General features: G+C 40.2%; 1 protein-coding gene across 1 annotated transcript; it reads left to right on the top strand.

Annotated features, from left to right (window-relative positions):
- Positions 1-56927: 56927 nt before the first annotated feature.
- EIF3B (eukaryotic translation initiation factor 3 subunit B) lies at positions 56928-117291 on the top strand. Its single transcript, XM_053694972.1, has 19 exons — positions 56928-57184; positions 67177-67369; positions 83642-83761; positions 83850-83907; positions 92148-92276; positions 92682-92839; positions 93542-93673; positions 94113-94179; positions 102617-102663; positions 102772-102982; positions 103272-103344; positions 105218-105340; positions 105446-105524; positions 105613-105751; positions 112377-112502; positions 112580-112657; positions 114167-114275; positions 115569-115681; positions 116824-117291. The coding sequence occupies exons 1-18, from the start codon at positions 57064-57066 to the stop codon at positions 115664-115666; spliced, it is 2061 nt and encodes a 686-aa protein (XP_053550947.1). The 5' UTR covers positions 56928-57063; the 3' UTR covers positions 115667-115681; positions 116824-117291.
- Positions 117292-144179: the final 26888 nt, after the last annotated feature.

Raw genomic sequence — 144179 nt, 5'->3', positions numbered from 1 at the left:
TGCAACTATTGGATACACTTACTTAAGGGACAGTGTACACCAATTTTTATTTAACTGACTGTAATAGACACTACTATAAAGAAGAATATGAATAGATACTGATATAAAAATCCAGTATAAAACCTTTTAAAAACGTACTTAGAAGCCCCCAGATTAGCACTGTTGATAGGACACCCATTGAAAGGGGCTGGGGAAAAAAGAAGAGCAGTCACCCATCCCCTTCCCTGTATACGAAAAGACAGATAACATAAACAGGAGCCAGCAGGAGTCTGTAAACGCGCGTATACATCTGGCACTGTGAGGCTTGGTTAGGAGTCTGAAAATCAGCACAATGTTCTTTAAAAAAAAAATAAGCTAAATTATACACTGGTACAAAAACACTCCCATATGGGCTATATAAATGGATCATCTACAAAACATGTATGCAAAGAAAAATCTAGAGTACAATGTCCCTTTAAGAATCTTTGGAAGTTTCCTACTTATATCAAAGGCATTTAAAGGTTTCTTTATTTACACAAGGACTTTATGTGCACAGTTTATTTTCACTTTTTTTTTTTTCTTATTTTAATTTTTTTTTACATTATTTTTGTGAATATGCTCTGATTGTGTTTGACTTATAGCTTTTATATCACAGTATTCATATAACAATTAGTCATACATATAGAGAATATATATAAAGCAAACTATCCTACATGCTGAAAAAATATTAAGTAATGCTTATACATATATATTAGCAGTAGCACCACCCATAGATAGTATTACACGATCAGTAATCTTGCGTGGAAAAGGTAGATATTCTGTAATCTGCACCCCTTGATCATGGCAGAGCAGGTCAACACTCCAGGTAGCTTTTAACTAGTTAATCATTCAAAGGGGCTGATTTATGAAAGTGCGTACGGACATGATCCGCTATAACGAATCATGTCCGCCGCACATCAATAAATGCTGACAGCATACATTCAGGCCCATTTATCAAAGGTCTTGCGGACCTGATCCGACACTGCGGATCAGGTCCGCAAGACCTCGCTAAATGCGGAGAGCAATACGCTCTCCGCATTTAACATTGCACCAGCAGCTCACAAGAGCTGCTGGTGCAACGCCGCCCCCTGCTGACTCGCGGCCAATCGGCCGCCAGCAGGGAGCTGTCAATCAACCCGATCGTATTCGATCGGGTTGATGTCTGGCGATTCCTGTCCGCCTGTTCAGAGCAGGCGGACAGGGTTATGGAGCAGCGGTCTTTTGACCGCTGCTTCATAAGTTGTGTTTCTGGCGAGTCTGAAGACTCGCCAGAAACACGGCCCTTCAAGCTCCATACGGAGCTTGATAAATGGGCCTGATTGTCTGCATTTATCATTGCACAAGCAGTTCTGGTGCAATGCTGCCCCCTGCAGATTTGCGGCCAATCGGCCGCTATCAGGGGGTGTCAATCAACTCTATTGGATACGATCGGGCGGATTGCTATCCTCTGCCTCAGAGTTGGGGGACGAGTTGATGAATTGGCCCCAAAGAGTACAGAGGAATCCATCAATGTATCACTCCTACCAGTGTCTGTTTGTAATGTTCAGATTGTAGGTAAATCAGAATAAGCACTAAAGCTGTATAATCCTCATTTTTTTAATCAATTAAGCACAGTGTTGCCAAATTAGGGCCAGATTTCAAGTGGTATTTAAAGCTCCTGCTCGAGCGCTAACTTTGTTAGAGGTAAGCTTTTGTGCGTCGGGTAGCGCTCTTATTACAAGTTGAATGTAAACTGCTTTCGCTCGCACGCTAACCCGATACGGATACGTGTAAAAAAACAGATTTAGAATATAGCGTATTCCCCCCATAGAAACCAATGGAGCAAAAAAAAGTGGTAAAAAAACCTAACAACCTACATGTACGCAAACACGATCACATATGCTTAAGTGTGCTAACCCAACATAAAAATATGAATATTTCACATTTCAATGTTCTTCTCATAGCAGAATATGTTCTATTTATTCATAAATACATATGTCTATATATGATAGTATTTTGGTACAATATAAATCTATACAAATATATATATATATGCATGATAATATATAGGTATAGATATATACAGATATATAGGAATATCTATTTATAAATACTTAGACCATGTTCCCCTATGTGCAGAACATTGGAATATGAAATATTTATAGTAAATACACAGTATAACACTTTATGAAAAATGAATATTGCAGCAATATGCTTTTACATATTTTCATCTACTTATCTGCAAAGGGCTCCAATGCACTTATATATATGTATTTTTTCTGAAGAAGGGTTTGCCACTGACCCCGAAACGTCAATACATTTTGACCCTTTTGCATTGAAAATCCTGAGAGTGCATGTTTTTGTTTCCTGTGGTATTCCAATATTGCACCCAGGTGTATATATATATATATATATATATATATATATATATATATATATATATATATTGTAACAGGAACACTTTAAAACACAGTCTTCTAGGTAACAAATGCAGCACAGGACACTCAATTGTAGTTTAAAAGGCTTTTATTTTTCACAGCAACAACAAACAGGCAGTTCAGTTTAAAAAACAGGGTAAACCTTCCTCTGCAGCAATGTTAAGTACTTTTTGTAAATAACAGTACTTTCAACATGTCCCAGCACTTCACAGAATGCGCTTTGTCAACATAATATCCTTTTACAGCTCCCAGCACCACTGAAGTAAGTTATCTCTATCTTCTCCCTATGTATTTTTGCTGTATTTTGCTGTATTGTGTTTGCTCTGTTTTTTTTAACACCTACCCCCTATCCAGCTAACCAGCCCGCCTACCTTTCCTGCTGTATTTAATGGTGCAAGCCCATCAGCGCCCGACTGCACCCAACGCCATGAACCTTGGCTCCAGAAACTGCCGCCATTAAGACGCCAGCACCCTCCACACGCTCAACACCGGCAGATCGTCCACCTGCCACCATGCATCCCCCAACACTTTCGGACCTTTCACCTGCCGCAACTGCTCCTTCCCCTCCCTCCGGACCACAACTCAACCAACTAACCCACCCACCCAAAAACAGACGCAATTACCCCAACTGCATCCTCTTCAACACCCGCTCCATCCACAATCACGCCCTCGAAATCTGGAACCTGCTAGACTCCACCTCCCCAGACGTCGCCTTCCTCACCGAGACCTGGCTGAACCCCGTATCAGCGCCAGACATCACCACTGCAATACCCGACGGCTACAAGATCTGCCATAAAGACTGCAGCAACCGACCTGGAGGAGTCATCGCCATCATCCACAAACACACCATCCAAGTCACAACTAGCTCCGACGACCACTTACCAGGCCTAGAACACCTACACTTCAAGATCCTGGTCAACCCCAACACCACCTTCTGCGGCACCCTCATCTACAGACCTCCCAGACCTTGTCCCACCTTCTGTGACTCCGTTACCAACCACAACGCACCCCATGCCCTTGCCTCAACAGACTACATCCTTTTCGGTGACCTCAACTTCCATCTTGACAACCCCAATGATCACAACACCTCCACCCTCCTGGAAAACCTCAGAACCATCGGACTGAAGCAACTTGTAAACTACCCAACCCACGCAGCCGGCCACACACTCGACCTGATCTTCTCCTCAGGCAACCACATCTCAGTCAATTACATAACCAAACTCCTCTGGATTGACCACCACTGCATACACTTCTCCTTCAACAAACCCACCACCCACCTCCGACAGTACCACCCACCCCGCAGAAACTGGAACATCACCCAAGACCAACTACACCGCACCCTAAACAAATCCTCCCCACCTACCTCCACAGACGCCAACTCCTCCACCCGCAACCTCCACCGCTGGATTACAGACTGCTGCAACAACCACGCCCCCCTCAAAAACCTGTCCAGCCGCCAAGCCATCAACAAGGCCAGCTGGTTCACCCCGGCCCTCCAGGACTCCAAACGCCACTGCAGATGATTGGAAAGAACCTGGAGATCCAGCAAGACCCTTCTGGAAAAAGCTGCCTTTAAGAAAGCAATCACCACAAACCACCACCTCATAAAAACTGCCAAAAAAACAGCCATCCAAGACAGAATCAACTCTAACGCACACAACCGCAAGGAGTTGTTCTCAGTCATCAAGGTATTCTCTAAACCCAACAGCAACACCACCAACATCCCACCCTCCCAGGACCTCTGCAATACCCTCGCTGCACACTTCCACTGCAAGATCCTCGACATCTATGAGAGTTTCACGCCTCATAACTCAACCTCCACCACCCACTCCCCTAACCCAACGACACCCCTCCCAAATTCGCCCCCCACACCACACACAGACTATCTGGAGCCCCCTCACCACAGAGGACACCCTCAGAATCATGAAATCCATCCACTCCGGCGCACCCTCATACCCATGCTCCCATCACATATTCAACAAAGCAAGTGACACTATCGCTCCTGAACTCCGCCGCACCATCAACTGCTCCATCAAAACCGTCACCTTCCCGGATGTCTGGAAGCACGTGGAACTAAAACCCCTGCTGAAGAAACCCTCGGCAGACCCCACAGACCTGAATAACTACCTCCCCATCTCTCTACTCCCCTTCCCGGCCAAAGTCATAGAGAAGTCCATCAACTTGCAACTTATTGACTACATTGAGGCCAACCACACCCTGGACCACTCCAAATCTGGTTTCAGAAGCAACCACAGCACTGAGACCGCCCTCCTCGCCACCACAGACGACATCCACGCCATGCTTGACTGAGGAGAAACTTCCGCCCTCATCCTCCTAGACCTCTTAGCAGCTTTAGCAGCTTTCGACACTATCGACCACAACAACCTCTACACCTGCCTACACGACACCGGCATCTGCAGCAAAGCCCTGGAATGGATCACCTCCTTCTTCACGGGCAGGACACAGAAAGTCAGACTCCTGCCCTTCTCCTCCAAACCCACACCAGTCAACTGCGGTGTACCACTAGGTTCTTTGCTGAGCCCCACCCTCTTCAACATCTACATGTCCCATCTCGCCGCCATCGTCCGATGCCACAACTTCAACATCATCTCCTACACTGACAACACCCAGTTAAGCATCTCACTCACCCGAGATCCCACCACCGCCAAAAATAATGTCCACAAAGGCCTGACAGCAGTCGCCGCCTGGATGAATGACAACCAGCTGAAACTAAACCCAGACAAAACCAAGGTCCTCCTCCTTGGACCCAATAAATCCGCATGGGATGACTCCTGGTGGCCCACAGCACTCGGTCACCCTCCAACCCCAACCCACCACGCACAAAATCTGGGCTTCATCCTGGACTCCTCACTTTCCATGGACCGACAAAGCAATGCCATCACCTCAACATCCTTCCACATTCTCCACCTGCTACGAAAAATCTTCAAGTGGATCCCTACCGAAACCAAGAAAACAGTCACCCACGCCCTCGTCAGCAGCCAGTTGGACTACGGCAAAGCACTCTACGCCGGCTCCACCACCAAACTCCAAAAGAGACTCCAATGTATCCAGAACGCCTCAGCCAGACTCATCCTCAACATCCCTCTCCAATGCCACATCACTGAACACCTAAGGAACATTTACTGGCTCCCCATCAACAAGAGAATCACTTTCAAGCTCCTAACCCATGCGTTCAAGGCCCTTCACAACACCCTCGCCAGACAATTCCGATTGGCCGACCAAGCACTCGCAGTCATCCACCGCATCAGCAAATCCACAGCGGGCAGAAGATCCTTCTCCCACATGGCAGCAAAGACATGGAACACCCTCCCGCCGCTTTCCCATAGTGCCTTGAGACCCTCACGGGCGATTAGTTCACGCTCTATAAGTACCCAATAGATAGATAGACGAACAAAAGTATTTTAACACACACACCAGCTTCTCTAGCTGGGTAACTCTCTCTCATAGGTATCAGTCAGATTCCTATTTAAACTCTCACAGCTTCTAATTGACCACATCTCTGATTAGCTGCTTAATCAAAAGCCTGGACTGGACAGCTTCACAGCTGTCTGGGATAATGGCCCACCCTTCTCGCAAATATCCCAACCCTAGGGACCCAGAACACAGTTTACCAACTGCATAAATAAAATACACCCTCTCTCTCCCTGGGGTTTTAACTGAAAGGAGAAATACCATGTACAATGCTTGGCCTTACATATCTTATATTGTTATTATGCGTGTAAATGCACTTTGTAATGTATTTTTGATGTGTTTTGTGACACTTCTTTGTTTTGCAAAACAGTTAACAAGAGTTAAGAGGACGTGGTAATCAGTCTAGCGTAAATCACAACTGCACTCAAGTGATCTTGTTTGCTTTCAACTTGTAATACAATCGGTAAACCTGATGTGTGCAAACACCTGCGATAAACCCCTTTTCGCTCACATGTAACCGTTAACGTGCCACTCGTAATCTGGACCTTAAATGTTAGTACAATTTACTACAGGGTTTTGCAACTCAAGGGCAGTGCATGGGTAACACCCCTTTAAAACTTTGTGGAATTCATTGCTTTTGGTCTATTTTGCTGGGGACATTTAGGGACAGATGTACATAAGTTTGTGCTTTAATCAGACCAATCACTGTGTAGAATATTACAGTCTCAGGTACATTTCACCATATTTAAATATGGTAGAGGGGGCACTGCAGTCTCTGTGGAAGGAGCAGAACAAACATGCGTTTCAGATGTATTTTACAGAAAAAGCAATCAAATTAAATCATGAAAGGACCACTCAATGCAATAGAAATACATAATTAACAAGTGCATAATAAAAATACAATGATTTAACACCTACTCTAAATTAAAAAAAAAGCAGTAGATTTTTTTCTGGCAAATTTATTCACCCCCCCCTACAATCAGCCAATCACAGACTAGTATATGTATACCCTGTGAGCTTGTGCACATGCTCAGTAGAATCTTGTTCCCCAGAAAGTGTGACTATAAAACGATAATGGAAGTTAATTGAAAAGTGTCCTAAAAACTGCTGCTCTTTCTGAATCATAATATTTTGACTTGAGTGTCCATTTAATGCAATATTATTTTTTTTACCTTACTTAAATATTTTACAGGGAGAATAAAGGATACGTTTAATGTTCCTTTAATATTTAAAATAAATAATACAATTATTACGCTAAACTTTTTCACTGCAATACTATTTTAACTCCAGTGCACTTTTTTTTACTAAATGACATCCGTTTTGCAATGATTAGATTGTGCTTTTCTCTCTCCTTATCTTTCAAACACAACTGCTTTGATAAAAAACAAAAAAAAGGCAACTGACATGTCTTACGCCAGCCCAGCACGTTTATGGATGCATTTACATGGTGCTATACAAGCCAAAAAAAACTCTCCCATCTTGGTATACAGAACCCAACATAATCTTCAATTGCACAGAAATGCTCAATATTGCAAGTCAATTAAAGGGACAGTAACGTCAAAATTAAATGATTTAATGATTTTGCCAGAACATGTAATTTTAAACAACTTGCCAATGTACTTGTATTAGATAATTTTCTAAGTTCTCTTGGTATCTTTTGTTAAAAAGCACACCTAGGTAGGCTCAGGAGCAGCAGTGCACTACTGGCAGCTAGCTGCTGATTGGTGGCTGCAGATATTATGCCTGTTGTCATTAGCTCACCTGATGTGTTTATCTAGCTCAAAGTAGCCCTTTGGAGCTCCTACAACAAAGGATACCAAGAGAATTAAACCAGTTTGATAACAGAAGTAAATTGGAAAGTTGTTTAAAAGTATATGCTCTTTCTGAATGAAGAAACACACATTTCGGGTTTCATGTTCCTTTAAAGGGACAGTCTACACCTTAGTCATCTTAAAGTCTTACTTTAGATTAAGCTGCATATAGCCTTCTGCACCCTTTCTATATCATGCAGCAATAACAGCTAAAAAGGTTATCTTAAAATGACTTGTTTCTGGTCACATTGAAATGGCTGCCAAGCTCCACCCACTGATGACATCACGATCTGGGCTGCATCTAGTCACTCTGCTGAATAACATTGACAGACTGTTGATTACAATTAGTGAGTCTTTTGTTACTAGTGAAGCCTGTTATGCAGCCCAGATTGTGATGTCATCAGTGGGTGGAGCTCGACAGCCATTTCAAAGTGACCATAAACAATAGTCATTTTAAAAGAACTTTTTTTACTGTTACTGCTGCATGATATAGAAACTAACTCTATCTTACATGCAAATATAAAATTGTTTACAATATTCACAATTCAGTTACATGCTACTTGCAAGCACATTTGAGAAAGAGTATTTTCAAATGGCAGTAGACTGCCATAATAATACAAAAAAATATGAAAAAAGTCAACCTTAAAAATAGTAATGCACAAGGCATTGTTACCTTTTTTTCCCACTTGGAGAACAGATAGCATTCTTATAGACAGTAATAATATCAGGTGTGGAAGTACCATAGGTGCAACTATCTAATCTAATCTAATCTAATCTTATCTATCATCTATCTAAACTAATCTATCTATCTATCTATCTATCTATCTATCTATCCAAGCTATAACAATCGAGGGCTGTAGTGAACAGCCATTGCAGAGATTGAGCTCTGATTTGAAATGCAGGGGCCCATTCAGTGGAGTATATTTGAGGAGGCAACGGAAAGCAGAAGTGGAACTACTGAGACACAGCAATCTGTTCTTGAAGTAGACTTTGTTTTAAATAGTCGGGCTCCAGTATCTACTGAAATTAGAGAAGATTCTTACACTCGAGAGTACTTTCACCCCACTATTAAGTAAAAAAGTGTAAATAGAACAGCACAATAGATAGTAAGGTGCTCGTGAAGACAGGTGAGCTGCCAATTCACCCAAAGTCTGTCCACACAGTGTATAGATGTCCACAGCACTCAAAGTTGCAAAATTCTTTATTTAGGACATAAAATAGCAGCAACGTTTCGGGGTTGATACCCCTTAATCATGCATGGGTTAACAATCTGTATTGCAAACTTTTATATTGTATACTTTGGCGCCAAAGGGCAAATTCCCTGAATTTCATGCATCTCTATCTCCACCTAGTGGTGAATCCATATATTACACTATTACAGTCTCTATTACTAAATTCTATCTCTAATTTAAATCTAATTTTAAAAATGGTATGTACACACAATTTTTTCGGTTACCTAAAGATTGTTACACTTAATTTGATGGTAAAAATAATTTTATTTATCTCATCTTTCAAATTATTCATTAATATACCTGAAATTGTAAGGAAAATGGATTACAAATATACTGACATATCCAAATCTCTATTAAGGCCTTTTGGGACCATAGTATCCATTTTATGGGGCCCATTTATCAAAGGGCTTGCGGACCTGATCCGACACTGCGGATCAGGTCCGCAAGACCTCGCTAAATGCGGAGAGCAATACGCTCTCCACATTTAACATTGCACCAGCAGCTCACAAGAGCTGCTGGTGCAACGCCGCCCCCTGCTGACTCGCGGCCAATCGGCCGCCAGCAGGGAGCTGTCAATCAACCCGATCGTATTCGATCGGGTTGATTTCCGGTGATTCCTGTCCGCCTGCTCAGAGCAGGCGGACAGGGTTATGGAGCAGCGGTCTTTAGACCGCTGCTTCATAACTTGTGTTTCTGGCGAGTCTGAAGACTCGCCAGAAACACGGCCCTTCAAGCTCCGTACGGAGCTTGATAAATGGGCCTGTCAGTATCCACCAAGTTTCTTTTTGTCTAAGCAACTTTCAATAAAGTGACTAGAGACTGGAGCTTCGGTATTACCACACCGTATATTAGAACGGTGTTGACTCATCCTGTCTCTTGCTTTGCGGGTGGTCTCACCTAAATATACAAGAGAACATGGGCATTTAATGAGATATACAAAATGTGTAATTTCACATGTATAAAATCCATTGATTCTATACTGTTTGCCATTGTGTGGATGACAAAAAAAATTTGCCCTTGATTATAGAACTACAACTCATACAATTTAAACAAGGGTATGTACCCAAGTTCTTATCACTAATGTTAGATTGTATACTACCCCTACTGGGGCCTACATCTGATTTAACTAAATAATCTCTTCAATTTTTCACTCTTCTATGAGCCATTAGTGGAGGATTTTTGAATATGGGTATTTCTCTTGTAAGGTGTATCCAGTCCACGGATTCATCCTTTACTTGTGGGATATTCTCCTTCCCTACAGGAGGTGGCAAAGAGAGCACACAGCAGAGCTGTCCATATAGCTCCCCCTCTAGCTCCACCCCCCAGTCATTCTCTTTGCCGGCTCTAAGCACTAGGGTCTCTCTACGGGAGGGTAAAGTGAATGTGGTGTTAGAATTGTAGTTTTTCTTATCTTCAATCAAAAGTTTGTTATTTTAAATGGTACCGGCTTGTACTATTTACTCTCTAGCAGAAAAGTGATGAAGATTTCTGCTGAGAGGAAAATGATTTTAGCATGTTGTAACTAAAATCCACTGCTCTTCCCACACAGGACTGAGGAGTACCAGAAAACTTCAGTTGGGGGGAACAGTTTGCAGGGGAACTGCAATAAGGTATGTGTAGTCATTTATTTCTAGACGAGACTGAGATAATGCTAGAAGAGACTGACAATATCCCCATGAGGGGAGGGTAAGCTATGTTCAGAGACTTAGTAAGGAATTGAATGCTTACATTACAGGGCTAATTATGCTGGTTGACACTAATTCAGGGCAATCGATTGCTTTATTAGGAAAATGACACTTTGAAAGTCCATTTGGGTTCTTTCTGGGGTTATTACCCACATGGCTATTTTTTATTCACTTTGGAGTGATTTCTTAGGCCTCATAGCTCCGGAGTAGAGTGGGAGGGGCCTAATTTTGCGCCTCAGATGCGCAGTTAGAATTACACAGAAGTTCATGCTGCTTCATATGGAGGGTCCTGATGCTGTATTGAGGGCCTAAAGGAAGCTTTATTCCCCCAAATCTGGTCCCTAAGGGCAGGTAGGGCCACAGCAGTGCTGTGGCAAGGTGCTGTAGTAATTTTAACCAGGTGTTGGCTTTAGGCTGCTCCGGTTTGGGCATTAAGGGGTTAATCGTTTTGATACTAGTGGTGCAATATTGCTAAGGCTCTAGGTACATACTGTGAAAGTTTCAAAAGGATTACTGCATTTTTCACTGTTTTGCAAAATTGTGTGCCTTTTTTATCTCTTAAAGGCACAGTAAAAATTCAAATTGTGTTTTTTATTTGATTAAAGTGATTTCCAAGCCTGTCTGTGTATGCTACTAGTTTGTTAAACATGTCTGACACTAAGGAAAATCCTTGTTCAATGTGTTTAGAAGCCATGGTGGAACCCCCTCTCAGAATGTGTCCCACTTGTACTGATATGTCTATACACTTTAAAGATCATATTGTTGCACTTAAGAATGTGGCCCAAGATGATTCCCAGACTGAAGGTAACGAGGGTAGCCCGCCTGCCTCTCCCCAAGTGTCACAACCAGTTACGCCCGATCAAGCGACGCCTAGTACCTCTAGTGCGTCTAACCCTTTTACATTACAAGACTTAGCGGCAGTCATAGATAATTCTCTTGCAGCTTTCTTATCTAAACTGCCCGTGTTACCTGCAAAGCGTGATAGCTCTGTTTTAAGAACAGATTATGAGCACTCTGACGCTTTGGTAGCTGTATCTGATATACCCTCACAACGCTCTGAAGTGGGAGCGAGGGATTTGATGTCTGAAGGAGAAGTCTCTGATTCAGGAAGGGTTCCTCCTCAGACAGATTCAGATACATTGGCTTTTAAATTTAAACTAGAACACCTCCGTGTTCTGCTCAGGGAGGTATTAGCTACTCTGGATGACTGCGACCCTTTGGTGGTCCCAGAGAAATTGTGTAAAATGGACAAGTACTTAGAGGTCCCTGTTTACACTGATGCGTTTCCGGTCCCTAAGAGGATTGCGGATATCGTTACTAGGGAGTGGGATAGACCAGGTGTCCCTTTTGTTCCCCCTCCTGTTTTTAAGAAAATCTTCCCCATATCTGACCCCATGCGGGACTCGTGGCAGACGGTCCCTAAGGTGGAGGGGGCTGTTTCTACACTTGCTAAACGCACAACCATACCAATTGAAGACAGTTGTGCTTTTAAAGACCCTATGGATAAAAAATTAGAGGGGTTACTTAAGAAAATTTTTGTTCAACAAGGTTTTCTTTTCCAACCTATTGCCTGCAATATTCCTGTAACTACTGCAGCTGCTTTCTGGTTTGAGGCGCTGGAAGACTCGCTCCAGACGGAGACCTCATATGAGGAAATTATGGATAGAATTAAGGCTCTAAAGCTAGCTCATTCTTTTATCACTGACGCCGCTTTCCAATTAGCTAAGTTAGCGGCAAAAAATTCAGGTTTCGCCATTGTGGCGCGCAGGGCGCTATGGCTAAAGTCCTGGTCGGCTGATGTGTCGTCTAAATCCAAGCTTTTGAACATTCCTTTTAAAGGAAAGACCCTCTTCGGGCCTGAATTGAAAGAGATTATTTCAGAAATCACCGGGGGAAAAGGCCATGCTCTCCCTCAGGACAAGCCCTTTAAGACAAAGAACAAAGCTAATTTTCGTTCCTTTCGTAATTTCAGGAACGGCCCGCTTCATCCTCTCCGGCTGCAAAGCAAGAAGGGAACATTTCACAGCCCAAGGCAACCTGGAAACCTTACCAGGGCTGGAATAAGGGTAAACAGGCCAAAAAGCCTGCAGCTGCCACCAAGACAGCATGAAGGGGTAGCCCCCGATCCGGGACCGGATCTAGTGGGGGGCAGACTCTCTCTCTTCGCTCAGGCCTGGGCAAGAGATGTACACGATCCTTGGGCATTAGAGATTGTATCCCAAGGATATCTTCTGGAATTCAAGGACTCTCCTCCAAGGGGAAGGTTCCACATTTTTTGTCTGTCTACAGATCAGACAAAGAAAGAGGCGTTTTTACGCTGTGTAGAAGAACTACATACAATGGGAGTGATTCACCCAGTTCCACTCGTGGAACAAGGGTTGGGTTTTTACTCAAACCTGTTTGTGGTTCCCAAAAAAGAGGGAACTTTCAGACCCATCCTGGATCTAAAAATTCTAAACAGATTCCTCAGAGTCCCATCATTCAAGATGGAGACCATTCGGACAATCTTACCAATGATCCAGGAAGGTCAATATATGACTACCGTGGATCTAAAGGATGCATACCTACACATTTCTATCCACAAAGATCATCACCAGTTTCTCAGGTTCGCTTTTCTGGACAAGCATTACCAGTTTGTGGCTCTTCCCTTCGGCTTAGCCACTGCTCCCAGAATTTTCACAAAGGTGCTAGAGTGCCTCCTGGCGGTCCTAAGGCCGCGGGGCATAGCAGTGGCGCCTTACCTAGACGACATCTTAATTCAGGCGCCGTCTTTCCAAACAGCCAAGTCTCACACAGAGATTGTATTGGCCTTTCTGAGGTCTCATGGGTGGAAGGTGAACATCAAAAAGAGTTCTCTTTCCCCTCTCACAAGGATTCCCTTCCTACGGACTCTAATAGACTCGGTAGCAATGAAAATATTTCTGACGGAGGTCAGAAAGTTAAAACTCTTAACTACTTGCTGAGCTCTTCATTCCATTCCCCGGCCATCTGTAGCTCAGTGCATGGAGACAATCGGATTCGGTAGCAGCAATGGACATAGTCTCTTTTACTCAGATACACCTCAGACCACTGCAACTATGCATGCTCAAACAGTGTAATGTGGATTATGCAGATTTGTCTCCTCAAATTCAGTTGGACCAGGAGACCAGAGATTCTCTTCTCTGGTGGTTGTCTCAGGATCACCTGTCTCAGGGAATATGTTTCCGCAGGCCAGAGTGGATCATTGTAACGACCGACGCCAGTCTATTAGGCTGGGGTGCGGTCTGGGACTCCCTGAAAGCTCAGGGCTTATGGTCTCGAGAAGAAACTCTTCTCCCGATAAACATTCTGGAACTGAGGGCAATATTCAACGCTCTTCAGGCATGGCCTCAACTAGCTGCGGCCAAATTAATCAGATTTCAGTCGGACAACATCACGACTGTAGCTTACATCAATCATCAGGGGGGAACAAAGAGTTCCCTAGTGATGACGGAAGTAACCAAAATAATCAGGTAGGCGGAGGATCACTCCTGCCATCTCTCAGCAATTCACATCCCAGGAGTAGACAACTGGGAGGCGGATTTTCTAAGTCGTCAGACTTTTCACCCGGGGGAGTGGGAACTCCACCAGGAGGTATTTGCCCAGCTGACTCAGCTATGGGGCACCCCAGAGTTGGATCTGATGGCGTCCCGTCAGAACACCAAACTTCCTCTCTACGGGTCCAGGTCCCGGGATCCCAAGGCGGTATTGATAGACGCTCTAGCAGCGCCTTGGTCCTTCAATCTGGCTTATGTTTTTCCACCTTTTCTCTTCTCCCTCGTCTGGTCGCCAGAATCAAGCAGGAGAAGGCTTCAGTGTTTCTGATAGCGCCTGTGTGGCCACGCAGGACTTGGTATGCAGACCTAGTGGACATGTCATCTGTCCCACCATGGACATTGCCATTGAGGCAGGATCTTCTAATACAGGGTCCGTTCAAGCATCCAAACCTAATTTCTCTGCTTCTGACTGCTTGGAAATTGAACGCTTAATTCTATCAAAGCGTGGGTTCTCAGAGTCAGTTATAGATACTCTGATTCAGGCTAGAAAGCCTGTCACCAGGAAAATCTACCATAAGATATGGCGGAAATATCTTTGTTGGTGTGAATCCAAGGGTTACTCATGGAGTAAGATTAGGATTCCCAGGATATTGTCTTTCCTCCAAGACGGATTGGAGAAAGGATTGTCAGCTAGTTCCTTAAGAGGACAGATATCTGCTCTGTCTATCCTTTTACACAAGCGTCTGGCAGAGGTACCAGACGTTCAAGCGTTTGGTCAGGCTTTAGTCAGAATCAAGCCTGTTTATAAACCCGTGGCTCCGCCATGGAGTCTAAATCTAGTTCTTTCAGTTCTTCAAGGGGTTCCGTTTGAACCCTTACATTCCATAGATATTAAGCTGTTATCTTGGAAAGTTTTGTTTCTGGTAGCTATTTCTTCTGCTTGAAGAGTCTCAGAATTATCTGCCTTGCAGTGTGATTCACCTTACCTGGTGTTCCACGCAGATAAGGTAGTTTTGCGTACCAAACCTGGTTTTCTTCCTAAAGTTGTTTCTAACAAGAATATTAACCAGGAAATAGTTGTTCCTTCTCTGTGTCCTAATCCTTCTTCGAAGAAGGAACGTTTGTTACACAATCTTGATGTAGTTCGTGCTTTAAAGTTCTATTTACAAGCAACTAAGGATTTCAGACAAACATCTTCCTTGTTTGTTAAATAAATAAATGACCTAGGTCACCAGAGGGCGCTCACTATGCACAACATATGGAATAGAGTAAAAAATTTGCAACATAAATTTATAACAATAGTGTCTGTTTATACGCTACTATAAGACCAAACAATTGTACAATAACAATTATAAATAATGAAAAGGGGAACCTCATTAAATGGCGTTAGATTCAATGTCCATATGTGATTGGCATAATTTTGAATGTAGATTCCTTGAAATCCTAAGCATCCAAATCAGTCCCAAGGCTAGGAACACTTCCCACGGCTGCACTCTCCACAACGATCCCAGGATGGAAAACGTGTTTGCTGAAAAGATGATGAGAGAAGAAGAGAGGCGCACAAATGTGTGTATCAATCGGTAAAAATCGGCAAACACTCCAAATATTGTGTACACAGGGTACTCACACTTTGGCACAGCACACCAGTGTGCTTGTGGAAGCGGGCTGGCACTCAGAGCTGACCAGCTGGCTCTCTCCGGCTCTTTACTGGCGGCTTTCCAGTATGATAGACTGTCTGGTAGTGGCATGCTTGTATTCAAACTCCAGGCTCAAGTTATATTAAAACAAATTTAAAACTTTTATTGCACAGGGTTGACAAGCACATAATAAAATTGGTACATATAAAATATTGCTACGCGTTTCTCGGCCCTCCTGGCCGTTTCATCAGGCATATAAAATGAATTAAAAAAACGGCTTTTTATTACCGCCACTACCAAACAGTTTCAAACAAACCCTCCCCTTTCTTACTGGGTGTGTCCTCTGCTGTGTGCTCTCTTTGCTACTTCCTGTAGGGAAGGAGAATATCCCACAAGTAAAGGATGAATCCGTGGACTGGATACACCACAAGAGAAAGTAATTTATCAGGTAAGCATAAATTCTGTTTTTGTCATTACAGTCCCTCAATATATGCCTTTTTTTTTTTTATTATTATTGAGGAAAATACAAACAAAAACAATATTAAGAGAGCACAATATATCAGACAATCACATCTTGTCTGTGCTATTTTATACATTAGGAGTAGTATTCCTCGTTTTTTTTCAGTCCCCTAGTTCGTTATAGTCGATCTCTTTTGAACCTTGTTCATTGGTAAAGTCTGAGTCCAGGGGTTAATGTTGAACAGAGAATGAGATAAACATATAATAAAACAAAAGAAAATTGCATCCATAAGAAAAAATAACATTTCAAAAGCATAATTAATTGAGGTATATAGATGCATAAGCCAGAGACAGGCATATTCTAATTCGTATATGCTAACAACTTAATTGAGTATGTAAAGTAAAAAAGTGATTAGAGAAAGTGAGTGAACTGCCACTTTAATTGCTGTGAGCAATGTGGGTACATGTGTGATCTTTTTGGGGTTTAACCAACATTATGGGTATATGGTGTTTATAAGATATAAATAAGAGTATAGATCATTTTTCGTTTATCTGACATTAGGTTAGGTATTTATACTTTTTCTGCCTTGTTATGGGGACTATTTAGTAGACTATACATTTTGTCAGATAAAAAGAAAAGTGCCTTAGCTAGTCAAGAGTTGATATCCTGTAAACTGTTTGTCTCTTCTGCAGCTTCGGCCGCTAGCCGCAAAGATTGGACTTTGTTGAAATAAAAAAAAAATATTAGTGGACACCAACCCTATTGTGTGGAAAATAATTATATCATATAGTTGCTACTAAGTCCAATTCAATAATTTGAGTGCTTTATCTGCTGGGCTTGATGGTTTTTGATTGTGAAGTTTAGTGCAGCATGGGTTTATTATTGGGATATATTTAACTAGGCAAGTCTAGGTGTTTTTAGAGCACACATTCCAATTATTGAGTAAAGAGTTGTTAAATTGTTTATTATTCTAGTAATATGTTGTGTTCTTATATGTATATGAGTATAGGAGCACAACCAAACATAACAAACATCAAACCAAATGAGGTAACATTAAAAACATTGGCAGTATTGATCATATTTTCATACTAATAGTGGAACATTTTAATAAACATTGCAAGAACAGTATCAACATCAGTTCTTTTATAATAAACGAAATTATGATATAAAGGGTATACTACTTGCACCTCAACCGCCCACAGAAATCATCTGCAAACATAAATGTCCTCCATTTCTTCTACTTGTAAGTAGTGTAGGAAACCGGAGACTGTAAGTAGAGAGGATCTTTCATGAATGTGGGTAAGCCGATTCTGTAGGCCTCTTTGCATTTTGGCAGCGCCATTTGTCGGTGTTTCGGGTGGGTTTTCACTTCTTTGTTGATCCGGCGATGTGCTGGGTATTACGACCTGCTGATAGTGGTCTGAGTTGCCAGCCGACATTTTACTATGTACTGAAAGATCTAATGTCTTTATGTCCGCGGCTCTCCGGGAGTCCCCCTCAAGCTCCCAAAGCAGTGATGTCGGCCCAGAGTGCTGTTCCATCCACGATGACCATCGCGGTTGGCTAATATTCTTTGGGGTCGGTGGTGTGGATAGGAGAACATCTCTCTTGCCAGCTTTGACGGTCGTCATGACATCTATGGAGTTAGTGGTCAAGTATTTTTTCGGCTCTGCTATGGGCGCCATTTTGAGGTGTTCGGCTGCGCCTTTCTCCGTTATTTTTAATGGTGTATGTAGGGAATAAATTACTTTATTTATATGCCGGTTGATCTCTTTTTTTTAATGATAGGCTTGTATTCTTCTGTCTGTGGTTTTGCTCCTAACTCACCTGCTGTCTGTTGCTGCAGTGATATTTCGTTATGTCTTACCGGTTCAATTTTTTCTGCCAAAATTTGGAGATCTTGTTCCGTGGGTGCTCTGTCTATCAAGGCTTGTATCAAGTAGAGGGTTCCGGATCCGGTGGGAGGAGCCAAGCACCGCTCATGGTAACTGAGCGTGCATGCTGAGGGCTCGTATCTAACTTCTCCCTGCCATATGCCCGTTGCTGGAGTGGGACTGCTTCCTAGGGCAACTGCACCTAGTCAGAGGTGCTAGTGGCGGAATCACGGAACAAGCAAAGAGGCTCAGTTGCAAGAGCCTGAACCCGGAAACACGAGCGAGGTGTTAGACTCGACTTCTCAAGACTGCCCAATTTGTCCTGTCATACAGAGAGGGGCGACGGGCCCGGAGCCCGAGAGGTACAGAGGAGGGCGTAGGAGATCGGAAGTGCACAGAGTGGGGCGGCGACCCCAGAGGCCGAGAGTTGCGGAGGAGGTCGTGTGCGGCCAGGGTAACTCCAAAAGGTCAAGAGACCGGCCGAGACGAAATTGAAGCCCCGAGCCGGAGGCTCTATCCTGTTGTAGGAGCCGCAATCAGCAAACCGCACGGAGGTTCGGCGGCAGTTACAGCATAGCAGGTTGGCTAACAGGTGGCGGCCTTAGTTTGACACAGGAGTCGCAAACAGTAAACCACAAAGGTTGGGGCGGTAGTTACCGCATTGCAGGTTGCCTAGCGGGTGGTTGATTGCCACACTTCAGGTGGAGGACGAGTGCTAGCACAGCAGAGCACAGCAGAGAGTTAAAGGTATTTTGTAGAACACCACACAAGAAGTCTTGGTACATAAGGAAATCAAGATCGTATCTGGGAAAACCCAAAGGAACTGAGCAAGTATCTTAGAACTGATTAAGATATTTTAACCCAATTGTTGCCCGTGTTTCCATTTTTCTTTTCCACTTCTGCGCTAACTAAAGTGTTGGTAATCATATAGTGGAATTATACTCTGCCATATATAAAACAACGACTCTCTATACCTTAAAAAAAAAATATAAAAGGGAAAAAAGGGAAAAAGAGCATAAGCAGAAAAAACTGAGGAACTTTCTTCAAGAACTTTCTCTAATGTACTAAAGCAAGCATATTAACTTGTGCGTTGCTGATTTAAAATCTCAGAGGACATAATAAGGGCGTTGATAACGCACATGATTTGAGACAGGGCTTTGGTTGTCTGCACAGAATAAGCAAGGAAAACTATCTTGCCCTATAGTACTAATCGCATGAATGTTTTTTTTATTTTCTGGAATGTTATGTCATAAAAAGTTATTTACACTGATTGTTATACTAGAAGAGGCCTGAAGAGGTCTGAAGGGCCTGCACACTATAATATATAAATCTGAGTTAAAGAAATATATATATACCCTAGAAGGGTTTGCTATGAAATTTCCATCGTTTAGCAGGTAAATTATTACGCCTTCTGGGAGCTGTAAATAATTTCCTAGCAAGAGTTATACCACTGAAAAAAACAGTATCTCTTAAACTTGCCTATCTACAATCAGTGGTTCAGCAAGGTAACTTTGGCTAATGCTTTTAGCTTAAACTATATCCAGCCACACTTTATCTTTTTAGGCCAAAAGATATAAGGTTATATAGCTCTATTTAAGGACAGAATATTGTTTTCGATAAATGTAAGGTTTCACAAGTTTATTAAGAAAATATACGGTTTATGATAGTTAAATATTTTTTTTCACACACACACACACAGATCACCTCTGGTAGTTTTGTTCAATTCAATTTTCTATATGCATGGGTGTGTACCCTTACACAATACTAAATAGTTAATAACACTATCTTATTTTCACCTACACTTAATAGGGGGAACATAAAAGAACCTTAGGTATATAAGTTTCACGGTTCATAGTACATGGATAAATATATCACTCACAATAAATATCACTCCCCGGCCATGCCCCCCAAACAAAAAGATAAAAGAGTAAGAACATCTGAAACACATCTAGATAGTGCTTTAGAATTTACAACACACAAAAATGACATCCAGCCCTTGGTAGCTCAAATGTCCGAAATCTTTTTGCCACAATTCGAAATGCTAAAAAACCAAATGGCAAGTATAATGGTAGAATTAAAACAATTCTCTAGCCGCCTTACCGAAGTGGAGGATAGAGTGTCCAGTAATGAAGACATATTATATAAACAAGAAAAAAGCATAGCAGATAATAGCAAAATATTGACTACATTACAAGACAAAATACATGAATTAGAAGATCGTTCAAGACGAAATAATTTAAAAATCATCGGCCTCCCAGAGAGTGATGATTATTTGGACCTAATAACCTTTGCTAGCTCCACACTACCACTGGCTTTGGGTATTGCCATTGATAAAGCCCCCATTGTAGTTGAAAGGGCACACGGATTAGGTATAAATAGAAATAACACGAGAGAAAATCGCAACAGACCTGTTTTGATAAAGTATCTAAATTATCAAGATAAGAGTAATATCCTAAGAGCTTATAGGAAACTAGGGAATCTTTATTTGGGTCAAGTAAAAATTTTGATGTTCCAAGATTATTCTAGTGAAACCTCAATGAAAATAAAAGAGCTTGCCCCATACTGTTCTAGATTAATCAATGCAGGGCTCAAAGCCAGATTAATGTACCCCGCTAGAATAATCCTGGAGGAACCAGGAGGAAATATTACTATAAATAATATAACAGAAGCTAGAGAAATCTGTAAAAATCGACAAATATCTTGAATAAATGGTAGTTGGGTATCCTATCCTAGACCTGTTAGGCAAATGTTTCCGAGTTCGAAATGTTTTTAATAATTATGGAGACTTTTTTCTCTTCTTTTTTTTTTTTTTTTCTCTTCCTCTTCTTCCTTCTTCTCCTTCCCACGTCTTATTACCCCCCTCCTCCCCCAAACATATATAAATTTTAATTTGTGCACTGGAGAGGTTTGAAGATAATTCACTCAGACAAATAAGATGAGGACGATTAAGTTCGTTTCATGGAATATAGGCGGGATTACGTCACCTAAAAAGAGGAAGTTAGTGATTAAGCATCTTGCCAAACTGAATCCTGATATAGCATTGGTACAGGAAACACATCTTAAAAATATTGAAGCTCGAGGGCGGGGCTTGGCCGTGCTGGAACATGGCCGCTTAGTGTATGAGCTCCGGGACCGCTCTTCCTTAGCAGCTGCCCGATAACACTTTCCCTCAACGCAGGCGAACCCGGTCGGACATATGGGGTGAACTGATCACCCGGAGCATCCGGAACATTGGAACACGGAGCTGGTGCGCTCCAACAACTAGCCACAACTGCTCCGCGATGCTGCCGCACAACCTTCCAGACTCGGAACACCTACCGGACAGTCATTAAATAAGGGGACATATCAGCGGTAAGAAACTTTCACTAATACCGCTTAACACAGAGTTATGAATCAGCGGGAGACGCTGGGGTGAAGAGCAGGAGATACCTGGGGAAAAATTCTGATCGCCATTTTAGCTTCTTAAGCCCACGTGGCATGCCGACATAAGGAACGCAATGGCCCTCATAAATAAAAGTGAATGAGAAGCAGGTCAGTTCAGCACACCCCTGAAACAATTGCCATACTTTCTGCTACCCACACATTATATATAAAAATAAGGGACAGATGCAAAGATTAACTTACAAACAGACAGCACTGCCAAAAAACAATATCTAAAACTACCAGAGATGCAGCATTCCGGTATCATAGTTCATTAATTATTTTTGTATAGAACAGAGACACTGAAACCAAGAGAGGAAGAATAACACTATATATACTTTTTTTAAGAAGCACTAATATAAGAGAAGGGAGAGGTGGTGAGAACTGTATATATATTGGAACTACACAAAGTGGGTTGATATATCCCAATCCTCCAGCCCTTTTTTTTTTTTTTTCTTTCAATCGTCATAACAGATTGTGAGGATGTCGACCAGGAGACCACCTAAGTCTGACAAAGCTGGCAAACCTATCATACAGACAACTTCAGTATCTGCCTTTTTCTCTCCATCAGACCAAGGTAAAATGAACACCCCCCCTTCACCAAAAGGACATTCTGATGATGCCCTTAACCAAGTACCTATACACAACACAGAGCAATCTATAACTCAACAACAACTTTCTACCTTACAAGCTACCATAGATAGATTGCCCTCAAAATCTGACATTGCCGACCTTAAATCCTTTATACAGTCAGAGATCTCTAAGGTCAAAAAAGAAATCAACACACTAGGAGACAGAATTGAGGACTTAGAGGATACCCAAGAAGTGGTTAATTCCATGCTAAGCAATACAGAATCCGGCCTAACTCAACAGGCTTCCGTGATTAACGATTTACAGAACAAGGTGGAGGACTTGGAGAACAGGAGTAGGAGAAACAACCTAAGGATTCGTGGCATACCAGAAGAGATATCACCTGAGGACCTCCACTCCTATATCTTAAATCTCTTCAACTTCATAACCAAGTCCTCCACTTTCACAGACACCACCATAGAAAGGGACCATAGGGCTCTAAGACCTCGCCCTAACCCTTCTGCACCACCAAGGGACGTGATAGTGAGGATATTACATTACAAAGATAGAGAAGCTATTTGGCTAGCTGCAAGAAATATACGTCCTCTCTTATTCAGAGATAAGGAATTACAAATCTATCAAGACCTATGCCCAACAACGATTGAAAAGAGGAAATCCTTAAAGTTTATAACATCGTTACTACAAGAACATAACCTTCGCTATCGTTGGGGTTTCCCCTTCAGCCTTCTAATACCCCATGAAGGCAAACTACTGATATATAGAGAGTCTTCGGACTTGGACACTCTCTCCAAAGCACTAGGTCTTACATTCCACACCCCTCCCACAATAACAGATGAAGATGGCAGTTCCAAAGTTTCCAAGAAGCACAATGTACCTCCAAGCCTACGAACGGAATGGTCCACAGTCCGTTCCAAGAACAAACAACGTGACCAAGCTACTCATCGGGGTCCTCCTCCTTGACTTTCTTCTTACCTTGAATAGAGTGGTTTCTGCACACAATTCCACAGATAAGTATAATTCTCTCTTCTTATTCATTGTTAGCTGCTGACCCCCAGGAAGCTGCCTGTACCTGATCTGCCGAAAGACAGCAAAACATTCTTCTACCTTCCAAATGACCTGGATACTCAAATGAACTCTGATCTATATATGTGTTTATTTGTTCATATGTTAACTACTAGTTAAGTGAAACTTATACTGTTTAGAATTAACGTTCCCTACATAAGTTTCTCACCAACCAATATTTACTCTCACCCTATTGAGAGCCATATGCCCCCCCCCTTCTTTTCCTTTTTTTCTTCCTTGCCCCAACCCGAATTCCCTGTTCACTAATACCAAGGGAAGTTGATTAACAAACAAAGTAAAATACAGGCCACCCCCTGACCATATAAGACCCTTTATAGCACTAGTCAGAGGTATGGGGAGGGGGGATTGGTCGTTGCAGCTAGGAGCTGCTGAGGAAGAGGGATTATTCCTCCTAGTAACTTGTCGATTGATCGACAGAATATGGTTTGGTTATGTTTTTATGTATGTTATTATGATTGTTATGTTATGTTTTTTGTTATTCTGTTTTTAAGTTTATTTAATGTTCAGGACTGGACGGCAGCACACCAAGTTACATGTTTATCTCTATCTGCTCTACTATTGTATACCTGGGGGAGATCTCAATTACACTATGTTACACCTAAGATAGTATTATATGGCACTTCATAGTAAGAAAAATGAAAGTAGAAATATTAATGTTATAACTATTAACACTAAGGGTTTAAATTCACCCAGGAAAAGAACAACTGCTCTAACTGATTTTAAACAGAAAAAAGGGGATATTATACTCCTTCAGGAGACTCACTTCCTAAAGGGTAGAGAGCCCAAATCATTTCACTATAAATTTGGTAAAAGCTATTACGCATCCCATACACAAAAAAAAATACAAGGAGTTGGCATCTTGATCAGAAAGGGGATCCCTTTTCAGGAGCTCTCCGTCAACCGAGACAGAGAAGGCAGATTTCTTATAATAACGGGCCTACTATATGGCCTTCCCATCACACTTGCCTCAATATATGCACCACACACAAAACAACACTCCTTTATTAAAAAAGTATTAAATGAGGTCCTCGATATCCAAAAAGGTACACTAATTATTGGAGGCGATCTTAACCTCCCTTTAAACCCTAATATGGACAGCTCCACTCACAATGTTTCTATCTCTAAAAATAACGTCAAGAAAGTGAATAATACCCTGCAACAAAGGGGCTGCTTAGACATATGGAGAGTGATGCACCCGGACACCATCGACTACACATTTTATTCCTTTCCTCACAAAATGTATAGCAGGATCGATTACATATTCACAGATATAACAAGTATGAGCTTAGTAAGGTCCATAGACATCACACCGATGACATGGTCGGACCATGCAGGGGTATGTTGTGCCCTAATGTGGCCTTCTAAACCTATCACAAACTACATATGGAAGCTAGATGATAGCCTACTATTAGATCCTGCTATTAAATTAAAAATACAAAACAGGATTGAAGATTTTTTCCTGCATAATAAACACACAGACACATCCCCACAAACCAATTGGGAAGCCCATAAGTGTACTATTAGGGGTGAGTTGATGGCTTGCAAAGCATACCTTTCCAAACTACGGAGAGAAGCGACCAATAACCTTCTCTTAGAAATATCCCAACTAGAGAAAACCCATAAAACAAATCCAAAAGACGAATCCATTCTGCAAACATTACAGACTGCGAGATTTAGACTAGCTTCTATCCTGGGGAAGGAACAAAATAGAAAAGCCTTCCTATTCAAACAACACTCATACATTGATTTAAATAAACAAGGTCGCTCTCTGGCCAGATATATAAGGAAAAAAACAAAGTCTAACTATATTCTCCACATAAAAGATAGTGAAGGTAGATCCCACCGAACTACACAGGCAATTGCAGAAACATTTAGAAAGTACTACTACAAACTATATAATCTTCCTTCGCATTCGCAAACAGAAACCCCAGTTAGTCACTCTCGAAAACAACTAATATCAGAATACCTCTCTAAACTAAAACTCCCCCATATAACCCAATTACAAAAAGAAGCGTTAGACGAGCCGTTCTCACTAGAAGAGCTTCAACTTGTACTTAAAAACTTACCCAACGGCAAAGCTCCAGGCCCTGACGGCTACACTTACAAATACTTCTTAACCTTTGCAGAGCAACTATCCACACACCTATTGCAATATTTCAACTACATAGACTCTACCCACCCTTTTTCAGGACCAGCCCTAGAAGCCCATATATCCGTACTACTGAAACCTCAAAAATCCCCTATCGAACCCACTAGCTACCGCCCAATATCCCTGCTAAATACCGATATCAAAATATACTCAAAATTACTAGCAAATAGAATTAACAATCTGTTACCCGACCTCATACACCCTGACCAAGTGGGATTCGTTCTGGGGAGGGAGGCGAAAGACAACACGGTCAGAGCCTTGAACACAATCTTTTATGCCCAAAACCATAAAATACCACTAATAGCACTCTCTATTGATGCAGAGAAGGCTTTTGACCGTGTTGCCTGGGACTACCTACAAATGACACTCCAAGCCATGGGATTTGGGGAGAAAGTGATACAAAACATAATGTCTCTATACACTAGCCCTAGCGCTAGGGTACTAATAAATGGAACCTTATCAGGCCCGTTTACAATATCTAACGGGACACGGCAGGGATGCCCACTATCGCCCTTGCTCTTCGCTTGCGTAATTGAAACATTAGCAGTTAGGATTAGATCCCTCCCAGATATAGCAGGACTCACAATAAATGATCAACAATACACCATATCTCTATTCGCTGACGACTTGTTATTCACCTTGACCAACCCACTGACCTCGTTACCCCTGTTGGTTAGAGAATTCCAGGTTTTCCATAATGTGTCCAACTTCCTAGTCAACATTACAAAATCCGAAATACTAAATATTACCATCGGACCGGAAGAATCAGAACAATTAGTAACTCTATCCCCATTTAAATGGAACAAGTGCCATCTTAAATACCTAGGCATATACCTAGCCACTTCTACAGAGGCACTGATTCAACTCAATTATGAAAAAATTAAATCCGAAATAATTAGAGATCTCTCGACTTGGAGATCCAAAAAACTATCATGGCTGGGTCGCATTAACCTAATAAAAATGAATGTATTCCCCAGAATCTTATATATTCTTCAAACCCTGCCTATCCCATTACCAGAGAGATACTTACCTTCCCTACAATGTGCTCTCAGTGATTTTGTATGGCATAAAAAGCACCCAAGAATTAATAAAACTATTATGTCCCTCCCCAAGTTACAAGGAGGTTTAGGCCTTCCTAACCTAATGTATTATAGGTACGCGATATTCCTACAAAGAATTGTAGACTGGAGTATTCATAAACAACACAAAAGGTGGGTTGTCATGGAACATAGCATAGCGCAATCCCAAAACCTTAGCAGCCCATGTTGGGCTTTTAAACACCCCCAAGACGAACACCCCCAATCGACCATTACTATTACAGAAACCTATCGGTCATGGCATAAGCTACTAACCTTATTCCCACACCTTTCCTCTAGGCCCTCTCCATTGACATCCCTAATTAAAAACGGAGAGCTTGATCTAGGTCCCAACATAAACAAACATTCCTATCCCTCACATCTCCAAGATTTTCCGGTTTTCTGGATGGTCCACAATGAACAGATCAAATCACAAACAGACTTAATACAACAGGGTTTCTCCTGCTTGACTAATTGGTTCACATACCAACGAATATACCACCTCCTCATGACTCATGACCAATCTCCCAATATGACCAGACCATTAACCTCATTTGAGCAGTTATGCATCAGAGAACCACCAATCCGACATACCTTATCACTAATCTATAAAATATTGATCACACCATTTCCGGGTTACCCCATTCCCTATATGGAAAGTTGGGAGAAGGATTTAGGGATAATAATCCCACTACACATCAGATCAAGAATAATAGGTGCAACACTTAAGACCTCTATCTCCACAGCCACTATGGAAATTAACCTAAAATTACTACATAGATGGTACTACACACCCAACAAACTTCACCGACTATTTCACAAATCGCAAAACAAATGCTGGCGCTGTGGACATGCCAACAGTGGCATGGCCCACATGTGGTGGTGGTGCACAGTTATACATAATCTTTGGAAGTCAGTCATTCTAGAGATAGAAGACATACTCGAACTACAATTTCCTATGGACCCCCTAATCTGGTTACTAAATAAACCTCCCAAAATTAAACATAAACCCTCCCTTAAATTATTCTTTATTATGTCAAATAGTGTAAAATTTCTAATAGCTAAGAACTGGAGGTCGCGAGATCCCCCAACTATAGAGATGTGGGTTAATAGAGTTTCTGAATTGGTTCATCTCGAGGAACTATATTACTTAAAAACAGACAGAATGGAAGTTTATGCTCAAGTTTTATCACTATGGGAAATATACCTTAAAGATAGATAGGTGGATTCCATATCATACATTAGTTATATAGAAACACAATGGAGTTTATTGTTGAGAACCCCCCCCCCCTTCTGCAATATCATAATGAAAAAGAAGTGTTTGAAATTCAGACAGAATTCCCTTGTTCTATGTTGCATTTCTTTATTCACTTGTAAAGAGTTAAATCTTCTGATAAGTGCTTGCTGGTCCAGTCCAATGTTGTATTGTTGTTATAATAGTAAAATTGAATCGGCCCAATATCTAGCATGTACTGTTACATCAAATATGTATGAAACTGGAGCTGCGTCTCCATAACCTGTAATCCTATTTTTATTATCTCAATAAAGCTGATTCAAAAAAAAAAAAAAAAAAAATATTGAAGCTCAAAAGCTTAAATGTAAATGGGTTGGGCAAGTTATAGCATCAGATTGTGCCGGGAGGAAAAGAGGGGTTGCTTTTTTAATTAGTAAGGAGTTGGAATATAGAATCCACGATATACAATTAGACGTTAATAACAGGTGGATTATTCTTAATATAGAAATGTTTAATGTAAAATATGTACTATGCAATGTTTATGGCCCTAACACCCCAGATCAATTGTTCTGGAATGATATAATTGCAAGATTAATTCTGCATGAAACATCTAATGTAATCCTTGCGGGTGATTTCAATCTAACCCCAATGCCTTTATTGGATAGATTCCCCCACAGGCAGAGGGGTAGACCAGCACAGAATTCTAGATTGTTTTCCCAAATTTGTAAGGAACTAAAATTACATGACATATGGCGCATCCACCATCCCGATGGTAAAAGCTTCACTTGTGAGTCGCATGTATATAGATCCTTCTCCCGCATTGATTTTTTTCTAATTTCCAACGCCCTTTTAAGAGATGATGTGAGTGCAGAAATAGGTGAAATCAATTTATCGGATCATGCTATATTAACTTTATCAGTAGGAACTAGAGGACGTCAGGGAATTAATGGAAATAATTTCTATTTTCCGAAGTATATGATAAATGATAGAGCATTCCAAACGTGGATAAAGAGCAAGTGGCGTGAATATTGCATAAATAATCAAGAATATGCGAATAAATATGAGGTGTTTTGGGAGGCAGCAAAGGCCTTCCTAAGGGGGGAGATCAAATTATATATGGTTAACAAAAAAAAAAAGATCAGAGCCCGGGAAAACCAATTGATAAAAACGGTTTCGAAGGCATATCAAAACTTTATAAACAACCCATTAAAAAAATACTGGGACAAGTACCACAGCGCACGCCAAGAAAGAGACCTATTTGTGTCTTCCAAAATGATACAACAGGAAGCTAGAATGAACGCCATATATGGCGGACGATATGGGAGATCTGTTAAATATTTGGCTAGGTTAGACAAAACTAGGAATCAGAAGAATGTAATAGGGAATATTAGCTGGGAAGGCCAGAATTACACTCAAGTGAATGATATCAGTAAGGTCTTCCTAGACTATTACAAGAACATATATGCTGCTAAAGCTATAGATATAGAGGCGAGTAAGATGTTCTGGGATAAGATTAAGTGTCCATGGATTACCTCAGAGCAAGCCAAGTCAATAAATGTTCCCATATCGTTAGCCAAAGTTATAAAAGCAATTGAAGACTCTAAACTTGGGAAAGCGCCCGGGCCTGACCAAATCCCAGCGGAGTTTTACAGAATGTTGAAGACAGATATAGCTCCCATATTGACTTGTTTATTTAACGAATATTTCATAGATGGGAAAACAATGTCTCGATTTTTCTCCGCGTCGACCATAACCCTTATTCCAAAAAAAGACAAGATTTTATCAGATCCCGGGTCATACAGACCTATTTCTCTGTTGAATACAGATTATAAATTATTAACTGCAATAATTGCAAAGCGTCTGAAGGAAATATTACATAAAATTATACATCAAGACCAGGCTGGCTTTATGTGTGACAGATCACCAACAAAAAACATTCGTAAAACATATATGTTAATAGAATATTTTTGGAACAAATTACATAAGGAAAAATCTATGCATCATGACGATCTTGCTATGGTTGTGGTCGACGCGGAGAAGGCATTCGATTCTATAATATGGGAACATTTGTATACTTCCCTTAAAAAGTTCGGCTTCTCAGGTAATCTGATCGAATTTATTAAAACTATATATAACTACCCCATTTCCTTGATATTGGTCAACAATACTCAATCTTCGTTTTTTAAATTAGAGAAGGGAACGCGTCAGGGGTGCCCCTTATCACCCCTTCTATTCAATGTGGCTATTGAACCACTAGCAATCTATCTTAGACAAGAATTAGAGGGAATAAAGATTGGATCTCAGAAGTTTGTGCTGGCCTTATATGCCGACGATTTACTCCTCTACTTTCAACAAACACATAGAAATATCCCAATTGCGTTTAAGGCACTAGAGCTATTTACTAGTATTTCTGGTTATAAAGTCAATACGCTTAAATCAGAGATTTTATGGATATACAAAAATATAGATAGCATGACACAATATAATTTAAGAGAGGTTACGAGTATTAGATACTTAGGAATTATATTACATAAAGATCCCAATTGTTGGTATAGACTTAATTTTACGCCCTTCTTTTCTCGGCTTAAAACTAAGTTACAAAGATGGGCATTACTTCCCATTTCTCTGTCAGCTAAAATTGCAATGATTAAATCTATCTTATTACCTCAGATAATTTATATTATGAATAACTTACCGCTATTCATCAAGGCAAAAGATATTAAAATATTTAACCAATTATGTGCTAAATTTCTTTGGAGCAAGTCGCGGCACATGATAGCTATTAAAAAACTGGCACAACTAAGGGACCATGGGGGGCTAGCTTTCCCAGATATTAAGTTATATAACATGGCCATTTTGGCACGGAATGGGGTGGACTGGCTTCTGTCTGCCGAGGTACTGACTAACCTAACCTTGGAAGAGAGTTTAATATATCCATTTGCATGCAAAGCAATTTTACATTGCACTTTTATAGAACTCCAAGACAACATCAAAAGGTTTATTAGTATGTACAACGTGGTTAAAGCATGGCAAATGTCATGTAAATATCTGAAAATTAATTTTTATATTTCTCATTATCTCCCGATTAGAGGGAATCCCGAGTTTATAGCAGGATGTGAGTATATGATATTTAAAGAGTGGGCGGATAAAGGACTTGATAAGTTAATACAAATCTTTGACCAAAGGTTTAACCCAAGAACCTTTGAGAGTATTGCCAGAGAATTTGATCTCCCCAAGAAGAGTTTTTTCGCATACCTTCAAGTACGCCACTTTGCTAACAAGAAAGCCAAGTTAGGGAACTGGCCAGTAGGTTTCGAACAAATTGGAGATTATATCAACGTATATAACCAAGGAAAGCACTCAATATCATTGTTATACAAAATTTTATTGGCAAAGCAAGGACAATTAAATAGTGAACAATACATAGGTTATTGGGCAAAACATTTCCCAGAACTTAACTGGGATCACATTAAGAAGGGTATCAAATGGCTGATTGAAGCCCCCCTCCGTTCCTCCTGGCATGAATCGTTTTTAAAACTACTTAATAATGCCTATATTTCACCAAAAAGACTGGCAGTATGGTCTTCGGAAAATACGGGAATATGTTATAAATGTTCAATGCCCAGGGCAGATTTGATGCACTGTTTCTGGTTGTGCCCAAAAATAAGACAATTTTGGCAGAAGGTCAACTTTTGGCTAAATAAATTTTGCTCTGAATATCTAGTCCTGGAACCTATAAATATCTTTTTTCTAAATATAACAGTTAAGAACTATGATTTGATCAATACTATTATACTTATAGGTCGTAATCTAATCCTAAGGAATTGGAAACAGACGAGATCACTACCTTTCAAGGTATTCCTAGAGGCAGTGAGACAGCAGATTATATTTGAACAATATAATACCTTAAGCTTACATAACAAATCAACCCAACGCTTCTTTAATAAATGGGAAAAAGTTATACAGACATATCCGCTTCCCGTACAATATATACTTACTAAGGCATTCCATAAAACAAACTACTTTGAAGGTCTGATATTAAGAGAATTATTCCCAGTATCCTGGCTCTGAAAAAGGTCGGACCATAAAATACCCTCTTTCAGGGTGGTGGGGGAGGAGGAGGTCGAATTAAATCTCCCCTTTTTTTTTTTTTTTTCTCCCCCATTTTTCTTTCTCTCTTCCTTCTTTTCTTCTTTTCTTTTTTGTTTTGATCAGGCCAATGAGAATAATATGCAGTAAGTGTATGCTATGTGCAACACAGTATTTTTTTTTTTTTTTTCTTTTGGCTCCTTCGGGGCCGCCTACAATTTTTATTTATTATGTGATGTCCATAAGGTAATGGGCATGGATCTAGAGTTATTGTGTAGGCATAAATGTTATATATCTACTTTTTCTTGTGTATACATGATTGGAAAAATGTTCTACCCTGCGTGGCGCACAATGTGAGCAAATGAGCTCTGTTATAGTTCTCTTGGCACTGATGGAAAAATAAATAAACATGTTAAAAAAAAAAAGGCTTGTATCATGGCCTCCAGTTTTATAAAGTGTGATTCCATGGTATCGGGAATGTTATCGAACCACATGGCTGTAATTAGTTATGTTGTCACTTTTGTACAATGTAGCTTTCTGTGGTGTATTTATATTTTTTCTATTTCCGATGTCTGTATGAGCTCAAATAATGTTTTATAGCTGATATAACTGCTGATTGTGCCCATTCCTGGCCAGATACCCCAGTTTTCTCGGGGGGGGGGGGGGTGCGCCGTATGTTAGGATGCCGCAGCAACAGGCCTCAATAGTCCAATTCTGACTCCTGGTTCATAAATATAGCAAGATGAATGCTGAGAAGTAGTTTTATATATTGTTAATTACGAAGCCCGTCGCAATTTATTATCGATGCTGTAGAATAACAGTGATAACCGGCGGATTATCACTATATCTCCTGGAGCACTAGAGAAATGCAACCGCTCAGAGCCGCTGCATGGACACGCCCCCTCCTTTTTAATTTTTTATGTGCTTGTCCTAGAATCCTTTATTTAAGGCAATAACATATATACATGTATATGTGTGATATACCTTTAAGGTATCTCCCTGCATGCACTTCACTCCTTTAAAAGGGAGCCTCCTACTTCCAGACCTTGCCTGATTATTGAGAATACAAGCAGCCTTTCGTTTGTAACCTTTTGCCACAACTTCAGGTCCATTACCAATTCCTAGAACCCTCAGGGGATCTCTATCAACTATCCACAGTTTGACCTTGTGGATCTACTTTTGTTCCAGAGTGATTATCTTTATGCCCTATTTACCTGTGCATAACCGCTACTGGAAAATCCATTTGCAGCTCTCCCTTTGCAGCGCCTGTCAGTTTCCATCACTGACCGCGATATCACAGCTACTCTCCAACTTCTGTTTCTGCTAACCGGAAGTGAGTCACACATTCACCACAAGCCTTCAATACAGCACCGCTGCTCCTCCGTGAAGCCTCTCAGGTAAAACGTTCCTGTAACTTTCTATCTGCTTACAGCTTACTAGGATTTGTCCTTTTACTCAGCTACCATTACTCCAAAGTTAATCCGGACTACCTGCTACTCCTCAGCTCTGTGTAAGCTACATTCCTGTTTCCAGACTCAGCTGTTCATAAGTTTATTTATCAACCTGAGACAGACTGTGTGTGAAGGATTCTACTTTACTATCTGGAATACAACTGTGACATTTGATTACTATAGTGAATTCATTCAATAACCTTGTTCATTATACTTCTGTTTAGAGGTAATTTGTGTTACCTTGTATCCACTCCTACTGGCAATTAATTGCTCACTGTTTCCTTTTCTGACCAAACTGAGTCTGTGTTTGCAGAAATTGTTAGACAAAAGAGCTACATTTAAACCTTTTCTGGTAACTGAGCACTGGATTCATTACATAATAATCAGGCCAAGAACAGGTCCTGTTTTGATTATTAAACATGGATCCCACAGTAAAAAATGAATTCAGTAATGTGTACCAGAAATTGGAATACTTAGCCCATGCCATACAGGAGATTCAGACAGAGAATAAAGCTATAAAAGCTATGATAAAAGACTGTTTAACACCTAAACAAGTGGATATACCAGAACCACAAGTACATACACCAACACCTTTCTCTGGGAATAGATCTGAGTTCCGTGATTTCAAAAATGCTTGCAACCTGTTGTTCTCACTGAAACCACGCACCTACCATTCAGATAGGATTAAAGTCTGCACCACAATTTCTTACTTATTAGGAGAACCACGCACTTGGGCTAACAGATTTTTTGAGCAAAACAACCCCATTTTAGATTCCTTAAATGATTTCTTTGCAGCAATGACAAATCTTTATGAAGACTCAAACAGCCAACTACAAGCTGAGACTAAACTTCGGTCACTCAAACAAGGGAAACGGACTGTAGAGGAATACACTACCGATTTCCAGATGTGGGCCTCTGACTCATTATGGAATGAGGTAAGCCTCCGTAACCAGTTCCGCCTAGGGTTCTCCGAATCCTTAAAAGATTAACTCTCTCGACTGGAACTTCCTGAAACACTTACTGGTTTAATTAAGTTAAGCACTACGTTGGATAGACGTCTGAGGGAGAGAAAAGCTGAAAAAGGCATGTATGACCCCTCTGTTAAGCGCATCTATCCCTCATCGTACACCCAGGACAGAAATTTGGCTTCCAGCACCCCAATGGAGATTGGGGCAATCAAAGGACCTCTGACTCAAGAGGAGAAAACAAGAAGAAGATTAGGAAATTTATGCCTGTACTGCGCTCACAAGGAGCACACAGTCTCAACTTGCCCCCTCCTAGCAAAACAAAAGGAGGGTAAGGCCATGAATGTAACATCATTATGTAATTTAACTATTGGTACCCAGCTCACTGTTTCTCTCTCCCTACAGTGGGACCGACTCCACATCCAGAGTGAAGCATTAATAGATTCCGGGGCTTCAGGAATATACATTGATGTTGCTTTTGTTAAGAAAAATAAAATTCCCATAGTGTGTAAACAGCAACCGGTTTTTGTGAAGTTAATAGATGGTACTCTGATACAGAAGGGCCCAATTACACACCATACTATTCCCTTACTCACAACAACTAAAGATGGTCACACAGAATATCTTACATATGATATTATTCCTATTGATAGGCACACTGTTATCTTGGGATACAAGTGGTTAAAGACACATAATCCAAGCATTAATTGGTTAAAGGATGAGATAAGTTTAAGATCTGAATACTGCACAAATACATGTTACCCACACTGTTCCATATCTTCTATTGAGAATGGTGTACCAACGGCATATTCTGATTTGGTAGACGTATTTGATATGAAAGAGGCTGAATCTTTGCCACCACACCGTGAATTTGATTGCCCCATAGAAATAATACCAGGATCTCAAATACCCTATGGCAAAATATATCCTCTGTCCCACGATGAGCTCACTCATTTGCGTTCATACTTAGACGATAACCTTAAAAAGGGTTTTATTTCACACTCCACATCACCAGCTGCAGCTGGTATATTTTTTGTTAAAAATAAAGATTTAAATTTAAGACCCATAATAGATTACAGAGCCTTAAACGCGATTACAGTTAAAAACCGTTACCCTTTGCCTCTAATACCAGAATTACTGGAAAGACTCACCAATGCCACCATTTATACTAAATTAGACTTAAAGGGGGCGTACAATTTAATCCGGATCAAGAAAGGAGATGAATGGAAAACAGCTTTTCGTACCCGTTATGGGTTATTTCAGTACAACGTTATGCCTTTTGGCTTAAGTAACGCACCAGCAACTTTCCAACACTTCATTAATGAGATATTCCGAGATTTAATGGATATATGTGTTGTGATTTATCTGGATGATATCCTTATCTATTCCACCAACTTACAAGACCACGAGAAACACGTGCGCTGGGTTCTGACCCGCTTAAGACAACATAGATTATTCGCTAAACTGGAAAAATGTAATTTCCATGTCAAGCAAATTAAATTCCTTGGTTATATCCTATCACCTCATATGGTCCAAATGGATCCTGAAAAAATAAAAGCTATCCAGGATTGGACCATACCACGATCTGTTCGAGCACTGCAGAGGTTTCTGGGTTTCTCGAACTTCTACAGAAAGTTCATCAAAGACTTTTCTACTATTGTACGACCATTAACACAACTTACAAGAAAAACCCATAAATACCATTGGAATGAAGAAGCTGAAAAAGCTTTCAACAAACTTAAACACTGTTTCTCCACAGCACCGGTACTGACTTTACCGGATTACCAATCCCAATTCATTGTAGAAGTTGATGCCTCCAACACTGGCATAGGAGCAGTGCTATCACAAAAAGGAAAAAGAAATCAAGAAACACACCCTGTGGCCTTTTACTCCAGAACTCTACTTCCAGCCGAATCCAACTATAGCATTGGTGATAAGGAACTTTTAGCAATTAAAAGTTCCTTAGAACATTGGAGGCATTTATTAGAAGGTGCAAAAGAACCTTTTCTCATTTTTACTGACCACATAAACCTCGAATATTTGAAGAAAAGTAAGACTCTCTCAGCACGCCAAGTCAGGTGGTCTCTCTTTTTGGATCGTTTTAATTTTATGATTACGTACCGACCAGGACACACTAATATTAAAGCGGATGCTCTTTCTAGAATGTCCGATTCAGTGAACCATTCTGAAAACCTCAATCCTATCATTCCAGAAGAGAAATTTATAAGTTCACTTTCTAACCTTGAAAAAGACATACTCCTCGAAACACAGAAAGAGACTGATCACCCAGCAGCTTGTGAGAATGATTCCACAACAGGTTTACTATACCATAATAATAGGATATATGTCCCCAAAGCTCTTAGGAAGGTGATATTGAATCATTTTCATGACAGTGTCTTGTCTGGACATAAAGGAGTACAAAAAACTACTGATTTAATAAAACGATACTTTTGGTGGCCTCAGTTGAAACTAGACGTCATACACCATCTAAAAACATGTGATACCTGTGCAAGAAATAAAGTGGCACACAAAAAACCTATTGGTTTATTAGTTAATCTACCCGTACCAGATATGCCATGGTCCACCATATCAATGGATTTCATTGTAGACCTTCCAGTTTCACGAAACCACACTACCATTCTAGTGGTTATAGATCATTTAACAAAACTTGTTCATTTCATTCCACTTAAGAGTTTAGCTACAGCCATCATCACTGCAAAGGTATTTCTCGACAATATAGTCAGATTGCATGGCTTACCTACTACTATCATCACTGATCGGGGTACTCAGTTCACCTCAGCATTCTGGAGGTCTCTGTGTAAACTCCTACAAATAGATACACGATACACCACTGCTTTTCATCCTCAGTCAAATGGTCTGACTGAACGGTTGAACCAGACATTGGAACAATTCCTACGGTGTTATCTGAGTCATCTTCAGGACGATTGGGTTGATTACCTTCCGATGGCGGAGTTCTCTTATAATAATTCTATCTCATCTTCAACCAAAGTCACGCCATTCTTTGCTACATATGGGTTCCACCCAACCACTATCACATTATCTCCTACTACAGTGAATTGTCCAGGGGCTCAAGAGTTCAGTAACACTTTACAGGATAGACGCCAATTGCTTAAGACGCATCTCTTGGAAGCTCGGGAACATCAAAAGAAGTATTACGACTTACATCATTCCCCAAGTCCCACCTACAAGATAGGTGACATGGTTTTATTGTCTACCAAGTATTTGAAACTTAGTGTACCTTGCAAAAAGTTAGCCAATCAATTTATTGGTCCGTTTCCCATTGAGGCCGTCGTCAACCCGAACGCAGTTCGGTTGACTTTGCCAAAATATCTAACTGTTCATCCTACGTTTCATGTGTCCTTGATCAAGCCTTATGATGCTGACCTCTCTCTTCGCCAGGTTCCTCCACCTCCACCTATCTACCACAAAGATCAGTTGGAGTACGAGGTCGAGTCCATCCTTGCGAATCCGTCGCGGAATTGTCCAGTACCTTATCCAATGGAAGGGCTATGGCCCTGAAAGCAACTCCTGGGAGTCTCATAAGGATGTTCATGCGCCTGCTCTACTCTCCGCTTTCCATCAACGGTATCCTGGGAAGCCCAGTCACCGTTCTGTTGTCACCTGCCCTTGAGGTGGGGGATATGTGATATACCTTTAAGGTATCTCCCTGCATGCACTTCACTCCTTTAAAAGGGAGCCTCCTACTTCCAGACCTTGCCTGATTATTGAGAATACAAGCAGCCTTTCGTTTGTAACCTTTTGCCACAACTTCAGGTCCATTACCAATTCCTAGAACCCTCAGGGGATCTCTATCAACTATCCACAGTTTGACCTTGTGGATCTACTTTTGTTCCAGAGTGATTATCTTTATGCCCTATTTACCTGTGCATAACCGCTACTGGAAAATCCATTTGCAGCTCTCCCTTTGCAGCGCCTGTCAGTTTCCATCACTGACCGCGATATCACAGCTACTCTCCAACTTCTGTTTCTGCTAACCGGAAGTGAGTCACACATTCACCGCAAGCCTTCAATACAGCACCGCTGCTCCTCCGTGAAGCCTCTCAGGTAAAACGTTCCTGTAACTTTCTATCTGCTTACAGCTTACTAGGATTTGTCCTCTTACTCAGCTACCATTACTCCAAAGTTAATCCGGACTACCTGCTACTCCTCAGCTCTGTGTAAGTTACATTCCTGTTTCCAGACTCAGCTGTACATAAGTTTATTTATCAACCTGAGACAGACTGTGTGTTTGAGACTGTAAATATTTTATGGGGTGAATGTGTGTGAAGGATTCTACTTTACTATCTGGAATACAACTGTGACATTTGATTACTATAGTGAATTCATTCAATAACCTTGTTCATTATACTTCTGTTTAGAGGTAATTTATGTTACCTTGTATCCACTCCTACTGGCAATTAATTGCTCACTGTTTCCTTTTCTGACCAAACTGAGTCTGTGTTTGCAGAAATTGTTAGACAAAAGAGCTACATTTAAACCTTTTCTGGTAACTGAGCACTGGATTCATTACAATATGCTTATTAATTGTCCATAAGTAATTTTCTTTTTATTTCTTTGTTTTTAACTCTTTTCATATATATTTGTTTGGGCTTGCTTTGCTTTGTGCTTCCTATCCCAAATGAGTAAGCACATAATATAATTCTTCTTCTGATCTTTTCAATGATAGATTACCCATATCTATGATGACCTAATGTTTGATCATGTTTTGGATTCTCTGTTACCATCATTGCATGAGTGAGATGTGCCACTGTTTTACCCTGCTTTGGGTAGCAGATATTATAAAAATGTTTATGATGTATCGTAGAGATTTTATCTTAGGTACCCTTTAATAAAGAGGAGCCGGAGGAAACAGCCCTTGGTTTTGGCTGAGAAACGCGTCGCTGTTGTTTTTAATAAATATATATATTTCTTCTGTTAAGTGTGATCAGTCCACGGGTCATCATTACTTCTGGGATATTACTCCTCCCCAACAGGAAGTGCAAGAGGATTCACCCAGCAGAGCTGCATATAGCTCCTCCCCTCTACGTCACTCCCAGTCATTCTCTTGCACCCAACGACTAGATAGGATGTGTGAGAGGACTATGGTGATTATACTTAGTTTTATATCTTCAATCAAAAGTTTGTTATTTTAAAATAGCACCGGAGTGTGTTATTACCTCTCTGGCAGAGTTTGAAGAAGAATCTACCAGAGTTTTGCTATGATTTTAGCCGGAGTAGTTAAGATCATATTGCTGTTCTCGGCCATCTGAGGAGTGAGGTAAACTTCAGATCAGGGGACAGCGGGCAGATGAATCTGCATAGAGGTATGTAGCAGTTTTTATTTTCTGACAATGGAATTGATGAGAAAATCCTGCCATACCGATATAATGTCATGTATGTATACTTTACACTTCAGTATTCTGGGGAATGGTACTTCACTAGAATTACACTGTAAGAAATACATAAAGCTGTTTAATAACTAGAGATTATGTTTAACGTTTTTGCTGGAATGTAAAATCGTTTTCATTTGCTGAGGTACTGTGTGAATAAATGTTTGGGCACTATTTTTCCACTTGGCAGTTGCTTAATCTGTTTTTCTGACAGTTTCTGTTCTCCCTCACTGCTGTGTGTGAGGGGGAGGGGCCGTTTTTTGGCGCTTTTACTATGCATCAAATATTTCAGTCAGCAACTCATTGTATTCCCTGCATGATCCGGTTCATCTCTACAGAGCTCAGGGGTCTTCAAAACTTATTTTGAGGGAGGTAATTTCTCTCAGCAGAGCTGTGAGAATTATAGTTTGACTGAGATAAAAAACTTTTATTCTGTAATTTGTTTCCTGCTTTCAGAATTTGTTATCTTTGCTAATGGGATTAAACCTTTGCTAAAGTTGTGTTGTTACAAGGATTGAGGCTATAACTGTTTCAATTTATTAATTTTCAACTGTCATAGATCTTCTGTGCTTCTTAAAGGCACAGTACGTTTTAATATTATTCTAATTGAATTGTATTTCCAAGTTGCAAGTTTATTTGCTAGTGTGCTAAACATGTCTGATTCAGAGGATGATACCTGTGTCATTTGTTGCAATGCCAAAGTGGAGCCCAATAGAAATTTATGTACTAACTGTATTGATGCTACTTTAAATAAAAGTCAATCTGTACAAATTGAACAAATTTCACCAAACAACGAGGGGAGAGTTATGCCGACTAACTCGCCTCACGTGTCAGTACCTACATCTCCCGCTCAGAGGGAGGTGCGTGATATTGTAGCGCCGAGTACATCTGGGCGGCCATTACAAATCACATTACAGGATATGGCTACTGTTATGACTGAGGTTTTGGCTAAATTACCAGAACTAAGAGGTAAGCGTGATCACTCTGGGGTGAGAACAGAGTGCGCTGATAATATTAGGGCCATGTCAGACACTGCGTCACAGGTGGCAGAACATGAGGACGGAGAACTTCATTCTGTGGGTGACGGTTCTGATCCAAACAGACTGGATTCAGATATTTCAAATTTTAAATTTAAACTGGAAAACCTCCGTGTATTACTAGGGGAGGTGTTAGCGGCTCTGAATGATTGTAACACAGTTGCAATACCAGAGAAAATGTGTAGGTTGGATAAATATTTTGCGGTACCGACGAGTACTGAGGTTTTTCCTATACCTAAGAGACTTACTGAAATTATTACTAAGGAGTGGGATAGACCCGGTGTGCCGTTCTCACCCCCTCCGATATTTAGAAAAATGTTTCCAATAGACGCCACCACAAGGGACTTATGGCAAACGGTCCCTAAGGTGGAGGGAGCAGTTTCTACCTTAGCTAAGCGTACCACTATCCCGGTGGAGGATAGCTGTGCTTTTTCAGATCCAATGGATAAAAAGTTAGAGGGTTACCTTAAGAAAATGTTTGTTCAACAAGGTTTTATATTGCAACCCCTTGCATGCATTGCGCCGATCACGGCTGCAGCGGCATTCTGGATTGAGTCTCTGGAAGAGAACATTGGTTCAGCTACTCTGGACGACATTACGGACAGGCTTAGAGTCCTTAAACTAGCTAATTCATTCATTTCGGAGGCCGTAGTACATCTTACTAAACTTACGGCGAAGAATTCAGGATTCGCCATTCAGGCACGCAGGGCGCTGTGGCTAAAATCCTGGTCAGCTGATGTTACTTCTAAGTCTAAATTGCTTAATATACCTTTCAAAGGGCAGACCTTATTCGGGCCCGGGTTGAAAGAGATTATCGCTGACATTACAGGAGGTAAAGGCCATGCCCTGCCTCAGGACAAAGCCAAAGCCAAGACTAGACAGTCTAATTTTCGTTCCTTTCGTAATTTCAAAGCAGGAGCAGCATCAACTTCCTCTGCACCAAAACAGGAAGGAGCTGTTGCTCGCTACAGACAAGGCTGGAAACCTAACCAGTCCTGGAACAAGGGCAAGCAGACTAGGAAACCTGCTGCTGCCCCTAAAACAGCATGAATTGAGGGCCCCCGATCCGGGATCGGATCTAGTGGGGGGCAGACTTTCTCTCTTCGCCCAGGCTTGGGCAAGAGATGTTCAGGATCCCTGGGCGCTAGAGGTAATATCTCAGGGATACCTTCTGGACTTCAAATACTCTTCTCCAAGAGAGAGATTTCATCTGTCAAGATTGTCAACAATCCAGACAAAGAAAGAGGCGTTTCTACGCTGCGTACAAGAGCTCTTGTTAATGGGAGTAATCCATCCAGTTCCACGATCGGAACAGGGACAGGGGTTTTACTCAAATCTGTTTGTGGTTCCCAAAAAAGAGGGAACTTTCAGACCAATCCTGGACTTAAAGATCCTAAACAAATTCCTAAGAGTTCCATCATTCAAGATGGAGACTATTCGGACAATTTTACCTATGATCCAAGAGGGTCAATACATGACCACTGTAGATTTAAAAGATGCTTACCTTCACATACCGATTCACAAAGATCATTATCGGTACCTAAGGTTTGCCTTCCTAGACAGGCATTACCAGTTTGTGGCTCTTCCATTCGGATTGGCTACAGCTCCAAGAATCTTCGCAAAGGTTCTGGGTGCTCTTCTGGCGGTACTAAGACCGCGGGGAATCTCGGTAGCTCCATACCTAGACGACATTCTGATACAAGCTTCAAGCTTTCAAACTGCCAAGTCTCATACAGAGTTAGTGCTGGCATTTCTAAGGTCACATGGATGGAAGGTGAACGAAAAGAAAAGTTCACTCGTTCCACTCACAAGAGTTCCCTTCCTGGGGACTCTTATAGATTCTGTAGAAATGAAGATTTACCTGACAGAGGACAGGCTAACAAGACTTCAAAGTGCTTGCCGCACCCTTCATTCCATTCAACACCCGTCAGTGGCTCAATGCATGGAGGTAATCGGCTTAATGGTAGCGGCAATGGACATAGTACCCTTTGCACGCTTACACCTCAGACCACTGCAACTGTGCATGCTAAGTCAGTGGAATGGGGATTACTCAGACTTATCCCCTTCTCTTCTATGGTGGCTTTCTCGGCCACATCTGTCCAGGGGGATGCCATTCAGCAGACCAGACTGGACAATTGTAACAACAGACGCCAGCCTTCTAGGTTGGGGTGCCGTCTGGAATTCTCTGAAGGCTCAGGGACAATGGAGTCAGGAGGAGAGTCTCCTGCCAATAAACATTCTGGAATTGAGAGCAGTTCTCAATGCCCTCCTGGCTTGGCCCCAGTTGACAACTCGGGGGTTCATCAGGTTTCAGTCGGACAACATCACGACTGTAGCTTACATCAACCATCAGGGAGGGACAAGAAGCTCCCTAGCTATGATGGAAGTATCAAAGATAATTTGCTGGGCAGAGTCTCACTCTTGCCACCTGTCAGCAATCCACATCCCGGGAGTGGAGAACTGGGAGGCGGATTTCTTAAGTCGTCAGACTTTTCATCCGGGGGAGTGGGAACTTCATCCGGAGGTCTTTGCCCAAATACTTCGACGTTGGGGCAAACCAGAGATAGATCTCATGGCGTCTCGACAGAACGCCAAGCTTCCTCGTTACGGGTCCAGATCCAGGGATCCAGGAGCAGTCCTGATAGATGCTCTGACAGCACCTTGGGACTTCAGGATGGCTTACGTGTTTCCACCCTTCCCGTTGCTTCCTCGATTGATTGCCAGAATCAAACACGAGAGAGCATCAGTGATTCTAATAGCACCTGCGTGGCCACGCAGGACTTGGTATGCAGACCTGGTGGACATGTCATCCTGTCCACCTTGGTCTCTACCTCTGAAACAGGACCTTCTGATACAGGGTCCCTTCAAACATCAAAATCTAACTTCTCTGAAGCTGACTGCTTGGAAATTGAACGCTTGATTTTATCAAGACGTGGATTTTCTGAGTCAGTTATTGATACCTTAATACAGGCTAGGAAACCTGTTACCAGAAAGATTTACCATAAGATATGGCGTAAATACCTATATTGGTGTGAATCCAAAGGTTACTCTTGGAGTAAGGTTAGGATTCCTAGGATATTGTCTTTTCTACAAGAAGGTTTAGAAAAGGGTTTATCTGCTAGTTCATTAAAGGGACAGATCTCAGCTCTGTCCATTCTGTTACACAAACGTCTGTCAGAAGTTCCTGACGTCCAGGCTTTTTGTCAGGCTTTGGCCAGAATTAAGCCTGTGTTTAAAACTGTTGCTCCACTATGGAGTTTAAACCTTGTTCTTAATGTTTTACAGGGCGTTCCGTTTGAACCCCTTCATTCCATTGATATAAAGTTGTTATCTTGGAAAGTTCTATTTTTAATGGCTATTTCCTCGGCTCGAAGAGTCTCTGAATTATTAGCCTTACATTGTGATTCTCCTTATTTGATTTTTCATTCGGATAAGGTAGTCCTGCGTACTAAACCTGGGTTCTTACCTAAGGTAGTTACTAACAGGAATATCAATCAAGAGATTGTTGTTCCTTCTTTATGCCCAAATCCTTCTTCAAAGAAGGAACGTCTACTGCACAACCTGGATGTAGTCCGTGCTCTAAAATTTTACTTACAGGCAACTAAGGAATTTCGACAAACGTCTTTTCTGTTTGTCATTTACTCTGGGCAGAGGAGAGGTCAAAAAGCTTCCGCTACCTCTCTTTCTTTTTGGCTTCGTAGCATAATTCGTTTAGCTTATGAGACTGCTGGACAGCAGCCTCCTGAAAGAATTACAGCTCATTCTACTAGAGCTGTGGCTTCCACTTGGGCCTTCAAGAATGAGGCCTCTGTTGAACAGATTTGCAAGGCTGCAACTTGGTCTTCGCTTCATACTTTTTCCAAATTTTACAAATTTGACACTTTTGCTTCATCGGAGGCTATTTTTGGGAGAAAGGTTCTTCAGGCAGTGGTTCCTTCTGTATAAAGAGCCTGCCTATCCCTCCCGTCATCCGTGTACTTTTGCTTTGGTATTGGTATCCCAGAAGTAATGATGACCCGTGGACTGATCACACTTAACAGAAGAAAACATAATTTATGCTTACCTGATAAATTCCTTTCTTCTGTAGTGTGATCAGTCCACGGCCCGCCCTGTTTTTAAGGCAGGTAAATATTTTTTAATTTATACTCCAGTCACCACTTCACCCTTGGCTTTTCCTTTCTCGTTGGTCCTTGGTCGAATGACTGGGAGTGACGTAGAGGGGAGGAGCTATATGCAGCTCTGCTGGGTGAATCCTCTTGCACTTCCTGTTGGGGAGGAGTAATATCCCAGAAGTAATGATGACCCGTGGACTGATCACACTACAGAAGAAAGGAATTTATCAGGTAAGCATAAATTATGTTTTTATAATACACTTGCTTTTGCTTGTTGCAATTTGGGACCACTGGAGCGGTTTCCTGTGGTTTGCCTGGGGTTACAGTCAGCTGGGCGACTGTGAAGCTTGCTTATACTGCACCTGGAGGTGCAATATGTTTGAAGTGTTACCTTCCCTATATAACAACAGTTGCGTTTGCTGTGCTGGGCTATGTGGTTTTCTGTTTCCCTATTATAGGAAGGCCCATCACATTTGCTGTTTGGACACTCTTGATTTACTGGATACAGTTAGCTGGACAATGCTGTTGCGTATTGGAACGTGCTGGACAACTAAGTCCTTGACAAGAACATATATGAATGGAGCCATATATAATTAGTTATAATTAGTGAAGGCTACTCTATACCTTTGTATGAGTATCTCTCACCAGCCCTGAATCCTTCCCTGATATAATTGAAGCTGCAAGGATCTTGCTTAAGTAGTAGAACCATATTTAAACTTGCTTTACTCCCACATCCAGTGGAGATATCTGGTTTCTATGGAAGATCATGGGTAGATGTGCTAGTAAGCTATCCTCTATCTAGTAATAAAGCTTCTACTATATAAAAATGCAATAGGGATAGAGCATAGTCAGGTGCAAATATATACTGTTTTCAGAGATTTATATAGCTCTGTAATTGAAGCATAACCTCAATTCCTGATATATATATATAAACAGTAGAATAAGTCTATATGTGACAGAGAAGCCCTACTGTGCATATGGGAATAAGGAGGATATCAATAATATTATCAGTGAGCCATGTGTTAAAATATACTAAACTCAGAAACAATGTCATTATGCCAAAAGTACAATACTACTATTAAACTTTTTTTTTTTAAAACAGCCAGGGTAATTTAATTTTAATAATTACATTACATAAGTTATAATGCTGCACATGCTGGGGGGGTAGTACTTGTTCTATTCATTGTTTGACAGTGCACTGAACTTAGTCTTCACTGAGACTTACTGACTCTGCTGAAAGTGAATCTCACTTGACTTCTCTAAGTTCTCTGTGCTGGCTGCCTCTGCATGTCCTGTGAGGCTGTGACCGACGGTCATCGACTCTGGTCTTCTTTAGTTAGACTGTGACTGACTGTCTCTACACATGGGTGGCCTCCGCCCTCAACTAGGCTCGTCGCTCATGCTCCTCAGGCTGGGTAGTGTCCCATGCTCCTTCCACTCCACTATATAGTATGTCACGTGGGTGCGCGTGATGTCACGTAAGTGGCACCCGGGCCGGCCCGGCCCACCTCCGCATTCCTTTCTAGCCGCCCTCAACCACTGACAGACTGAGCTGTGTGATTGACAGACGAGACAGACACAGACTCAGTCTGATTGGCTTGCGCTGTGGGCCGGGCGGCCCCGGCCAAAGGGGGTTAAGCTGAGCTGAGAAATTCACTGTCATCTGTCAGTAGCGTGCCAGTAGCGTGCCTGGTGCCTCTTAGGATATTATACTAATTAACAACTCATACTTTACTGGCTAAGAACTTTAAGTTACTGCGCAAATCGCAAATATAAATATCAGACAGTCACTGTCATAACAGCTGAGTGCTGAGCCCAGCCCAGCTGAGCTGCTGGCCGGCGGCCCACCGGGAGGTATCCCGGCTGCCCAATCCGGCCCTGTTTTGGAGTGGTAAACAGAGGTTTCACCAGCTCCTCTGTTAAGTCCTAGTTAAAAAGTAGCCATCTTGGTCGCTGGTCAGACACCCCCCTTTATTTGTTGGTTATGGAGCAGCAGTCTTTAGACCGCTGCTTCATAACTTGTGTCTCTGGCGAGTCTGAAGGCTCACCAGAAACACGGGTCTTTAAGCTCCATACAGAGCTTGATAAATAGGCCCCTAAGAGTATCTTCCACTTGATGCAGGGGGATTATTTTCATGTGGATTTTATGATTCTAAGCAAATTTAATTTTATGTATTTTATCAGTCATCTCATGTTTTCTTCTAGTCTATAAGAAAATGAGTTTGTAATTGCAATGACTATGAGACATATACTGTATTATTAGCATATATTGTTTGTTTGTTTATTTATTTATTTATTTGTTTGTTTGTTTGTTTATTTATTTGCTTCTTTGTTTGTTTATTTATTTGTTTGTTTGTTTGTTTGTTTGACTGACAATTCTTATACAGTATAATGTTATTTTTTTTTCAACCTCAATAAAACATACTTTAATGTCCCTTTAATCTTGTTTTTTTTTATGACACACATCTGTAATATTGTTTAACTGTACTCTTTACTTTACATTATTGATAACACAAAGTGGCCGAATTATCAAGCTCCGAATGTCCGCAAATCTGCAGGGCGCAGCATTGCATCAGCAGTTCACAAGAACTACTTGTGCAATGATAAATGCCTACAGCGTATCCTGTCGGCATTTATCGATGTGCAGCGGACATGATACGCTACATCGTATTATGTCCGCTCGCACTATGATAAATCTACCCCTAAGAGAGAATGATAAACATTTGCGGATGCATGTATTCTTCTACACTGTGAATTAATATAGCAAGTAAACACAAAGCCAATAACTGCAACAAAGGGAGCTTTTCCCATGTTTAAAAACGTAAATGTTATTTTTTAATCTTTTTCACCGCCTCCTGTAAGAGAATGTGGACTAGAGTGCTAAGAGTATATTCTGTTCTTTTTATACGGTTATAAATAAGTCTTTAGAGAGCGCAGCCAATTACTGTGTGGAATATAGCAGTGTTAAGTACTGAGTCTGCACTTCCACTTTTAAAGGGACATTCAACACCAACAATGTTATTGTTTAAAAAGATAGATAATCCCTTTAATTACCATTCCCCAGTTTTGCATAACCAACAGGCGGCCTCCTTATCTCAGATATTTTAACAGACCTGCATTTTAGGCAATTAGTGCTGCCTTTTAAATAACTCAGCAGGAGTGTGCAAAATAATATCCATGTGGCACACATGAACAAACAGTAGATGTTATTAGCTATTCACAGCCAGACAATGAGCTAAGAGGTGGTCTGCAGAGTCTTAGAGGCCTATCTATCAAGCTCTGAATGGAGCTTGAAGGGCCGTGTTCTCGCCAGAAACAGCAGTTATGAAGCAGCGGTCTAAAGTCTAAAGACCGCTGCTCCATAACCCTGTCTGCCTGCTCAGAGCAGGCGGACAGGAATCGCCACAATTCAACCTGATCGGGTTGATTGACACCTCCCTGGTGCAATGCTGAATACGGAGAGCGTATTGCTCTCCGCATTCAGCGAGGTCTTGCGGACCTGATCCGCACTGTCGGATCAGGTCCGCAAGACCTTTAATAAATTGGCCTCTTAGAAATCAAAAAATGCCGGATGCTGCTATTATAAAACGTTCATATTTATTGGATATAATTAAAACTTGATGCAAACATGCAGTAACAAGTGCTTAAAACAGCTGTTCATGTCACAAACAGGCCAGTCTGACGCATTTCGGGTGATTTGCCTTATTCATAGACTAAGGCCAGTCTGACGCGTTTCGGCTGATTTGCCTTATTCATTAGAAATCAGCCTATGAGTCTACTTAAGTTTAGCCGTTAACAAAAAAAAATACAAAGAGAAAAAAGCAAAGTTGATGATAAAAGTAACTTGGAAAGTTGTTTAAAATTACATGCCCTATCTGGATGATAATGAAAGTTTAATTTGGACTTTACTGTCCCTGTAGCAGGAATTAGAAAGCCCACAATTTTTAAAATTAAATTACAAGAAAAGGAGGGCAAAAATAATAATTGAAAGATACTGCAAATATATATATATTTTTACTGCTAAGATAATTTATATTACAATCTCAAACTGTCTTTGTGAAGAGGCAGACAATTGTGAAGATCATAAAGGGAAATTAAAATGAGTGACAATACAATATAATATACTATAATAAATATAATTAGTAATGTTTTCTATTCTTCTCCAGTAAACAGTGAGCCACATCTGTACTAGTGGCAACAGCAAATTTGCTATGACCATAGCTCTACCTAAGTCTGATTACTCAGCAGGGAGGGGAGATGAAAACAAGATTGCAGGATAAGTGTAGTCACATGACACAGAAGGGTTGCACTAACGAGTATTTTACAAGTTGTTGAAGATATTTTTAAGGTGGTTCTGGAAAGTCATAAGAATTACATATACAAATGTGAACCATGTTATAGTGAAATGTATTTTAAGTGTGTTGGAATTTAATTTGAAATATTGTTTTAAATATGTCCTTGCTATCTTAGTTTTTAAAGGGGAACTGTTTTTATGTTTGTGTGAAGTGAAGCGCTGATCTTTACCTAAAATAAGCCTCTCTCTATAAACTATCTCCTTCCTAGATAGTTCAAATTGAACAAACTTGCAATTAAAATTGAGAAGGCGCTTATAGCATTTAGGTTAAATTAGTCAATTATGTCAATACTATAAGTAAATATGTTCAAAATTGATTTCCAAGGGGGTTATATAAACATGTTCCAACATCCACTTAAAATCGCAAACAAATTATTTAATTGAACACATCCATAAAATTCATAAAATTCAACAACATTGAATATCAAAAGTTCATAAATTCATAACAATTTAAACCTAAAATGCAGAGGAGGAAAAATAGCTTAAAAAATTACTCAAAAAATAATTTACCAGAGTCCTAATAAGAAAAAAATCAAATTAAAAGTTTGTTTGCAAACCTTTCCCTTCTTATATATGTTAAGCTCCCTTTGGAATACGAGTAACCAGGGCTGAATATCACAGTTATGTACTCCTTATAGTTGCTGTTGTTTTGCTGTAAAGCATAGGTGTATATTCTGGTCTGAATAACGTATGTTTTAAGCGTGAGCCATCCTTACTTGTCACTTCTACCATTGGTAGGCTTTACTCGAGTCTCACCTTTTTGTTCTTGGTACAATCGTTGGGTTCAGGATTTCTCCCTGAGGTGTTCTTACCACTCACTCGTCGCTGTGGGTTTCTGATTCTGGATCAGAGAGCACTTACAGTGGGGAAAAAAAGTATTTAGTCAGCCACCAATTGTGCAAGTTCTCCCACTTAATAAGATGAGAGAGGTCTGTAATTTTCATCATAGGTATACCTCAACTATGAGAGACAAAATGTGGAAACAAATCCAGACAATCACATTGTCTGATTTGGAAAGAATTTATTTGTAAATTATGGTGGAAAATAAGTATTTGGTCAATATCAAAAGTTAATCTCAATAGTTTGTTATATATCCTCTGTTGGCAATGACAGAGGTCAAACATTTTCTGTAAGTCTTCACAAGGTTGTCACACACTGTTGCTGGTATGTTGGCCCATTCCTGCATGCAGATCTCCTCTAGAGCAGTGATGTTTTGGGGCTGTCGCTGGGCAACACGGACTTTCAACTCCCTCCAAAGGTTTTCTATGCGGTTGATATATGGAGACTGGCTAGGCCACTCCAGGACCTTGAAATGCTTCTTACGAAGCCACTTCTTCATTGCCCGGGTGGTGTGTTTGGGATCATTGTCATGCTGAAAGACCCAGCCACATTTCATCTGCAATGCCCTTGCTGATGGAAGGAGGTTTGCACTCAAAATCTCACAATACATGGCCCCATTCATTCTTTCATGTACACAGATCAGTCGCCCTGTTCCCTTTGCAGAGAAACAGCCCCACAGCATGATGTTGCCACCCCCATGCTTCACAGTAGGTATGGTGTTCCTCTCCTCCAAACACGACAAGTTGTGTTTCTACCAAACAGTTCTACTTTGGTTTCATCTGACCATATGACATTCCCCCAATCTGCTTCTGGATCATCCAAATGCTCTCTAACATACTTCAGACGGGCCCAGACATGTACTGGCTTAAGCAGGGGGACACGTCTGGCACTGCAGGATCTGAGTCTCTGGCAGCGTAGTGTGTTACTGATGGTAGCCTTTGTTACGTTGGTCCAGCTCTCTGCAAGTCATTCACTAGGTCCCCCCGTGTGGTTCTGGGATGTTTGCTCACCGCTCTTGTGATTATTTTGACTCCAGGGGTGAGATCTTGCGTGGAGCTCCAGATCGAGGGAGATTATCAGTGGTCTTGTATGTCTTCCATTTTCAAATTATTGCTCCCACAGTTGATTTCTTCACACCAAGCTGCTTGCCTATTACAGATTCAGTCTTCCCAGCCTGGTGCAGGTCTACAATTTTGTTTCTGGTGTCCTTCAACAGCTCTTTGGTCTTCACCATAGTGGAGTTTGGAGTGTGACTGTTTGAGGTTGTGGACAGGTGTCTTTTATACTGATAACAAGTTCAAACAGGTGCCATTAATACAGGTAATGAGTGGAGGACAGAGGAGCCTCTTAAAGAAGAAGATACAGGTATGTGAGAGCCAAAAATCTTGCTTGTTTGTAGGTGACCAAATACTTATTTTCACCATAATTTGCAAATAAATTCTTTCCAAATCAGACAATGTGATTGTCTGGATTTGTTTCCACATTTTGTCTCTCATAGTTGAGGTATACCTATGATGAAAATTACAGGCCTCTCTCATCTTCTTAAGTGGGAGAACTTGCACAATTAGTGGCTGACTAAATACTTCCCCCCCCCACTGTATGCAATATAGAATAGGGGAATCTGGATATGCATCTACATCTACATTTCAAAGAGAAACACAATAATATAAGGGACCTTAAATATTGGGGTCTTTGTAAAGTATAACATGATTGGAGAGGAGGAAATTTCGAGAATAAGCTCCTTAAAAAAGAGGCAGAGTTTATTTACAATTTAAATACATTATACCTCAATGGTCTGAACTTAGAGATGGATATCACACCATTCCTAGTTTAAAACTAGAAAGCAAAGCTTAATTAAAACAATTTTTAAGAAGTTTATAGATAAAATGTAATTTGAGTAAATTTAAAACAACGATGTATGTTTTTATAGTGTTTTATAAAGTCTTTACATTCTACTCTGATGGTTTTAAAAGGCAAAGAGTAATATAGTACTATATTTGTATTCAAATGTTTTTAAATAATTTTAAATATGTTTGGGATTGTTATAAATGTTCTAACATCATGAAACAAAGTAGCAAGGGAATTATCTTGAATGACTCGAGTAAACTGAGAAGTGCATAGGCAAAATTAGGCTAAGGTGTATATTTTAAAAGAAATTATTAATAAATAAAGAATGACTGAATGAATAAAGTGTTGGATCCATTTAAATATTGGGAAAGGAACGTATCAAGGTGAATATCCAATCAGATTGAAGACCGGGGTATTTAAAAAATGGAGCCAAGCTGACACACAGTATCTTGAAAAAGTCCTGAAGGGGGTGAAACGCGTAGATCTGTGACAGTGGTGATACTGAATTTTTTGCAGATTTTTGGGAGCTTTTGGAGTAATCCGTAAATCCTAAGTACAGCAAAGTGAAAAAGAATGGTCTAGGCTCTGCGTACCAATAGAAGTGACAAGTAAGGATGGCTCACGCTTAAAACATACGTTATTCAGACCAGAATATACACCTTTGCCTTACTGCAAAACAACAGCAACTATAAGCAGTACATAACTGTGATATTCAGCCCTGGTTACTCGTATTCCAAAGGGAGCTTAACATATATAAGAAAGAAAATGTTTGCAAACAAACTTTTAATTAGATTTTTTCTAATTAGGACTCTGGCAAATTATTTTTTGAGTAATTTTTTATGCCATTTTTGCTCCTCTGCATTTTACGTTTAAGTTGTTGTGAATTAATGAACTTTTGATATTCGATGTTGGTAAATTTTATGAATTGTATGGATGTGTTTAATTAAAAAAAATTTTTTGCGATTTTAAGTGGATGTTGAGAGATGTTTATATAACTCCCTTGGAAATCGATTTTGAACATATTTACTTATAGTATTGACATAATTGACTAATTTAACCTAAATGCTGTAAGCGCCTTCTCAATTTTAATTGTTAGTTTTTAAAGGGACAATTAAGTCAAAATGAAACTTTCACAATTCAGGAAGCATATACAATTTTGAACATTGCACTTCTCTGAGCTAGCTGGTGATTGGTGGCTGCATATATAAGCCTCTTGTCTTTGTCTCACCTGATGTGATCAACTAGCTCGCAGTAGCGCATTGCTGTCAACTCTACAACAAAGGATACTAAGAAAATGAGGCAAATATGATAATAGAAGTCATTTGGAAAGTTGTTTAAAATTGCCTGCTCCATCTGCGTTATGAACGTGTAAATTTGACTTTACTGTCCCTTTAAAATTAAAACGGCTAGGACATGTTTAAAACAATATTTGAAATTAGATTCCAGTTATCGTCAAGCCAATAATATTTTTTTGGGGTCTGAGAAACCCACGAAAATCCACAAATGTGATTGACTCAAATCAAAAAGTGGCTTTTATAGGCTGGAAAGTTGTCCAAAAATAAATAAATCTGTCAATAGACTGAGATTGTGACCTATGTGTTTAACACAAAGCGGCTTAACATATAAGTAATGTCCGGCTCTGGGCCTCAGGTGCGTATTTTGGCCTAGGCAAACAAGGCACTTGCCTAGGGCGGCAGATTTGGAGAGTGCAGCACTTTTTTGTGGCTATATTTATAAGAAACGTACCATTATTTTGGATGTATTATACAGGTATATAATGGGAGATTTTGCACAAAGAGCTTAAATTCTAGGGGGGAGTATAATAAGAGTCTGCCCATGGAGCATACAGTTTAGAGGTAACTCTGAACCTTTCTTTTATTCAACTAGATATTGCCTTTTGTTCTGTTGGCTTTTAGCACTTAGTATTGTGTTTGGGGAAGTATTATTTCAATAAATCTATATTTGTTTTTAATGTATATTGCAGTAATTGATAGATGTGTATGTCTGTGTGTGCGCGTGTATTTGTATAACTGTGTGTGTGAGTGAGTGTGTGTCTGTGTGTGCGTGTATTTGTATAACTGTGTGTGTCTGTGTGTGTGCGTGTGTATTTGTATAACTGTGTGTGTGAGTGAGTGTGTGTCTGTGTGTGTGCGCATGTATTTGTATAACTGTGTGTGTCTGTGTGTGTGCGCGTGTATTTGTATAACTGTGTGTGTGAGTGAGTGTGTGTCTGTGTGTGTGCGTGTATTTGTATAACTGTGTGTGTCTGTGTATGTGCGTGTGTATTTGTATAACTGTGTGTGTGAGTGAGTGTGTGTCTGTGTGTGTGTGCGCATGTATTTGTATAACTGTGTGTCTGTGTGTGTGCGCATGTATTTGTATAACTGTGTGTGTGAGTGTGTGTCTGTGTGTGTGCGCATGTATTTGTATAACTGTGTGTGTCTGTGTGTGTGCGTGTATTTGTATAACTGTGTGTGTGCGTGTGTATTTGTATAACTGTGTGTGTGAGTGTGTCTGTGTGTTTGCGCATCTATTTGTATAACTGTGTGTCTGTGTGTGTGCGTGTATTTGTATAACTGTGTGTGTGCGTGTGTATTTGTATAACTGTGTGTGTGAGTGAGTGTGTCTGTGTGTGTGCGCATGTATTTGTATAACTGTGTGTGTCTGTGTGTGTGCGCGTGTATTTGTATAACTGTGTGTGTGAGTGTGTGTCTGTGTGTGTGCGCGTGTATTTGTATAACTGTGTGTGTCTGTGTGTGTGCGCGTGTATTTGTATAACTGTGTGTGTCTGTGTGTGTGCGCGTGTATTTTTATAACTGTGTGTGTGAACAATTATTTTGAAGATGCCATAAAAAATTCACATTACTCCCTGACCTTAAAATATTACGGCTAAAAAAGGCCCAAAACCTTAGTGAGGTGGAATGGGGGCAGCAGAATTTTTAATTGTTTAGGGCAGCACAAAACCTAAATAAGCCACTGCTGGAGCTGCAAGCATTGCAATTCCCAACCAGGAAACCGCTAATAAATGGTAGTCATAACTGATCTTTTAACTCCATAATGACAACGAAGACATACAAAAGCAAACAGGAGCGCAGTAGTCCTCTAAGCGTAGATTAAAACACACTGAACTTTAATAAACATAAAAAATGACACATAAAAAACTTAGCTCCTAATAGACTACGTAGCTTTACTTTTCAACAAAGGATACCAAGAGAATGAAGCAAATTGGATAATCAAACAAAAGTGTAAAACTGGTTAAAATTACATGCTCTGTCTGAATAATGAAAGTTTAATTTTGACTTAACTGTCACTTTACCTTCTGGGTGATGTTAATAAATAAAACTATTTAAATAGTCAGTACTTTTTTCAACAGGAGTGGGAACTATTTACACGCTAACAATTATTGTGATAATGGTCACTATATTGGGTTGCCACATTTCTTGCTAAGAAATAACAGCCCTACGAATTAGCATATATTTGCATAAATAATTAAGTCACAATTACATCGTTCAGAAAATAAAACTCATTGGACTGGTTTCAGAGAATAACATGATAAGAAAGCATATTTGATACTAGAAGTAAATTGGAAACTTTTTAAAAATTGTATTCTCTATCTGAAAAATGAGAGAAGAATTTTTGGTTTTATGTACCTTTAAGTCCATTGCAGATAATAATAATAATAATAATAATAATAATAATAAATACAGAAATAAATGCTTCACTCAAATGCTTCTATTTATTATTATTATTATTATTATTATCTGTAATGGACTTAAAGCTACATAAAACCAAAAATTCTTCTTTCATTATTCAGATAGAGAATACAATTTTTTTTCCAATTTACTTCTAGTATCAAATATGCTTTCTTATCATGTTATTCTTGGTAGAAGAGATATCTAGATAGAGTGCGCATGTCTGGAGCACTACATGACAAGCAATATTGCTGCCATCTAGTTCTCTTACTAATGTATTACATTGTTGCAAAACTGCTGCCATATAGGGGTAAATTTATCAACCCCTTCGGCAGGCTTTGCCTGCCTACGACTGCAGGTTCTCACAAGAGAACCTGCAGTCCATATTTAACAAGCAGCGGTCATCAGACCACTGCTTCCCTCAAACTTCGCCAGCTCTTAAGTGGTGAATTTCAATCTCCCTGGTTTCGTCCGACCAGGGAGATTGACAGCTCCTGCCCGTGCGTGATTGGCTGTGCGCGGGCAGGGGGGCGGGATTGCACGGTTGTGCAAAACAGCGCTCGTGTGCAATGCTGAATTCTGGCTGCGGAATTCAGCCTGCCAGAGGCGAGCTGCGGTGGACAGGGGCGTGTATGTGCGCCCGTCTGCCGCAGATTGATAAATTGACCCCATAGTGCTGCAGACAAGTGCACACTCCAAAGCTTACATTCCTGCTTTACAACAAAGGATAACAAGAAAACCAAGAACATTTGACAATAGAAGTAAACTGGAAAGTTGTTTAAAATTGTATGTTCTATACAAATCTTGAAAAAATGTTTGATTTTATGTCCATTTAATTTTAGAAATAATATCAGCAGGGTGGTAACCCAACACAGTGGTGGTAAAATAACAACAGGGTAGCAACTATAAGATTGTCCTAGCTCTGTAAACTATAAAATCATTATTGACTCAAAGTATGTGATGTTTTATGCTCAACTTGATTTATAAAAACCCTAGGAATAAAGAACAAATGAAAATTAAACAATGGTAAAACAAGTACTTCCATATTGTCTATGATCCCTTTAAGTGGACCAACCTACACTTTGTACTACAATAAAAAGATGAAATAACTATTTTTTTCAACACAAATACAAATAAATTATCAGTTGCTTAGTTTATAAACATTTGTGAATGAATCTTCCATTACATGGGATTGTGGCCTACTTATGTGTACTGGCCCTTTAAATGATATCCAGCATCATAAGCTACACTCAGCATTATAGTACGGGGAGAGCAGCCATATTGGATCCTACCATTGTGATGTAAGGGGAGAAAATATTACCCACAATGTTCATTTTTATGAAAAAGTAAGCATATAACAACCATTATAATAAGTTAATGTTGTATTAAAATATCCGTGTAATAAATATGGTTGTCTCTGCAGTTTTTTTTTAATGGCTTTAAGGTTGTATTAGGTAAGGAAAGAAGACTACCCCTCTGTGTTTAATGGGAGGTTCCTTTTCCGCCAGGCGCCGGGTCCAGCGCACATGGCCTGCTAGTACCGCCGATCGTAGTTTTTGGGGAGAAGAGAGGAAATTCCTTAGGATTCCATCACGGAGAACACACGTAACTACCGGTGACCGCAGAGAGCATGCAGGAGACCGATAACGGGATGGAAGGACCCGATCCTGACATGGAGGACGAGGAGGCCACGGAGGAGGAAATCTCCTTCAGCGACCCGGAGGAATTTGTGGATGATATCAGTGATGAAGGTACATAGGGAGCTGCGAGAAGCCCTCTTTAAAAGTGACACAATACAGGCATTGTAATGACTACTGGGCCTAGCGAGGTATCGGTTTATTTTATATTTATACAACGTGTAGCAAACAAGACCTCTCCAGCTAAGATAGACTATTGGTTGGTAGCACTATGTACTCTTTATATAACATTTATTAGAATAACAATAACATATGAAGGGGTTAAAAAGATTGCAGCTGACTTTGGCACCCAAGGTGTTAAAGTCACAACTTGTTTTCGTCTTCCCAGTTTGAGTGGAGGTGGCAGTGTCCCTTTAAGTAAACTTAGTGACAATATGTTGTAGCTAAGACAGGTGCATCTTTTTATACCTTGTTCCTAGTGCTGTAGGTTAAGGGGACATTAAAGTCAAAATTAAACTATGATTCAGATAGAACATGTCATTTTAAACAACTTTCCAAGTCGCTTCCTTTGTTGAAGAATAACCTAGGTAGGCTGATAGGAGGGTGCTCATGTCTTTTACAGTGTATGACAGCAGTGTTTGCAAGTATGTATAACATTGCTATAAACATTGTTGCAAACACTGCTGACAGATGGTTAAAGACAAAAGTGCTCCTGAGCTCACCTTGGAGTTCTCTTTAACAAAGGATGCCAAGAGAACTAAGAAAAAAGTAATAGAAGTAAATTGGAAAGCGGTTTAAAACTTCATACTCTATCCATTCAATTTGTTTGATTGTGACTTTACTGTTCCTTTAAAGGTATATTGTAGTTAAAGGGACAGTCAAAACTAAACTTTCATGATTCAGATAGGGCATGCAATTTTAAACAACTTTCCACTTTACTTTTATAATCAAATTTGCCTTGTTCTTTTGGTATTCTTGTTTAAAAGTTAAACATAGGAAGGCTTTAAACTGATTTCTAAGCCCTTGAAGGTTGCCTCTTATCTCAGTGTTTTTTTGAGGTTTTTAGTTAGACACTGCTAGTTCATGTGTGCCGCATATATAACATGGTGCTCACTTCTGTGGAGTTATTTACAAGTCAGCACTGGCTAAAATGCAAGTCTGTCAAAAGTATTAAGATAAGGGTGCAGTCTGCAGAGGCTTAGATACAAGGTAATCACAGAGGTAAAAAGTATAATATAACTGTTGGTTATGCAAAATTTGGGAATAGGTAATAAAGGGATTATCAAACTTTTTTTTTTTTTTTTTTTTTTTTAACACAAAAATCCTTGTTTTTTTTTCCATCCAAAAGATGACATTTTAAAAATGAATTTTAGTTTTGGTAAAATAAAAATAAATACCCCTAATTTCTGACCCGAATAAACCGGTTTCCTTAAACTTTTTTTTTTGTGCAGTGTCACTTTTAATTTGGATGTTTGGTAAAAAGTTGTGCAACTATACTACTATTACAGTATTGTAATTTGTTATAATTTTTATTGTAACAAAATAACACATAAATTCACTTGTTACATTTATTGGAATGTGACTTCTTGCAGCATTTGGAGCTATCATCAGTGGCAGAGACATCTCACAACAAAGCGCTCGATTTATCAAGCTGGGGCAGACGGGGGCTTACACATGCGCCTCTGTCCGCCCCAGCTCTCCTCTGACGGGCAGCACTGAACATTTTTCTCACTTAAACTGACACTTAAGTAAAAATTAACTTTTATGATTCAGAAAGAGCATGAAGTGTGCACATACTTTCCAATTTACTTCAATTATAAAATTTTGCACAGTCTTTTTATATGTATCCTGAGAATTTATAGTACTTTCTTAATTGAGTGATGATTCAGGCTGTAGCCAATCGTGTTGTGCATCCTTGCAATACAATTAGCTACAGCCTGAATCGTCACTAGATTAAAGGGACATTATACACATTTTTTTCTTTGCATAAATGTTTTGTAGATCTATTTTATATAGCCCATAAAGTGTGTTTTTTTTTTTTTTTTTTTTTTTTTTTTATGTATAGTTTTGCTTATTTTTAAGTAACATTGCTCTGATTTTCAGACTCCTAACCAAGCCCCAAAGTTTTATGTGAATACCGTCAGCTACCTTCTCCAGCTTGCTCCTGTTTGTGTAAAGGGTCTTTTCATATGCAAAAGAAGGGGGAGGGGGGAGTGTCTTATTTTCCATTTGCAGTGGGCTTTCCAGTTACCTTTTCAACAGAGCTAAACTGAGAGGTTCTAAGTAAGTTTTTAAACAGTTTTATACTGGATTTTTGTATCCGTATCTGTGCATCTTATTCTTTATAGTAGTGTCTATTACATGCAGTTATATGAAAATGAGTGTATACTGTCCCTTTAAGAAATAGAGTATCTATTACAGGCAGAGGAATGGTAGATTATATGAACACATGAAAGTGGAATTATTAAAGTGTTTATGAAGACTTTTATGACTTAAAGTCCCCATCTTTTACTTTAAAGTTAATGTAAACTTTAATGAATTAAAGGTCAGTGTCATATAATAATAAAAACAGGGGCACTTTAACCCCTTCACGAACTTATGACGTTCTATGCTGTCCTAACCGTTCTGGGCTTTAAAGCCCTTAGGACGACATAGAACGTCATAGCCATTTGGCTTTACTAAAGGCAAATGTGTAGCTATATTAAGAGGAAATCATGTCTGCTCGACCTCGTTAAATGCTGACTGCATACGCCAAATGGCAAAATGTCAGGTGTAGTAGCTATGCTACTCAAGTAGGTACTGAACCAGAGCTTGTATAAAACAAGTTTGTTTATTAAAAACAATTTAAAATATGTAACAAGCAATGGTTACAATGAATATGTTTTTAATAAACAACTTGTTTTATACAAGCTCTGGTTCAGTACCTACTTGAGTAGCATAGCTACTACACCTGACATTTTGCAATTTGGAATTTACCACTCATAGAGTGAGTCAAGACACACCTGCTTTGTTTCCAGATCACCTGGAGAGGGTTTTGCTGGTACACCTCAAGTTACTAGCCTGCTCCAACCAGTACATAAGTGTACTTGGGCTAAATTGGGAGAACGGACCTTCTTGAGTCTGTTTGATTTGGGCGCTGCTCACCTACGCCTACGGTGCTTTGATCTCCTGAGAGTGGGCTGTGCCGACGACGGCTGTATCCCACAACGTATTCTGACGATGTTGGTTCCTAGACGTTCCACCTAAGTCTATAGGGCGACTTTTTGGTCCCGTGCTGCTTGGATAGGCACCTTGTTAGTGCCGCTTCACTTGTGAGTAGTTTTCCTAGAGGGGGGCTCTGCTTCACAGGCGATCTCTGTTCCTGACCTTATTACCCTATGTTGCGCCTCTTTTATTTTTAACTAATTACAACATGGCAGCTCCCATTTTTTTTTATAGATACTAAAACCTAACATTTTGTCAATATTTAAGCAGCTAATGAAACTTTAAAACATGCATCCACATGTTATTCTCAGACTATTCTTTTCTTTGAATGCATCATTTTATCTTGCATTTATTTAGTGTTTAATGTTCCTTTAAGTCTCTCTCTGTGTCTCATTGTTTTAAAAAATAAACATAGACGTGCTTGCATATAACTCGTTAAAGTGATGGTAAATCCTAGCGTTTGTGAAACGCTAGGATTTACCATTGGGACAAATAAAGGGGACTTTCAGTCATAAAGTATAAAATACTTCAAGCTGAAAGCTTCTTTATTTGTTTGCAGCGTTCGCCGCACTGAGCTGCTAAGGCTACCCATGACAGAACGCTATTTGGCTGAGAGGGGATGTTTCCGGCTCCGGCTATTGGCTAAGAGGTTGAAAGGTTACCTCTCAGGCAAATAGCGTCCTGCAGTGGGCTGGCTGAGCAGCTTATTGTGGCAAACACTGCCAACAAAGGAGCTATCAGCAGCAAGTATTTTATACTTCATGACTGAAAGTCTCCTTTATTTGTTCCAATGGTAAATCCTAGCGCTTCACAAACTCTAGGATTTAACTTAACTTTAAAGCAACAATAACATATTTTTTTTATGTGTATCTCGTGCAGAGGTTAAAGGACCATTTAAATAGACTGTTTGTATAATCGGTAAATGCAATGAAAATTGACAAGGGCCCAGGTCCTGACGGATTCACTGGCTTATTATAAACTTTTTAAGCCAACCTCTACTCCCACACTCATTAGAGACCTTTCACCAGATAGACAATAAAGGTTTCTTTCCAGATACAATGCTTCAAGCTATTGTCACAGTCCTCCCTAAACCTGGGAAAAAAACATGATCAGCCTGTTAATTACCGACCTATATCCCTCTTAAATATAGATTTAAAAATATATGCCAAAATACTAGCAACAAAACTCAATAAGATTCTGCCAAGGTTAATTTCCCCAGATCAAGTGGGCTTTGTGCCGAGGAGAGAGGCCAGGGACAGCACCGTAAAGCTTTTAAACCTCATAGAATATACCACCACCAATAACACTCCAAATATACTATTATCCACAGAAGCCGAAAAGGATTTTGATAGATTGTACCTTTTTAGAAAGAACTCTAATCAAATTTCAATTCCCCCTCCTTTCATCAACAATTTTAGCCCTTTATTCCTTCCCTACAGCACAAATTAAAGTTAATGGAATGCTATCAGAACAATTTTAGATTAGAAATGGTTCAAGGCAGGGATGCTCATTATCGCCTCTTTTATTCATTCTTTCACTAGAAATTCTAGCTGCCAGAATAAAAGACAAGGATATAAAGGTCATTACAATTAATAACAATGTATACAAGTTATAAATGTTTGCTGATGATATTCTTATGACCCTCCCATCCCCATTGGACTCATACGACAGTAATGGCCAAACTTAAACTATACAGCAAGGTCTCAAACTTCCTTGTCAACCTGAACAAATCCTATCTACTCTCTCTCTCTAAATATGTCAACCGTGGACATCACCAAACTCAGAAATAGCTGTGCCTCTAAAATACAATCACAATCCATTAAAGGAATAGTCTAGTCAAAATATTTTTTTTATAATTTAGACAGAGCAGACAATTTTAAGCAATGTTTTTAAATTTACTCCTATTATCAATTTTTCTTCATTCTCTTGGTATCTGTATTTGAAAAAGCAAGAATGTAAGTATAGTAGCCGGCCCATTTTTGGTTCAGAACCTGGGTAGAACTTTCTGATTGGTGTCAAAATGTATCCACCAATCAACAAGTGCTACCCAGGTGCTGAACCAAAAATGGGCTGGCTACTAAGCTTAAATTCAAATAGATACCAAGAGAACGAAGAAAAATTAATAATGGGAGTAAATTAGAAAGTTGCTTAAAATTCCATGCTCTATCTGAATCATGAAAGTTTAATTTTGACTAGACTATTCCTTTTAAATACCTTGGTGTACAGCTATCTCCTTCAATTGACAGTATTCGTTCCTTAAATTACACAAAACTCCTTAATGAATTATCCAAATTGACCTCTCAAACACATCATGGACAGGCAGAATAAATTCGGTAAAGATGGTAGTGCTCCCTAAAATATTATATATCTTACAAACACTCCCTCTCCCTCAAACTGACATACACATCAACAATTTACAAAAAACAATAAACAACTTCATATAAAAAAAAATCAACCTGCCCCAATCGATAAACTAACAATGTATACTTCCAAAGAAATGGGAGGTCTAGGAGTTCCTAACATACAGTTGTATAAGAAAGCTATTTCGCTACAGAGCATTGTAGAGTGGAGTAGACATAATTCCTTAAGCACTGGATTCAGATTGAACATGACCTAACAGGACTCCCTCATCTGGGAGGAGCATGTTGGTTACCTAAACTAATGCCGAACATTTGGAACACCAAGATATCCACAGTTCTTGAAACTTTTTTAGACTGGATCCATATATGCAACAACACCAAAGGAATGTCGAGTTGATATTCCCTGTTGACTCCTATTTTACGAAATCCAGAATACTCTGGCGGTATAAAACACACACTAGACACAGGATTAAATATACAGACTCATCCCAATCTCTAACTTACTAAAACTAAAAACAGAAATGGAGAACATGGGACGAGAGTTCTTAAAACCATGGTTACGCTATCACCAGGTTAATCACTATATCAACTCGCATAGGGACAGGTTTAATTTTATAAGACCACTAACTAACTTTGGAAAAAATGTGTAGTACTGAAACTCCACAAAAAGGAATTATTTCTTCCTTATATAAATCACTCATTATTGCATTTGATCCTAATCCACACAGATTTGTAAAAATATGGGAACGGGAACTTGGGGGAGTCATTTCCTTCAAAAATGTGGCAAAATATATCTCGAAACTTGGGACATACAGCCCATTCCACCCAAGCACTTGAAACTAACTACAAAGTAATTTACTGTTGGTACTTAACACCAAAGAGAATCAAGTACATGTTTCCCAGGGCTTCTGATAAATGTTGGCGCTGTCAGTCAGATAATGGGACCACGGCCCATATATGGTGGACGTGTCCCAAAAAAGTTAGAGACTTTTGGATTTTAATCTTAAAATAAATCCATTTAATACTATCAAGCACTCTACCACTTAAACTGCAAATACAAGTAGCCCTCAGTTTATGCCGGGGTTAGGTTCTAGAAGGATTGGTTGTAAACCGAAACCGTTGTAAATTGAAACCCAGTTTATAATGTAAGTCAATGGGAAGTGAGAGAGTTAGGTTCCAGGCCCCTCTCAAAATTGTCATAAGTAACACCTAATACATTATTTTTAAAGCTTTGAAATGAAGACTTTAAATGCTAAACGGCATTATAAACCTAATAGTTTAATTATATATTCTGTTTTGTGTGATTATTTTATTAGGTTTATAATGCTGTTTAGCAAATGTTTTTGTTCATTTAACTTAGTTTAATTATATATTCTGTGTTGTGTGATTATTTTAAGTTAAATGAACAAAAACATTTGCTAAACAGCATTATAAACCTAATAAAATAATCACACAACACACACTTTACTTGCATTTTTCTGCAAACAGTTCTTTCTATGCATTCCAATCTGGACTGATTTATAGACAGGAAGATCTTGTTCCTATGAAAGCTTCTCAATAGCTCAGGTCTAGTTATACTGATTCATTTTAGCTTGCTTGGCTTGCATATCTTTGCTGCAACACAACAGCACCACCTACTGGCTATTTTAATCAATGCACTGCTTCTCAATGCTTTTCAATAGCAGTCACATGACTGAAAAAAAGGTTATTCTGAAATGGTGCAAATTAAACCGTTGTAAACCGAGGGCCGCCTGTATGTTTATTTAATATGTTGCTAGACATAAAATGCGTCCTAAAAAGAAATCTTGGATAAATATTACTCAATACTGCAAAACAACTCATAGCTTCTAAATGGAAATCAGATGACATACCTACTCCTGGAGGGAAAAAGTACAAAAAAACCTTACTACTTGAGAGGTAACATTATTTTAAGACAAATCGTTTAAACACTTAACGATGTGATCTTATGTTTTACTGGGACTCATACAAAGGGCAACACATATAGATTAACGATTGACCTCTTCCAAATTATCACCTTACAATAATGTCAATGTTGAATGCAATGCATCACTTTTATTATTTTTCATATTCAATAATTATTATTTTCATTTTCTATGTTTTAAGTTTGTATGTTTAAATGGAATGTAGGGAGCACCATATAGACACTCTTGTTCACATTTTCGGAGCCCTACATGAGACTATGGATTTATATGCTCCTATATCTAAACATCTCTGTATTACATCTCTGCCCCAAGGCAGAACATGCTGTGATCTGAGATGTCATCGCAGAAAATGCAGCATGTCTGCAGAAAGAATGAGACACATGAGGGAACAGTTGGCACTTTGGCTTTGCAGCGCTGCTCCAAAACAGGCTGTTCTATTTAAACAGCACTTTGCTCTAGTTGCATTGTGTACAATTTCCTTAGCACAGTGCAGCCACAGTGAAGCACCGTTTAAAGAGAACAGTCAAATACAGGGTAGCACTGCAAAGCAGCAGTGCATTGGTTGAAGACTGCCTCTTTTTAACTGCTGCAATATAATATATAAAACTTGCTTTATTCTCCAGTTAATCAGTATATTGCAATTGAACTGGTACTTTAGTATAACTGCCTAATTTAAAATTGTACTAAATTTCAAAATAACCTGCAGAAATTTTTTGACGTTTAAAAGTAATCGCAGAAAGTGAAAAAAAGTTCTGCTTCTGGGCATCTCTGTATCTGCGACTTTATTATCAATAAGCAAAAAAAAAAAGGGCGATATAATAGCACTTTGAATTTTAAGTGGGTATATTATTATTTTTTTATTTGACAAATTTTAGTTAGAGCAATCTTCCTTTTACCTGCATCATGTGATAGCCATCAGCCAATCACAGAATGGATATATGTATATACTGTTAACGTTTGAACATGCTCAGTAGGAGCTAGTCCCTCAAAGTGCGCAAATAAAGATTGTGCGCATTTTGATAATGGAAGTGAATTTGGACAGTCATTTCAAATTTAGTCTTTCTGAATCATGAAAGTTTAATTTTGATTTTATTGTTCAGTTAAATTCAGCTCCAGAGCAGCAGTGCATTATTGAGCACACCTGGTGAGCCAATGAAAATCACCTGACTAGTTATCAGTAGGTATATATAGGTGGTGAGCATCTTAGATCAGGGGTTAGAGAACGCTTTAATGACTAAACGCTTGAGGCAAGGAATTCCGCAGAATAGAGTAGAAATATCTTACCACTGTTCACAAAACAGCAACTCTGAAGGTGCCTCTGACACTCTACAAACACCTAGCAAGGGTAGGTGATTCCAAACATCCTGTAGATGCGACTGTGAACGAGTAAACTTTGAGGCAGAGAGGAGTACGACTTGGGCAGAGTGTTGCAGGTGGTTGTGAGAATTTTTTCAGATGAGAGATAAGAAAGTGTAGTTATTGAGGCATTCACATGTTGCTGGAAACATTTTAAACTCTTGAGTTATGGGAAGCCAGAAGCGATTTGTTCTCTAGCATTGTGGTAAGTGATGTGCAATGTATACAGGTTTGGAATTTACTTATAGTAACAAGACATTGAATACAAATTGTTTCTTCATGCATATGAGTACTTTTTTAAAAGTCAAAATTCAAGTCAAAATTAATATTTCATGATTCAAATAGGGAATGCGATTTTAAACCACTTTTCAATTTTACTTTTGTCATCAAATTTGCTTTCTTCTCCTAGTATTCTTGGTTGGAAGCTAAACCTAGGTAGGCTCATATGCTAATTTCTAAGCCCCTGAAGGCTTACTCTTATCTCAGTGCATTCAGACAGTTTTTCACAGCTTAACAGTACTAGTTCCTGTGTTCCATATTAGATAACATTGTGCTCACTCCTGTAGAGGAGTTTGAGTCCGCATTGATTGGTTAAAATGCAAGTCTGGCAAAAGAATTGAGATAAGGGGCAGTCTGCAGAGGCTTAGATACAATGTAATCACATAGGTTCAAAGTATATTAAAGTGATTTGTAAATTTTGGCGATTTGAATCCACACTATCTATAATTATTTATTAAAAGGTGGGCACTTTAATTAATTAATAAAAATAGACGCCTGCATCTCATACTCCTGTTTTTGTGTTTGATGGCGAATCTTGCTTCAGCCAATCGTTGTGTCCCCTTTGGCGTCCAGCTTGTGGGGCTTGCAACGATTGGCTGAAGCTTGGTTCATCATCTAACACAATAATAAACTATGGGTTGCGGGCGGAGGAATGGCACGATGTTTACTATCACTAAATGGTAATTATTTTAAGAATGAAGTGTCTTTAATTATTTTTATGAATGAAAATGTCTTTCATTTTTATGAATAATTATAGAGAGCGTGGATTCAATAGCCAAAGTATACAATCACTTTAAAGTGATTGTAAACTTTCTGAATGTACTGAACAGTATATACAATTATTCAAAACAGGGGCACTTTCATTGCTTACAAGACGCTTTATTTGTAAAATAGTTACCATTTAGTGATGGCTAACATTGTACTGTATTGTAATTTTTTTATTTTTTTTTATATTTAAATAAAGAGTTGCTTGGCGATGTCCTGAAAGATCGTCCCCAGGAAGCAGATGGTATTGATTCAGTGGTTGTTGTAGACAATGTGCCACAAGTTGGACCTGACCGTTTGGAGAAACTTAAGAACGTTATCAATAAGATTTTCTCAAAATTTGGGAAGATTACTAATGAACACTATCCTGATGTAGAAGGGACAACAAAGGGGTGAGTATGCAAAAATAACACCAAGTGCCATAGCCAGTGACACACGTAAGTCACACTATATATTTACATACCGTAGGATTGCATAATCAACAAATGCATTAATACTTACTCTGAATTGTAAATGAGCTGTATATTATTTCCTTCTTAATACAGGGAGAGTCCACAGCTGCATTCATTACTTGTGAGAAATACAGAACCTGGCCACCAGGAGGAGGCAAAGACACCCCAGCCAAAGTCTTTAATACCTTCCCCACTTCCATCATCCCCCAGTCATTCTTTGCCTTTTGTCACAGAAGGTTGGCAGAGAAGTGTCAGATTTCGGAGTAGTTCCTTAGGAAGGGTATCTGCCCTTCGAGATGGGACTGGAGTTTTAAGTAGTCTTGTCAGCCTCTCAGTGAGATTATTGATTAAAGTTAGAGTCTGGAGATGCAGGGAAAGTCTTTCTGCAAGACCATCCAGACTCAGATTAACATCTCCTAAGCAATCAGCGTTGACGAGTTTCGCTGCCTGCTTTTTTTTCACTCAAGTCCATGTCAGAAGCAACGCTACAGTCTGTCAATCTTGAAGAACCGTGTTTTCTGTTCCACAGCATAGATTCTGGTAAGATCGTTTAATTTTATATATATATATATATATATATATATATATATATATATATATATATATATATATATATATATATATATATATATATATATATATTTGTTAACGATAGAAGACAGGGTCACAGTGGGACTCCTTTTTTTCTTTATGGATTCAAGGGTTAATATTCCCTGAGGGGATTATTAAACAGTGTTTTGTTTTTTAATCATGTTTGTTATGCGATAAAGGCTGCTTTATGTGTAGGAGACGTTTGGGCTCATAGGCTGATACGGAACGTACAGGTTATGTTATTTTATTATTCACATTTGAGAGCTGCACAGTTTTATTAAACTGGCGTGCTTTTCCTTAGCAGGGGTGGTCCTGCATGACGCACCGTGTGATCGGGAGTTGTCACGTTCTTCCATTTCCTATTCCTGACCGATTTTCTGCGACAAGGAGCGAGTTTCTCTAGCTGTCTGGGTCATAGGAGGTGGTGAGTGCCCCAGCCATTGAGGATAAAGGTGCCAGTTGTTTTTCTATATTTTAAAATTAGACGAGTTATGGAGGATTCTGATAATATAGAAGGGGATCCCTCTAATACAGAATTTGATACATGTGTATATTGTGTGGAGGCCTGGGTAGTCCAGCCCTCCCAATTATGTTCCGTATGCCGCAACAGGGTGTTCTCATCAACCAATGTTGAGATGTAGAGACCAATGAGCCGTCTGCCTCTGAGGATTCCTCGTTCCGTGAGGTGTGTTCCCTAGATTCTTCTGTTCCTACACATGCAGCTTCCCAGAGTACCGCTGCTCCTTCGCCTGAAAGGGGCTTTTTTTCCACCAGATGTTACTGCGCAGTTCTGCATGTCCACGGCCTTAGCGATTTTGCCTCTTCCTGCTACGTGCAAGCGAAGGGTTAATCCATGCACTCCTGCTCAGGGGCCGTCGTGTAAATTGTCGATTGTATCTGACCAGTCATCTGCGGATGCGGTTCCTTCTGAGGCTTCAGAGGTAGGACCTCCAGGGTCGGAGTCTGCTGATTTAATTCTTCTGACGGAAGAGGATTTAGCATATAGATTTAGAATGGCACGCCTACGTTTGCTTCTGAGAAGTTTTGGCGATGTTAGAGATTCAGAGTACTGATCAGTCAGTCTGATCTCAGTCCTCTAAATCAGATAGCGATCTTGTTTAGATGTGGGGAGACGGATGGAGATCCCATCAAAAAATAAAATATGTATGTGTAATGTGTGTGTGTGTGTGTATATATTTGTGTGTATGTATATGTGTATATGTATATGTGTATATGTATATATGTATATATATGTATATGTGTATGTATATATATATATGTATATGTATATATATATATATATGTGTATACACTGTGTGCAGAATTATTAGGCAAATGAGTATTTTGACCACATCATCCTCTTTATGCATGTTGTCTTACTCCAAGCTGTATAGGCTCGAAAGCCTACTACCAATTAAGCATATTAGGTGATGTGCATCTCTGTAATGAGAAGGGGTGTGGTCTAATGACATCAACACCCTATATCAGGTGTGCATAATTATTAGGCAACTTCCTTTCCTTTGGCAAAATGGGTCAAAAGAAGGACTTGACAGGCTCAGAAAAGTCAAAAATAGTGAGATATCTTGCAGAGGGATGCAGCACTCCTAAAATTGCAAAGCTTCTGAAGCGTGATCATCGAACAATCAAGCGTTTCATTCAAAATAGGCAACAGGGTCGCAAGAAGCGTGTGGAAAAACCAAGACGCAAAATAACTGCCCATGAACTGAGAAAAGTCAAGCGTGCAGCTGCCAAGATGCCACTTGCCACCAGTTTGGCCATATTTCAGAGCTGCAACATCACTGGAGTGCCCAAAAGCACAAGGTGTGCAATACTCAGAGACATGGCCAAGGTAAGAAAGGCTGAAAGACGACCACCACTGAACAAGACACACAAGCTGAAACGTCAAGACTGGGCCAAGAAATATCTCAAGACTGATTTTTCTAAGGTTTTATGGACTGATGAAATGAGAGTGAGTCTTGATGGGCCAGATGGATGGGCCCGTGGCTGGATTGGTTAAGGGCAGAGAGCTCCAGTCCGACTCCCGCCAGCAAGGTGGAGGTGGAGTACTGGTTTGGGCTGGTATCATCAAAGATGAGCTTGTGGGGCCTTTTCGGGTTGAGGATGGAGTCAAGCTCAACTCCCAGTCCTACTGCCAGTTTCTGGAAGACACCTTCTTCAAGCAGTGGTACAGGAAGAAGTCTGCATCCTTCAAGAAAAACATGATTTTCATGCAGGACAATGCTCCATCACACGCGTCCAAGTACTCCACAGCGTGGCTGGCAAGAAAGGGTATAAAAGAAGAAAATCTAATGACGTGGCCTCCTTGTTCACCTGATCTGAACCCCATTGAGAACCTGTGGTCCATCATCAAATGTGAGATTTACAAGGAGGGAAAACAGTACACCTCTCTGAACAGTGTCTGGGAGGCTGTGGTTGCTGCTGCATGCAATGTTGATGGTGAACAGATCAAAACACTGACAGAATCCATGGATGGCAGGCTTTTGAGTGTCCTTGCAAAGAAAGGTGGCTATATTGGTCACTGATTTGTTTTGTTTTGTTTTTGAATGTCAGAAATGTATATTTGTGAATGTTGAGATGTTATATTGGTTTCACTGGTAAAAATAAATAATTGAAATGGGTATATATTTGTTTTTTGTTAAGTTGCCTAATAATTATGCACAGTAATAGTCACCTGCACACACAGATATCCCCCTAAAATAGCTATAACTAAAAACAAACTAACAACTACTTCCAAAACTATTCAGCTTTGATATTAATGAGTTTTTTGGGTTCATTGAGAACATGGTTGTTGTTCAATAATAAAATTAATCCTCAAAAATACAACTTGCCTAATAATTCTGCACTCCGTGTATATATATATATATATATATATATATATATACACACACACATATACATACTGTTTTAGGTAATATCTTGGATGGGCGTTTGTGTCTGGATCATATCTGATCCAGGGGTCCTAGAGGCCGGAGCTAGACCTCTCATCCTTCCTTTCTGGGCAGTTTTTCTTCTCTTGAATTTGTCTTTTGGCAGAGAGAGGGAAGTTTTTCGTGTGACTTTTGGAGTCATTGTCCCGGTACCTAGGGAAGTGAGAGAATATTGTCGTTCCACTGTTGTCATGGTAGAAATAAGGGAGGGATTTCCCGTCCTATTTGGGTTCTATGGTACTTAAGCAGAGCTTATTATGTCTCTCTCTCTTTTGGGGGAGAATATAAGGTTCCCTCTTCCTTTTTGTTCGTGAACTCTGCAGGATCATTGTTGAGAAGGATATTTTTTCCTTTTCATTCCTTTTGGGTAAAATCCGGTTCTCACGGACCGTCTTAAAGTAAACCTTGTTTTTCTGATCCCTTTTTTTGAGATCTGGTGTTTATTTTGGCAGTATCCTGATTCCAGATTTATTTATAGTTTACTACCATCGATCTCCCTGTTTCTGCCGCTAGCCTGTCAGTCGGGGAGAGCGTGTCCTATAGGGGGACAGAAAAATTCAGATTCCTTCCCTTATTATTTTTATGTTTCCTCGGACAGGCATTTTGCTTTAAGGGTCTGGTCTTCTGGGTTCGTCCCAGTGTATGGACTCAAGTCATCCTGTTTTTCTCTCAGCCGATGAGATTTCGTTCTGAGGTGAGATTCTACTGCATAGAAGGTAGTATCTCGAGTTTGGTGGTGGGCGAAGGCCCACTACTGCTCTTAGTCTGCAATCCACTCTCTGAGTGTGATCTTCTGGGACAGATGTTCTCTCCAATCATTGCCAGGATCTGGGGGTAAGGTCTCTATCTGAAGGTTTTCAGATGTTTGTTTCTGAATGGGGACGTCGTTCGAGGATTTAAGGACATCAGTGCCTCCCCTTTTTTTTTTTTTTCCCCCTTATCACTCTTACCTTGAGTGATGGCTTGATCCTACAGGAGCAGGCGTCGGTGAGACTAATTGGTCCATTTGTGTCTGCAAGATCGTATGTTGCGGTGTAGGGGCTTCGCCTCCATGGGGGGTTCCTTGTCACAGGGATCTGCTGGGTCAAGGCCCCTTTTGCACCATAGAATCTTATTCTTCTGAGGCAGTCTGCTAGAGGTCGCTTAGCCGAGAGAGGTTTCCTTTCTGAGAGGGTGTGGTGCTCTCCTTCAGCGTGTAGCTAGTTCCTCGTCATCTATCTTAGGTGCGGAGGACCCACATTTGTCGGGAAAGGAGCAAGATTCGTCCTGGCACTCTGTCCTGCCAGGGTTCGTTTTTTTTTTTTTTTTTCTCCAGGATGATCTGGAGAAGGAGCTAGTTTCTTGTTGGAACAGTTTCTGGGCTCAGTTTGTTTCCTCTGCTCTAGAGGTTCATGAGCTTCCGGGCGTTTCGTTTTTCTTGCTAGTGTTTTGACTGCGTTCAGGCCAGGGAGTCAATCTGATGCTCCTTTTTGGGCTTAGATATATCTTTAGGGGTTGCATTGGGCTACTTTTGTACCTGTGCAGGAGGTGGTCTTTGAATTTTACCTTCAATGGTCTACCCCGTCTGTAGTGGGCTTCTACGTGCCATATTCTTTGTGTTGCAAACTGCAATACGTATTACTTATGGGCTTTCCTCTATAATAAGGCTGTTTCACGAGCCTATTTAGGTTTTCTCCTAAGGTTGTGTTCCTTTTTTTGAGGCCTCTATCTAAAGATTGTGGTTGTTTTATTTTTTATATGTCCTATTCCTTCTTTAGGAGGAAAGGGTTTTCCCCTTTTAGGAAATCATGCCTTAATGTCTCTTAGGCTACACAAGATTAGACAGTTTCTCTGTTGCATATTGGTATCTAGGAAGTGCGAGGATCTTTAGTCATGTTGACTTCCTTATTTTTTTTTGTTGAGGAGTGTCTTCCGTTTGACATAGGAGACAGCGGGACACTAGCCTCCTCAGAGTTTTAATGCTCAGTTCGGAAGCAGTGACGTTATCTTGGGTTTCTGGCATGAGATCTGTATGGATTTCTGTTGAAGCAGCCTTCGGGGGGATATGGGTTCTTTCAGGCTGTGGGGCCCTCAGATGGGGGCCGACTCTCTTTTTGCCCTCCTGTTAGCATTCAGTTTCCTCTGTAGCTTGGGTATAATTTCCCACAAGTAATAAATGCAGCTGTGGACTCTCCCTGTATTAAGAGGGAAAATATAAATTATGCTTACCAGATAATTTCCTTTCGGGGAGAGTCCACAGCTCCCGCCCGTGTTCTCCAATGGGCGGCCCTAAATTTTTATCTTGTTTCTTCTGGCACTTTTTTCACCCTGATATTTCTCCTACTGTTCCTTGTTCCCTTGGCAGAATGACTGGGGGATGAGGGAAGTGGGGGAGGTATTTAAGCTTTTGGCTGGGGTGTCTTTGCCTCCTCCTGGTGGCCAGGTTCTGTATTTCCCACAAGTAATGAATGCAGCTGTGGACTCTCCCTGTACAGAAGGAAAGGAAATTATCTGCTAAGCATAAATGTTTTTTTTTTCCTCTCATTTCCCTGTTTATCATGTGACAGCCATCAGCCAGTCATGTGTAAAATGTGAACGTATGAACGTGCTTAGTTGGAGCTATTGCCTTAGAAAGCATGCTCCTAAAGACTGCACAATTTGATCATGGAAGTACATTGCAATTTCTTTATTTCTTTATTTATTTTTATTTTTGACTCTCTGAATCATTTCCCATTTTAGGTTGAAATAATTTTTATTAGTTTTCAAGTAATTAACATCATAAAATGTACAACAACATTGACATGTAAAGTATAGCTTACAAAATATCTGTCTGAGTTGGCTCCTATACACTCTTGTCCTGCCATATAACTGATGGAGCACTAAGGCTTGCTCGATAATTAAGTCCAGCAAATCCTGGGGTTCTGGAGGCCCAATCTCAATAAGTTGTTGTCTTCTGTGGTCAATTTACTCTTTGCTGTCTAGTATATATGACCACCAAAGTAGATATTTAAACTTAAGAACCCAAAAGTAAAAATCAACATAACAGAAACCTGTAACCAATTTATATGTCTTAGCCTATACATTTTGCCTATCTTTGACACAAAACTTATAGCTTGTAAACAAGAAGGAAAGAAGGTAAGGTCAGTAACAGTATCTCAGAAAAGAAAAAAAATTAAGAGAGGAAAAAAAAAAAAAAAAAAAAAAAAAAAAAAAAGAGGGCATTCCCCCACAGGAGATCATTATTAGAATCGAGCAGAGCCGGGGAAGGTTAGATCCCATCTCCCTGTCAGTCCTTTCCACTCCCCTCCTATCTTAATTTCTAAGTAGGTTCAGCTTCCTCTACACCTCCTCTCTCTCCTCTGTCCCCCATAATCCAATAAAACCAAATTTTCTGAAAACTCTGTCGAACCTTGAATCAAGGAGGCCTGCTCCGACATGGAGTATGTAACTTTAAACTTTTCCATTATCTCAGTCCAAGTTGGTACCCCCACCTTCCAATACTTTGCTACACATATCCTTGTGGCTGTGCATAGTGTTCTTATAAAAGTGTTTACGGCAGAGTTAAATCTTGGGATGTGTTCGTTCAGTAAGGCCTGCGCCATCGAGAGATTTATATTTTCTGATAGCAAAGTACTCAGTAGAGACGAAAGCTCAGACCATATCGGCCGCACTTTAGGACATTCCCACCACATATGAATGTATGTACCTACTTCTCGACACCCTCTATAACAGTGGTTGGTGGAACCACGTGAATAGTGAGAAGTTTTAGTCGGGGTCAAGTACCACCTGAAAGTGGTTTTAATACAGTTCTCTTTGAAGTCAGCACTAATCATACCTCTACCAACGTCTCGTGTGATGGCTATCCAGTCCTCTATTGTTAAATCTGCACCAATATCTTTTACCCATCTGTCAACTAATGGAGTGTTTGAGGTGTATCTTGCCTTTTGTATAGCTATATATAGATATGAAATCATCTTTTTATCCCTTTTCTTGTTAATTATAAATTGTTCCAATGTAGTTAATTTTCTTGTAAAAGGAAAATGTAGGTATTTGTGTACTGCAGATGAGATCTGCAGGTATAGAAACCAGTGAAGTTTGTAGGGAGCTAATTTATCTTGGGTTTGTGCGAATGTAATGAATTTACCATCTACTAGAAAGTCGGCCACCCTGTAAAGTCCCTTATTCTCCCATTTTTCCAGTTGCAAATGTAGATCATTCGGGAGCAGAGTTTTAATCGGTCTGGCTATTGAGTCTATTGGCAATAGGTGAAGAGCACTGGTCAGCGCTGTCCAGGTCTTCACCGAGTCCCCAGAGGCTGATAAGGTGGTGTTGGTATTTGTGTGTCCCTTAGTGGGTCTCCATAGTATATCAGAAGACTTATCAGTTTTTTCTACTTCACCCTCCAGTGTAGTCCATATAATGTCGTTTGAGTTTTTGTTCAGTAGTAAATCTTGAGCTAATCTAGCTGCTTGATAGTACTCCATCAAGTTCGGCATACCCACCCCCCCACCTGTCTGTGTTGTTGTAAAGTCCTGGAAGCAATTCTGGCTATCTTACTGCCTCTTAGAAATCCCGTTAGATCCTGTTGTAATTTGAGTATATCTGGGACTGGGACTTTGATAGGTAAAGCCCTAAAGAGGTATAATATGCGTGGAAGAATAGTCATTTTAATTGCCGAAAGGCGTCCAAACCATGAGAATTGTTTACTTTTCCATCTGTGTAGGTCTGACCTAATTTTTTTAAAAAGAGGGATATAGTTAATCTTATACAAATCCTTATAGTCTTTAGATATTTTGACTCCTAAATACTGTATCGCTTTTCTAGCCCAGGTAAATGTGAAATTCGTTTCTATTAATTTAGAAGTATGGGTCGGGAGAGCTATGGGCAGTCCTTCGCACTTATCTAAATTGACTTTATATCCCGACACATCTGAGAAGTCTTGCAGAATTTTATACAAATTTGGTAGTGAAATCAAGGGTTTCGTTAATGTCAAAAGAATATCATCCGCAAAAAGCGAGAGTTTATAATCTTTTTGTTTTATACTGACTCCATGTATATCTGGGGAAAGTCTGATTGTTGCCGCTAGGGGCTCTATGCACAATGCAAAAATCAGCGGAGAAAGGGGGCAGCCTTGCCTAGTGCCTCCACGGATATCAATAGGGTTCGATTGATACCCCGCCGCTCTAATCACAGCTGTAGGGGAGGAGTAAATATTTTTGATGGCTTTCACAAAGGGGCCCTTGAGTCCAAAACCAGCTAATACCTCAAACATGTATTCCCAGTCCACTCTGTCAAACGCCTTCTCTGCATCCAGTGAAAGGAGCAGAGAAGGCGTTTTGGTCTTATCTAGGTGATCCACCAGGTCCACTGTCCTTCTAATGTTATCAGGTGCTTCTCTGTCCATAATAAATCCCACCTGATCTGGATGCACCAGAGAGGGGAGATGTATTTTCAGTCTGTTGGCCAGTATCTTAGTAAAGATCTTTATGTCCTGATTTATTAATGAAATAGGGCGGTAGCTATTACATAAATTCGGGTTCTTACCAGGTTTGGGGATAACTATTATCTTAGCACGCAGTATATCCGTAGGGATGTTTTTACCTAACATAATATCATTACAAAATTTGTGGAGATGTGGTACCAACGCCATATTAAATAATCTATAATATTCCCCTGGAAACCCATCCGGGCCTGCTGCTTTTCCTGGCTTTAGATTTTTAATTGCCTCTAAGATCTCTTTTGTCGTTATATTTGCATTTAATTCCTTTAAGGCCTCATTATCGATTACTGGGAGGTGGGCTGCTGCTAAGAATTGTTCTCTAAGTACTTTAGTATGTGCCGATGGATTAGTTTTTTTACCATCATATAATGATTGGTAGTACTTTGCAAAAGTATCCGTAATTTCCTGTGGATTTGATGTGTATGAACCAACGTGGGTCTGGGTAGAGGGGATCGAGAAAGATCTAATTTTCTCCTGTAGCTTATGTGCTAGGTATCTGTCTGGCTTGTTTGAGTAAATATAGTAATGTGCCTTTAGTCTCTGAGATGCTCTAAGAGAGGCGGCTGACATGATCCCAGACAGTTCCCTTCTCTTCTCCTGGAGGAGTTTGAATGTTTTTGTAGAAGAGGTACGTTGATGTTGTGTAGTCAGGTCATTTATCTCTGTTTGTAATTTATCTGTTTTTGATCTCGTCATTTTATTATATGTGGCTTTTGCTTGTATGAACAAACCCCTAATAAATGGTTTATGTGCTGCCCAAGTACAAAGTGGATTATTAGTTGTGTCTGTGTTTATAGACCAATACTCAGTTAGGGCTTTTAATATTGAGTCCTGTGTAGTCTGATTTCTAAGTATGTTTGGGTCGAATGTCCATGAACGATTACTGCTATGTCTAAGATTTCCTGTCAATTTAATACCAACAATAGAATGGTCAGACCATGCGCATGCATGTATGGAAGAGGACTGTAAGTTAGGTATAAGTATTTGGCTGAGGTATACATAATCTAGCTTGGAGTATGTTTTGTGAGCAAAGGAGTAGAATGTATAGTCATTAGTCTTGCCATATAATGACTCCCAAGAGTCAATAACATTTTGAGCCGACAAGGCTCTTTTGATTGATCTAACCATAGCATTGTGATGTCTTTGTTTGTGTGTTAGTACAGACGACCCCTCTGTCTCAATAATTTGAATAGGCAAGTTAAAGTCCCCCCCCCCAATATAATTCTTGATTGGGACCATTGTGTGAGTAGGTGTGCTATGTGAGTCAGGAAGATGTCCTGCTTTTCATTTGGGGCGTAAATGTTACAAAGCGTTATCTCTGTCCCTTGAATTGACCCCCTGACTATTAGGTATCTACCTTCTGCGTCCTTCAGTACCTCTTCTGTGTTGAAATTTAGTGAGTGGTGTATTAGTATGGAGACCCCTCTTTTCTTGCTATCTGTTACCGAATGAAAGTGTTGGGGGAACTGTCTAGACCAGTATTTGGGAATAATGGAGCTGGTGAAGTGTGTTTCCTGGAGGAAAATCAGATTTGCTTTTAGTCTATCATATTGGGTCATGGCTGATCTGCGTTTAACATCTGTGTTGAGACCCCTTACATTATGTGATATTAGGTGTATATGATTAGTCATTGTTATCTTACCCTGGTGTTGTTGTTGCTATACATGCTCCTTCCTCCAAGATTATCCTGAAATCCTAGACGTAGTTCTGTCCCACCCCCCCGGCTCTGCTGACCCTGACCCTCCTTCTGGATAATAAGTCAAATACAAACATTATTAGATATGGCGACATAATAACAAAAAAACCCAAAATTTAACTAGTGAAAAAATTGTAACTTTTAACCGGTAAATGCTATTCGCCATTTACCCAATTCTGAAACAAAACTTTGGTCAATGGTAAATAAAAAAAAAACACAAAGAACAATTATCAATAAGCAATGCGAGACATCGCCTCATATCAACTGTACTATAATATACTGTATGATGAATTTCTATAACTGTAAAGAAAAACAGGTTAAAGCATTATTTTGATTTGAACATATCATCAATAATGAACTTCAAAACTTTGTGGAGACATTAACTTATGTCTTACATGTTTAAGTAACCAACCTATGTGAGTCACTGTGACCCTTACTCCAAGGTTTTCATAATGTATTGAAAGAAATATTGTGTCCAACAGTTCTTGGAGAAAAGGGAGTGATATCTATGTCCAGCTGCCCTTTGTTGAAAGTTCCCTCATTGATGATTTAAGAGATGGGAACTCGATATGGTTGTAACCATCAAATTTCCCCTTAGATATAAACAAAACTGGGCTTTGACATTCTTCTAAAGTAGGGAAGAATTTTCCTCGTGTCAGCACCTCCTAGAGTGCTGTGAAAGCAGAGAGATGTATGATGAAAATCAATATTTCTCAGGTCTTGGTACCCCTCTTTGATACTCTGGACCATTTCTGATTCTGAGTATGAGGAGTTTTGTGCTTCTTTTGTAGATCCTCTTCGGGGAATGTATTGGAAGGCATGTCAGGTACCTCCAATCTGAGCCTCTTGCAGACATCTGGTATTTCTGATGGATCTTTGAGTGTGATATATCTGCCTTCAAACTGGATATGCAGTCCAAATGGGAAAGTCCACCTATAAATTATCTGATGTTTTCTCAGTAAAGAAGTCAATGGTCTCAGTGTACCTCTCCTCTGTAGTGTGCGCAAGCACAAATCTTGGTAAAATTGAATAACATAACCCTGGAATTTGAAGGTTGGGTGTTTCCTTGCTGCAGATAATATTGCCTCTTTCTCAGGGAATCGAAACATCTTGATTATCACGTCCCTTGGTGGGGCGTCCTCTTTAGGTTTTGCTCTAAGTGATCTGTGGGCTCTCTCCATTTGGTGCTTCTCATCACCCGTTTCTCCCGTGATAGCTTGGAATAGTTGATGTAAATAGTTCTGTAATTCTGAAGAAGATACTGATTCTGGGATCCCTTTGATCCTCAAGTTGTTCCTCCGATTCCTGTTTTCAATATCTTCCAACTTATCTTCTATTTCAGATATTACTTGTTGTTGGGAGTTAATTTGTTGATTCAATGCAGAAATTTCTTCTGTGGTAGTATCTTCATTTTCCTCTAAAGAGGCAACTCTGTTACCCAAATCTAGCATGTCAGATTTAATTTCGGCAAGATTATTGGTGATAGTAGTTTGGAAGCTGTCAAATTTGTCCCATAATTTTTCAAAATTTAAGTTGATGTCCTGCTTTGAGACAAGTAATTTGAGATCTGCCTTAGTCACCGGCGTGGCATCCCCCTCTGCTGACCTAGAGTCTGAGTCTGATCCTGCATCTTCCTCTATAATAGATTGCTGTTGTCCTGCTACTTTATCTCCTTTAGATTTGAAAAAGAGGCTTGAGACCTGAGATTTACTTGTTGCAGGTGGTTTATTCTGTTTCCTGGCAGACATTTTACTGTAAATGAGGGTATATTCCTTTAATGGCTTAGATCTCTTGTGAATATGGCAATGTGGGACAGAGCGAGTTTCAGAAAACTAGTAGCAGCAATCTTTCCACTATGAGTTTGCAGGGAATTTATAAGAGTCCCCTTTTCAATATGATAAGTAATTATACTGCAGAGGCCTCATATATGCTTGACCCTTACTTGGATTTTAATTATCAGCCTGGAGTGGTAGTGACTCTGTTCGTTATATTAGTAATGCTAATGTTCCCTCAGAACCGGATCTTTATATCATGCAGCATCATTGTGTATCGTGTATTGCTTTTCACTGCAGCATGGCGCTGTGCTAATATGTTATATACCTGAAGTCCCAAAATAAGAGAATAAAGTTTTCCCCTCTGTTCATCTTATATATGCAGGAGTTGTTACTTGCGTAAGTAGTAATACTGTGTTTGTTTGATATTCTGTGCGGCCCTTCAGTTCACTGAGCTGCTACTCTAGCATGAATCATCTTTGTGCACATTTAGAAAAGTGTCCGCCAACTTTCGTGAAAGTTTAGTACCACAGTTTACAGTACCTGAAGCCTGTTACTCTCCGATTCTCTCCACTTCTCCTTTTTCAGTTCCACATTTCAAAATAGGCTCTCAGGGTGCGTTCCGGTCCCTGGTAGCAGTGTGGAGTATTGCCGCGTGGTTAATATGGCGGCCGTTACATATTAGTGCCGCGTCTGTTTGATAGTTTCTCCTTTTACTCCGCCGTTCAAACTTTTGTGCCGGGCAGTCCTGTGCCTCTTCTATAACCGAGAGTTCATGTGGCTAAGTTTGCAGTGTTCTGTTGACAGTTTAATTAGCTTTTTATGGCGACGTCTCACAGAGCTAAAGAATCAGACCTCCATCTCTGCTCCATCATTTCCCATTTTAAAGGGACAGTTTACTCAACCCCCCCCCTCCTTTTATTTTGTTCCCAATTATACATATTACCTGACTGGGTGTATTAAATTAAGAAGTAGCTTGTTTACTCTTATTTCAGAATGTTAACCCTTTGACAGGGTTAATTTGTCTAAATTGCCTGGCGCGGTTAGGCTAGAATAAAAAGGGATTAAATGGCTGATTTTAGCCTGTGGTCTTCCCATCTAAACTGAAAATGTCTATACTTAAAGGGACAGTATGCACCAATTTTCATATAACTGCATGTGATGGACACTATTATAAAGAAGCATATGCAGATACTGATCTAAAAATCCAGTATAAAACTTTTTTAGAAACTTACTTAGAAGCTCCCAGTTTAGCACTGTTGATGAGGTTAAGCTGGGACATCCATTGACAGGGACTAAGAAAGCAGAGAGAGCAACCCCCCCTCCTCTGCATATAAAAAGACTCCTTACACAAGCAGAAATCTGTAGACATCAGTATATCTTTGATACTTTGGGGTTTGGTTAGGAGTCTGAAAATCAGCACAATGTTAATTTAAAAAAAGCAAAACTATACATTGTTACAAAAACACCCCCAGGTGGGCTATATAAATGGATAATCTACAAAATATTTATGCAAAGAGAAATCTAGTGTACAGTGTCCCCTTTAGTATTAGGCTATTGACAAGCTATGTAAACACACAGCCAGCTGAAGAAATTACACTACCTGTTGGGGGTGTAGGGTAGTTTAAAGGGATAGAAAAGTCAAAATGAAACTTGTATGATTCAGAGCATGTCATTTTAAGACCCTTTTAAATTCACTTCTATTTTTTAAATGTACTTTGTTCTCTTGGTATCCATTGTCGAAAAAATATGTACATATCCTACACTAGTGAGATCAAACTGGTGATTGGTGCCTGCACACATTTGTCTGCTGTGATTGGCTGACTAGTGTTGAGCTAGATCTCAGAAGTGCATTGCTGCTCTTTCAGCAAGGGATATTAAGCAAATTTGAAAATAGAAGTAAGCTGGAGAGTTGTTTAAAATTGTATGTTCTATCTGAATCCTGAAAAAAAAATGGGTTTCATATTCCTTTAAGTAATAAAATGTTAATTTTCCATTGTTCTCTCTAAGGATTTGTCTTTTTGGGGCATGTGTGTGTGTGTGTACACAAAGTGATAAAATAAAGAGATTTTACCTGCAAGCTCAACCCACTAATAGGTGTTTTTGTGCTTTGAAACCACAATCTATTTCATATACACAAATAAACCTAAACATTTCTCATGCATTCTTTACTCTGCAGCTGGTATAACAAGTCATTGGAAATACATTAAGGGAAACACAATTTTACAGTATAATGTCCCTTTAACTTCAATGCATAACTCACATTCCACCATTCCAGAAAAACAAATGTTTAAAAGGACATGAGTCTAAATTTTGTTTCACAGCTCAGAACATGCCATTTTAATAATCCTTCCAGTTCCTAGGTAGTCGCATGAACGGGCACTGCAGGGCATTACATTTAACAGTTATACATTCTACAGTTACCATGTAGTGCTATAAATATGCACACTGCTGAGTCTAATCTATTAAAGGGACATTAAACACTAAACTCGTGTCAATTTGACTGACACATTCAAAGAAAAGATTATTTTGAGAATAACATGTAGATGTATTTTTTAAATTTTGATTAACTGTTTAAATATTGACAAAATAAGTGTAAAGTTTTAGTGTCTGTAAAGCAATGGGAGCTGCCATGTTGTATCTTAGGTTACCTCCTCTGCTGTGGCCAATTAGGGACAGTGGAATATAATAGTGTTCTGCACTTCCATTTCTAATTGGAATGGAAAAACTCACAATTTCAGAGTGGAATTACAGGAAAAGGGAAAAAATAAAGTATATTGTAGTGTATGTGTATATATATTTTTAATTTTGTAATTAAGAAGCCATAATCACTTTGTGCACTTATAATTCTAGAATTTTCTTTAAAGGGACACTCAAGTGAAAATTAAACTTTCATTATTCAGAGCAGCAATTTTAAACAACTTTCCAATTTACGTCCATTAACAAAATGTGCAGTCTTTTTTTTATATTTAAACTTTGAGTCAACAGCTCCTACTGAGCATGTGCAAGAATTCACAGAATAAACGTATGTGCATTTGTGATTGGCTTATGGCTGTCACATGGTACAGGGGGAGTGGAAATAGACCAGTTTTAAAATTGTCAGAAAAAAAATCTACTACTCATTTGAAGTTCAGACTAAGTGCTGTTGCGTTGTCTTGTTGTTATGCATTTGTTCATTATGCAAATCTACTGTATTTACTGGCCCTTTAATGGGACATAAAAACACAATTTTTCTTTAATGATTCAGAGCATACAATGTTAAACGGCTTTCTATTTTACTTTTATCGCATTTGCTTTCCCTCGGTATCCTTTTGTTGAAGAGACTGCAGTGCCCTACTGGGAGCTAGCTGAGCACATCAAGTGAGCCAGTAACAAAGGGCAAATATGTGCAGCCTCCAATCGGTAGCTTGCTCCCAGTAATGCATTGCTATTCCTTTGCCTACCTAGGTATGCTTTTTAACAAAAGGATTCCCCAAAAAACCTATTAGAAAATAGAAGTAAATTGGAAAGTTGATTAAATTATTCTGCTCTGAATTTTGAAAGAAACCTTTTTTTCGTCTTTCATGTCCCTTTAAAATTCTTGTCCTCTTTATTCAGGTGCTAACATATTTACTGAATATTATTTGATTTGTTAAAACGGGAATGAATATTACACACGTAATTATAGACGTGTTATTGTATTCTGTCTGCTAATTCGCTCTAATTTATTTGTTTTCTAATATTCAGATACATTTTTCTCGAGTACGCGCTACCTACTCAAGCACAGGATGCCGTAAAAAATGCAGATGGATACAAGCTGGACAAACAGCACACTTTCCGTGTGAATCTCTTTACCGACTTCGATAAGTAAGTTTGTTTTACCGCCCCTTTTTTATGGTGGTCTCTTTTACAACCTTGTGCCAACTTTTCAGATTTGTATACTATGTATTTGTAGGTACATGGTCATTTGTGATGAATGGGAAGTGCCCGAAAAACAGCCTTTTAAAGACTTTGTAAGTATGGGGTTCTGTTCTGCAGCTTTTGGGCATCTAAACTGTGTCCAGTGTTAGAACTGCCGAATCATAAGAGGGAACCGGTTAAAGATACATTTTTAAAGGGACACTAAACCCAATTTTTTTTCTTTCATGATTCAGATAGAGCATGACATTTTAAGCAACTTTCTAATTTACTCCTATTAATTTTTGTTCGTTATCTTGGTTTCTTTATTTGAAAAAGCAGGAATGAAAGATTTCAATACCGCCCATCTTTGGTTCAGCACCCTGGATAGCGCTTGCTGATTGGTTGCTACAAATAGCTATCCAATCAGCATGTGCAACCCAGGTGCTGAACTTAAAATGGGCTGTCTCCAAAGCTTTCCTAACTGCTTTTTCAAATATAGATAGCAAGAGAACAAAGAAAAATTGATAATGGGAGTAAATTAGAAAGTTGATTAAAATTGCATGATCTATCTGAATTACGAAAGAAAAAAAATTGGGGGTTAGTATCCCTTTTAAAGGGCTATAAAACCCAACTATTTTCTTTCATGATTAAAGAAAGATCAGGTGCATGCATGTCTGAAGCTCTGTATGGCAGCAGTTTTGCAAGAATGTTCTACATTTGCAAGAGCACTCGATTTCCTGTCATGACGTGTAGTGCTCCAGACATGCTCTTATCTGAATCGCAAAATAAACTGAGTTTCATGTCCTTTTTTAAAAGCTAAATAAATTGTATGTTTTGTCTTCAAAGCAAATATTAGCTTGAAAATAATATGCAGATATATATAATTGTTTTTAAGGGGGCAGTATACACCAATTTTCATATAACTGCAGGTAATACACTGCTATAAAGAATAAGATGCACAGATACTGATATAAAAATCCAGTATAAAACTGTTTAAAAACTTACTTAGAAGCTCTCAGTTTAGCTCTTTTGAAAAGGAGTCTGAAAATCAGAGCAATAAGCGAAACTATACATTTAAAAAAAAACAAAACTTTATGGGCTATATAAATCATCTACAAAACATTTATGCAAAGAAAAAAATGTGTAATGTCCCTTTAAGAAATAAGTGTTAAAGCATCTTCCCTTATCTCTGCTGCTATGGACAGATAGTGACCAATATAAATGAGCTGATAAGGTAACTGTGGTGTAATTAACCCTTTGAGTGCCAAGCACTTTCCACCTGGGTGCTAAGCTGGATTTGAGTTTTTTTATTTTAATTTTTTTTCTCCAACATAGGTGTGTCCGGTCCACGGCGTCATCCTTACTTGTGGGATATTCTCTTCCCCAACAGGAAATGGCAAAGAGCCCAGCAAAGCTGGTCACATGATCCCTCCTAGGCTCCGCCTACCCCAGTCATTCTCTTTGCCGTTGTACAGGCAACATCTCCACGGAGATGGCTTAGAGTTTTTTAGTGTTTAACTGTAGTTTTTATTATTCAATCAAGAGTTTGTTATTTTAAAATAGTGCTGGTATGTACTATTTACTCAGAAACAGAAAAGAGATGAAGATTTCTGTTTGTATGAGGAAAATGATTTTAGCACCGTAACTAAAATCCATGGCTGTTCCACACAGGACTGTTGAGAGCAATTAACTTCAGTTGGGGGAACAGTGTGCAGTCTCTTACTGCTTGAGGTATGACACATTCTAACAAGACGATGTAATGCTGGAAGCTGTCATTTTCCCTATGGGATCCGGTAAGCCATGTTTATTAAGATAGTAAATAAGGGCTTCACAAGGGCTTATTAAGACTGTAGACTTTTTCTGGGCTAAATCGATTCATTATTAACACATATTTAGCCTTGAGGAATCATTTATTCTGGGTATTTTGATATGATTATATCGGCAGGCACTGTTTTTGACACCTTATTCTTTAGGGGCTTTCCCTAATCATAGTCAGAGCCTCATTTTCGCGCCGGTATGGCGCACTTGTTTTTGAGGACAGCATGGCATGCAGCTGCATGTGTGTGGAGCTCTGATACATAGAAAAGTCTTTCTGAAGGCATCATTTGGTATCGTATTCCCCTTTGGGCTTGGTTGGGTCTCAGCAAAGCAGATTCCAGGGACTGTAAAGGGGTTAAATATAAAAACGGCTCCGGTTCCGTTATTTTAAGGGTTAAAGCTTCCAAATTTGGTGTGCAATACTTTTAAGGCTTTAAGACACTGTGGTGAAATTTTGGTGAATTTTGAACAATTCCTTCATACTTTTTCGCAATTGCAGTAATAAAGTGTGTTTAGTTTAAAATTTAAAGTGACAGTAACGGTTTTATTTTAAAACGTTTTTTGTGCTTTGTTATCAAGTTTATGCCTGTTTAACATGTCTGAACTACCAGATAGATTGTGTTCTGACTGTGGGGAAACCAAGGTTCCTTCTCATTTAACTATATGTATTTTATGTCATAAAAAATTTTAGTAAAAATGATGCCCAAGATGATTCCTCAAGTGAGGGGAGTAAGCATGGTACTGCATCATCCCCTCCTTCGTCTACACCAGTCTTGCCCATACAGGAGGCCCCTAGTACATCTAGTGCGCCAATACTCCTTACTATGCAACATTTAACGGCTGTAATGGATAATTCTATCAAAAACATTTTAGCCAATATGCCCACTTATCAGTGAAAGCGCGACTGCTCTGTTTTAGAAAATTCTGTAGAGCATGAGAACGCTGATGATATGGTTTCTGAAGGGCCCCTACACCAGTCTGAGGGGGCCAGGGAGGTTTTGTCTGAGGGAGAAATTTCAGATTCAGGAAACATTTCTCAACAAGCTGAACCTGATGTGATTACTTTTAAATTTAAGTTGGAACATCTCCGCGCTCTGCTTAAGGAGGTGTTATCCAATTTGGATGATTGTGATTATCTGGTCATTCCAGAACCACTATGTAAAATGGAAAAGTTCTTAGAGGCCCCGGGGCCCCCCGAAGCTTTTCCTATATCCAAGCGGGTGGCGTACATTGTTAGTAAAGAATGGGACAGGCCCGCTATACCTTTAGTACCTCCCCCCATATTTATAAAATTGTTTCCCTATAGTCGTCCCCAGAAAGGACTGATGGCAGACAGTCCCCAAGGTCGAGGGGGCGGTTTCTACTCTACACAAGCGCGCCACTATACCCATAGAAGATAGTTGTGCTTTCCAAGATCCTATGGATAAAAAATTAGAAGGTCTGCTAAAGATGTTTGTTCAGCAAGGTTCCCTTCTACAACCAATTGCATGCATTGTCCCTGTCACTGCAGCCGCGTGTTTCTAGTTTGATGAGCTAGGAAAGGCGATTATTAGTAATTCTTCTTCTTATGAGGAGATTATGGACAGAATTCGTGCTCTTAAATTGGCTAATTCTTTCACCCTAGACGCCACCTTGCAATTGGCTAGGTTAGCGGCGAAAAAATTCTGGGTTTGCTATTGTGGCGCAGAGCGCTTTGGTTAAAATCTTGGGCAGCGGATGCGTCTTCCAAGAACAAATTGCTTGACATTCCTTTCAAGGGGAAAACACTCTTTGGCCCTGACTTGAAAGAGATTATCTCTGATATCACTGGGGGCAAGGGCCACGCCCTTCCTCAGGATAGGTCTTTTCAAGACCAAAAATAAACCTAAGTTTCGTCCCTTTCGCAGAAACGGATCAGCCCCAAGGGCTACGTCCTCTAAGCAGGAAGGTAATACTTCTCAAGCCAATCCAGCCTGGAGACCTATGCAAGGCTGGAACAAAGGAAAGCAGGCCAGGAAACCTGCCACTGCTACCAAGACAGCATGAAATGCGGGCCCCCGATCCGGGACCGGATCTGGTGGGGGGCAGACTCTCTCTCTTCGCTCAGGCTGGGGCAAGAGATGTTCTGGATCCTTGGGCGCTAGAAATAGTCTCCCAAGGTTATTCTCTGGAGTTCAAGGGGCTTCCTCCAAGGGGGAGGTTCCACAGGTCTCAGTTGTCTTCAGACCACATAAGAAGACAGGCATTCTTACATTGGGTAGAAGACCTGCTAAAAATGGGAGTGATTCATCCTGTTCCATTAGGAGAACAAGGGATGGGGTTCTACTCCAATCTGTTCATAGTTCCCAAAAAAGAGGGAACGTTCAGACCAATCTTAGATCTCAAGATCTTGAACAAGTTTCTCAAGGTTCCATCGTTCAAGATGGAAACCATTCAAACACTCCTTCCTTCCATCCAGGAAGGTCAATTCATGACCAAGGTGGATTTCAAGGATGCGTATCTACATATTCCTATCCACAAGGAACATCATCGGTTCCTAAGGTTTGAATTCCTGGACAAGCATTTCCAGTTCGTGGCGTTTTCTTTCGGATTAGCCACTGCTCCTAGGATTTTCTCATAGGTACTAGGGTCCCTTCTGGCGGTGCTAAGACCAAGGGGCATTGCTGTAGTACCTTACTTGGACGACATTCTGATTCGAGCGTCGTCCCTTCCTCAAGTAAAGGCTCACACGGACATTGTCCTGGCCTTTCTCAGATCTCACGGATGGAAAGTGAACGTGGAAAAGAGTTCTCTATCTCCGTCAACGAGGGTTCCCTTCTTGGGAACTATAATAGACTCCTTAGAAATGAGGATTTTTCTGACAGAAGCCAGAAAAACAAAACTTCTAGACTCTTGTCGGATACTTCATTCCGTTCCTCTTCCTTCCATAGCGCAGTGCATGGAAGTGATAGGTTTGATGGTAGCGGCAATGGACATAGTTCCTTTTGTGCGCATTCATCTAAGACCATTACAACTGTTCATGCTCAGTCAGTGGAATGGGGACTATTCAGACTTGTCTCCGAAGATACAAGTAAATCAGAGGACCAGAGACTCATTCCGTTGGTGGCTGTCCCTGGACAACCTGTCACAAGGGATGACCTTCCGCAGACCAGAGTGGGTCATTGTCACGACCGACGCCAGTCTGATGGGCTGGGGCGCGGTCTGGGGATCCCTGAAAGCTCAGGGTCTTTGGTCTCGGGTAGAATCTCTTCTACCGATAAATATTCTGGAACTGAGAGCGATATTCAATGCTCTCAAAGCTTGGCCTCAGCTAGCGAGGGCCAAGTTCATACATCAACCATCAGGGGGGAACAAGGAGTTCCCTAGCGATGGAAGAAGTGACCAAAATCATTCTATGGGCGGAGTCTCACTCCTGCCACCTGTCTGCTATCCACATCCCAGGAGTGGAAAATTGGGAAGCGGATTTTCTGAGTCGTCAGACATTGCATCCGGGGGAGTGGGAACTCCATCCGGAAATCTTTGCCCAAGTCACTCAACCGTGGGGCATTCCAGACATGGATCTGATGGCCTCTCGTCAGAACTTCAGAGTTCCTTACTACGGGTACAGATCCAGGGATCCCAAGGCGGCTCTAGTGGATGCACTAGTAGCACCTTGGACCTTCAAACTAGCTTATGTGTTCCCGCCGTTTCCTCTCATCCCCAGGCTGGTAGCCAGGATCAATCAGGAGAGGGCGTCGGTGATTTTGATAGCTCCTGCGTGGCCACGCAGGACTTGGTATGCAGATCTGGTGAATATGTCATCGGCTCCACCATGGAAGCTACCTTTGAGACGAGACCTTCTTGTTCTAGGTCCGTTCGACCCACTCCAGCTGACTGCTTGGAGATTGAACGCTTGATCTTATCAAAGCGAGGGTTCTCAGATTCTGTTATTAATACTCTTGTTCAGGCCTGAAAGCCTGTAACCAGAAAAATTACCACATAATTTGGTATATCTGTTGGTGTGAATCTGCAGGATTCCCTTGGGACAAGGTTAAGATTCCTAAGAGTCTATCCTTCCTTCGAGAAGGATTGGAAAAAGGATTATCTGCAAGTTCCTTGATGGGACAGATTTCTGCCTTGTCTGTGTTACTTCACAAAAAGCTGGCAGCTGTGCCAGATGTTCTAGCCTTTGTTCAGGCTCTGGTTAGAATCAAGCCTGTTTACAAAATTTTGACTCCTCCTTGGAGTCTCAACCTAGTTCTTTCAGTTCTTTAGGGGGTTCCGTTTGAACCCTTACATTCCGTTGATATTAAGTTATTATCTTGGAAAATTTTTGTTTTTGGTTGCAATTTCTTCTGCTAGAAGAGTTTCAGAATTATCTGCTCTGCAGTGTTCTTCTCCTTATCTGGTGTTCCATGCAGATAAGGTGGTTTTGCGTACTAAACCTGGTTTTCTTCCAAAAGTTGTTTCTAACAAAAACATTAACCAGGAGATAGTTGTGCCTTCTTTGTGTCCTAATCCAGTTTCAAAGAAGGAACGTTTGTTGCACAACTTGGATGTAGTTCGTGCTCTCAAATTTTACTTAGCAGCTACTAAGGATTTCAGACAAACTTTGTCTTTGTTTGTTGTTTATTCTGGTAAACGGAGAGGTCAAAAAGCAACTTCTACCTCTCTCTCCTTCTGGATTAAAAGCATTATCCGATTGGCTTATGAGACTGCCGGACGGCAGCCTCCTGAAAGAATCACAGCTCACTCCACTAGGGCTGTGGCTTCCACATGGGCCTTCAAGATCGAGGCTTCTGTTGATCAGATATGTAAGGCAGCGACTTGGTCTTCACTGCACACTTTTTCTAAATTTTACAAATTTGATACTTTTGCTTCTTCTGAGGCTATTTTTGGGAGAAAGGTTTTGCAAGCCGTGGTGCCTTCCATTTAGGTGACCTGATTTGCTCCCTCCCTTCATCCGTGTCCTAAAGCTTTGGTATTGGTTCCCACAAGTAAGGATGACGCCGTGGACCGGACACACCTATGTTGGAGAAAACAGAATTTATGTTTACCTGATAAATTACTTTCTCCAACGGTGTGTCCGGTCCACGGCCCGCCCTGGTTTTTTTAATCAGGTCTGATAATTTATTTTCTTTAACTACAGTCACCACGGTAACATATGGTTTCTCCTATGCAAATATTCCTCCTTAACGTCGGTCGAATGACTGGGGTAGGCGGAGCCTAGGAGGGATCATGTGACCAGCTTTGCTGGGCTCTTTGCCATTTCCTGTTGGGGAAGAGAATATCCCACAAGTAAGGATGACGCCGTGGACCGGACACACCGTTGGAGAAAGTAATTTATCAGGTAAACATAAATTCTGTTTTTTTTTTTTTCTTCTTTAGATCCCCCAAGACTTATACCATTGGAAAGGTTAGGCGATTACCTTTTCAACGCTGGGTCTTGGGGGTCTGTAGCTGCTTAGATGCCTGAGATACAGGCTTCTAAGCAGCATGCCCCATTTCCCTATACTGTCGTATTATTTTTAAAGTTGCGTGGTGACGTCACCGCGCGAAACGTGAATCCCCGGCAATGCCGGTCACTATGCAGGCCAGATTGCACGGTTAGGAGCGGTTGGGAGCCCCCAGATCTCCTTCAAGGTGGGAGAGTGCTAACGACGGCTCTGAGCCATCGTTGGCACCCGACTGAGACAATTTGCGACGGCTCAGAACCGTCGTTGGCACTCAAGGGGTTAAAGGGATTTAAAACCCCAGAATTGTCTGGATCACTACATGGTAGGACATAGTGCTGCCCTCTAGTGCTCTTGCAAAACTGCTGTCATATAGTGCTTCAGAAATGGGCCCTGCTTTTCAACAAAAGATACCAGGAGAACACATTTTTTTTTTAATAACAGAAGTAGATGAGAAAGTTTGTTTAAAATCGCATGTTTTATCTGATTCGTGAGAACAATTTTTGGTTTCATATTCCTTTTTATTATGGTTTTTGTATCATTGGTTAAATGAAACCCAACATTTTAGTTTCATGATTCAGAAAGGCCATGCAATTTTTTTTTAAACATTTTCTTCTATTACATTTATTGTATTCTCTTGATAATCTTTGTTGAAGAGCATACCTAGGAAGGTAGCGTGTACCTGTCTCAAGCCCACTATGCCTTTAACAATTTTGTACACTTTGGAGCACTAGATAGCATGGGGGGGGGTTTGTATAATGTATAACATTGTTAAAAGCATTCATGCAAAACTGCAGCCATATAGTGCTCTAGAGATGTGCACGATCCTGAGCCTACCTAGGTATGCTTTTAAACAAAGAATTTTAAGAGAACAAAGCACATTTTGATAGTGGAAGTACATTAAGAACAAAGATAAATGATTTCCTGTACTGATAAAGCAGTCACTATGTAGAATATTTTTTTTCCCAAGTGCTCTGAATCCTGCGCATCCTTTACCGCTGCTGATTGGGTGACAGCAGTGCTTTGATTTAGATTAAATGTATAGTTCTAATTATCTTTTGGTGAATAACAAAGAATTGATTTGTTTGGATTACTTAGTTCTCTTCTTAAACTCAATTTCCCAGGGGAATCTGCGTTCGTGGCTGGAGGAGGCAGACTGTAGAGATCAGTACAGTGTTATCTTTGAGTCTGGAGATCGAACCACCATCTTCTGGAATGACGCTAAAGAACCTGTTCCAGTGGAGGAGAGAGCGGTAAGTAGTTATGTGAAGAGCCTTTGCCTTACATCATGTATTCATTCTCACAAATCAAATGAAAACAATACTACTTATATTGTTTGTAACTTTTAAATGCAAGTGTCTTGCTGATTTACATGTTCAAATATAGCATTATCTATCATAACGTCATCCGTATTCTTAAATAAGCCTGATAACACATAATGCATCATTGTTCTGTATAGCTTCTTGCTGATTTACATGTTCAAATATAGCAATATCTACCATAACGGCGTCGGTATTCTTAAATAAGCCAGATAACACATAATGCATCATTTTCCTACACCACCTCAGGACTTTCAGCTCCACTGTATTAAAACTTAGCAATGGTTAATCATACACAGTGGTTACTTAAGTTTTTTTTTTTCCTTCTTTCATCTAAAGAGGTGGACAGAGACGTATGTTCGGTGGTCTCCAAAAGGCACTTACCTGGCCACCTTCCATCAGAGAGGCATTGCTTTGTGGGGAGGTGAGAAGTTTAAGCAAATTCAGAGGTTCAGCCACCAGGGCGTACAGCTCATCGACTTTTCTCCATGTGAAAGGTAAAGAGGTGCTATTTTTGAAATCTTTGCCATATTACAGTTTTAATTTGCTGTTTTGTTACTTGTTAAATTGAATCTGATATTTCAAATTTATTTTAAGGGATACTAAACCCAAATTTGTTCTTTCATGATTCAGATAGAGTGTGCAATTTTAAGCAACTTTCTAATTTACTCCTATTATTAATTTTTCTTCGTTCTCCTGGCATCTTTATTTGAAAAATTAAGAATGTAAGCTTACAAGTGGCCCATCTTTGGTTCAGAACCTGGGTAGCGCTTGCTGATTCGTGGCTAAATGTAGCCCCCAATCAGCAAGCGTGATCCAGGGTGCTGAACTAAAAATGGGCGGCTCATAAGCTTACATTCTTGCTTTTTCAAATAAAGATACCAAGAGAACAAAGAACAATTTATGATGGGAGTAAATTAGAATGTTGCTTAAAATTGGATGCTCTATCTGAATCATGAGAGAACAAATTTGGGTTCAGTGTCCCTTTAACTTTGAAACCAGCGATTTAAGGCACAGTTCATCACCACTTCTGCTCACTATGATGTATATCTTGTGTGTTTATCTTCCCTGTGGTTAAATAGGAGCCTCACACAAGTGAGTTCCTGCACTCCTCAGGCAATGCTGTTTGGTGGTGTTCATTACCTACTTTGTTTGTTATACAGAATTTAAAGGGTCATTTTTATTTATTTTTCCTATAGGTATCTTGTTACGTTTAGCCCGCTAATGGACACACAAGATGACCCTCAAGCCATCATCATTTGGGATACCCTAACTGGTCACAATAGAAGAGGATTTCACTGCGAGACCTCAGCACATTGGCCAATTTTCAAGTATGTTTACTCTACAGATACAAGTGTTTGCCAAATTTCTGGCTTTGCTCATTGATGCAAATACTTGTTGAAAGATAAATGTGGCTGGTATTTACTGCTTCTCTTGCTCCGATTGCGGGAGGACAGGTTCCCTGTGTGGGACCCTTGTTTGCCAGCAGAATACTAAATGTGGCCGAGTAACTTTAGAATTAGCCACATTTCTTACACAAAACGCCATACTAATATGAATACACTTGCTCTATTGACTACTGCAAACTCCTGAGTGATTTCCCAACTCCTGCCTCTTCTTTCTCCAGTCTCTCATGAGTTCCTTGGCTAGAATCACCCACCTGAGTTGTTAATCCACATCAGCTACCATATTTTGCCTGTCCCTATATTGGCTCCCCATATGCTTTAAAATCCTTGTCAAATTATTGACCGTAAACTATTTTCTTTTCAGATGGAGTCATGATGGGAAATTCTTTGCTAGAATGACAGTAGATACACTTAGTATTTATGAAACACCTGTAAGTACCCACTGAAAATTAGTGAACTCATTTTTTTTTTTAAATATTATAATTTACTGTATTGACAAGGTCTCCAGTCACTCTTGTACAAATTAACAGTCGATTTTCTGTCCTCGGTGATCTTTAAATGTAATGGTTGGAGCAGGTGGTGCTTTAAGGGATACTAAACCCACATTTTTTTCTTTATCGATTCAGATAAAGAAGCAATCTTAAAGGGCCATTAAACCCAAACATTTTCTTTCACGATTCAGATAGAGAATACAATTTTAAACAACATTCCAATTTACTTCTATTATCTAATTTGCTGCAATCTTTAGATATCCTTTGTTAAAGAAATAGCAATGCACATTGGTGAGCCAATCACATGAGGCATCTATGTGCAGCTACCAATCAGAAGCTACTGAGCCTATCTAGATATGCTTTTCAGGAAAGAATATCAAGAAAATTAAGCAAATTAGATAATTGAAGTAAATTAGAAAGTTGTTTAAAATGGTATTATCTATCTAAATAATGAAAAACATTTTGGGTTTAATGTCCCTTTAAGCAACTTTCTAATTTACTTCTATTATCAATATTTATTTTGTTCTCTTGCTATCTTTATTTAAAAAGCAAGAATGTAAAGCTTAGGAACCGGCCCATTTTAGGTTCAGCACCCTGGATAGTCTTTGCTTATTGGTGACTACATTCAGCCAATCAATCAGCAAGCGTAATCCAGTTTCTGAACCAAAAATGGTCCGGCTCCTAATCTTTACATTCCTGCTTTTTAAATAAAGATGGCAAAAGAATGAAGAAAAATGAATAGGAGTAAATTAGAAAGTTGCTTAAAATTGCTGCTCTATCTGAATCAAATTTTTTGGGGATTTTGTGCCCCTTTTAAAGAAACTGTAAACTAAAAATTAGACTTTCATGTATCAGAGCAAGTTTAAACAACTTTCCAATTTGCTTCTTTTAACCAAACTGCTTCACTCTTTTTGTATGCTTTGTCGAAAAGCAAACCTAGATATGCTCAGGAGCAGCAATGCCGTTCTGAGAACTAGCTGCTGATTGGTAGCTGCCTCTTATTTGCTCACCTAATGTGTTTAGCTACTTCCCAGTAGTTCAGCACTGCTCCTTGCCCTTTTTAAAAACATCTTATTAGACTTGGAATTTTATATTAAATGGACAGTAAGTCAAAATTAAACTTATTAATAGAAGTAAATTGCATAGTTTTAAAATTCTATGCCCTATCCAAAGTTTATCAATGTTGCTTAGTTCTCTTGTATCCTTTGTTAAAAAGTAATCCTGGGTGAGCTCAGGAGCGTGCACCTGTGTTTAGCCATCTTGCAGCAGTGTTAGCAATATTGCTTATCAGTATTATACAGTTACATACACTGCTGCCACAGAATGCTACAGATACTCTGGCAGACAATTTTGCAACTATGTATTAGTGTTACAAGCACTGCTGCCAGATGGGCAAGGACACAGACACGCTTCTGAGCTCACCTAAGATTACTTTCCATCTAAAGGGGAGGAGAGTCCATGGCTTCATTCATTACTGTTGGGAATTAAAGAACCTGGCCACCAGGAGGGAAAGACACCCCAGCCAAAGTCTTAATTACCTCCCCCACTTCCCTCATCCCTCAGTCATTCTTTGCCTTTCGTCACAGGAGAATGGCAGAGAAGTGCCAAAGATTGGAGTAGTCTCATATGGAGGGTAGTACTCTGCATTGGGACTGGAGTTTTAAGTAGTCCTGTCAGCCTCTCAGTGAGAGCCTGGGCGAAAGTTAGTCCGGAGATGCATGGAGAGTCTTTCTGCGAAACCATCCTAACTCATATTAACAGCTCCACAAGCAATCGGCGTTGACGAGTTTTGCTTTCTGAACTCAAGTCCATGTCAGGAGCGAGGCTACTAACCTGTCGCACATGAAGGGCCGTGTTTCTGGTAAGATCGTTTCATCTTTTTATTACATAATAATAACACGGAAGACAGGGTCACAGTGTGATGCCTTTTATCTTTACAGAATCAAGGGTTAATATTCCTGGAAAGGGGATTATTGAACAGGGGGGGTTTATACATGATATTGTGTCATTGTTGCGTTATGTGTGAGATGAGGCTCTGGCAATGTGTGGAACTTTCAGGTTACTTACGGGAGTATTGCGCTGTCCTTTTTTGGTGCGTTTTTCTCCTTAGTTCAGGGGCGGTCCTGCCAGGCATTCCATGTGACCGGGTGTGGCTACCTCTCTCCCCTGTTGCAAAAAATCCAAGAGTGTGGCAGCACAACAGATTTTTGTTTTGAACACACAAGGAAAAACAGCAGAGCAACGTTTCGGTAGTGTGTCCCTTTGTCAAGCTGATTTTACACTAAACATATTGAGAATTTATACACAGCCCCCACTAGAGGGCACTAACGCATATACACAAAAGTTAACTCTATAGTATCCATACAACAAACAATCACTGTGATGGATCAATGTACATAATTTGTCGTAAATCAACATTCACCTTATATATACTGTACAAAATTACCAAAAATACAATAGAGTATAATGATACATTTCCTACAAAAAAATAAAAATAACTGATAATACAATTCCTACACATTATGATGACAGAAATTTATATACTGCTATATAAATAAATCTCAAAACATCCTAGTATAAATTTACATCCTAGTGAGCAGTTAACCCAATATCAAACACTATTTTCACCTGTAAATTCCATAAAAAGGTAATATATAAAGATGTTTTTACAAAAACACAGATAAATCTAACTCTCTATTTAGCCCAGAGGGTTCTAACGTAACAAGCTTGTAGATCCAGAAGGCCTCACGTTGTTTCAGTAAACATTCTCTATCCCCACCATGACGTGGCTTCTGAAACCTGAGTTGTTTTATAGCATGACCCATCTTAAGAAAATGGTGGGCAATGGGGGCAGTGACTTTTTTTTTTGTACGTATGTTACTCTTGTGTTCAATGACTATGTCGCAGATGCTACGGGTGCTCTCGCCCACGTAGCTTCGCCCACAGGGGCATTTAATTAAATAGACTACAAAACTAGAGAGACATGTGAGGTATCCCTTAATATTATACTTATGGCCAGTGGTTGGATGATAAAATACTGAACCTTTTATGAGATTGCCACAACAAGAGCAGTTTAAACTGCCATTATTTTTCTTAGTGATATAACTTTGAGTGTTATCTAACCTTTTAGTACCAATATCCGCTCTTACCAAGTAGTGTCGCTAGTTTGGACTTCTCTTGTAAGCCGGCATAGGGGTATGTTTAAACTCTACAACCTCAGGGTTACATTTACCCAACATGTCCCAATGCTTCCTAATTATTTTTTGGATGATGTGACTGAGCATTATATTCGAATACAAAGACCATTCTACCATCATTCTTTTTATCTTTTGTGTTCCCTCTCAATGTCCCAACTTTTGGGCGTAACAATGACTCTAGGGATAGATGAAACAGATTGCTTCTCTTTATTAATAATGGATATAGGATAACCCTGTTCCAAAAATCTAATGCTCGTTTCATTCAATCTACACTTAGAAACCATTTCATCAGAAACTATTTTTCATACCCTCAGGAACTGACTCCTGGGAAGGGCTTTAAAGAGAGATGGAGGATGGGCACTATTAAAATGCAAAAGGCTGTTACGGTCTGTTTCCTTCCTATACAGATCTACTTGTAAACCAGACTTAGACTTAATAATTCTTGTGTCCAAAAATGTAATACTCTCTTCACTCCACTCCAACTTAAATCTGATGTGATTGGTAGTCACATTCAGGTCATTAACAAAAGCAACCCCTGTTGATCAGCGGCACAGGAGACAAAAAGATTTCTGTAGTCCGGGTCATAAGAAGTGGTGAGTGCCCCGGCCATTGGTGGTTATAAAGGTGCCTAATTATTAAGTTAATCTAGTTCATAATATAGGCGCAAGCTATGGAGGACTCTGACGCGTTTGAGGGCTCTCCCTCTTTAACAAGGTCTCATTCCTGTGTTTATTGTGAGGAAGTTCTGGTAGAACAGCCTGCTCAACTATGTTCCACATGCCTTGATAAAGTTGCGACATCCAAAAGCAAACTGATGTCTAGTACTACTAAGCCGTCCACCTCTGAGGGTTCCCCGTCCCGTGAGGTGCGTTCCCTACTTTGATGTCCAAGTGCACATGCAGCACCCCAGGGTCCAACTATTACTCTTGCGGGAGATATTTGTTAGGTTCTTTTCTCCTTCTTCCTTTAAGAAACTTTTCCCAGTTCCAGACTCTCGGCTTGAGCTGTGGGGTACTGTCCCTAAGGTGGATGGTGCTATCTCCACGCTCGCAAAGCGGACAACTATTCCACTCGAGGATAGTTCGTCGTTTAAGGAGCCCATGGATAAAAAGTTGGAAAACATGTTAAGGAAAATTTTTCAACCCACAGGGTTTGTTTTTTCAGCCAGCAGCGGCCGTAGCCGCAGTTTCCGGAGCTGCGACATATTGGTGTGAATCCCTGTGTGAAATGGTCGAGGGAGAGACTTCCATTGACAAGGTACAGGAGAAGATTAAGGTGCTGAAGGTCACCAATTCTTTTATCTGTGATGCCAATATGCAAATTATTTACCTGAACACTAAGGTGTCAGGTTTTTCCGTTTTTAGCTCGCAGGGCTCTGTGGCTAAAGTCTTGGTCTGCGGACATGACCTCTAAGTTGAGGCTGTTTTCCCTGCCTTTTCAAGGAAAGATTCTGTTCGGTCCAGGATTGGATTCGATCATATCCACGGTTACGGGATGCGAGGGAGCTTTCCTACCGCAGGATAAGAACGCTAAGCCTAAAGGATCTACTTTTCGTCCCTTTGGTGCGGACATGACCCAGCGCCCGCAGCGGAAGCGGACCAGTCCAAGGAAACTTGGAAGCTTGCTCATTCTTGGAACAAGTCTAAGCAGAGCAAAAAGCCAGCCGAGACAAAATCGGCATGAAGGTGAGGCTCCCAACCGGTCTCCGGACCAAGTAGGGGGGCAGATTATCTCTCCTCAGAAGCCTGGTTGCAGGACGTTCAGGACCCTTGGGTTCTGGAAGTTGTCGCCCAGGGTTACAGGATAGGGTTCAGTTCCCATCCGCAGATTCCTCCTGTCAAACCTGTCTTCAAGACCAGAAAAGAGAGAGGCTTTTCTAGAGTGTGTGAGGGATCTCTCTTCTCTCTGTGTTATCGTACCAGTACCCCAAGCAGAAAGGGGTCTAGGGTACTATTAAAATCTTTTTTGTGGTTCCCAAGAAAGAGGGCACGTTCCGCCCGATTCTCGACCTAAAGTGTTTAAACAAGTTTGAGTGTTCCATTGTTCAAAATGGAAACAATCAGCTATTCTGCCCCTAGTTCAAGAGGGACAGTTCATGACAACCATAGACTTGAAGGACGCTTACCTTCATGTGCCAATTCATAGGGACCACTTCAAGTTCCTAAGATTTGCGTTTCTGGACCAACATTTCCAGTTTGTGGCCTTTCCCTTTGGTCTGGCAACAGCCCCGAGAGTCTTCATGAAGGTTCTGGGGGCGCTTCTTGCAGTGGCCAGATCCAGAGGCATTGCTGTTGAGCCCTATCTGGACGACATCCTAGTCTAGGTGCCAACGCTCAATCTCTCAGAGGATCATTTTGAGGGCTCTTCTTCTTTTGCTCCAATCTCACGGTTGGAAGATCAACTCAGAAAAGAGTTCCCTGGTTCCCAGCAACAGGGTGGAGTTCCTGGGCACGATAATATACTTTGTCCATAAAAACATTCCTCACAGACCATCGACGCAGGAAGATTGCGTCCTCTTGTCTTGTCCTTCGGTGACTCAGTGTATAGAGGTGATCGGACTCATGGTTTCCAGCATAGACGTCATTCCATTCGCCAGGTTCCATCTCAGATCTCTTCAGTTGTGCATGTTGAGACAGTGTAATGGAGATTATTCAGATCTATCACAGCAGATATCCATGGATGCTCTAACTTGGATCTCCCTCTTGGTGGATCTGTCGGGAGCAACTGTCCATAGGGACATCCTTCCTGAGACTGTCCTGGGAGATTGTGACCACGGACGCGAGTCTGGCAGGATGGGGAGCTGTTTGGGGTGCCAGGATGGCACAAACAAGATGGACCTGAGAGCAGTGTCTCCATCCGATAAATATTCAGGAACTTCGAGTAATCTACAATGCTCTGAAGGCATGGCCTCCTCTGGGGTCGTTCAGATTCCATACCGACATTACCTCAGTGGCTTACATCAACCATCAGGGAGGTACGAAGAGTTCCCTAGCCATGATGGAGGTGTTTTGGATTTTGGAGTGGGCGGAGTCCCACAGTTACATGCTCTAAGTGATTCACATTCCAGGTGTGGACAACTGGGAAGCAGACTTTCTCAGCAGGCAATCCTTCCATCCGGGGGAATGGTCTCTTCACCCCGAAGTGTTTGCGGAGATTTGTCTCAGGTGGGGAACGCCGGAGATAGATCTCATGTCATCCAGACTCAATTGCAAGCTACCCTGATACGTGGTCCAGGGATCTCCAGGCAGAGCTGATGGATGCCTTAGCAGTGCCTTGGGGGTTCAGCCTAGCTTACATTTTTCCACCGTTACCACTTCTACCCGTGTAGTGGCACTCATCAAACAGTAGCAAGCTTCGGCCATTCTGATGGCTCCATCGTGGCCGCGGAGGACGTGGTTTGCGGATCTGGTGGGGATGTCATCCTATCCACCGTGGAGGTTACCCTGTCACAGGGATCTGCTGGAACAGGGTCCTTTTCAACCTCAAAATCTTGATTCTCTGAGGCTAAGTGTGTGGAGATTGAACGCCTAGTCTTGGCCAAGAGAGGCTTTTCTGAAAGTGTGATTAATACTCTCATTCAGGCAAGGAAGCCAGTCACTTGTCGCATCTACCATAAGGTGTGGAGGACTTACTTGTCCTGGTGCCAGAAGCATGGATATCCTTGGCATAAGGTGTAGGTATCCAGGATGCTTTCCTTTCTCCAAGACAGTTTGGAGAAGGGTCTTGCCGCCAGTTCCTTAAGGGGACAGATCTCTGCATTATCAGTTTTTGTTGCATAGGAGACTCACTGAGCTCCCTGACATCCAATCCTTTGTTCAGGCTCTGTCTAGAATCAGGCATGTCTTTAGACAGTCTGCTCCCCCGTGGAGCTTAAACTTGGTCCTTAAGGTGTTGCAGAAGGTTCCGTTTGACCCTATGCATTCCGTTGACATTAAGATTCTGTCCTGGAAGGTTCTCTTCCTGATGGCCATTGCATCGGTACACAGAGTATCTGAACTGGCTGCCTTTGCAATGTGAGCCTCCTTATCTGGTTTTTCATGCGGATAAAGCTGTGCTTCGCACTGGTTTGGGGTTTCTTCCCAATGTGGTGTCTGACCGTAACATAAATCAGGAAATAGTTGTTCCTCCTTTGTGTCCTAACCCTTCCTCTTCTAAGGAGAGGTTACTTCATAATCTGGATGTGGTCCGTGCCTTAAAGTTCTATCTTTAGGCTACAAAGGATTTCAGACAGTCTACATCTCTTTTTGTGGTGTATTCAGTTAAGTGCAAGGGGCAGAGAGCCTCTTCTACTTTTTGTCCTTTTGGTTGTAGAGTTTGATTCGCTTGACCTATGAGACAGTGGGGACATAAGCCTCCTCAGAGGATCATGGCTCATTCATCTAGAGCTGTGGCTTCATCTTGGGCCTTCAAGAATGAGGCCTCTATGGAGCAAATTTGTAAGGCGGCTACTTGGTCCTCCTTACACACTTTTACAAAGTTTTACAAATGTGACGTTTTTGCTTCTGCGGAAGCTGTTTTTTGGAGATAGGGCACCATAGCCTGCAAAACCTTAGATTAGGGGTCCGCCTTTTACCCTCCAGTTTCATTCAGTGTCCTATAGAACTTGGGTATATGTTCCCAACAGTAATGAATGAAGCCGTGGACTCTCTTCCCCTTTAGATGGAAAACATAAATTATGCTTACCTGATAATTTAAATTTTCTTCGAGGGGAGGAGAGTCCACGGCTCCCGTCCGTTTCTCCGATGGGTGGACCTAAATTTAATCCTCTTCTGGCACCGTTTATACACGATATTTCTCCTACTGTTCCTTGTTTCCTCGGCAGAATGACTGGGGGATGAGGGAAGTGGGGGAGGTATGTAAGCCTTTGGCTGGGGTGTGTTTGCCGCCTCCTGGTGGCCAGGTTCTTAATTCCCAACAGTAATGAATGAAGCCATGGACTCTCCTCCCCTCAATGGAAATGAAATTATCAGGTAAGCATAATTTGTTTTTTAACAAAGGATACAAGAGAACTAAGCAAAATGGATAATCAACATTACATGCTCTTTCTGAAGCATGAACGTTTCATTTGGACTTTTTGTCCATTTTAATTTTAGACCTGAACAACACTATTTCCTTTTTGATTAGGTAAAACCATATGTTTGCAGTTTTGATTTTAATTTTTTTTATTTTTTGTGTTCTAGTCTATGGGCTTGTTGGACAAAAAGAGCTTGAAAATCCCTGATATAAAGTAAGTCAGAAAAACATTGTACATATTTAAAAAAAAAAAAAATATTTAGTTATGTTTTGTTTCAGCTGAAAATTTAAATTTAAATTATAATTGTTTTGTTTTTTTCAGGGACTTCTCGTGGTCTCCAGGAGGTAACATAATTGCATTTTGGGTACCAGAAGAGAAAGATATCCCTGCCAGGGTAACATTAATGCAGCTCCCATCTAGGCAAGAAATAAGAGTCAGAAATCTGTTTAATGTTGTTGACTGCAAGCTGCACTGGCAGAAGAACGGGGATTATCTTTGTGTGAAAGTGGACAGAACACCGAAAGGCACACAGGTGAGGATTTATTGCAAATCTTCCTGCTGTGTTTGTGGATACACGCGCTCAGGTGCATAACACATTTGGGACACTGTGTTTGGTTTAAAGCTAGCATGGGTGGCTGTAGATTAAAGACCTAGGTATTCTTTAATATTATTTGTATATGATTATCTCCTCTCTTCGCTCCTTGTTCCTCTTACTCTTTGCTTTTATATTATATTGTGTAGCAGTATTATTATACTGCTACACATTGTTGCAAATGGTCTATTTTTTAAATCTTCCCTTTTCATTTATTTTATGTGAACAGGGTATGGTGACCAACTTTGAAATCTTCAGAATGAGAGAGAAGCAGGTTCCAGTTGATGTTTTTGAAATGAAAGGCGAGTCTCCTTTTATTGCCCTCCTATCAAAATGTTGACATTCAGAATATCCGCTTTTAAATGTGTGAAGCAGGATGAACTTTAAAGGGACATGAAATCCAAATGTTTCTTTAATGATTTAGACCATGTATTTTTAAACAACTAATTTAATTGTGTTAATTTTTCTTCATTCTCTGCTTGTTAAAAAGCAGGGACGGAAGCTCAGGAGCATGCACGTTTCTGGAGCACTATATATTAGTTTTGCTACAATGTTATACATTAGCAAGGGCACTAGAGGGCAGCACTATTTGTCATGTAATGCACCAGTCCAGACGTGCACGCTATCTATCTAGGTATCTATTTAACAAAGGAATAACAAGAACAAAGCAAATTTGATAATAGAAGTAAATTCGAATACTTTTTTTTCCCCGTATTTTTTTTGTTTGTAATTTTTTTACTTTTTGTTTTTTTTATTTTTTCTTGTATTCTCTGATTCATTAAAGAAATGTTTTGGGTTTCATGTCCCTTTTTAAGACTGTAATTTAACCTGCTGTGTTTCCATGTCTGAATAAGGGGGATTGTAGAAAAGCTTTTATAACAATTAGCGTTATGACTGCAGTAGTTGTGTGTAAATTATGTTCAGTGAGAAACCCAAAGTTTGTGGAATTTTTATTTTTATTTTTGTTTTATATGATCGCATTTGGCAGCAAAAAAAGAATAAAAAACAGAGGCGCCACCATGGCCTAATATCGCCAGTACAGGTAAAATGAGCAGCAATATGAGAATGTGAATATTCACAAACATAAAGCACCCCACTGGTGCTAGTAGAGCAGACTGACACTTCTCAGTGGTTCAGCACACTGTATCCAAAGCGCAGAGACAGTCAGGAATCCTCTGACACTCCAATGTATATGTGCCTATGGATAAAGGAAAAAGCAACACGACATGGCCCAATATCATCAAGACAAGGGGAAAATAATACCAATTGCTTGCACTTACAAGGTGCCCACCATCTTGTAAGTGCAAGCAATTGGTATTATTTTCCCCTTGTCCTGATGATATTGGGCCATGTTGTGTTGCTTTTTCCTTTATCCATAGGCACATATACATTGGAGTGTCAGAGGATTCCTGACTGTCTCTGCGCTTTGGATACAGTGTGCTGAACCACTGAGAAGTGTCAGTCTGCTCTACTAGCACCAGCGGGGTGCTTTATGTTTGTGAGTATTCACATTCTCATATTGCTGCTCATTTTACCTGTACTGGCGATATTAGGCCATGGTGGCGCCTCTGTTTTTTATTCTTTTTTAGATTCCATACTACAGGATAGCCATCCTTTGACAGAGTGCAGCCTCAAACATCTGGGAATTGTCATTACCCTGGACTCATAGACTTTCACATTATCATTATTTGGTTTTGAATTGGTTTTAATATTTTTTCCAATCTATGTTTATATTCTAGTAATATATATATATATAGTTTTTTACTATTATCATTTCCAGCATTGTGGTTACTTATGTCCACATTTTAGATTTTTTAGGGTTTTATTTATAGTTTTATAATTGTTGCTATTATCATATTTCTAGATTTAGGCCTGTTTTTTTCTGTCGAGACATTACAAGCACTACCATATCACCTATTATATTGGAACTGAGGAAGCGCCCCCTAAGGGCGTGGTGTGTCCACTGAGTACACACCACTCTCTCCATACATACTAGAATAGCATTTGGCAGCAAAGTGGAGTCTTGAAATATAACAAAATGGGCCAAGATCAATACCTAGGGTTGTCAAATTTTAAAAATGTATATAATTTTAGCCCATAGTGTTATATTTGTGTACGGGAAAGTTTTAAATGTTTGAAGACTAATCAAATTACATTATTATTTGTTTTCTAAAGATGGTATCATTGCCTTTGCCTGGGAACCCAATGGAAGCAAATTTGCAGTTCTACACGGAGAAGTGCCCCGGATATCGGTTTCATTCTACAATGTCAAGAACAATGGAAAAATTGAATTGTTAAGTAAGATCTAAATCCATTTTCTCTGCTTGCTTATCTTTATGCTTGTAGTTCTTTAATGTTTGCAAAATCATATTTATTTTTTTAAACCCCCACACTTCTCCCAAGAAATGTACGACAAGCAGCAGGCCAACACAATCTTCTGGAGTCCGCAAGGCCAGTTCTTGGTTCTAGCAGGTTTGAGAAGGTGAGTAACCTGTAGCTCTCTCTCTATCTGTGCGTGTGTAAGCCTTGTGCTTCTAGAATTGAAACCGTATTTGTGATTTATCTTTCAGTATGAATGGTGCCCTGGCCTTTGTGGATACATCCGACTGCACCATAATGAATATTGCAGAGCATTATACAGCTTCAGATGTGGAGTGGGATCCAACAGGAAGATACGTTGTGACATCTGTGTCGTGGTGGAGCCACAAGGTATATACAATAATGTAGACAAACAAACTGTCCTCCCCCCTGCAGCCTTCAGAACACTGTGTGTAACGAAAGAGAGGAAGTGGAACAAACCACAAGGCTCTAGTTGGAAGGGGTGCACGCTGCAATGGCCAGACAGCCAAAATTGAAAATCCAAGACAAAAGGGTATGCAGCCGCACAAATGTAAAAGAGGCACCAAGAAAAAAAGGCTGTTAAAACTAAAACAACTTTATTAGGTTTAAAAACCAAAGTACATAGCCAAAAATGCCCTGACTAGTTTTGTGCCACACCAGGCACTTAATCATAGGATACGGAGTGCTACACAGGCTCCCTATATAAAGGGAATACCCCAGCCCATAATTAGGCAGTGAATTAAAAACAGATGAAATAAATGAAATGTTTGTGCAAACAGTAAAAATATCATATTACTATGGGCAATAGACACAAGTGTACACATTTACAAATATATGAATATTAAACAAATTTCACAGTTATAAAGTACTCTAGTAAATATAAATACCTGTTCAGCGTAGTATGTATACAAATTCAAATCATTCTGTTTCATATGTGCAAATATATCTATATATATATATATATATATATATATATATATATATATATATATATATATATATATATATATATATATATATATATATATATATATATATATATCCTTCCTTCCATCCTTCCAAACAAATATGATGTACTTCAATAACAGACTCCCCAAAGTATACTTGGGGATTACCATATAAATGACACACATGCACATAAACCCAAAATGTAAAAAAAGGGCAAACTCAGATATCACTTTAAGGATATATCTTGTACACAATTTGCACACACCATATCACAAACAAGTTCACAGGTACAAATATCACAATCATCATAAATATAAACGTTCACAAACATGGATAATACCTATAGCATAATTCCAGATTATAAACAGTGCAATCTTGACAAATAGTACCAGTGAAAAAGATACAAAATTTATACCTACATATATACACAAACACACGTGTATATATGTGTGTGTGTGTGTATGTATGTATGTGTGTGTGTATATATATATATATATATATATATATATATATATACACATGCATGTCTAAAGAACTTGTAACTACCTCAAGAAAGGGCAATATAAAAAAAAATATATGTTTAAATTTACTGAGTCCAATTTGTAAACCAAAAATACAGAAAAAGCAAAGAGAACTAGTCTATGAAATAACTCCTGTCCCATTCTCTATTGAGCCCTGTGGGGGTAATTGTTCGCAACCTGTAAATCCAGTAGAGTTCCTGCTTTTTGTAGCCGCTTGTGTCTATCACCACCTCTTAATGGTGGCATCACCTTATCAATTTTTTTGTTTACAAATTGGACTCAGTAAATTTAAGCATATTTTTTGATATTGCCCTTTTTGAGGTAGCTAAAATTTCCTTAGACATGTGCGTGTATGTATAAATGTTGTCTTTTTCACTGGTACTATTTGTCAAGATTCCAGTGTTTTATTATCTGGAATTATGCTATAGGTATTATCCATGTTTGTGAACATTTATATTTATGATGCTTGTGATATTTGTACCTGTGAACTTGTTTATGATATGTTTTGTGCAATTTGTGTACAAGATAAGATATGTCCTTAGAGTGATATCATCGTTTACCCTTTTTTTTACATTTTGGGTTTATGTGCATGTGTAATTTATATGGTAAATACCCAAGTATACTTTGGCGAGTCCACTATTGAAGTACATCATGTGTTAGGATGTATATGTATGTATTTTGAATTTGTATACATACTATGCTGAACATGTATTTATTTACTAGAGTACTTTTATAACTGTGAAATTTGTTTAAGATTCATATATTTGTAAAGGTGTACACTTGTGTCTTTATTGCCCATAGTAATGATATTTTTACTGTTTGCCCAAACATTTCAATTCATCTGTTTTTAATTCACTTCCTATGGGCTGGGGTATTCCCTTTAAATAGGGAGCCTGTGTAGCACTCAGTATCCTATGATTAAGTGCCTGGTGTGGCACAAAACTAGTCAGGACATTTTTGGCTATGTACTTTGGCTTTTAAACCTAATAAAGTTGTTTTAGTTTTAACAGCCTTTTTTTCTTGGTGCCTCTTTTACATTTGTGCGGCTGCATACCCTTTTGTCTTGGATATACAATAATGAACTTTATTCCACACTTGAAATGATCTTTCTCCATGTTATGGAAGGTTTAAAGTATTTTCATTAAAAATAATGAGCATGAGCAAGTGAGTTATCCAGAATACAGATGTGACTGTAAACTTAATTTGGGGAATTCTTGTCTTCCTTTGCTAGATGGATGTCTCTGCATGTTTTTTTTTTCTTTTTTTTTTCTTTTTCTTCTTGTAGTAAATGCAAAATGAAACTTTTTTTTTTAAAAACTTATCTAATTTTCTACCTTCTCTTGGAGCTAGCTGCACATATATGCCTCTTGTCATTGGCTCACTCAACGTGTTCAGCTAGCTCCCAGTAATGAATTGCTGCTCATTCAACAAAGGATTCTAAGAGACTGAAGCTAATATGATAGAAGTAAACAGGAAAGTTGTTTGAAATCGTATGTTCTAGCCGAATCATGAAAGAAAAATGCTTTTCATGTCCCTTTAATGATTTGTAGAGCTTAAAATTTCCTTTTGACAGGCTTTAAAGGAATAGTCTTTAAACTTTCATGATTCGGATAGAGCATGCAACTTTCTAATTACTCGTACTAATTTTTCTTTGTTCTCTTGCTATCTTTATTTGAATGTAAATTTAGAAGCCGGCCCATTTTTGGTTAAGCACCTGGGTAGCGCTTGCTGATTGGTGGCTACATTCAGACACCAATCAGAAAGTGCTACCCAGGGGCTGAACTAAAAATGGGCTAGCAATATATCTTACATTCTTGCTGTTTTAAATAAAGATGCAAAGAGAATGAAGAAAAATTGATAATAGGAGTAAATTAGAACATAGCTTAAAATTACTGCTCTATCTGAATCTAGAAAGTTTAATTTTGACTAGATTATTCCTTTACGTTTTTATTGTAGTGAATAAATTATACACCGGAAAAAGTATTTGCAGATCTCTTGACCCCGTTTGTTTTCTGGGTATCTGTGCTCACAGTTGGTCTCAACTTATAGTTCAGTAATTGTGACAAAGCAGCAAATAGTCTATAGAGGGATATGAAACCCAATACGCACTTATCCTATGATTCAGTAATTGTGACAAAGCAGCAAATAGTCTATAGAGGGATATGAAACCCAATACGCACATATCCTATGATTCAGTGATTGTAACAAAGCAGCAAATAGTCTATAGAGGGATATGAAACCCAATACGCACATATCCTATGATTCAGTAATTGTGACAAAGCAGCAAATAGTCTATAACGGGATATGAAACCCAATACGCACATATCCTATTATTCAGTAATTGTGACAAAGCAGCAAGTAGTCTATAGAGGGATATGAAACTCAATACGTACATATCCTATGATTCAGTGATTGTAACAAAGCAGCAAATAGTCTATAAAGGGATATGAAACCCAATACGCACATATCCTATGATTCAGTGATTGTAACAAAGCAGCAAATAGTCTATAAAGGGATATGAAACCCAATACGCACATATCCTATGATTCAGTGATTGTAACAAAGCAGCAAATAGTCTATAAAGGGATATGAAACCCAATACGCACGTATCCTATGATTCAGTGATTGTAACAAAGCAGCAAATAGTCTATAAAGGGATATGAAACCCAATACGCACATATCCTATGATTCAGTAATTGTGACAAAGCAGCAAGTAGTCTATAAAGGGATATGAAACCCAATACGCACGTATCCTATAATTCAGTAATTGTGACAAAGCAGCAAATAGTCTATAAAGGGATATGAAACCCAATACGCACATATCCTATGATTCAGTAATTGTGACAAAGCAGCAAATAGTCTATAAAGGGATATGAAACTCAATACGCACGTATCCTATGATTCAGTAATTGTGACAAAGCAGCAAATAGTCTATAAAGGGATATGAAACCCAATACGCACATATCCTATGATTCAGTGATTGTGACAAAGCAGCAAATAGTCTATAGAGGGATATGAAACCCAATACGCACATATCCTATGATTCAGTAATTGTGACAAAGCAGCAAATAGTCTATAAAGGGATATGAAACTCAATACGTACATATCCTATGATTCAGTGATTGTGACAAAGCAGCAAATAGTCTATAGAGGGATATGAAACCCAATACGCACATATCCTATGATTCAGTAATTGTGACAAAGCAGCAAATAGTCTATAAAGGGATATGAAACCCAATACGCACATATCCTATGATTCAGTAATTGTGACAAAGCAGCAAATAGTCTATAAAGGGATATGAAACCCAATACGCACATATCCTATAATTCAGTGATTGTGACAAAGCAGCAAATAGTCTATAGAGGGATATGAAACCCAATACGCACATATCCTATGATTCAGTGATTGTGACAAAGCAGCAAATAGTCTATAAAGGGATATGAAACCCAATACGCACATATCCTATGATTCAGTGATTGTGACAAAGCAGCAAATAGTCTATAAAGGGATATGAAACCCAATACGCACATATCCTATGATTCAGTGTTGTGACAAAGCAGCAAATAGTCTATAAAGGGATATGAAACCCAATACGCACATATCCTATGATTCAGTGTTGTGACAAAGCAGCAAACAGTCTATAAAGGGATATGAAACCCAATACGCACATATCCTATGATTCAGTGATTGTGACAAAGCAGCAAATAGTCTATAGAGGGATATGAAACCCAATACGCACATATCCTATAATTCAGTAATTGTGACAAAGCAGCAAACAGTCTATAAAGGGATATGAAACTCAATACGCACATATCCTATGATTCAGTGATTGTGACAAAGCAGCAAATAGTCTATAAAGGGATATGAAACTCAATACGTACATATCCTATGATTCAGTGATTGTGACAAAGCAGCAAATAGTCTATAAAGGGATATGAAACCCAATACGCACATATCCTATTATTCAGTAATTGTGACAAAGCAGCAAATAGTCTATTAAGGGATATGAAACCCAATACGCACACATCCTATGATTCAGTGATTGTAACAAAGCAGCAAATAGTCTATAAAGGGATATGAAACCCAATACGTACATATCCTATGATTCAGTGATTGTGACAAAGCAGCAAATAGTCTATAGAGGGATATGAAACCCAATACGCACATATCCTATGATTCAGTGATTGTGACAAAGCAGCAAATAGTCTATAAAGGGATATGAAACCCAATACGCACGTATCCTATGATTCAGTGTTGTGACAAAGCAGCAAATAGTCTATAAAGGGATATGAAACCCAATACGCACATATCCTATGATTCAGTAATTGTGACAAAGCAGCAAATAGTCTATAGAGGGATATGAAACCCAATACGCACGTATCCTATGATTCAGTGTTGTGACAAAGCAGCAAATAGTCTATAAAGGGATATGAAACCCAATACGCACATATCCTATGATTCAGTAATTGTGACAAAGCAGCAAATAGTCTATAAAGGGATATGAAACCCAATACGCACGTATCCTATGATTCAGTGTTGTGACAAAGCAGCAAATAGTCTATAAAGGGATATGAAACCCAATACGCACGTATCCTATGATTCAGTGTTGTGACAAAGCAGCAAATAGTCTATAAAGGGATATGAAACCCAATACGCACATATCCTATGATTCAGTAATTGTGACAAAGCAGCAAATAGTCTATAGAGGGATATGAAACCCAATACGCACGTATCCTATGATTCAGTGTTGTGACAAAGCAGCAAATAGTCTATAAAGGGATATGAAACCCAATACGCACATATCCTATGATTCAGTAATTGTGACAAAGCAGCAAATAGTCTATAAAGGGATATGAAACCCAATACGCACGTATCCTATGATTCAGTGTTGTGACAAAGCAGCAAATAGTCTATAAAGGGATATGAAACCCAATACGCACGTATCCTATGATTCAGTGTTGTGACAAAGCAGCAAATAGTCTATAAAGGGATATGAAACCCAATACGCACGTATCCTATGATTCAGTGTTGTGACAAAGCAGCAAATAGTCTATAAAGGGATATGAAACCCAATACGCACATATCCTATAATTCAGACAGAACATACAAATTTAAAAAAAAAAAAAAAAGTTTCCAATTTACTTCTATTATCAAATTGTCTTTGTTCCCATGATATTCTTTGTTGAAGCGATACCTAGGTAGGCATCTGGTGCTCTACATGGCAAGAAATAGTGGCGCCATCTAGTTCTCTTGCAAATGGATAACTGCTGCCATATAAGGCTCCAGACACACGTACACACTCCTGAACTTACCTTCCCTGCTTTTCATTAAAAGTTATCAAGAGAGCAAAAAAAAAAAATTGATTTCAGAAGTAAATTAGATAATTGTTTGCACTATCTGTATCATGAGAGAACATTTTTGGGTTTCTTGTCCCTTTGGTAATAAGTCTAATTTTGCCCCATATCTCTGCGTTACCTTCAGATGAAAGCAATAGCTGATTTTAGCAAACAATTCTCTTCCACAGGTAGACAATGCTTATTGGCTGTGGACATTCCAAGGTCGCCTCCTTCAGAAGAACAGCAAGGACAGGTTCTGCCAGCTTCTGTGGAGACCCAGACCCCCAACTTTGCTAAGCCAAGACCAAATCAAGGTACACCGGAGAATGCTCTTTACCGCGTGTTAATACCTCGACCAGTGCCCACGTCTTATACTTGTTCTTTGTTACAGCAAATCAAAAAAGATTTAAAGAAGTACTCGAAGATATTTGAGCAGAAAGATCGTTTAAGCCAATCCAAGGCTTCAAAGGTAAATCAGTTGCTACTATTCAATTTAGCAGTTTATTTCCTTTTAGGAATTATCAGGTATCAGACACTTTTTGATTAAACATTTATAAAATAACCTCAAAATGTTGTGTTTAAATGCCCTTTTATACAGATACACTCATTTTTATTACTTTACTTGTGATCAAATAAAACTGTGTAAAATTAATACTTAAAAAAAACAAAAAAAACATTAAAGGACCACTAGACACAGTAGAAGGGCATATTCGATAAATGCATAATAAAGAAACAATGCAAAAAGCACTGTCTGAATTTCAAATTAGATTTTTTTTGTTTTCCTGACAAATGTCAGTTACATTTTTCTTCCTAATGCATCATGTGACAGCCATCAGCCAATCACAAATGCATATAGATATCTTGTGAATCTTGCACATGCTCAATGGGAGCGTTCATATAAAAACTGCACATTTAGATAATTGAAGTGGATTGGAAAGTTGTTTAAAATGTGTTTCATTTTGAAGTGACGTTTCCTTTAAACTGAAAGGTTTGTTATATGAAGGAACATTGTTTTTATCCTCGCAGAAAAAAAGGATAAAGGGACACGGAACCCAATTTTTTTTCTTTTGTGATTCAGATAGAGCAGGCAATTTTAAACAACTTCCTAATTTACTCCTATTATCAAATTTTCTTCATTCTCTTGCTATCTTTATTTGAAAAGGAAGGCATCTAAGCTTTTTTTTTTTGGGTTGAGAACTCTGGACAACACTTTTATTGGTTGATGAATTTATCCACCAATTAGCAAGAACAACTCGGGTTGTTCACCAAAAATGGGCCGGCATCTAAACTTACATTCTTGCATTTCAAATAAAGATACCAAGAAAATGAAGAACATTTGATAATAGGAGTAAATTAGAAAGTTGCTTAAAATGTCATGCTCTATCTGAATCACAAAAGAAAATATTTGGGTTCAGTGTCCCTTTAAGTGTAAATTAAACATACATGATTCTGATAAGCACCAAATGAAAGAAAAAAAAAACTGGCCAGTTTATATCCTTTATTGACAAGCGCACGTCTGTAGACTGAGGAATATTCACGTCCTCTGCAGTTTATGGCAAACACTGCTGCTATGCAATACCCAGGTGATGTGAATGCACCCAAGTCTACCTAGGTATGCTCATCCATACCAAAAGAACAAATTACATTTAATAGAAGTAGGATTTATTTTTTTTTTCTTTTAAATCGGCAAACAAATTATACTTTAAAATGCCCTCTTTATATACAACAAAGAATACATGACTGTCTCTTTATTTTCAATTGACCTTATTGTGGGAGGATTGAATCTCAGTCCAGCAGTTTTTTGTTGTGTGTTTTTGTTTTTGTTTTTTTGTAGTTTTTGAATAGTACATGGGTGGGTTATTTGTATTGGGTTAACAAACATTAAATTATCTGTAGTTTACAGGAAGCTATTGCTGCCTAGGAGTTTAAACTTGCCACACAGCTTGTCTTAAAGATCCATTATTTCTTGCGTTCACAGGAACTGGTGGAGCGTAGAAGAACGATGATGGAAGAATATAGGAAATATCGAGAAATGGCTGTGCAGCTTTACCTGGAACAGAAAGATGCACGTCTTGAGCTTAGAAGAGGTAATGCTTTTACCTTCACAAACCTAGGGACACGTGGTGAGCTGGGACTTAGTCGGATGTAAACATGAGCTCAGTGCTTTTTGCAAAATGAATATTGGCTTCTGATCTTCCCCCTTCTAAGCCAGAGACTCTAATCACTTGAGCTATTTGTTGTTGAATGGAGCTGCAGATGATGTAGTGACCATTGGGGAATAGAGAACTTCTAACTGGCTGAGGTACTACTGTACATGCACAGCATTCTCCACCGTCAAACAGCAGCCTGGCATTGTATTGAGAACATTCCCTTTAATGGGTTAGGCAGTGCTGCCTGTGAGTATAGATTTGCCATCTAGCAGGAAGAAAAGATAAAGCGGGAGTAGATCTGAAGTTGAACAAACACATGCAATTAAATGGACTGTATTTCACTTAACGTGTTTCTAATGACTTGTTACGCTGGATGCAGGGTATAAAATGAATGAGAAATGGCTTCTTTGTTTTTATATATGAAATTGCTGGGTTATTTATTTGAAATCTCAACCCATCAAAATGGGTTGAGCGTGCAGGGAAATCGGATCTCTTTATTTTATCACTCTGTACACACACCCACTGGAAGTGTAATTTCTCCTGCTGGCTATGTTCATACAGCTTTTCTCTTGCTTATATTTAAAGGGACACTAAACCCCATTTTTTTTTTCTTTCATTCATGATTCAGAGGGAGCATGCAGTTTTAAGCAACTTTCTAATTTACTCCTATTAGAAATTTTCTTCGTTCTCTTTCTATCTTTATTTGAAAAAGCAGTACTGTAAGCTTAGTAACTGTCCCATTTTAGGTTCAGCACCCTGTATAGTGCTTTCTTTACATTTAGCCACCAATCGGCAAGCGCTACCAAGCTGCTGGACCATAAATTTGCCAGCTCCTAAGCTTACATTCTTGAGTAAATTAGAAAGTTGCTTAAAATTATGAAATCGTGAAAAAAAAAAAAATGTTTTTAGACTAAAAGTGATACTAAACCCTATCAGTATAGGAAGGGATACTACAGGCAAAACCAACTATTTTGAGTATCGATGTAAAGGAGTTATTTGTAATGCAATGGATCATTGGAAAAAATTAGAGGAAACAATGTATGGGTATTCTGTCCCTTTAATAAAACACACTACATTTAGACTCAAGGGGGTAGACGTGATAATTAAAGTCCCTTTTAATGGAATCTTACTAAATAAAATTATTTGCCATTATGATATTGCTGGAAGTGAAGGGATATGTTGGAAGAGGTTTTACCACACAAAGTGATACATCTTCATTGTCCCCTATAGGTGTAGATACAGATGAGCTGGACAGCATTCTAGATGACTGGGAGGAAGAAACTATTGAATTCTTTGTAACTGAAGAAATTATTCCTCTGGAGGAGTAGTCACCTGCGGCATTGGTGAGTGTTTATTGTGACTGTGATATCTGTAATGATATTAACCGTGAGACTATTTTAAAGGACGATAATGACAAAATTACATTTTAATGGATTGGATACAGCTTGACATTATAATAAACGTTTCAATTTACTTCTTAATTTTGCTTTAGTTCTCTTGGTATCCTTTTGTTAAAGAGTAATCCGAGATGAGGTCAGGAGCGTGCACATGTCTGGCAGGAGTGTTTGCAACAGTGTTTATAACAACGTTATACAGAGTTGCCAACACTGCTTCCATAGAATGCTACAGAAACTCTATGGCAGCAGAATTTGCAACTATGTATAACATTGTTTTAAACATTTTTGCAAACACTGCTGCCAGATGGCTAAGGACATGTGCACACTCCTAAATGAACTAAGCAAAATTGATAATGGATATAAATTGCAAAGTTGTTTAAAATTGTGTGTTCTATCTGAAATATGATCTTTTTTTTATTTTTACTTTACTGTCTTCAATATTTAGCTAAGTATGCCATACTATACCTATTGAATATGAGCAACTGTTTGCTTATTGTGGGTGTCAAACGGTGGGTTTAGCATATTTGTGTATGTTTTTTTTTTTATGAAAGTACCGGGCAGCTTCTCATTTCTAACACAAAATTCACTATTATGGGCTAGATTTATCAAAGCCATTCTCCTATAATTCCGTCCAAAATAGCGCATACGAACTGATCGTCATATTCAGCAAAGCACTCTGTAACTATAATTTGCGCAAATCTGAAAGAAACTTCTTCGCACTCCGCTTGCATTCGCCTAGGCACACGGGCGCGCTCCTGAGTGCAACAATATACATTATACATAGTAATAGGCGTAACTTAACAGCCCGAGCTACAAATACGTACAGTTTCAGGCGCACATGTGCGCTTCTCTGTAGGCGAGCTGGGGCGCAGTTACAGGCGAAGCACATACAGAGTTCGCCTAGCCTTTCATAAATCTAGCCCTAACTGTCGTTCTTTTGCGTTTGTGCAGCAACATTGCAACTTTTTATGTTTAGCGTGGTTATAACAACAGGAATCTTGCCAGTTTTCTGTGAAACCAACAAATGGCAAAGATGACGGTTGAAACTATAGTATGTTATACTGATTACATTTTTTTTCTTTTTGCAGCACCACCCTATCTGTCAGTGAAAACAACTCTCCACCTGGGCAAAAAAAAGCTTCCAAGGCTTTATTTTATTCCTTCTATCACGACCTTGAATGGACATCGCATCGCTCGTTTGCAAAGTTGTGCCTTTAACCTTCTCTGGAGGACATATTAAAGCGCACTTCTTTTTAATTTGATATTAACGCTTTCCTCAATACCACAATCTGCTGCTGGTTGCTCTGGCTAATCTGCTGCACTGCGGATAAACGTCCTGAATCTCAGTGGACATTGGTTCAGCTTGTGAAGGGCTTTTTGTACTTCTCTTCTCATTGGACAGTCAACTGTTTTGGCTGGAAAATGAAAGTGTCAGATATAACTTGTGTACATTTTAGTGTGCTGATCCAGCACTACAGTGGACTATATCCTCCACCATTCAGATTGCAACATTATGAGGTCAAGATGGAATTTAAAGTAAACCCATATTTAACAAACTCTTGTTTTTTGTTTTTATTTTGGACCACGTGAGCTAACCAGTATGTTAAATAGATGAGCAGGCAGCCAATACATTTTATAAGTCACTTTTAAAAGTTACAAAGATTTTGTACTTTCTTTGGAAATGACTATTCCAATCTGAACATAAATTGCCATATGTGATTTTAGTGGCTAGTAAATCTTTAAAAACAAAATATGGGTCTCTGTAACTTAGTATGCACAATATCCATTTCTTAATGTAAAGGTTAAAAGCAAATTTCACTGAATTTTTTATTTTTGAGGTGGGTGTTGAATTGTAAGTATGGGAACTGTGCATGTTGTTTAACCAAAACCAATTTAGGTGCCGGTAAGAGGATTTTGTGAGCCATAACTCATTGGCCCCTGGAATTTGTCAAGCCATGTAAAATGTATGAAAAGCAGTGTACATCACCACATAGAAAAATATCACAGACTGGGGAAAGACATGATTTGGCTCATATAATACACTATAGGGTTAATGTACCATCCCTGCAGGTGAACAAACCAGTGAACCTGTATGCCTGCAATCACCACTTGCACAGTGAAATGTAACATTGCAGAAGAAGTTTCTTGTGCAATGCCGCCCCCTTCTCCAGCGTAACCAATTGCGCTAGAGCAGGACATGTAAATCACCCTGAACAAGCAAGTTATCGATCTCGACACTTCTGAGGCAGCAGAGGGGAAATATATTCTACTTTATTATATATATTTTAACCAATTAGTCAACCAGCACTAATTGGTTAAAATGCAATTTTGTAAAAAGCACTGCGAAAAGAGGGCTTAGATATAAGGTAATCACAGAGGTAAAAAGAGTATTAATGTAAATGTGTTGGTTATGAAAAACTGGGGAATGAGTAATAAAGGGATTATCTTTCTTTTTAAAAAGTAAAAATGTTCAAGTTGACTGTCCCTTTAAGTATGTGGAGCAGGCTCACTTATGCTATCCGGCTCCACATAGCCAATAAAGCTGCGAACGCCGCTTACTAAATGCACCCCCTATGTATAGCTAGAGGGAAAATAGTTTTGTTTTAGCCTCCTTCCCAAAAATTGTAGTGTTCAAAGTAGATTTATTAGAAAGCAATACACCATGGTAGGCACATTTTATCCTCTGCACCATACAGCCACAAAATAAAAACCTATAGAATAAGATCTTTAAAGGGACATTAAACCCCAAATATTGCTTTCATTATTCAGATAGAGAATACAATTTAAAAAAAGTTTCCAATTTACTTCTATTATCAAATTTTCTTCCTTCTTTGTTGAAGAGATATCTAGGTAGGTAGCGTGCTCATGCCTGAAGCCCTACATGACAGGAAATAGTGCTGCCATCTAGTGCTTCTGCTAATGTAAAACATTGTTGCAAAACTGCTGCAATATAGTGCTGCAGACACATGCACGCGCATGAGCCTACATCTCTGCTTTTCAGCAAAGGATAGCAAGAAAACTAAGAAAATGTGATAACAGAACTAAATTGGAAAGTTGTTTAAAATTTGTATGTTCTATCTGAATCATCAAAGCAAAAATTTGTGTTTTATGTCCCTTTAATATTTTCATTCATCCTCTCATTCTTTAAAGGGACAATCTACCCTAGAATTGTTATTGTTTTAAAAGATAAATAATCCCTTTTTCTCTTGTAAGGTGTATCCAGTCCACGGATTCATCCTTGTGGGATATTCTCCTTCTTAACAGGAAGTGGCAAAGAGAGCACACAGCAGAGCTGTCCATATAGCTCCCCCTCTAGCTCCACCCCCCAGTCATTCTCTTTGCCGGCTCGAAGCAATAGGGTCCCTCTCGGAAGGGTAAAGTGAATGTGGTGTTAGATTTGTAGTTTTTGTTCTACAAGCAAACGTTTATTTTAAATGGTACCAGTGTGTACTATTTACTCTCTAGCAGAAAAGAGATGAAGATTTCTGCAGGGAGGAAGATGATTTTAGCATGTTGTAACTAAAATCCACTGCTGTTCCCACAAAGGACTGAGGAGTACAAGAAAACTTCAGTTGGGGGGAACGGTTTGCAGGTTAGGCTGCAATAAGGTATGTTCAGTCATTTATTTCTAGACAAGACTGTGATAATGCTAGAAAAGGACTGATAAGATCCCCATGAGGGAAGGGTAAGCTTTATTCAGAGACTAAGTATGGAATTACAAGCTTACATAACAGGGCTAATTTATGCTGGTTGACACTATTTTATGGTTACGGTTTTTACTAGTAAATATTGTTTTTGGAGACACTTTGAAGGTTCCTTTGGGTTTCTTTCAGGGGCTGTTACCCACATGGCTATTATTATAACACTTAGGAGTGTTTCTTTAGGCCTCACAGCACCGGAGTAAGGTGGGAGGGGCCTAATTTCGTGCCTCAGATGCGCAATTAGATTGACTAGATCTTCAGGCTTTTTCACATGGAGGGTCCTGCTGCAGTTTGAGGGCCTATAAGAAGCTTTTCCCCCACAAATCTGGTTCCTAAGGGAAGGTAGGGCCACAGCAGAGCTGTGGCAAGGTGCTGAATTCGTTTTAACCGGTTGTTAGCTTGCTATTGATCCGGTTTGGGCATTAAGGGGTTAATCATTTTTCTTGCTAGTTGTGCAATCTTACCAATGCTTTAGGTACATACTGTGAAAATTTCGAAAAGTTTGCTGCATTTTTCACTGTTTTGGAAAATTGTGTGCCTTTTTTATCTCTTAAAGGCACAGTAACGTTTTTTTGCAAAGTTTGTTTTTACTTGATTAAAGTGATTTCTAAGCCTGTTTGTCTTACTACTAGTCTGTTAAACATGTCTGACACTAAGGAAAATCCTTGTTCAATGTGTTTAGAAGCCATGGTGTAACCCCCTCTCAGAATGTGTCCCACTTGTACTGATACACTTTAAAGAACATATTGTTGCACTTAAAAATATGGCCCAAGATGATTCTCAGACAGAAAGTAATGAGGTTAGCCGTTAACCTTTCCCCATGTGTCACAACCAGTTACGCCCGCTCAAGCGACGCCTAGCACCTCTAGTGCGTCTAACTCTTTTACTTTGCAAGACTTGGTGGCAGTTATGGATAATACCCTCTGTGTTTTTATCTAAACTGCCCGTGTTACCTACAAAGCGTGATAGCTCTGTTTTAAGAACAGATTCTGAGCATTCTGATGCTTTGGTAGCCGTATCCGATATACACTCACAACGCTCTGAAATGGGGGCAAGGGATGTGCTGTCTGAGGGAGAAATTTCTGAGTCGGGAAAGGTTGCTCCTCAGACAGATTCAGATACGTTGGCTTTTAAATTTAAACTAGAACACCTCCGCTTATTGCTCAGGCAGGTATTTAGTTACTCTGGTTGACTGCGACCCTTTGGTGGTTCCAGAGAAATTGTGTAAAATGGACAAGTACCTAGAAGTTCCTGTTTACACTGATGTGTTCCCGGTCCCTAAGAGGATTGCGGATATAGTAACTAGGGAGTGGGATAGATCAGGTATTCCGTTTGTTCCCCCTCCTGTTTTTAAGAAAATATTCCCCATATCTGACTCCACGCGGGACTCGTGGCAGACGGTCCCTAAGGTGGAGGGGGCTGTTTCTTCACTTGCTAAACGCACAACCATACCAATTGAGGACAGTTGTGCTTTTAAAGACCCTATGGATAAAAAATTAGAGGGTTTACTTAAGAATTTTTGTTCAACAAGGTTTTCTTCTCCAACCTATAGCGTGCATTGTTCCTGTAACTACTGCAGCTGCTTTCTGGTTCGAGGCGCTGGAAGATGCGCTCCAGACGGAGACCTCATATGAGGATATTATGGACAGAATTAAGGCTCTTAAGCTGGCTAATTCTTTTATCACAGATGCCGCTTTCCAACTAGCTAAGTTAGCGGCCAAAAATTCAGGTTTCGCCATTTTAGCGCGCAGGGCTTTGTGGCTAAAGTCCTGGTCGGCCGATGTGTCGTCAAAATCCAAACTATTGAACATCCCTTTCAAAGGAAAGACCCTTTTTGGGCCTGAATTGAAAGAGATTATTTCAGAAATCACTGGGGGAAAAGGCCATGCTCTTCCCCCAGGACAAGTCCTTCAAGATGAAGAACAAACAAAATAATTTTCGTTCCTTTTGGAATTTCAGGAGCGGTCTCGCTTCATCCTCCCCTGCTGCAAAGCAAGAGGATAACACTTCACAACCCAGGGTAGCCTGGAAACCTTACCAGGGCTGGAACAAGGGTAAACAGGCCAAGAAGCCTGCAGCTGCCTCCAAGACAGCATGATGGGGTTGCCCCAGATCCGGGACCGGATCTAGTAGGGGGCAGACTCTCTCTCTTCACTCAGGCCTGGGCAAGAGACGTACACGATCCTTGGGCCTTAAAGATTATTTCCCAGGGATATCTTCTAGAATTCAAGGTTCCATATTTCTCGTCTGTCTACAGACACGACAAAGAAAAGGCGTTCTTTCGCTGTGTAGAAGACCTACATACAATGGAAGTGATCCACCCAGTTCCAATTGCGGAACAAGGGCTGGGGTTTTACTCAAACCTGTTTGTGGTTCCCAAAAAAGAAGGTACTTTCAGACCAATGCTGGATCTCAAAATTCTAAACAAATTCCTCAGAGTCCCATCATTCAAGATGGAGACCATTCGGACAATCTTACCAATGATCCAGGAGGGTCAATATATGACTTCCGTGGATCTAAAGGATGCGTATCTACACATTCCTATCCACAAAGATCATCACCAGTTTCTCAGGTTCGCCTTTCTGGACAAGCATTATACAAGCATTAGACAAGGAACACTAATAGACTCGGTAGTAATGAAAATATTTCTGACGGAGGTCAGAAAGTTCAAACACTTAACTACTTGCCGAGCTCTTCATTCCATTCCTCAGCCATCTGTAGCTCAGTGGATGGAGACAATCGGATTAATGGTAGCGGCAATGGACATATAGTCCCTTTTGCACGGATACATCTCAGACCACTGCAACTATGCATGCTCAGACAGTGGAATGGTGATTATGCAGATTTGTCTCCTCAAATACAGTTGGACCAGGGGACCAGAGATTCTCTTCTCTGGTGGTTGTCTCTGGATCACCTGTCTCAGGGAATGTGTTTCCGCAGACCAGAGTGGATCATCGTAACGACCGACGCCAGTCTGTTGGGCTGGGGTGCAGTCTGGGACTCCCTGACGGCTCAGGGCTTATGGTCTCGGGAAGAAGCTCTTCTCCTGATAAACATTCTGGAACTGAGGGCGATATTCAACGCGCTTCAGGCATGGCCTCAGCTAGCTGCGGCTAAATTCATCAGATTTCAGTCAGACAACATCACGACTGTAGCTTATGTCAATCATCAAGGGGGAACAAAGAGTTCCTTAGCAATGATGGAAGTAACCAAAATAATCAGGTGGGCGGAGGTTCACTCTTGCCACCTCTCAGCAATTCACATCCCAGGAGTAGACAACTGGGAGGCGGATTTTCTAAGTCGTCAGACTTTTCACCCGGGGGAGTGGGAACTCCACCCGGAGGTATTTGCCCAGCTGACTCAGCTATGGGGCATTCCAGAATTGGATCTGATGGCGTCCCGTCAGAACACCAAGCTTCCTCTTTACGGGTCCAGTTCCCGGGATCCCCAGGCGGTGCTGATTGATGCTCTAGCAGCGCCTTGGTCCTTCAATCTGGCCTATGTTTTTCCACCGTTTCCTTTCCTCCCTCGTCTGGTTGCCAGAATCAAGCAGGAGAGGGCTTCAGTGATTCTAATAGCGCCTGCGTGGCCACGCAGGACTTGGTATGCAGACCTAGTGGACATGTCAACTGTGCCACCATGGACACTGCCAATGAGGCAGGACCTTCTAATGCAGGGTCCCTTCAAACATCCAAATCTAATTTCTCTGTGTCTGACTGCTTGGAGATTGAACGCCTAATTCTATTAAAGCGTGGTTTCTCTGAGTCGGTTATTGATACCCTGATTCAGGCTAGAAAGCCTATCACCAGGAAAATCTACAATAAGATTTGGCGAAAATATCTTTTTTGGTGCGAATCCAAGGGTTAGTAGTGGAGTAAGGTTAGAATTCCCAGGATTTTGTCCTTTCTCCAAGATGGATTGGAGAAAGGATTATCAGCTAGTTCCTTAAAGGGACAGATATCTGCTTTGTCTATTCTTTTTCACAAACGTCTGGCAGAGGTACCAGACGTTCAAATGTTTAGTCAGGCTTTAGTCAGAATCAAGCCTGTTTATAGACCTGTGGCTCCGCCATGGAGTCTGAATTTAGTTCTTTCAGTTTTGCAAGGGGTTCCGTTTGAACCTTTACATTCCATAGATATTAAGCTTTTATCTTGGAAAGTTTTGTTTTTGGTAGCTATCTCTTCTGCTCGAAGAGTTTCAGAGTTATCTGCTTTACAGTGTGATTCACCTTACCTGGTGTTCAATGCAGATAAGGTAGTTTTACGTACCAAATCCGGTTTTCTTCCTAAGGTTGTGTCTAATAGGAATATTAACCAGGAAATTGTTGTTCCTTTTCTGTGTCCTAATCCTTCGTCGAAGAAGGAACGTCTGTTACACAATCTTGATGTGGTTCGTGCTTTAAAGTTCTACTTACAAGCAACTAAGGACTTCAGACAAACAACTTATTTGTTTATCTATTCTGGTAAGAGGAGAGGTCAGAAGGCGACTGCTACCTCTCTTTCCTTTTGGCTGAAAGGCATCATCCGTTTGGCCTATGAGACTGCTGGCCAGCAGCCTCCTGAAACAATTACTGCTCTATGGGCTTTTAAAAATGAGACTTCTGTTGAACAGATTTGTAAGGCAGCGACTTGGTCTTCGCTGCATACTTTTTCCAAATTTTACAAATTCGATACTTTTGCTTCTTCGGAGGCTATTTTTGGGAGAAAGGTTTTACAAGCAGTGGTGCCTTCCGTTTAAGGTACCTGTCTTGTTCCCTCACTTCATCCGTGTCCTAAAGCTTTGGTATTGGTATCCCACAAGTAAAGGATGAATCCGTGGACTGGATACACCTTACAAGAGAAAACAGAATTTATGCTTACCTGATAAATTACTTTCTCTTGTGGTGTATCCAGTCCACGGCCCGCCCTGTCATTTTAAGACAGGTGGTTTTTATTTTTAAACTACAGTCACCACTGCACCCTATGGTTTCTCCTTTTTCTTCCTAACCTTCAGTCGAATGACTGGGGGGTGGAGCTAGAGGGGGAGCTATATGGACAGCTCTGCTGTGTGCTCTCTTTGCCACTTCCTGTTAGGAAGGAGAATATCCCACAAGTAAAGGATGAATCCGTGGACTGGATACACCACAAGAGAAAGTAATTTATCAGGAAAGCATAAATTCTGTTATTACCCATTCCCCAGTTTTGCATAACCAACACAGTTATTTCTCCAACATAGGTGTGTCCGGTCCACGGCGTCATCCTTACTTGTGGGATATTCTCTTCCCCAACAGGAAATGGCAAAGAGCCCAGCAAAGCTGGTCACATGATCCCTCCTAGGCTCCGCCTACCCCAGTCATTCTCTTTGCCGTTGTACAGGCAACATCTCCACGGAGATGGCTTAGAGTTTTTTAGTGTTTAACTGTAGTTTTTATTATTCAATCAAGAGTTTGTTATTTTAAAATAGTGCTGGTATGTACTATTTACTCAGAAACAGAAAAGAGATGAAGATTTCTGTTTGTATGAGGAAAATGATTTTAGCACCGTAACTAAAATCCAGGGCTGTTCCACACAGGACTGTTGAGAGCAATTAACTTCAGTTGGGGGAACAGTGTGCAGTCTCTTACTGCTTGAGGTATGACACATTCTAACAAGACGATGTAATGCTGGAAGCTGTCATTTTCCCTATGGGATCCGGTAAGCCATGTTTATTAAGATAGTAAATAAGGGCTTCACAAGGGCTTATTAAGACTGTAGACTTTTTCTGGGCTAAATCGATTCATTATTAACACATATTTAGCCTTGAGGAATCATTTATTCTGGGTATTTTGATATGATTATATCGGCAGGCACTGTTTTTGACACCTTATTCTTTAGGGGCTTTCCCTAATCATAGTCAGAGCCTCATTTTCGCGCCGGTATGGCGCACTTGTTTTTGAGGACAGCATGGCATGCAGCTGCATGTGTGTGGAGCTCTGATACATAGAAAAGTCTTTCTGAAGGCATCATTTGGTTAAATATAAAAACGGCTCCGGTTCCGTTATTTTAAGGGTTAAAGCTTCCAAATTTGGTGTGCAATACTTTTAAGGCTTTAAGACACTGTGGTGAAATTTTGGTGAATTTTGAACAATTCCTTCATACTTTTTCGCAATTGCAGTAATAAAGTGTGTTTAGTTTAAAATTTAAAGTGACAGTAACGGTTTTATTTTAAAACGTTTTTTGTGCTTTGTTATCAAGTTTATGCCTGTTTAACATGTCTGAACTACCAGATAGATTGTGTTCTGACTGTGGGGAAACCAAGGTTCCTTCTCATTTAACTATATGTATTTTATGTCATAAAAAAATTTAGTAAAAATGATGCCCAAGATGATTCCTCAAGTGAGGGGAGTAAGCATGGTACTGCATCATCCCCTCCTTCGTCTACACCAGTCTTGCCCATACAGGAGGCCCCTAGTACATCTAGTGCGCCAATACTCCTTACTATGCAACATTTAACGGCTGTAATGGATAATTCTATCAAAAACATTTTAGCCAATATGCCCGCTTATCAGCGAAAGCGCGACTGCTCTGTTTTAGAAAATTCTGTAGAGCATGAGAACGCTGATGATATGGTTTCTGAAGGGCCCCTACACCAGTCTGAGGGGGCCAGGGAGGTTTTGTCTGAGGGAGAAATTTCAGATTCAGGAAACATTTCTCAACAAGCTGAACCTGATGTGATTACTTTTAAATTTAAGTTGGAACATCTCCGCGCTCTGCTTAAGGAGGTGTTATCCAATTTGGATGATTGTGATTATCTGGTCATTCCAGAACCACTATGTAAAATGGAAAAGTTCCTAGAGGCCCCGGGGCCCCCCGAAGCTTTTCCTATATCCAAGCGGGTGGCGTACATTGTTAGTAAAGAATGGGACAGGCCCGGTATACCTTTAGTACCTCCCCCCATATTTATAAAATTGTTTTCCTATAGTCGACCCCAGAAAGGACTGATGGCAGACAGTCCCCAAGGTCGAGGGGGCGGTTTCTACTCTACACAAGCGCGCCACTATACCCATAGAAGATAGTTGTGCTTTCCAAGATCCTATGGATAAAAAATTAGAAGGTCTGCTAAAGATGTTTGTTCAGCAAGGTTCCCTTCTACAACCAATTGCATGCATTGTCCCTGTCACTGCAGCCGCGTGTTTCTAGTTTGATGAGCTAGGAAAGGCGATTATTAGTAATTCTTCTTCTTATGAGGAGATTATGGACAGAATTCGTGCTCTTAATTGGCTAATTCTTTCACCCTAGACGCCACCTTGCAATTGGCTAGGTTAGCGGCGAAAAAATTCTGGGTTTGCTATTGTGGCGCAGAGCGCTTTGGTTAAAATCTTGGGCAGCGGATGCGTCTTCCAAGAACAAATTGCTTGACATTCCTTTCAAGGGGAAAACACTCTTTGGCCCTGACTTGAAAGAGATTATCTCTGATATCACTGGGGGCAAGGGCCACGCCCTTCCTCAGGATAGGTCTTTTCAAGACCAAAAATAAACCTAAGTTTCGTCCCTTTCGCAGAAACGGATCAGCCCCAAGGGCTACGTCCTCTAAGCAGGAAGGTAATACTTCTCAAGCCAATCCAGCCTGGAGACCTATGCAAGGCTGGAACAAAGGAAAGCAGGCCAGGAAACCTGCCACTGCTACCAAGACAGCATGAAATGCGGGCCCCCGATCCGGGACCGGATCTGGTGGGGGGCAGACTCTCTCTCTTCGCTCAGGCTGGGGCAAGAGATGTTCTGGATCCTTGGGCGCTAGAAATAGTCTCCCAAGGTTATTCTCTGGAGTTCAAGGGGCTTCCTCCAAGGGGGAGGTTCCACAGGTCTCAGTTGTCTTCAGACCACATAAGAAGACAGGCATTCTTACATTGGGTAGAAGACCTGCTAAAAATGGGAGTGATTCATCCTGTTCCATTAGGAGAACAAGGGATGGGGTTCTACTCCAATCTGTTCATAGTTCCCAAAAAAGAGGGAACGTTCAGACCAATCTTAGATCTCAAGATCTTGAACAAGTTTCTCAAGGTTCCATCGTTCAAGATGGAAACCATTCGAACACTTCTTCCTTCCATCCAGGAAGGTCAATTCATGACCAAGGTGGATTTCAAGGATTTTCTCATAGGTACTAGGGTCCCTTCTGGCGGTGCTAAGACCAAGGGGCATTGCTGTAGTACCTTACTTGGACGACATTCTGATTCGAGCGTCGTCCCTTCCTCAAGTAAAGGCTCACACGGACATTGTCCTGGCCTTTCTCAGATCTCACGGATGGAAAGTGAACGTGGAAAAGAGTTCTCTATCTCCGTCAACGAGGGTTCCCTTCTTGGGAACTATAATAGACTCCTTAGAAATGAGGATTTTTCTGACAGAAGCCAGAAAAACAAAACTTCTAGACTCTTGTCGGATACTTCATTCCGTTCCTCTTCCTTCCATAGCGCAGTGCATGGAAGTGATAGGTTTGATGGTAGCGGCAATGGACATAGTTCCTTTTGTGCGCATTCATCTAAGACCATTACAACTGTTCATGCTCAGTCAGTGGAATGGGGACTATTCAGACTTGTCTCCGAAGATACAAGTAAATCAGAGGGCCAGAGACTCTTTCCGTTGGTGGCTGTCCCTGGACAACCTGTCACAAGGGATGACCTTCCGCAGACCAGAGTGGGTCATTGTCACGACCGACGCCAGTCTGATGGGCTGGGGCGCGGTCTGGGGATCCCTGAAAGCTCAGGGTCTTTGGTCTCGGGTAGAATCTCTTCTACCGATAAATATTCTGGAACTGAGAGCGATATTCAATGCTCTCAAAGCTTGGCCTCAGTTAGCGAGGGCCAAGTTCATACATCAACCATCAGGGGGGAACAAGGAGTTCCCTAGCGATGGAAGAAGTGACCAAAATCATTCTATGGGCGGAGTCTCACTCCTGCCACCTGTCTGCTATCCACATCCCAGGAGTGGAAAATTGGGAAGCGGATTTTCTGAGTCGTCAGACATTGCATCCGGGGGAGTGGGAACTCCATCCGGAAATCTTTGCCCAAGTCACTCAACCGTGGGGCATTCCAGACATGGATCTGATGGCCTCTCGTCAGAACTTCAGAGTTCCTTACTACGGGTACAGATCCAGGGATCCCAAGGCGGCTCTAGTGGATGCACTAGTAGCACCTTGGACCTTCAAACTAGCTTATGTGTTCCCGCCGTTTCCTCTCATCCCCAGGCTGGTAGCCAGGATCAATCAGGAGAGGGCGTCGGTGATTTTGATAGCTCCTGCGTGGCCACGCAGGACTTGGTATGCAGATCTGGTGAATATGTCATCGGCTCCACCATGGAAGCTACCTTTGAGACGAGACCTTCTTGTTCTAGGTCCGTTCGACCCACTCCAGCTGACTGCTTGGAGATTGAACGCTTGATCTTATCAAAGCGAGGGTTCTCAGATTCTGTTATTAATACTCTTGTTCAGGCCTGAAAGCCTGTAACCAGAAAAATTACCACATTATTTGGTATATCTGTTGGTGTGAATCTGCAGGATTCCCTTGGGACAAGGTTAAGATTCCTAAGAGTCTATCCTTCCTTCGAGAAGGATTGGAAAAAGGATTATCTGCAAGTTCCTTGATGGGACAGATTTCTGCCTTGTCTGTGTTACTTCACAAAAAGCTGGCAGCTGTGCCAGATGTTCTAGCCTTTGTTCAGGCTCTGGTTAGAATCAAGCCTGTTTACAAAATTTTGACTCCTCCTTGGAGTCTCAACCTAGTTCTTTCAGTTCTTCAGGGGGTTCCGTTTGAACCCTTACATTCCGTTGATATTAAGTTATTATCTTGGAAAGTTTTATTTTTGGTTGCAATTTCTTCTGCTAGAAGAGTTTCAGAATTATCTGCTCTGCAGTGTTCTTCTCCTTATCTGGTGTTCCATGCAGATAAGGTGGTTTTGCGTACTAAACCTGGTTTTCTTCCAAAAGTTGTTTCTAACAAAAACATTAACCAGGAGATAGTTGTGCCTTCTTTGTGTCCTAATCCAGTTTCAAAGAAGGAACGTTTGTTGCACAACTTGGATGTAGTTCGTGCTCTCAAATTTTACTTAGCAGCTACTAAGGATTTCAGACAAACTTTGTCTTTGTTTGTTGTTTATTCTGGTAAACGGAGAGGTCAAAAAGCAACTTCTACCTCTCTCTCCTTCTGGATTAAAAGCATTATCCGATTGGCTTATGAGACTGCCGGACGGCAGTCTCCTGAAAGAATCACAGCTCACTCCACTAGGGCTGTGGCTTCCACATGGGCCTTCAAGAACGAGGCTTCTGTTGATCAGATATGTAAGGCAGCGACTTGGTCTTCACTGCACACTTTTTCTAAATTTTACAAATTTGATACTTTTGCTTCTTCTGAGGCTATTTTTGGGAGAAAGGTTTTGCAAGCCGTGGTGCCTTCCATTTAGGTGACCTGATTTGCTCCCTCCCTTCATCCGTGTCCTAAAGCTTTGGTATTGGTTCCCACAAGTAAGGATGACGCCGTGGACCGGACACACCTATGTTGGAGAAAACAGAATTTATGTTTACCTGATAAATTACTTTCTCCAACGGTGTGTCCGGTCCACGGCCCGCCCTGGTTTTTTTAATCAGGTCTGATAATTTATTTTCTTTAACTACAGTCACCACGGTAACATATGGTTTCTCCTATGCAAATATTCCTCCTTAACGTCGGTCGAATGACTGGGGTAGGCGGAGCCTAGGAGGGATCATGTGACCAGCTTTGCTGGGCTCTTTGCCATTTCCTGTTGGGGAAGAGAATATCCCACAAGTAAGGATGACGCCGTGGACCGGACACACCGTTGGAGAAAGTAATTTATCAGGTAAACATAAATTCTGTTATTAATATAGTTTTTACCTCTGTGATTACCTTGTTTCTAGGAACCTTCTTCCAGCCCCCTGATCACATGACTGTGACTGTTTATCTATTGTCTTAAATTTAGCATTGTTTTGTGCTAGATCTTAAATAACCCCCTGTGCCTGAACACAGTGTTATCTATATGGCCCATGTGTACTTTGTGTCTTTGTGTTGAAAAGAGATTTAAAAAGCATGTGATAAGAGGCAGCCCTCAAAGGCTTAGAAATGAGCATATGAGCCTACCTATGTTTAGTTTAAACTAAGAATACCAAGAGAAAAAAGCAAATTTGGTGATGAAAGTAAATTGGAAAGTTGAATAAAATTAAGTCCTATCTGAATAATGAAAGTTTAATTTATACTAGACTGTCCCTTTAAATCCTTTCTCTCTTATTTAAAGGGACACTGTACCCAAAAAATTTATTTTGTGATTCAGATCCAGCATGAAATTTTAAGCAACTTTCTAATTTACTCCTATTATCAATTTTTCTTCATTCTCTTGGTATCTTTATTTGAAATGCAAAAATGTAAGTTTAGATGCCGGACTATTTTTGGTGAACAACTTGGGTTGTCCTTGCTGACTGGTGGATAAATTCATCCACCAATAAAAAAGTGCTGTCCAGAGTACTGAAACCAAAAAAAAGCTTAGATGCCTTTTTCAAATAATGATAGCAAGAGAACGAAGAAAAATTGATTATAGGAGTAAATTAGAAAGTTGCTTAAAATTGCATGCTCTTTCTGAATTACAAAAGAAAAAAATTGGGTTCAGTGTCCCTTTAACTTAATTTTCTCTCTCCTCACTTTATATGGAGTTTCCTAGACCATGGGTTCTACAGTCATTTCTGTTTTTTTGGGGTACAGTTTATCTGCAATTAAAGAACCATGAAATATTTTTTTTTATGCAAACAGCAGAATACATATTGGAAGTGGCTTTTTTTCTGAAACACAATGGCCCTCACTTGCTAAACATACACCTTTTTATTCTGACTCAGTCTTTGCAATCATAACCCTGGTTTTCTATCACAGCTTTCATGCGTCTTGGCATGCTCTTAAACACTCCTGGCACAAACATTCAAGTAGTTGGCTTTGTTTGATGGCTTGCGACTATCCATCTTCGTCTTGATTACATTCCAGCGGTTTTCAATAGTTTCAGGTCTTAAGATTGGGCTGGTCTGGTGGAGTTAAAGGGACCGTCTACACCAGAGTTTTTATTGTTTAAAAAGATAATCTCTTTATTACCCCTTCCCCAGTTGTGCATAACCAACACTTATATTATTTTACCTTTGTGATTACCTTTTATCTAAGCCTCTGCAGACTGCCCCCTTATATCAGTGCTTTTGACAGACATGCAGTTTAGCCAATAAGTGCAGACTCCTAAATAACTTAATGGGAGTGAGCACAATGTTATCAATATGACACACATGAACTAGTACTGCATAACTGTGAAAAAAGTTCAAAATTATCTGAGCCAAGAGGCGGTTTTAAACGGTTTAGAAATCAGTTTGTGGCTACCTAGGTTTAGCTTTTCAAGGGAACAAAGCAAATTTAATAAGTCAATTGGAAAGTTGTTTAAAATTACATGCCCTATCTGAATCATGAAAGTTTAATTTTGACTAGACTGTCCCTTTTAAGTACCAACTGTTGTAATATGTCTCTATAATCGATGCTAAGGTGGAGGAGTGAGTGTTGGAGAATATGTTAAGGGCTTGTTGGGGAAGGATTATGATTCCAAGGTCTTTTTCCCATATTTTGATGGACTGGGGCAAAAATCATGTTTCTCATATAGATAACGTGCTCACTCACATGGAGTCATGTGACTGATTAGCTAAACTGCATGTCTTTCAAAAGAATTGAGATGAGGGGCAGTCTGCAGAGGCTTAGAAACAAAGTAATCACAGAGGTAAAAAGTATATTAATATAACTGTTTTGGTTATGCAAAACTGGGGAATGGATAATAAAGGGATTATCTATCTTTTTAAACAATAGAAATTTTGGAGTAGACTGTCCCTTTAAGTTGGTTAAAGGGACAGTCAACACCAGAATTATTGTTGTTTTAAAAGATAGATAATCCCTTTATTACCCATTCCCCAGTTTTGCATAACATACACTAGCTTCTCCCCTGTTGTGAAAAGCAAATAAAAAAGCATGTTATAAGAGGCGGCCTTCAAGGCCCTATTAGAAACATGAGTTGTTTTTTTTTGGACTTGACTGTCCCTTTAAGGTGCAGATCATATTCTTGGTTGATTTATGTTGTGTGAGGTAAATGTGTACTTGTCTATAGGTGAACCAATTTGTAGCCCATGTTAGCCCTTTTTCTAGAAGGGGAAATCTGCAATTTTTTAGTGATTGTGTATTTAAAGTAGAGCATAGATACTAGGGTGCTGCAATGCATTCTGGTATTGGGCTCAATGGGCAGTCACTGTGATCACATATCAAAAATGTCTTGGCCCACTAATTCCTTTCAGTAAACTCATTCAATGAAAGTGTTAAATGTGTAAATCTAAAGGTGTTTGGGTTTTTTTCCCCCACCCCAAAATTTTATATTTATGGGGAATAAAAGGATTAAATGTCAATACATCTAGATAAATACCCTGGGTTGTCTAAATTCTACAAATATATAGTTTTGTGAGGCAGTTATGAATTGGGTGATCACTATTTAGCTTTCAGTCTAAGCATTGAAAGTTTTAACTGCAGTATTTTGCCTATATTTCTTAAAATAAATAGTTTCTTTCCTAAGATACGGTGAGTCCATGGAATAATCAATTACTGTTGGGAACATTACTTCTGGAAAGCAGGAGGTGGCAAAGAGCACCACAGCAAAGCTGTTAAATGTCACCTCCCTTCCCAAAATCCCCAGTCATTCTCTTTGCCTTGGTGCATGGAGGAAGTAACATTTTGGTGTCTGAAGAAAAGGATTCTTTTGCTACAAGCAAGATTTTATTATATTAAGACAGGGTAGGTTTACTCTGTTTTTTCCCTTATTTCAAGGATTGGGTATAGCCGTACTCCACGTTAAGTCTCTTCAGTTTGGCAGTGGTGGCTTTAAAGCAGTTAGGAACTTGCAAGGTGGGAGTTGCTGTGCTTTCCTAACCGTTTGCTGCCCTAGTATAGAAAGCCAGAGTAGGTTTACTCTGTTCTCTCTTTTTCTACAGGTCCCTGTGGGGAGTGGCGTCCTCTCATACCTAGTAAGCTGTCCTCCTACCGGACGGCCAGACTGCAGGTAAGTGCCTCTGTCGTCTTCTGGGGATAGTAGACTCTGCATTTCATAAGATTCAGCTGCAGCTTATATGGGACAAATGTGTCCCTTGTAAAGCTATTGACAGGCAGGGAGCAGGCACTAAGATGGGACTGGATACGGGTTATGACTTTATGTATTAAAGTATAATTCTTTTTATTCATTGTGGGTTCTGCTAGCAAGCTGTATGTGTCACTTTGCTGTAACAGCTATGGGGACGCTGCACGTAACAATGTGTGAAAAGACCGAATCTCCATGATCCTTGTGATCATTACTTTCTTCTTTCGGCCGTTCCCCATTATTTTTAGGGCGGGAAGAGATGCTGCATTGTTAGACTGTAAGCGCTCGCTTGTATGCAATGCAGTTTGGCGGGTCGTGTGACCCATTTCTCCGTTTTGCTTTAGACTTGTATTAGAAGTCAGTTAGCGGAGTGGGGTCCCCAATGATATGTTATTAATGTCATTCTTGATCGCTACACAGGTAGATCGGTTGTGCTTCCAGGGCTGAGTTAGGCTGGGGAAGCGGAGTGAAAGTTTTTAAAAACAGATTTTTTTTTTTTACTATGGATTGTCCTACTTCAGTTAAGCTGAGGTGTTTGAAAATGGGCTGGTTTTTCTAGCTTAGCTCTAGTATTGTTCTCAGGAGACCTACCAGTATGTTTTAATACATTTTTATTTCAATTTACTTCTGCATCAAGAACATCTGTCTCTTGTTATTTGTTATAGCGCAAATTGTTGCCTATATGTAATATGTGCTGCTTGCTTAGCTACAAATTTCTCATGCTGAGATAGGTTTTTGTCCTGAACCCAATGTCTCTCAGATGCTGTCTAGGCAATGCCACAGCTTTCTCCCTAATTGTCCCAAGCCTCAATGGCGTCACATGCGGTGCGCTGCGGTTCTTCTCTATCTCCTGGAGGAGTGTATTTGCCTACAGATTTTGCAACTCTGGTATCCTCTGCTGTATCTGCGGCTTTATCTGTTTTTTCTTCATAAATGGAAAGAGTCCACAGCTGCATTCATTACTTTTGGGAAATAAGAACCTGGCCATCAGGAGGAGGCAAAGACACCCCAGCCAAAGTCTTAAATACTTCTCCCACTCCCCTCATCCCCCAGTCATTCTTTGCCTTTCGTCCCAGGAGGTTGGCAGAGAAGTGTCAGAAGTTTTTGTCTCTTATGGAGGGTAGGTCTCTTCAACATGGGACGGGAGTTTTAAGTAATCCTGTCAGTCTCTCAGTGAGGGCCTGGATGAAAATTAGAGTCCAGAGATGTAGGGGAAGAGTCTTTCTGCAAAACCATCCCGACTCATTAACAGCTCCACAAGCAATTGGCGTTGTTGAGCTTCGCTGCCTACTTTCTTCTCTCAAGTCCATGGCGGAGGCGCTGCTACTATCCGTCACTCTTGAAGGGCGGTGTTCCTGTTTCACGGCGTAGAGTCCGGTAAGATCGTTTCATTTTACTTCATCAGAATGTACTGTAACTTATTATGTTTCCTATAAGGTGCTATCTTGCGGGACTTAAGTATGTGTGTGTGTGTGTATATGTATATGTGTGTATGTATATATATATATATATATATATATATTCATATATATTCATTAAAATTATGGGGGAGATAAAAATCTAAGATTAAAATTCTCCTTGTCTCAAAAGTAAATCAATATAAATTTTTGCATAGAAAATTAGCACATCTAGGCAACTTCCCCGCTTGCGATTCCCCAGTAAAACTCCACATACATTGTTACCAATGCACCAGAGGATTCTGGGTAAAATATGCAAATTAGATATGAAAAATCTGTTTTTTTTTGCTTCAAATACTGTTTTAACGCAGCGATCCCTTAACATTATTGTTGCAACACAGAAATCACTCACTAGACAAGCTTGTTTCGTTCTGGAACTCGTCATTGTGATTTGTGTTGTTGCAATAATCCTGTTAAGGGATCGTTGTGTTAAAACAGTATTTGAAGCAAAAAACCTGAGATTTTGCATATCTAATTTGCATATCTTACCCAGAATCCTCTGGTGCATTGGTAACAATGTATGTGGAGTTTTACTGGGGAATCGCAAGCGGGGAACTTGCCTAGATGTGCCAATTTTCTATGCAAAAATTTATATTGATTTATTTATATAAACTTTTTTTCTTAGGGGGGTGGCTTGTTCTACGGAGGTGACCTTGTTTTAGGATTTTTCCTAGATTCAGGGAATAGAACAGAGGGTTTATCCTATTTTGGAGAGAGGCATGCTCGTCTGGGTTGTTCTGTTCTCTCTGGAGTCTTGCGTGCTCAGAGTCAAGATGGGCCTTTTGCTAGATTCTTCTGGTTCCGCGGCCTTGACGATTGTCTTTAAGGAGTTTCAGGTGTGTCCCCGAGCTCTGTTGGAATGGCCGACGCCATTTTTCCTGCTCTTTAGTGAGCAGGCATCGGGGTTCTTTGGTTCCCCTGTTTTCAGACCTGCTGACGCTTGGGCTGGCCCGGCTGGGTATAGGTTCTGAGATTGTTGCTCATTCTGGGGTGTAGTGGGCCTCGAGGTTCTGTGCTTCTTCCCTTTTGAGACCTATGTGTCGGTCTGGCAGCTGGATTGCCTAGAGTGTGCCCTCTGTCTGGGAGTTTTTGCAATCTGATCTTGTTTAGCCGCATTTTACTTCTTGGCAAGTATTCTCTCTCTGTCATCCTGATGACTGCTGTGTGTTTTTGACTCTGGTGTCTGTTACATGTATTGGTGTTGAATACTTCAGTATTCTGAGTGCTGACGACTTGAGGAATATACGTCTTCAGTTGTCGTTTTCGGTGCTTTCACACGAGGTTGAGAGTAAAACTCGCTGTTCGGATGCCCGTCCTAGACCTTGTTTTTCTGTTGGTCTGGACGTTGCCTCCCCTTGTTTATTGTGGACCCATTTCGGTCTTTGTGAGAGAGGCTCGTTCTGAGGGGTTTTTCCTTTACGGAATTTTGTGGTGTCTCTTCGGGTTCCTTTGGTTTTTCCTTGCCCTGTCCTTTTGGGAGTTTTGGGCGTTTTGGGCTGGTGTTCCCTTCGATAGTAAGGGGTGTGTGGCAGGGGACCAACTGCTGGGCGACTGTGTCTCCTGGAGGACTGTTGTCTGATTTTGCGGTCTCTAGCTAGGCTTCCGGACTATCTGCGGGTCAGTGTCCTTGGGGTCTTTTCCTTTCAAGGTTCTCAGCTTCGGACAAAGCTGGGTTTGTTGGGTAGTGGTTTCAGGCTTGGTGTCATCAGAATGGGCCGCCTCTTGTATCCTCCCGTCTTGGCATTCAGTGTCCTCTGTAGCTTGGGTATTGTTTTCCCAAAAGTAATGAATGCAGCTGTGGACTCATTCCATTTATGAAGAAAAACTTAAATTATGCTTACCTGATAATTTTCTTTTCTTCAGATGGAAAGAGTCAACAGCTCCCCACCCATATTTTTATGTGGGGCGTCTGCATTTTCTTCTTCTGGCACCTTTTCACCCTGGTATTTCTTCTACTGTTCCTTGTTCCTCGGCAGAATGGCTGGGGGATGAGGGGAGTGGGAGGAGTATTTAAGCTTTTGGCTGGGGTGTCTGCTTCCTCCTGATGGCCAGGTTCTTATTTCCCAAAATTAATGAATGCAGCTGTGGACTCTTTCCATCTGAAGAAAAGAAAATTATCATGTAAGCATAATTTGTTTCTTTCATGTAATTGGCAACAGTCCATGAGCTAGTGATGTATGGGATATACAATCCTACCAGGAGGGGCAAAGTTTCCCAAACCTCAAAATGCCTATAAATACACCCCTCAGCACACCCACAATTCAGTTTTTACAAACTTTGCCTTCTATGGAGGTGGTGAATTAAATGGACAGTCTAGTCCAAAATAAACTTTCATGATTCAGATAGGACATGTCATTTTAAACAATTTTCCAATTTACTTTTATCACCAATTTTGCTTTGTTCTCTTGGTATTCTTAGTTGAAAGCTTAACCTAGGAGGTTCATATGCTAATTTCTTAGACTTTGAAGGCCACCTCTTTTCAGAATGCATTTTAACAGTCTTTCACCACTAGAGGGTGTTAGTTCATGTGTTTCATATAGATAACACTGTGCTCATGCACGTGAAGTTATCTGGGAGCGGGCACTGAATGGCTAAACTGCAAGTCTGTCAAAAGAACTGAAATAAAGGGGCAGTTTGCAGAGGCTTAGATTCAAGATAATCACAGAGGTTAAAAGTATATTAATATAACTGTGTTGGTTATGCAAAACTGGGGAATGGGTAATAAAGGGATTATCTATCTTTTAAAACAATAAAAATTCTGGTGTAGACTGTCCCTTTAAATTTGTGCTTGATTTTCTTCTGTGATATGCGCTTCTCAGCATTTTGAAGCCAGATTCCTCTCAGAGTACAGTGTTTGTCAGAGGGATGTGAAGAGAATATCACCTATTGATTCTATGGTTTTCCTTACGGGAAATCTTTTCAAAGGTCCTCTTTCTCTTGTAAAGGTGTATCCAGTCCACGGGTTCATCCATTACTTGTGGGATATTCTCCTTCCCAACAGGAAGCTGCAAGAGGACACCCACAGCACAGCTGTCTATATAGCTCCTCCCCTAACTGCCACCCCCAGTCATTCTCTTGCAGCTCTCGACAAGAAAGGAAGTATCAAGAGAGATGTGGTGACTTAGTGTAGTTTTTACCTTCAATCAAAAGTTTGTTATTTTTAAACGGTACCGGCGTTGTACTGTTTTTACTCTCAGGCAGAAATTGGAAGAAGACTTCTGCCTGGAGGTTTGATGATCTTAGTGGTTTGTAACTAAGGTCCATTGCTGTTCTCACACATAACTGAAGAGTATGGAAAGAAAACTTCAGTTGGGGGGGACAGTCTGCAGATTGCCTGCTTTGAGGTATGCTCAGTATATTTTTTTCTAGAGAGATAAGGTCTAGAAAATGCTGACAGTGCCTGGTATATTTAAGGTAAGCCTGATACAGTGATTTAACAACAACTGGGATCATGCTTGCAAAAAGAGATAATATTCATGTTAAAACCTATATTACTTAGTGTAAAAACGTTTGCATGATTAATAAATAAAAACGTTTTTTCTCTGAGGATGATAAATCTTTATTTGAGGCCAAATTTCCACATGACTTGTTAGATTACTCCTAGGAGTACTTTTTTAAAGGACCAGTCAATACAGTAGATTTGCATAATCAACAAATGCATGATAAGAAAACAATGCAATAGCACTTAGTCTAAACTTCAAATGAGAAGTAGATTTTTGTTAAATAAATTGCAAAGTTATGTTTATTTCCACTCCCCCTGTATCATGTGACAGCCATCAGCCTATCACAAATGCATATACGTATATGCTGTGAATTCTTGCACATGCTCAGTAGGAGTTGGTGACTCAAAAAGTGTAAATATAAAGAGACTGTGCACATTTTGTTAATGGAAGTAAATTGGAAAGTTGTTTAAAATTGCATGCTCTATCTGAATCATGAAGTTTAATTTTGACTTGAGTGTCCCTTTAAGGCCCTCTGACTTTGAGTGCATGGTGGGAGGGGCCTATTTTCGTTTTCAGTCTGAGACATCCAGCTTCCCTGAAGGAGTCCTCTGGCTTATAGGACCTCTACAGAGGGTTTTGTTCCTGCAAAAATCGTTTTTAAGGGCAGGTAGGGGCCACAGCATGGCTGTGGCAGTGTGTTTGACTGTTTGTTAACAGGTTTTAAGTTTTTCTAATTCGTTTTTGGGCCTGAGGGGTTAATCATCCATTTGCAAGTGGGTGCAATGCTGCTTAAGTCCCTTATACACACTGTAAAAATTTCGTAGAGTTTACTACTTTTTTTTCACTGTTTTGCAGTTTATGTGGTAGTTTTTTTCTCTTAAAGGCACAGTACCGTTTTTTATTATTGCTTTTTTCACATTTATTAAAGTGTTTTCCATGCTTGCTGGTCTCATTACTAGTCTGTTAAACATGTCTGACATAGAGGAAACTCCTTGTTCATTATGTTTAGAAGCCATTGTGGAACCCCCTCTTAGAATGTGTACCAAATGCACTGACCTTTCTATAAGTTATAAAGACCATATTATGGTTTTTAAAGATTTATCACCTGAGGTTTCTGAGACTGACAAAAGGGAGGTTATGCCATCTAGCTCTCCCCACGTGTCAGAACCTATAACTCCCGCTCAAGGGACGCCAAGTACATCTAGCGCATCCTATGCGTTTACTTTACAAGACATGGCGGTCATCATACCCTCACTGAGGTATTGTCCAAACTGCCAGGGTTACAAGGAAAGCGAGACAGCTCTGGGGCGCTATGGCTTAAATCCTGGTCAGCTGATGTCACTTCAAAGTCTAAACTTCTCAATATCCCCTTCAAAGGGCAGACCCTATTTGGGCCTGGACTGAAGGAGATCATTTCTGATATTACTGGAGGAAAAGGCCACGCCCTTCCCCAGGATAGGTCCAACAAGTTAAAGACCAAACAGACTAATTTTCGTTCCTTTCGAAACTTCAAGAGTGGCGCAGCTTCATCTTCCTCTTCTACAAAACAAGAGGGAAATTTTGCCCAGTCCAAGCTAGTCTGGAGACCTAACCAGGCTTGGAACAAGGGGAAACGGGCCAAAAAGCCTGCTGCTGCCTCTAAGACAGCATGAAGGAGTAGCCCCCGATCCGGGACCGGATCTAGTGGGGGGCAGACTTTCTCTCTTCACCCAGGCTTGGGCAAGAGACATCCAGGATCCCTGGGCTCTGGAGATTGTTTCCCAGGGATATCTTCTGGATTTCAAAGCTTCATCTCCAAAGGGGAGATTTCATCTCTCATAATTATCTGCAAACCAGATAAAGAGAGAGGCATTCTTACATTGCGTTCAAGACCTACTAGTTATGGGAGTGATCCACCCAGTTCCAAAGGAGGAACAGGGGCAGGGCTTCTATTCAAATCTGTTTATAGTTCCCAAGAAAGAGGGAACTTTCAGACCAATCTTGGATCTCAAGATCCTAAACAAATTTCTCAGGGTCCCATCCTTCAAGATGGAGACTATTCGAACCATCCTACCTATGATCCAGGAGGGTCAATATATGATTACCGTGGATTTAAAGGATTCTTATCTACATATTCCGATACACAGGGATCATCATCAATTTCTCAGTTTCGCCTTCCTAGACAGGCATTACCAGTTTGTGGCTCTTCCCTTTGGGTTAGCCACGGCACCAAGAATCTTAACGAAGGTTCTAGGGTCCCTTCTGGCGATTCTAAGACCGCGGGGTATAGCAGTAGCCCCTTACCTAGACAACATCCTGATACAGGCGTCAACTTTTCAAATCGCCAGGTCCCATACGGACATTGTTCTGGCATTCCTAAGGTCTCACGGGTGGAAGGTGAACGAAGGAAAGAGTTCTCTGTCACCTCTCACAAGAGTTTCCTTCCTAGGAACTCTGATAGATTCAGTAGAAATGAAGATTTATCTGACAGAGGTCAGGTTGTCAAAACTTCTAACTTCCTGCCGTGCACTTTATTCCATTTCTCGTCCGTCAGTGGCTCAGTGTATGGAGGTAATCGGATTAATGGTAGCGGCAATGGACATAGTTCCGTTGCCCGCCTACATCTCAGACCACTGCAACTTTGCATGCTCAATCAGTGGAATGGGGATTACACAGATTTGTCCCCTCTACTAAATCTGGATCAAGAGACCAGGGATTCTCTTCTCTGGTGGCTATCTCGGGTCCATCTGTCCAAGGGAATGCGTTTCCGCAGGCCAGAATGGACTATAGTAACGACAGATGCCAGCCTTCTGGGCTGGGGTGCAGTCTGGAACTCCCTGAAGGCTCAGGGTTCGTGGACTCAGGAGGAGGCCCTCCTTCCGATAAACATTCTGGAACTAAGAGCGATATTCAATGCTCTTCAGGCTTGGCCTCAGCTAGCTGCGGTCAGGTTCATCAGATTTCAGTCGGACAACATCACGACTGTAGCCTATATCAACCATCAGGGGGGAACAAGGAGCCCCCTGGCAATGTTGGAGGTTTCAAAGATAATTCTATAGGAAGAGGTTCACTCTTGCCATCTCTCAGCTATCCATAACCCAGGAGTAGAGAACTGGGAGGCGGATTTTCTATGTCGGCAGACTTTTCATCCGGGGGAGTGGGAGCTCCATCCGGAGGCATTTGCCCAGTTGATCCAACTTTGGGGCAAACCAGAACTGGATCTCATGGCATCTCGTCAGAATGCCAAGCTTCCTTGTTACGGGTCCAGGTCCAGGGTTCCCAAGGCAGCGCTGATAGATGCTCTAGCAGCGCCCTGGTCCTTCAGCCTGGCTTATGTGTTTCCACCGTTTCCTCTGCTCCCTCGTCTGTTTGCCAAGATCAAGCAGGAGAGAGCTTCGGTGATCTTGATAGCCCCTTGGTATGCAGATCTGGTGAACATGTCATCCTTTCCACCATGAACTCTGCCGCTAAGGCAGGACCTTCAACTTCAAGGTCCCTTCAAACATCCAAATCTAATTTCTCTACGTCTGACTGCTTGGAGATTGAACGCTTGATTCTATCAAAGCGTGGTTTTTCCGAATCGGTCATTGATACCTTAATTCAGGCTTGAAAGCCTGTCACCAGGAAAATCTATCATAAGATATGGTGTAAATATCTTCATTGGTGTGAATCCAAGGGTTACTCATGGTGTAAGGTCAGGATTCCTAGGATATTATCTTTTCTCCAAGAAGGATTGGAGAAGGGTTTGTCAGCTAGTTCCTTAAAGGGACAGATTTCTGCTCTGTCTATTCTTTTGCACAAACGTCTGGCTGAGGTTCCAGACGTTCAGGTGTTTTGTCAGGCTTTAGTTAGAATCAAGCCTGTGTTTAAACCTGTTGCTCCGCCATGGAGTTTAAATTTAGTTCTTAAAGTTCTTCAAGGGGTTCCGTTTGAACCTTTGCATTCCATAGATATTAAGCTTTTATCTTGGAAAGTTCTGTTTTTAGTAGCTATCTCCTCGGCTCGAAGAGTTTCGGAGTTATCTGCTTTACAATGTGATTCCCCTTATCTTATTTTCCATGCAGATAAGGTAGTGTTGCGTACCAAACCTGGGTTTCCTCCTAAGGTGGTATCTAATAAGAATATCAATCAGGAGATTGTTGTTCCTTCACTATGTCCTAATCCTTCTTCAAAGAAGGAACGTCTATTACACAATCTTGATGTGGTTCGTGCTTTAAAGTTTTATTTACAAGCTACGAAGGATTTTCGTCAAACATCTGCTTTGTTTGTTGTCTACTCTGGACAGAGGAGAGGCCAAAAGGCTTCGGCAACTTCTCTTTCTTTTTGGCTAAGAAGTATAATACGCTTAGCTTATGAGACTGCTGGCCAGCAGCCTCCTGAAAGAATTACAGCTCATTCTACTAGAGCAATAGCTTCCACATGGGCTTTTAAACATGAGGCCTCTGTTGAACATATTTGTAAGGCGGCGACTTGGTCTTCACTTCATACCTTTTCTAAATTATATAAATTTGATACTTTTGCTTCTTCGGAGGCTATTTTTGGGAGAAAGGTCTTACAGGCAGTGGTGCCTTCGTTTAAGTTCCTGCCTTGTCCCTCCCTTCATCCGTGTCCTAAAGCTTTGGTATTGGTATTCCACAAGTAATGGATGAACCCATGGACTGGATACACCTTTACAAGAGAAAACAAAATTTATGCTTGCCTGATAAATTTATTTCTCTTGTGGTGTATCCAGTCCACGGCCCGCCCTGTCATTTTAAGGCAGGTGTTTGTTTTGTTTTTTATTTTTAAACTACAGTCACCACTGCACCCTATAGTTTCTCCTTTTTTTCTTGCTTGTCTTCGGTCGAATGACTGGGGGTGGCAGTTAGGGGAGGAGCTATATAGACAGCTCTGCTGTGGGTGTCCTCTTGCAGCTTCCTGTTGGGAAGGAGAATATCCCACAAGTAATGGATGAACCCATGGACTGGATACACCACAAGAGAAATACATTTATCAGGTAAGCATAAATTTTGTTTTTATCAGTCGTAGAGTTTAATCTCCTACCTCCATTTTCAGATCGACAATATGCTCTCATATTGCATTACCTCTACTGATAACCGTTTCAGTACTGGTTTGGCTATCTGCTATATGTGGATGGGTGTCTTTCGGTAAGTATGTTTTCATTACTTAAGACACTCTCAGCTATGGTTTCGCACTTTATGAATTAATATAAAGTTCTAAATATATGTATTGCACTTATATTTGCCATGAACCAGCTTTATGTATATTTCTTTTTGCAGACTATCAGTTTCAAAATTGGGAAACAATTAGGAAGTAATTTTTTCTTACCTGGGGTATACAGGAAGTGCAGAATTATTAGGCAAATGAGTATTTTGACCACATCATCCTCTTTATGCATGTTGTCTTACTCCAAGCTGTATAGGCTCGAAAGCCTACTACCAATTAAGCATATTAGGTGATGTGCATCTCTGTAATGAGAAGGGGTGTGGTCTAATGACATCAACACCCTATATCAGGTGTGCATAATTATTAGGCAACTTCCTTTCCTTTGGCAAAATGGGTCAAAAGAAGGACTTGACAGGCTCAGAAAAGTCAAAAATAGTGAGATATGTTGCAGAGGGATGCAGCACTCTTAAAATTGCAAAGCTTCTGAAGCGTGATCATCGAACAATCAAGCGTTTCATTCAAAATAGTCAACAGGGTCGCAAGAAGCG

The sequence above is a fragment of the Bombina bombina genome, chromosome 11, assembly GCF_027579735.1.
Source record: "Bombina bombina isolate aBomBom1 chromosome 11, aBomBom1.pri, whole genome shotgun sequence".
Classification (NCBI taxonomy): Eukaryota; Metazoa; Chordata; class Amphibia; order Anura; family Bombinatoridae; genus Bombina; species Bombina bombina.
The sequence above is the reverse complement of the archived record's forward strand: the minus strand, read 5'-3'. Positions and strand labels throughout refer to the sequence as shown.

Coding starts and splice junctions, on each gene's coding strand:
- EIF3B (XM_053694972.1), top strand. CDS start 57,064: ATGCAGGAGACCGATAACGGGATGGAAGGACCCGATCCTGACATGGAG. Junction 67,370..83,641: donor GTAGAAGGGACAACAAAGGG/GTGAGTATGCAA, acceptor TCTAATATTCAG/ATACATTTTTCTCGAGTACG. Junction 105,525..105,612: donor GTTCTAGCAGGTTTGAGAAG/GTGAGTAACCTG, acceptor TTTATCTTTCAG/TATGAATGGTGCCCTGGCCT.